The 143396-nt window shown below is 48.9% G+C and overlaps 3 long non-coding RNA genes across 3 annotated transcripts; all 3 read left to right on the forward strand.

Annotated features, from left to right (window-relative positions):
- The first annotated feature begins 46273 nt into the window (after window positions 1–46273).
- LOC128311117 (uncharacterized) lies at window positions 46274–76204 on the forward strand. Its single transcript, XR_008289102.1, has 3 exons — window positions 46274–46357; window positions 73672–74094; window positions 74211–76204. It is a non-coding gene; the product is annotated as an uncharacterized LOC128311117 (long non-coding RNA).
- Window positions 76205–76335: 131 nt separating this feature from the next.
- On the forward strand, window positions 76336–108836 carry LOC113602541 (uncharacterized). The gene is made up of 3 exons (XR_003424016.2): window positions 76336–77957; window positions 91379–91475; window positions 97230–108836. It is a non-coding gene; the product is annotated as an uncharacterized LOC113602541 (long non-coding RNA).
- Window positions 108837–123946: 15110 nt separating this feature from the next.
- LOC106974496 (uncharacterized) lies at window positions 123947–131646 on the forward strand. Its single transcript, XR_001430159.3, has 4 exons — window positions 123947–124385; window positions 124864–124946; window positions 126164–126375; window positions 130093–131646. It is a non-coding gene; the product is annotated as an uncharacterized LOC106974496 (long non-coding RNA).
- Window positions 131647–143396: the final 11750 nt, after the last annotated feature.

A 143396-nucleotide genomic window follows, 5' to 3' on the forward strand; every position in this document is an offset into this window, starting at 1 on the left:
AGGCTGTTTTTTCCACCTGCAGCTCTCTTTCCCCTCCTCTTCTCCTTGAGATGGGCTCTGCCTTGGACCCCAGATGGTCACCTTTGTAGGTGTTCCCTGCTCCCTTCGCCAGACAAGGTTAGATGCTATGTGTCTCCGTTTCTAACCTACAATTACTTATCTGAGGTCCGTCTCCTGCCCTGGACAGTGAGCTCCTGAAAGCAGGACCTGTGTTCATTCTGTTTGTCACTGTATCCCCATCCCTAGCACAGGGCCGGACACAATGCAGTGATGCAATTGCCACCGAGGAATGAATGGAGGAGTCCCCCAAATCCTCAGGATGCTGGAGTCCAGGTCTCCAGCAGGCCTGGCCTCTGGCTGGACCCAAACGCCTGGGTCAGACATGTCTTTGTGCGTGGTCCGTGTGGAGCTTGCGACTTTGAAAATGACCGTGCATTTCCACCGACAAGCTCAGAGCACAGAGAAATGAGGAACCATTGCCAGAAGGTGTTCTGATTATCTATTGCTGCAGAATAAACCCTCAGAAAACCTACCGGTGGGCTCACAGGTTCTGTGGGCCAGGAATTCTGGAAGGGCACAGGGTGAACAGCTCTCTTCTGCTCCATGACATCTGGGGCCTCAGCCCGGATGACTTGAATGGCATCCACTTCCAACATGGCTCCTTCACTCCGTGTCTGGTGCTGGGGCTGGGCTGGCCGGAGGCTGGGCTCAGCTGGGACCATCACCTGCCTGTGGCTTCTAGCAGTGTGGTCTCAGGATAGCAGGCCAGTCTGATTTCTTAACGGTGTCGCAGGACTCCCAGAGCAATTGAATGAAGTGTTATGACACAGCCTAGGAGGTCAGATAGTGTCACTTCTGCCATATTCTGTTGGTCAAAAGTGGTCACAAGTCCCTGTTCCAAGGGGAGGGAGCCCAGGCCCCACATCTCAGTGGGAGTCGTGTCAGAGAATTTATGGCTGCGTTTTAAAACCACAACACCTTGGGGCACCTGGGTGGCTCAGTCGGCTAAGCATCCGACACTTGATTTCGGTTCAGGTCATGATGTCACGGTTCATGGGATCGAGCCCCACATTGGGCTCCATGCTGATGGAACCTGCTTGGGATTCTCTCTCCCTTTCTCTCTGCCTCTCCCCCCGCCTCAAAATAAATAAATAAACATTAAAAAAATAAAACCACAGTGCAATTGCAGATCTGGGGGACTCTCCGGCTGGCGAGCAGACTGTGATGTCTCCCTCGAAACTTCGCATCTGAGAAGGACTTTGAACTCTGCCGGGCAGAGGAGGGGAGAGGCTTGTACCTACATAGGCCAGAGTTCAAATCCTGGTATTGTCACTTAACTTGGCTGAGTCTCAGTTTTCCTACCTGAAAAACAGAGGTGAGTGTCATCGCTTCCTCAGGCTGGTGCTGCAGCAGGGATTTAGTGAGCTAATAGAGGAGGGTCTAATGCATGGTCAGTGGTCAACAACGGCCACCTTTTGGTATCATGGATACTTTTGTATGTAAATGACAGTAAGAATAATACCTTACAAGCTTCCTGCCATCCACGCTTAGGGGTGAATTCAACTTCTGTTCTCGGACCGCTCCACAAGGATCTGGAGATACAGAGATGACCGCAACAGAGCTTGGGACGTCCACACCCAGGGCCCAGGGGAGTTGGGGGGCAGGTGGTGCAGAGCACTCCCACAGCGCGGTGGCCCCTGGACCCGTGGACCCTGGGTCACGGCAGAGGTCTCCTTTGGTCCTGTCTCAGTCCACGTATTGATCACCCATTTCATCAGAGTCCGACAGCTTGCTGACGTCATTGGGAATGACCAAAGACGGGAGAAAGCCAGTTCAAGAAGATCCCCTGTGAATAAGGCATAGCCGTGTCTCTTAGCTGGCTTCCCATGCTACCTACTGCTTCTCCAGCACTGTGCTAGGTTGTTCATGCAGCACTTAACCGATAGCTTTATGAGGTAGGGCCCTGTATTGTGCCACTTCTATAGATAGACCCTGAGACTCACAGAAGCCACACAGTGGTTCGTCTAGGGCCACATGGCATGGAGCTGCCGAAATGCTAATGCAGCCTCTGCATGAACGGAAGTGAAGTGTCCTGAGCATGGCAGAGACTCGTTGTGTTCCATGGCTATTAGATCCCTCGAAGGGGTGGTTCTCACTGAGTTTCGCCGGAGTCCATCCAAGGGAGGGAAGGGGAAAGACCTTGAAGACATAGGACCTCAAAGCATGGGGGTGGGCACTCTATGGGAGACAGAGGCCAATGAGGCAGATTACTCCCTCAATCTCCAAGGGGAACTTGGGGGCCAAAGAGAGCTCCATGCTCACCGAGAGGCAGAACTTGACCTGATATTAGCCAGTTGGAGCCGTCTGGAAGCTGATCTGGTTCCCCTGTGAAGTAGTGAGCTTCTTGACACGGGGGGTATTCAAACTGCACAGGGCTAGAAGTGCTGCTGAGAGCAGGTCTGTAGCAGATGAGTGGTCGGGTGTGCATAGCACCTCCAGCGCTGTGCTTGGCATTGAGCAGGTGCTCACACTCGGGGGCCGTTCAGGATCAGAGCTCTCTTGGTTGCTCAGTAAGAATCATTGCCTAGGGGCGCCTGGGTGGCTCAGTGGTTTGAGTGTCTGCTTCTTGATTTTGGCTCAGGTCATGATCCCAGGGACGTGGGATCAAGCCCTGCATCTGGCTCCATGCTGAGTGTGGAGCCTGCTTGGGGTTCTCTCTCTCTTTCCCTCTGCCCCTTCTTGCCCCCCACTCGTGTGCATGCTGTTTCTCTCTCTCTCTCTCTCTCTCTCTCTCTCTCAAATTAAAAAAAAAAAAAGAATTGTTGTTTGGATCCAGGTAGCCCCTCAATTGCCAAGGAGGTAGGAATTATTTTCATGATGACCAAGCATCTCACATACATCATTTCATTTGAACCTGGTCTCAGTGCTAATCCTTGTGCATACCTCATGGGATGATTACAGTTGAGAGAACTGAAGCACAGAGAGGTTAAGCAACAAGCCCAAGGCCACACAGTCATTGGTAGAGCTGGGATTTGAACCCAGGCCTCTGGCTCTGCTCACTATTGTCCTTGCCTCAGGACCTGACAGGGGCAGGAATGACCCTTGCAGTCTCCGGCCAATGCTGATAATAACGAAAGTTGTTCAATTGATAGGACCCCTGAGCCACTGCTGGGCTGGGGGACTCTCCCTAAGCAGGACACAACTTTGACTTGCCCAGTACTGCGCTGGGCTCGGGAATTCAGCCACAAACCAGACAGGACAGCAGGGAAGAGGCAATGGCTGGGCAGGTGGAAGGGCCGGAAAGGGGGAGAGGCCCAAACAACAACAGGCCTGGTGGGTGGACACTGGGCTCCTTCCCCCAGGGGAGGCAGATGGTCCAGGACGCTGCCGACTGAACCCTCAGCGCCGGCAGGGGTGATGTCCCGGGTGCACACCCTTTCCCGGCTGCCTTCATCCCCGGTCTCACTCCCTACTTCCATAACTAAGTGATGGCATAAACCTGGGGGACTCTGCCAGCCCAGGAGAGGGGCACATTGCCTAGCTGGGACAGAGGTCCAGAAAGGATCCCCGAAGGAAGAAAGATGGACATTGAGAACTCAAGGGCGAGTAGGGAGTGAGCAACTAAGGAGGGCGGCAGGAGGGGAGGAGTGTTCCAGGCAGAGGCACTGGCATTGGGGAGGTTTGGGGCAGGCACATGGTGTGCCAGGAATGGCCGAGGCGGGCAGGGGAGCAGGGAGAGGTGAGGCAGACCCCAGACCACACAGAGACTTGGATGTTGTCCCTGGGGACCAGCCCATAGGCCTGTTGTTGGGGGGCGGGCATGTGTGCCGATGGGGCCAGTTAGAGGGCCTGGGAGCTGGGAGAGGGTCTGCGGGGGTCTGGCGTCGCGGGCCGCCAGCTCTGCTTTTCTAGGGCCCCCAACAGTGGGGTTGGGACAGGGGCCCCGTTGAAAAGATTCCTGGGTCCCTTTCAAGGAGCTTCCTCCTGCCGTCTGGTCCCCCATCTCCAGGAGCCCATAAAGCCAGTCCTGCGGGTAATTATAGGCTGCAAACGGGCCAAGGGCAGGGAGGCTGGGGACGTGAGGGGGGCGGGTGGGGTGCCGGCCAGCAGGAGCTCTCACGCCGGCCTGGCTTCCAAAGAGAGAGGGTGCAGACAGCAGGGCCCCCATAAAGTTACTCCAGAGCAGGCCGCTCTTACGGGCATTCTGGGTGGGGGCCTGCCATCACTGGGCGCCAGCTGGGGGCTCCCCCTGCCCTTTTGTCTCCTCTAGGGCCTCTCTCTGCGGTTGTCAACCTACGTTTTTGGGAACGTGGTTGCCTTCCTTCGGAACGCTTGGACCCAGTGGGTTTTGCAGCCACTGGCTGTGCTGGTCCTCTTTCAAGCGAACCAGCCAACCCCTGTTTCCTACTTCCAAGTCCTCCCTGGCAGACTGAATGGGCCGCCTTGAGTTCCCTTCAGGCTGCAACTTCCGGCTTCTTTTAAAGAATCAGCTTCTTTTAAAATGTATCCACTTGAGAAAAGTCACCCACATGGGTTGGGAAACAAGACAATAACAAAGCAGAGACTGTGGAACAAAGGGACGTGGATGTGAGTCCCTGCTCCACTCCTCACCGCCAGTGTTGTTCTTGGTTAGATCTCCAGGGCATCCGAGCCTCGGTTATCCCATCTGTAAAATGGGGATAATACCATCCACTTAGCGAGGTGGTTGTGGATCGGTATTAAGTGTTTGACAATCCTTCCCCAGTATTTTCCTCAGTATTTAACTTGGGGCTGGTCAAAGATTTAAAAAGCCTTCCCAGGTCTGCCTACTGCCCACATGACATTTATGGGGCAGATGATCTTAAGGAAGACGGAAATGGGGCCCAGACAGGCAGAGGGTCTTGTGAAAGCCGTGTGCTGTCTAATTAAGCTCTGTTTCTGTTCTTTTGTGAAGCACGAGCATTTGTTAGCTCCAGTTAAAAGGAACTATAAAACCAATATACGACCCAACTGAAAATTTAGAAAGCGAGGGGGAGAAAAACCCATCCTTCCCATTAAGTCACCAGCCTAGTATCGCAAGTGCAGTGACTTCTATGTTAACCCACAGTGGGTACGTGCGGGTCTTGATAATAAACGGGAACCGTGAACACCGCTTTCTCACCTCCCATCTCGAAGCATCTTTGCCTGCCTTCCTGGCCTTGCAGATGATCATATCAGTGGACACCTATTATTTCATGAAATTGATGTTGAATTTTGCTTTCAATTTTTCTCTATGCTAAATAACGCTTTAATGAACAGGTTTCTTTTTCCACAGAGTGTTTCTCTTTATTGGTCTCATTTCCTTAGGATACATTCCCCGAAGTGGAATCAGTAAGTCTCAGGGTAGGGACATTTTTGTGGTTTGTGATACATATTTTCCAATTTACTTTCCATAAAGCCTGTTCTAATTTGCTTTGTCTGTTTAGCAGTTTCAAGGCAACCTCACCAGCATTAGGTGTTATTGTTGACGATTTTGTTTGCTAGGAGATATATTGTGACTCCTTTATGTTTTATTTTAATTCATGTTTCTTTGTGAATGAAAAATGCACATACATGTTATATGTATTCATGGGTTTACATTCTCTTTTCAATATTATCTGATATTTTTGGTGTATTGAGTAAGACAAGTCTCTTGCTACAAAATGCAAGAATGCCGTTCCTAGGTGCCCGTATTGTCTTCCACGCCTGACAGTAATAATTGTAATAAACTGGGGCTGCCGAACTTGAAATAAACAAATGATTACAGCAGACAATAGAAGCGCAAACCTGACCCTGATTAACGAAATTGCTAATGTGGCTTCCTGGGGTGGATGTCAGCCAAGGGCTTCCCCTGTGACTTGCATTGGGTCCTAGTGACACCGTAAGTGGTTTGCGGGCTTGGGGAGGTGACAGGATGCTTGTGGGGCTAGGGAGTGGGGTGCAGTTTGGAGTGGGTGGGTGGAGTCTGGTTTCTACAGACAGCAGAAAAGGACCAATCTGGAAGAACTTCACAGCGAGAGGAATCTGCATGAGATGCATGAACACAGGTCCATCGGGAGGATTTGCGGCAGGGTCACTGGTGCTCAGGTTGGCCATCCCAGGCCGAGTCCCATAGCCCAGCCCAGAACTGAGCATCCCTCCTGGGCCCGACAAACAGAGAGATATGAACAGCCAGACCCAGGTTCATGGTGGACTGAGGGACGTCAAGGAACCCAGGCAACATGTCCTGCCCCCTCTGCTTCCCAGCTGGGTCTGTCCCTCCCAGGCTGGTGTCCTCACTGGCCTTACCTGCACTGTTCTCTTTACTCACACTCACAAGGCTTCCCTTGGACAGTTTTCTTCCTCCTGGTTCAAACGAAAGCTTCTCAGACTGCTGTCCTCAGAGCTCCCGTGCACTCGATGGGTCACAAGCAAAACCCGTGTGCATCACCCCTCTTGTGTCACCCAAGGCATGCCGACTCTCTAACTAGAGGATGAGCACCTCACTCAGACTCAATGCGCGTTCACCCCTGCGGTGCCCATGCTAGGTCCCCCTCCCCCAGGAAGCCCACTGGCCCTCTCCAGTTAGCTAATGACCCCTCCTTTGCCCGCCTTTGTGGAGACTTTGACGGCTGTTCTTGTCACACCGGGCCCGTGATCGCCTGTTCACAAGTTGGCCCTCCTACCCAGAAGCTGCCAGGACCTGCGGCCACATCTGTGCCTTCTCACCCATGCCTGGCACCTGCCAGGACACATCATAGACGCTCAAGGGACATCTGCCGCAGGAGTGAGTGATAAGCACTCTCCCATTTACAAGACATTCTCCCCACATGTTACCTGTTTGATATGAACACTGTAAAGGCAGCTAGCCTGAGAGTTGTTACATGCATTTCACGGAAGGCAGTAACACGTGACACAAGCTGACAAATGGAGCATCTCAGCGTGCCCAGACAGTGCTCAGCATTTTACGGGCGGTTTCCTATCGAATGGTTCTGGCAACAAGTGCCCGTGACCCCCACTCCACTGGGTGAAGGCTGGGCCTTGCTGAGGACAGTAACTTGCTCAGGTCACATTGCCACGACAGGACAGAGCCGGAATCTGAAACCAGTTCTGTGTGTTGCCGAAGCTTCCGCTCCGCTAGGGCCATACCTCCAAATGGCATCGTCATGTTCCCAGTCTCCATGTCTGGATGTCAAGTTCTAAAGCATCTTACCTTCCCCTGCATCTCCAGTGTCTAGCACAGGGCTGGGTGCGGGTAGGCATCAATAAATGCTGACCGACTGGATGGATAGACGGACGGACAGATGGCTGGATGTCCTCCCCAGCTCTGTTGCAAGCAGGGAGTTTCTGCTTTTGTGCAGCGCAGTTGGGCGATGGGAGCTGGGTTTAACTTGGGGCTGATCCTGTACTTGAGTCGTTCTGGTCATAAAACACGAGGGTGTGTCCTCATTGGGGACACAGTGAGCAATGTGCCTGCCAGTACATCAGATCTGTCCTGCCAGACACCGAAGGCGAAAAATGACACGTCCTGGGAGAGCAAGCAGCCACCTCCCTCCCGCACGAGGCGAGCAGGATCATTTTGCTGCATATACATATGCGTTCCTCTCCCTGTGACGGCCTTGGGAGATAACGTGTCCCGCGTATGTCCCAGAGCGTAGGGGAGCAGCTAGTGAGTGTGACGGGTGCTGCAAGGGCCCACGTGTCTGGGGGAGGGGTGGGCTCAGCCTCTTTTCTAGGCAGTACACAGTGGACGGAAGTAGGAGCCCCCGTCCTGGGTCTGCAAGATCAGACAGGGCCTGCTGGGGTCAGCATTTGTCTCTCCGCCCAGCGCTGGCCAGAGTGCCTGGCCGGCAGATCTGGCCCACCAAGGCTGGGGCTGGAATGAAATGGGTTGTTTGCTGTAAAGTCTCATGGACCCCACCAGCTGGGCATTCAGCTCAGCTCTCGATCTGTACCTGACGTCCAAGTACAAAACGCAGGGCCCCCGTTTCCACGTATATCCTGTCAGGGCGCCCGGCTTTGCCAATGTGACCTTCTCTGGGTTCTGAGGTGCCCAATGAGAGATATGACCAAAATCGGTTGATGTTGGTTCCATGTTCAATGTGAATCTCACTCAGGCTGTTGGTATTTCAAAGTGGTTCACAGCATAGATACGGGAGCTGGCAACGCTTGGGTTCAGATTCTGACCCTTCTGCTAATAATCGGGTGACTATGGGCAGGGCATGTCGCCTGTCTGAGCTTCATCCCCTCACCTGAGTAGCCACAGGCTTTGAACCTCACAGGTGGCTGGGGTTAACGGGGAGCCTGCATAGGCTTTTGCACCATATGCCCAGCACACTGTTGGAGAGAGACAGAGACAGAGGCAGGGAGAAACAGAGAGAGAGAGAGAGAGAGAGGGAGGGAGACGGAAGGCTCGAGGGGACATGAGTGAGGAGGCATGAAGGGCAGAAGGGAAGAGGATTAGCCTGTCAGGCCCCGGCTCTATGCTGCTGGGGGTCCATTCTTAGACTCTGCTCAGGACTGCAGGGTAAGGGCAAGACTCTTTCCTGGGAGGACAGTGGCCAAACTCAGCTGCTCCCTATCTTGCATGGCTTGTTCCAGAGCTAAGTGCCACGATTCTCTGAGCAAGAGGGAGGGCCAGGGGGCAGTCAGAGGAGGAAGAGGGCTGGGGCTGGGGCTGGGGCAGGCAGAAAAGAAAGGAGATCTACTCCACCCCCACTCCCCTTCTCACCACCCTCCGCCCTCCCCTCGCCCCCACTGCAGCCTGGCTTCCTAGGGCTCTAGACGGGGTTGGGGAGGGCGGTGCAGGCCTGCTCTGCACACTTTGGTCTGAATTCAGCTCTCCTGCCCACTCACAGCCAGGCTCTCTCCAGTCCCCCTTGTGGCTTCCCCCAAACCGGGTTAGGAGCCACAAAGCGGTGACAATGACTCTCTTCCCCAACTGTATTCTGAAGGCCATGGGTTCATCTCATCCTCTCATCGGATGTCCTGGGGAATTTTCTTTGTAAGAAAAAAGTTTGTTGAATGAATTAATGAAGTGTGACAATGCTTATGGCTTCCCCGGGGAAGTATCGTCTGAATCAGGCTTATCCCACAGCACGTGGGGCAGGGCATGCATCACACTGGGTAGAGCGTGTGTGTGTGTGTGTGTGTGTGTGTGTGTGTGTTTACATGTGGGTGTGAAAGGTGGAGGGACACAGGCGGCCACTCCCCTTGAGCCACTTGCTGCCCCCAGAGCCTGAGGTTTCCCGGGGAAGGATCTGTGTCCACACACCCGCCCCGGCTGCTGGGGGGCACGGCGGGGGTTGGGGGGCTGGGTGTCAGTCGGGGGCTCTTGTTTTCCTGGGAGGGGCACCAGCCTCCTGCCCCCCTCACGGGGGGGATTTGTACCAGCAGCTAAGCAGATAATTGCTTGTCAGATTGATTGAAGGCTTTTCAAAATGTCTTTTCCTTGAAATGTCCTCCCATCCCCCCAGTGAGCAGATTATTTGAGTTGGAACGTTTCCCCCTCAGCTTTTTCCCTCCTTTCTCAAAGTAGTAATTACTGCCCAAGTAGCCCTCCGTGGCGTTTCCTGTCATTTGGAGGCTGCAGCCAGCGGCTGTTTCCTCTGCTGGGGGAACGAGCCAATTAGGGAAACACCCTACCCCCAGCCTCAGCTCTGGCGGCTCCTGGCAGCCTCGGTGGGGCCACGGGGCCACGTGGGCCTGGATGTCCCCCGTGGGGGGCAGTGGGTGGGAAGGAACTGGCCAAGTGACCAACTGAGGTGGCCCCAGAGCTCTCCTTATGCTTCATGTCCTTGTTCTTTCTGTGTGCACGCTTGCACTTACACGTGGACACACTGGTGCATCTGTGGACACCTGTGTGTATAAAGGTGAACTGTGCAGGGCTCTTGGATGCAGTAAAAACCCCAAATCACTGCAGTGATTTTCCCAAGGGAGCTCAGCCTTGTCTGCAAGGTGTGGCCCCGTTTTAAGCGGATCAGTGGCCGGGAGGTTGGACAGATATGCCATAAAGCCAGCCGAGTGAAATGCTGATCGCCAGACTTACGTGGTGGCTTTACGAGTGTTTGTGGCACAGTTCTTTCCACTTTTCTATATTTCTGAGTATTTCCAAACTATTCACAATAAAATAGATGTAACAAGTGTGCAAGACTCCTCTACCCACCTCGTTCGTCCACACTCAAGGATTTGTGACGGCCAAGAGCCTTGCATTTAGGCAAACTGAGCAGGACGGAGCCCAAGATGAGATTAACGGCTGAGGCTCGTGAGTCCAGAGAGTTTGGGTCTATTTCAAGCCCTGCCCATCTGTGACCTTGGGCAAATGACCTAGCCACTGTGTGCCTCACTTTAGCCACCGGTAAAATGAAGGTAATAATAGAAGCTTCATGAGGTTGCAGTGAGCATTGAACAAGAGGAAGCATATACAATGTTTAGCACTAAGCCCTGACGATAATCTGTGCTTTGCAAATGTCTGATAAACAAATAATAAAAACAGATCGCGAAAGGAGGCACATACCGCTGGAGACTCGCAGGAGGGAATGTGCGACAGAGATGAATGTGTCAGGGAATCGGGTGTTTGGGGGATGGATTCAGTGCGGCTGCGCTAACACGTGGCTGGGTGGAGCGTGGACGGGTAGGGGTAGAGGGAGGCTGGGGGTGGCGATCAGGACCACTTTGCTTTGCTAAGACCGTGGGCCCTGGGATCAGACAGCTTAGTTCAAATCGCAGCCCCTGCTGCTTGCGAACTTTGAACAGATGACCTGCATCTCCGTGCCTTACTTACTTTGTGAAAAATGGGACCACAGCCCGTCTTACCTTAGGGCTGAGTTAATAAATGCAGAGAATGTAGAACAGTGCCCAGTCTCCTGGCCCATGGAAATGTGTGATCAAAGCGTTTGCTATTATCATCCTTTGTAGACACATGGACACAGACTGCACGCAGTTGCACAGCTCTGTGTGTCGGGGGCCCACGTGTACAGGTACATCTTCAGCCACGTGACCCACGTGGGTTCATACTTAGGTGTGTGGTGGGTAGAGGGCACAGGGAGTCTGTGGGGTAGTGAACCCCTGGGAGATGGCCCATCCACCCTGGGCAGAGGCCCTGCTGTGAGAGGCAGAGTCCTGGGGGTCCCCAGAAACGGTAAAAAGTATGATTTATCGAGAAGAGTCGCTGTCACTTTGCTACGTGAACGCCTCCCGTGGCCATTCATGCATTCATTCAGCCGACAGACCTTTCTGGAGCACCCATTATACACCAGGCCCTCTGCACTTGCTGGTGGTTTTGTCTAACTTGCTCTTCCACACACATTCTCTTTGGCTTTTTAGACTCAAGTCCAATGTCACCCCCTCTGTGAAATCTTCTTGACTGCAGCAGGCCATGTTAGGGGGTTCCCTTGGTACCAGGTTTCGATCCCTTCAATGAAACCAGTGACGCTCGCCTATTCTCCATGAAGCCCGGCACCAGGCACAGCCTCAACACATGTGCTTTGAATGAATGAATGAACGCATGAGCGAATTGTTCAGCGTGAAAACACCACCGGGAGCCCAAATCCTGCTGACCGGTTCAACAGAGGGGCTGGGAGTCAGTTCAGCAACTTCTTAAGCACTGCCTTCCGTGCCACCAGCTCCCAGCCAGGCAGGTGGCAGAGGCTGGAAGAGGGTTGCTCAGGAGGCAGCAGGCGTTGGCCGCATGGGCGTGTGGCATGGTTGGGGGGGGGGGGCGGCGAGTTCCTCAAGGCTGCTGGATGTGTTGGGAAAAGCAGGGCAGGAAGGTTGTCGGTGTCCTTCAGATAACGGGAACGTTCTGACCTCGGGCCGAGCCCAAGGTCCTTCCCTGGAGGCCCTGTCGGCCCTGGCGCTCGAGGCCCTGACACCCAGGGGAGGCCAAGGAAGCTGCCTTGGTGGCAGGAGCATGGACACTGAGCCGTGCTTCATCTCGCTCCAGGCCCGCTAGCGGCGGTGGGCGCAGAGCACTGTGGGGGCTTGCAGGAAGCTGGAGGAGTTTCCGTCCCTCCGGGGGTCAGAGGTGGCTGGGATTTGGCAGCCAGGGAAATGGGGAACTTCCCGCGGCCCTCCTCAGAGCTGAGGCTGGCAGCAGGAACCTAAACAGAGCTGGCAGCCTGGAGATGCCAAAGCGATGATTTTCATGGCCAGTTCCCCCTGCAAGGCACATGGTGGGGCTGGATTTCACGGTATATGCGGATGTAGTGTGTGTGTGTGTGTGTGTGTGTGTGTGCAATGCTCTAGTGCATTCATATGTGTGCACAAGCTTGTGTATAGTTCACATGTATGTGTACATGTGTGTAGTTGCACGTACGTGTTAGTGGGTCACGTACACACACATATATGTGGGGGGGTGGGTGTGAGACAAGAATTCAGGGTTTGTGTGTCTCTACCTGTGCCTGTGTTTGTGGCCAAGTTTGGGTGTTCTTGGCATACTCGTGAAGCAGGAATTCGTGTGTGTCCATGTGTGTGCTTATAAATACACCTCTCTTGGCGGATAAATGTGATACTTTACACTCAAATATATGAACACTCGTACTCTCTATTAAATAAGATTCCTAGGGGCGCCTGGGTGGCTCGGTCGGTTAAGTGTCCGACTCTCGATTTCGGCCCAGGTCACGATCTCACGTTTTGTGATATCAAGCCCCACGTTGGCATCTGTGCTGACAGGGTGGAGCCTGCTTGGGATTGTGCCTCTGCAGCTCCCCTGCTCCTTTTCTCTCTGTCTCACAATAAAAAAATAAACTTAAAAAAAAAAATAAGATTCCTGGTCCCACCCAGCCTCGGTTATTAATCAGAGGTGGGCAGTTGGAAGGTGTGACAATAGGATGGTCTTTAAGGGTGAGGCGCGAGTCGAGTCGAGCTTCCCCTCTGCTAGGGAGGGACCTGGGCCTGGCAGTGAGGCGGCCCGCAGCCCGGCCCCACCTGCAGCCCAGCCCCATCGGCTGTCAGCGAGCGCTGATCTCAGGCAGGATTAGGCACAGCATCAACCGTGGGTCCAAGACCTCTGGGCTGAAAATGTAGGTTCCTGCCTTGAACGACCACAGATATGTGCTCTAAACCCAGAGCTGGGGGAGCAGAACAGAAGGGCCATTGACATAAGGCCTCATGGAGAGGAGGAGCTCCAGTAGAATCTTTGCCTTTACAACATTGAACACAGTTTACTATTCACAGTTACTAGGGATCTGTTGTGGTGCTTGGGTGGCTCAGTCGGTTGAGCATCTGACTTCTGCTCAGGTCATGATCTCACCGTTCATGAGTTTGAGCCCCGCGTCGGGCTCTGTGCTGACAGCTCGGAGCCTGGAGCCTGCTTTGGGTTCTGTGTCTCCCTCTCTCTCTGCTCCTCCCCCACTTGCGCCCTGTCTCTCTCTCTCAAAAATAAATAAACATAAAAAAAAATCACAAAGTTATTAGGGATCTGTGTGATATATATTTGTGTGATATCTGTTTCTAACACTAGACCCAGAGCTGGTAAACTATGGCCTGTGGGCCAAATGCGGCCCACATTTATTTTGTAAATAAAGTTTTATTGGAACACAGCCACACCCACTTGTTTATATATTTTCTGTGGCTGCTTCTGTGCTACAACAGCAGAGCTGAATAGCTGTGACATAGACCCGATGGCCTGTAAAGCGTAAAATATTTACTATTTAACGTTTTTAGAAAATGTTTGCTGACCTCTGTACTATACTGTTAACTTCATGAGGGTGGGGCTTATAAGGCTGATGCAAAGCCAGTGCTTAATAAATATTAGTTACATAAATGAATGACCTGATCAGTTTTGAAAGGTGTTGTGGAACTCCAGGCAGAGAGAAGAGCATGTCCCGAGACATGGGACCAAGAAATAGCAAAGGGTGTGCTGGTGATGGGGGTGTTTGGAGTGGTTGGAGTTCAGAGAATATTCCGTCTCCCCCTACCACACACACACACACACACACACACACACACACACACAGTGGGGACTGTGGGAGGGCCCAGAGATGGATATAACAGAGGGGGTTTTGGGTGAGGGAAGGCTTCCTTGAGATGGTGATATAGAGCAGAGTCTCGCAGACGTGTAGAGATTTTCCAGAAGGTAGAGGAAGGGCATGTCAGGTTGAGGGAGCGACAGAGGTAAAGGTCAGAGACCCAAGAGGCACAAAGTTGGATGCTGAGTGCAGGACCCTGCTAATTATTCTGAGTTTAGATGACCGTGCCATGAGGACCCCTGCGGCCAGCATGAAGCTGGAGAGGTTTTGAGGGCAACATTTGCAGGGCCTGGAAGCTTTCCATCAGGAGCTTTGCACTTTGTTTTCTGGGTACTGGGGAATCTCTAGGGGGGGCTCCAGGGAATAGTAGTGCCTGCCTCCCAGGGCTAGGCTAAGGGTTACATGACATTGGGAATATGAACACATCCACCCCGTGCCTGGCACACAGTGACAATAAACAGGGTTGCTGCTGGATACAATACGGGATGCCCAGTTGAATGTGAATTTCAGATAAATGAGAAATCATGTGTTCGTGTAAGTATGTCCCAATATTGTGTGGGACATACTCTAACTCAGTGTCTTGCGTTTTTATTTGTGAAATCTGGCTCCCCAACATCCCAACTGTGGGATGTAGGCTGAGCCTGGCTCTTTGTTGGTGACTTCAAGGCTGGGAAAACTTGCCAGTGAAGCTAGAAATGAGATAACAAGCCATGGGACTGGACACTGGGTCTGGGAGCCCAACCTCTTGGCTTATGGGGAAAAAAATAGAGCCTCAGAGAAGGGAAGAGGCCAACTCAAGGCCACCCAGCTAGAGGTGGTCCTGGTATTCTGCTTTTCTCAGTGATTGGTCAGGGAAAGCTGTGGCTCTTGGGGGAGCTCCCCAAGATAGTCCAAAGGCAGGAGGAAGGATCCAATCAGAGAGCATGGGGAACTCAGGGTGGCTTCTGGAATCTTCAGAGCCATCCCAGTCTTGGCAGTAGATGCAGTATGTGATCTCGGTCACATCCCTTACCCTATCTGTGCCTCAATTCATCCAGCTATAAAATGGGGCTAATTATACCTACCTCACAGGTGAGTTGTGAGGATTAATTAATGTTTGTAAAGGCTTTGTGATCCTTGGATGAAAGACGCTCTTTACATATAAAGGGTCATTATATTTATTATTATTATACAACTGCCAAGTATTATTACCTTAATTAGCTTTTCTAGATATCAAAAGCAATTAGACTGATCACTTGCTGAACTCCACTTTGGAAACGCAAGTCAAAGAAACTCACACACTGACCTGTCAGCTGGCATTTTGGCGGGGAGCTGCCACATGCCAAAAGCGTGTGTGTGTGTGTGTGGGGGGATTTACAAAAGAAATTTGTTTCTGGCTCTGGCTACGGTTCATCCCAAAGAAAAATTTTCCAGGCATTTAAAATTCCCTGAAAACAGAGGTTTTTCAGTGGAAATGATGATACAGGAAGCTCTAGGAGGGAAGGTTTAGCTTTGTGGTCAAAACAGGCTTGGCTGGGGGTGGAAATGTGTCCTGTTTTCCCTTCTGTGCCTGGAAGCTCAGGCCTCAGCTCCCAGGGCCAGTGCAAGTTGGGGGGAGGCAACCCCATCTTTGATGGGTGCCTACTATGTGTCAGGCGCTCCCCGATGTGTGCATACCTTTAATCACAATCCCATGCAGTAGGTAGGGACTTTCTGACCCCCATTCTACAGATGAGGAGGCTGTGGCTCAGAGAGGTTAAGTGATATGGGAGTATCACACAGCTGGGAAGAGCAACCAGGATACAAATGCACGACTTGCCGATTCCTTAGCCTGCATCTAGGTTTGATGTAGCTGACTCTCTCTGTGTTACCTGCAGTCTATCTGTCTTGGGTCTAACCCAGGCTATAAGTCATCAAAAGACTGGCTCATATTCAAGAGGGTGGATGGTACCATATAGATCTAAGTGGCTCACTGCGGTGCTGGGGCCACCTATAACCCTAGGTCTTGGTCCAACATGGCTTTTCCTATTCAGAGTCTTTGGCCCCAGTTCAGAGCCCCAAGCTCTGGCAGAGGAGGGGCCTGTGGCCCGAATGTGTCCCATCAGGGCAGGCAGGACAGGCCAGGGCAGAAATCAGTGGGGTGAGGCTTCCTCTGTACTGTCCAGTTAGCTGGGAGGGTGTGACGATGGCTGTAATTAACTTAACCAGCATCCCAAAGAGCGGTGAGAGGGTCTTTCTCCCACCCCCCTTTCTACTCCATCCAGCTTCTTTAGTGGCCTTGAGGACTCTCCCAAGGCTGTGACCAGGCAGGGGGAGCCCTGGACCGAGCCCCATTGCCAGCATGTGCCAAACCAAGATCATATCCCAGGTGTGCAGCTCCACAGAACCCTTTTCTTTTCACTGAGCCGCCCTGAGGGCTGGGTTGGGGCCTTTGGGAAGTTAGTGGGTGCACTGAGAGGTAGCTGAAGTGTTACGGGCTTGGTGGGTGAAGGAGTAAGCATCGTAGGAAGAGTGGCATATTAATAGAAGGGCTGCTGGCTTCCTGGCTGGCTGGGATGGTGGATGAGGGTAGGTGTTGGACAAGGAATTGTACACGTAGATGAAGGGAGGGACAGTGCCTGAATGGATGTGTGGGTGTAGGTATAGATAAGAGTAGGTAGTAAGCATACAGAGAGGTTGGAGATTTGGGGGGAGAGAGAGAAGATTTGGAAAGGGATAGAGGGGCTAGTAGTTGGGAAGGTGGAGGAAGGGGGAGGGTTGGCACATGTATGGAGAAGCTGGCAGATGGGTGGAGGGGTGGTGGGTGGGTAGACGGAGGAGTCTGGAAGGTAAATGGAGAGTGGTGCATAGGTGGAGGGAATATCAGATGGGGAATGGGTTGGGAGACACAAGGACTGAGTCAAAGATGAAGGGGTTGGCATAGTGGTAGAAGAAATGGCGACTGGAGGTTTTGCGAGGCTAAACCGATCGGTGGAGTGGTGGAGAAGGTGGTCGATGAAGGAGGGTGGGGGTGTGGAGGAAGGGTCGTCAGTTGGGTAGAGCAGTTGGCGGATGGGTGAGGATGGGCTGAATCATGGGGCTTTGGATGGATTGATGGTTTGGCAGATGGGTGGAGGTAGGTCAATGGAGGGTGGTGACTCAGTGGAGGAGACGACAGATAGGAAGTCTCCTACCGGCAGACGGGAAGAAGGATCGGCAAAGAGGTGGAAAAGATGGCAGATGGGCGAGGGATTCAGTGGAAAGACGAGGGGTCGGTAGAAGGAAGGCTTGGTGGAAGGTTCAGACCATTGTCAGAATGATGGGGGCGTTGGCTTTGTGGCCCAGGCTTTGGTCTGGACAGGCCTCCCTTTATCTCTTGGGGCCTCAGACCCTTTTTGTCTGTGGGTGCTTGAAAGCCTATTCCAGAAACTTTCAGTGCCCAGCTCGGTGGGTGGCTGTGAGCATGGTCCCCCTCGTGCCTGCCCAGCCCTCTAGCAGCCGGGCTCTCTCTGGGCTCATAAATCCCCAGTCGGGCAGGCGTTCTGTAATTATCCCTGGAACATTAGCCCCAGAGGTGGGGCAGGTGGGGCTATGAAGAAAGAAGCTGACTCAGTGGTGCTGTCTTTGAGAGGTGTGCCCAGTGCAGCCAGTGTCCAGAGCACCCGGCCTGAAGCCCCGCAGCCCCTCCCTCCCCTCCCGGTGTCTTGGAGACCCCCCAGCCTCCCCCCAGGAACTCGGAACCAAGAGGAAGTGTTATTAGGCAGGATCCTGACAGGCATGTCTCCCTCTGTCCCTCTGTCTCTCTCCCTCTTCATCTCTCTGTCTCTGTCTCCTCTCCTGTCTTCTCGCTTCCTTCCTGCCTCCAGCTCTATCACTTCCTCTGGGCCTAGTGCTCCCCTTCTATTCTGTTTTCTGTTTCTACTGTCTCTGACTCCTTCTCTGTTTTCTCTTGTGCCTTATCCCTCTCTCTCCCACCCCGTCTCTTCGTTTCTTGTCTTTGCTGTTTTTGTTCCTTTCCTGTCTGTCATGCTGTCTGCCTGATCCGTTGCCTTCCCGCCTCTGCTTCTGCCCACCTTCTGGCTCTTCTCTCAAGGGCAGGCCTCTGCACCTGTTCCCCGCGGGGGCCCCATCCCTTGTCGGTATGCGTCTCACACATGACAGCAGAACAGCTTTGGCGGAGGTGCTCTCCTGGGCTTTGAGTTATGTTTAGGATCTTCCAAAAAAGCCTTTTTCTATCTCCTATTGATTTATGATCAAATGGTGTCATCGACCCACCCAGAACTCTGGCCAGAGCTGGAGGGGCAAGAGGGAAGGGAAGACAGTGGCCACTGGCTCTCTGTAGGTAGCAGACCCCGGTCCAGAAGACTCCTTCCCCAGCGCCATGGGGGTGGGATCCTGGCCTAGACGTAGGTTAGGACCCAGTGTTGACCATCTCGTGGGGCCCCAAAATAGCACAGTGGTGAAGAGCACTTTGGAGTTTGAGAGGCGTAGGCTCAAGTCCCACCCCCCTCCCCCCTCCCTGGCTGTGGGACCTTGGACGAATGGCTTAGCCTCTCTCATCCTCCTTTTGCTCATCTCTAAAATGGGAACAAGACCTTCCTTATGGGTTGTTGTGGAAATTAAATGAGAACATGGAAAGAAAAGCACCTGGCAAGTTTCAAGCAGAGAAGCAGAACCGTCGAGGGGGATGTGAAGCAAGGAATTGAGTGTGAGGATTTGGTCCCACCCGGTGGCGGGGGAGGGGGAAACAGCCTCCAGGAGATTGTTGCCTCTGTGTTTGGGCTTGAAGTCAATAGGGCAAGTGGTCAAGAGGGAAAGACAGACGTGAGCGGAGAGCAAGGGCAAAAGGAACCCAGGCTGGAACACACAAGGACTTGTGGGTCCCCAACTTCAGTGATGCAGGTGACCTCCTGCAGAAGCTGAGGCCCCGTGTCCCAGAGCTCAACATCTCCACCAGCTCTGAGCCTATGGATTGGGGGAGCTGGGGGGCACCTGGGTGGCTCGGTTGGTTGAGCGTCTGGCGTTGTCGGCTCAGGTCAATATCTCATGGCTCATGGGTTCGAGCCCCGCGTCGGGCTCTGTGCGGACAGCTCGGAGCCTGGAGCCTGCTTGGGATTCTGTGTCTCCCTCTCTCTCTGCTTCCTCCCCTTCTCTCTCTCTCTCTCTCTCTCTCTCTCTCTCAAAAATAAATAAACATTAACAAAAAAAGAATTGGGGAAGCTGGGGTAGGAGAGCTGGTTGGGGGCTGGAGGAGGTGTGGTCCGGGGGTTACGTCACATCTCCCAGGTGAGCTTGCAGACCAGCAACGACATTGAGTCCCTACAGCCCTGCGGGTCCCTTGCAGACCTTCTGAGTGTAAAAGGGATCTGCCTGTCACTGCGTCACTTACCTCATGCAAGATGTCTCCTGGGGCCTGAACTGACTCCAAACTATGTGGGGAGGAGTTAAATGTAGTCCCAGCTTAGCTAAATTTCACTCGGTGGAAATCTGCCACAGCACTGCCACCAGCCATGAAATCACTGGCTTCCAATATCTGTTCTTGTTTGAATCACCTAGCGGAGTTTTGGGCCCAGAGATGGCTTCCTTTGTTGCCAAGTGATTTAGAACTTCAGGATAAATGTAATATTACATTTTTTTTAAATGTGCATTTTATTTAGAGAGAGAGAGAGAGTGAGAGAGGGCAAGTTAGCTGGGGAAGGTCAGAGAGAGAAGGAGAGAGAGAATCCCAAGCAGGCTGTGCACTGGCAGTGCGGATCCTGACTTGGGGGCTCCGTCCCACAAACTGTCAGATCGTGACCTGAGCCGAAATTGAGAGTTGGACGCTTAACCACTGGGCCACATGGGCGCCCCAAAATGCAATATTTTAAAATCAACTTTTGCTTTACGTGTTTTTAAAGCTCTCCAAGTGTTTGTGATGTGCAGCTGAGCGTGGGAGCCAGGCGTCCACATGCGAAGTGACTGGGAGTGGCGAAGTTTACATGGGGCCGGGGTGCTGGGCGCTTGGTGAATGCCAGGACTGGAGAGACCCAAGGTCGTACAGTGGTCGGTGATGGTTCTTCCGTCTGGCCACAAGCCTGTGGTCCTGCTGCATCACTCTGCACCCTGAGAGGACAGGGCAGGGGGTGGAGACATCAGTGAGCTCATGCCCCTGTCATTGGGAAGGGACCCGTAGAGGGGCAGGGCTGGTAGCCACCTCTCTGTAGACTCTGCTCCTCTGTCCCTCTGCTGCCACAGTAGCTCTGCTGGCTGGAGGCTTTCAGCTCTGGGGCTGTGGCTGGGTTCACCCACTTGCCAGTGGCCAGGCCAGGGCTGGAGATGGGAGAGAACTTGCTACTGTGCAGCAGGGGCCATTGGCTCGTTCTGTCCTTGCACAGCCAGGGAAGGAGTGGATTATTAAGGAAAAGCAACTGCCCGTCCAAGGACTGAATTTCCCGGGTCCTTTGGCATAAGGCGGGGGTGACCACAAGTCCTTGCCAAGCGCGTCTGAGAGGAAATGATGACGACACAGAGCCTCCAGCGTGTGACTGAGTGGAGAAGCCACCCCCCACCCCCCTCCCGCCTCACCAACCAAGAACACCTGGATCGGACAGTTCCCCGGTGGGATATTAACTTTCACAGCGACAAGCCATGGATGTTTTGGAGTTTGTTTATTACAACATCTGGCATCACTGTAACGCAATGGTTCTCGAAGTGTGGCCCCTGGGCCAGCAACACCAGCATCTCCAGGGAACGTGTTAGTGATGCAAACTCTCAGATGCTACCCTAGGTTTCCTTAATCTGAAAACTCTTGGGTGGTGCCCAGCCATCTGTGTTTTAATAAGCCCCCAGGGGATTCTGAGGCATGTAAAAGTTTGAAACCCCCGGCCCCAACCTATACACCTTCCTTTTTCATAACTCCTGAATGGAGAGCCAGACTTAGGATCCCCCAGGTGGCTTCATGCACACCGAACCCCCCCCCCCCCCCATCCTCACCTCCACCCCAACCTTGCCTCCCAGGGACCTGTTACAGAACACAGCAGTGGCACAGGCTCTTGAGATGAAGGCAGCCATAGGAAAGTGGTATTCTCAGGAGACAACTCATTCATTCCTCTCATTTCTTCATTCTCTTGACTGTCCCAGAGATGGGTTGGACACCAAGCCATCAGACAAACTTCCCTTGGGGGCCACAAAGTACAGTTTGGACCAACAGCCCTGTAGGTAGGTTTTATCGTCCCCCAGTTTTGGAGAAGCAAAAGCTGAGGTTCAGAGGTACCGATAAGTGGTGGGACTTTGGGCCCTGTTATTTTTTCCATGTCTGCATGTTCCAGATGGTTGCTCTCTTGCAGACAGAACTCAGCAACTGCCATCTCTGCACCTGAGGAAGAATTACGTCGGGCATCCAGGCCATTCAGGGAAAATTTGCTTGTGTGTTTTTCTCAATATGTTAGATGGGGGCATATGTTTGCTTTAAGTCTGTAACTGTGAGTTCAACGCATCTTGGAAAAGTGAATGAGTTAACCCATTAATGGGCAGTTGGGCAGCTTGCTAGCGTACCTCATCTAACTTTACATATCTAGAAACTTCTTGGATCCTTATACCCAGACAAAACCCTTTCCGGATTGCCACAATTGTGGGGGACAAATGGACGTGGTCCTTGCAGGCTGTGAGTGACATGGTGTACGTTAGAGCAGTGGGTCTCCGACTGGAACACGCGTCAGAATTACCTGCTTGTTAAAACACGGATTGCTGGGACACCTCCTCCCTGCCTCCCACTCCTGGAGTTCCTGACATGGTAGGTCTGAAACTGAGCCCAAATTTTGCACTTCTAAAAATTTCTTAAATGCTCCTGATACTGCTGGTTGGTCTGGTAACCATACTTGGAAAGCCATACTTAGGTTTGAGTAACACCACCTGCTTTAGCTTACAAATGTCAGTGACTTAACGCTGTGGACGTGTATTTCCCACTCATTAACAGGGTAATGGTTGTATCTGTTGTGATACTGCGTATGAATACAGCTATTGGAAGGGATCACGTATGAGTGCAACGTATGATCCGTTGGCTGGGAAAAGCAATTTGTAATTTACATAATAGGATCCCATGTTTTGTAAAACCAAAGCAGAAAACAAAACAAACCATTTCCCTAAACCTCCAGCCCTGTACATGTTTTATGAATATAGTAAAAAGAACATACGACTCTAGCAGCTTATTAACACAAAGGGACTCTGAAAGTTAAGGCAGATTATTAGCTTTTTAATAGTATTCCTGTGTGACTTCAGAGGATGTGATTTTTAGAATAATATTAAGAGGCACCAAAATGATGAAAATGATTCAGCTCATTAAAGGATGGATTTGAGTCTGCAGTGCTTTTTTTCTCTTTTTTACAACAGAATACAGGACACGTTTCTTCTGTTACAGGTCAGGTGCTATTGGGACTCATGACAATTTTTTTTAAAACTCATGGCAGTTTTGATGAATGAACGAGCATGTCAGTCACCACATGCATAAGCTGCTCTTGGGACCTGGACGTCCCCCCCTCCATGGGAGCAAACCAACAGCTCCGGATGGGCTGTTTTGAGGGGGCAGCTACTCCGGGGTGTCCTTTAGGTCGCCCTGGCCGTAGAGGAGTGAGTATGTTCCCGCATTCTCCCTTCCTGGGTCCAAGCCTCTGCTGGTTCCCGGAGGGTCATTCCTGGAGCTGACGGTGGATGACAGGGGCTTCAGCACAGATGGGCAGGAAGTATTTCTCCCAGAGGAGAGAAGTGGAGCTCAGACTTCATCACACACGAAGGGGGAATGAATATAGTATGTATGTGTATATATATATATATATATATATATATATATATATATATATAACATGACAATTTTTTTTAAAACTCATGGCAGTTTTGATGAAGTACCTCTGGGAAAATCTCTGGGGAAAGGATCCGGTCGGTGAGGTTGGGATGTGAAGTCCCTTATTGGAATCTAGCTCAGGAGCAGCATGATTCCAGCTACTTGGTACGGGGAAGTGAGCACTGAATAGGACATCTGGATCCCATTTCTGCCACTTTTTAGTCCTCTGACCACATGCCAGTCTTTCTGCTTGTTTGAAATATTGTAGATATTGGCTGGTTTCCTCTTCACAACAGTTCCATACGCTCAGGGTCAACACCCTTCTCCGTCCGCATTTGCCACTGGGAAAACAGCTCAGATGTCAGATCCAGCACGTGTTGGGGTTAGACCTGGCTCCAGGCTCTGAGCTGGTATTGCCTTTATTGATATGTCCATGCCTTCTTCAACTTCTCTGAGCTTTGCTTCAGGGTTCATCTGTAAAATGGGTTGGTATTAGTCAATTTCCAGCCAAGAAATGGGAATGGCTTTTGGTCCTCCCCAACCGAGGGAATTTAATACAGGGAGTTAGTCACATAGGTGACTGAAGACACAGGAAGGCACCCCACACGTAAGTGGAGAGCAGGAAGCTGCTGCTGCCCTTAGGGCCTGAGGAACAAAGGAGGAGGCATTGTTATTAGATCCTGGGAGTTAGCACCATCAGCAGAAGCTAAAACCAAGGTGGTTTCTGCCCAGAAGGAGGGGGCTCCACCGAGGAGGAGATGTAGTCACTGTTAGAGATGCCTCAGGGAGCAGAAAGAAGGGAGGGACATACCCTGGTTTCTCCCCACCCCCACCCCCCCACCCCATCCTGCCTTTAGTGCTTCCCATTGGTCCAAACTACCAGGAAGCCAGGGGACCTGGGACCCTGGGGAAGGCTGTTCCCAGAGCGGAGCAGAGGAAGGGCAGGAAGGGATCTGAGATCAGATGGGCGATCGACCAGCTCAGAGTTAAGGGTTGTTGGGAGCACTGATGAAAGGCCGTGTGCAGCAAAGTGGGACACAGGGTGGGGCACGTTGTGTCTGACCAGCCTGGCTGATTACTGGCCACCACTGTCATTCCACTGTCAGGGAATAATGGTTGAAGCTAGCATGTTTGGTCCATGGCTGTTGAACCTCCTTGAGGCATGCAACGGCTATTTAAAAGAGACACAGAAGAAAGGGCGCCTGGGTGGCTCAGTTGGTTAAGGGGCCGACTCTTGATTTTGGCTTAGGTCACCATCCCGGAGTCGTGGGATGGAGCCCTGATTGAGATTCTCTCTCTTCTCCTCTCTTGGCTCCTCCCTCACCCTGTCTGTAAGAAAAAAAAAGAGAGAGAGAGAGACAAACACACACACACACAAAAGGAAGGTGGTCATCTCCACATCCATCTCCACGGCCAGCAGGGAACTTGCTCATATCCCTGACATGCTGCCGGCTTCCCAAACTCAGTTCCAGTCTTCCAGGCTGTTCCTTTACTCTGTATGCTACTGCAGTTCTGGAGTGCCCTGGGCGGGGGCAGGGCGGAGGCGTGCTTTGCTTAAACCAATCAGGGTCACTCCATGACCTCTGTCTCTCCATCTTTCCCTACATCCTCCCCTCCTTTTCTCTCTTCCTCCTTCCCTTTCTCTTTGTCTCCCAATCATCTTCAATCGTTTATTATACACCAGGTCTCCTGCTCTGTAAGTAGGGGGAATACCATGGTGAGTAAGGTAGCTTAAAAGTACACGTATTTTTGAGATTAAAAAACCCATTTCTAAATAACGCATGACTCAAATGAGAAATCATAAAGTATGGAATATAGTTACGATTTCTAACTGAATAGCAATGGCAATTCTGTGTATCAAAACTTGTAGAATGTATCTGGTCAGTACTCGGGGTGGTGTTTGTAGCTTCTTACAGGAAAAAATAATAGATTAAACTCCCAAAAGGTTTCATAACCGAGGCAGAAGTATCATGAGAGCAAAAATTAATAATAAACACAGACAACATTGGGAAGGATCCATACATCAAAAGCTGACTACCAAAGCAAGAAAGGAAAAAGAGAGCCTGACTTCATCTACAGGAGATAGACATTGCAAAAGAATATGTGAATCCATTTATACTAAAACACTGGAAAATCTTTTTGAAGGGGACACTTTTAAGAAAAATATAATTTACCAACCTGCCTTAAGAAAAAAAAGTCCAAGAGATCTGTAGTCATCGTCTTATTGTTCCAGATAAAATGTGCAATTTCTGTTCTGTGTATAAGGAAACAGAGGGCCGGAGAGGTGAGATCCTACAGGTGGGAAGCGGCCGAGGCAGACCTGGATGTGGGTGCAAGGCCTCTCCCCTGGGAGGGAGAGCTGATCCCCTGGGGCCTCTGCTGGGAAACCCCCATGGTTGCCCGCTGTCGGGGTTGCTCAATTACTGCACACTTTTAACGCACCTCTAGGAGAGGCATTTGGTACCTGAATCCTCCCTGAACGTTTCGCCACCTCCCAATTAGTGGGCACAGCAGCCGGGCACGGCCTCCGGGTCTCTCGGTACCGCCCGGCTGAGAGCAGCAGGCCTGAGCAGCCTGGGCCTCGGCCCGAGGCCCTTTGAGTCAGCAACCTCCCCGGCCCACGGAGGCTCAGTGCCCGACTCAGTGCCCACAGCCACAGCCCAGGCCTCAGAGCCAGGTTGCCTCTGCTGGAAAGCAGGTGGCAGCTTGCCGGAGAGTCCGGGCGGGTGACAGACTCTCAGGGTCAGAAGCCTGCAAGGAGCCCGCATCCTGTGATGGGAAATGAGCTCTCATGAACTGGCCTCTGTCATCTCTGTTTTTGCGTTCTTTCATCCCTTCTGTTGAGAATACCACCCAGCCTTCCGTCCTTGGAGGTCTGGTGGCGTCGCCGGGGACAGGATCTGGCCATCTGTGGCCACGTGACTCAAGCCAACCAGCCCTTCCCTCACTTTTGATACACGGGCACTCCCTCTTTCCTCTCGGTTTGCTACGTGGCAATGCTGTAAGCCCGGGGGCTTGGGGGCGCATTCCCATCTGCCCCTGCCTCACGACAGCTAGACAAGAAAATAAGGGAGCACACAGAGGCAAGAACGTGGGGAGAAAAGTGGGCCCACTTGACAACAGTCTGCGAGCTCCTGGATACAGACGTGCCTGCAGCACAGCTTTCCCAATTCTCTCAGGTCGTGGGAGCCAATATCGTCTCTTTGTTCTTAAATTTGTGGGAGTTGGGCTTTTGTCTTTTGAAACCCAAAGGATCCTGACTAACACAGTTTGTCTTGGCTTCTCGTTCTCCCTCCGTCCCTTCTGAGTGGTGACTCACCTCCCCGGCACCTTCCATTCCTCCCCCCCCACCCCCCAGCTCCTCCGCTCAGGAAACGGGCCGCAGCGCGTCCAACTCGCTGCATCACGTGGAATGCTTGGCCTGGTTCTGAATGCTCTAGTGACCGATGTGGCGATGAGGAACCATGAAGAGAGACCCTGCAGGGGTGGGGAGCCCATGAGACGCAGCTGCTTGGAGAAGGGGCCGGTCAAAATGTAGTTAGTACGGTTAACAGTGGTTGAGTCAGAAACCGGGCCGTGTGCTTGCTACGCATTAACTCACTTCATTCTTACAGCGACCCTACGCCCAGGTTCGACGATTTCTCTTATTTGACAGACGAGGCAGCTGAGGGTCACGGGGCCCATGCAGTTTGCCTAAGGTCACACACAGAGTTTGGAAGCAGTGAAGCCAAGTTTTGAAGGGAGGAATTTTGCTACACAGTCTGTGTCCTTAAGCACTCTCTTGACTTCGTTAGGTGCGTGTGGTAGAATGAGGTGGGGTCTTTTTTTCAAAATGATGTTCTTTTTTTTTTTTTTTAACGTTTATTTATTTTTGAGAGAGAGAAAGAGAGCATGAGCGGGGAGGGGCAGAGAGAGAGAGAGAGAGAGAGGGGACAGAAGACCTGAAGCGGGCTCTGCGCTGTGAGCACAGACCCCCATGTGGGGCTAACTGAGGCGGGGCTCGAACTCACGAACGGTGAGATCGTGACCTGAGTCAAAGTCGGACGCTCGACCGACTGAGCCGATCAGGCTCCCCTCAACCTGATTTTCAATGTCTTTTACATGGTTTTCCCAATGTAAGTGTACTTGAATAAACAAGTCTAGTTTGTTTGTGGAGGCGGGGAGGGGAGCCCATAAGAAACGTCATAAGTTAAAGGAAGAAACTAAAGCAAACCGGAAACCCCCCTACAACTTTCTACCACTGCCAACGTTACCCCCTAGAGACCCGTCGTGCTGTTTTTTTTATAAAAGCAAGAGTCTTTGTAGCTCTCCACTGTATGGAAGTTAAAGACGAAATTCCATCATCTGGCGTTCAAAGCCCTCCTCAGCCTGGTCCTAGCCACCCCACATTACCTCGACTTGGCCCCCTTCCCGGAGGCAGCTTCACTGTGCACCTACTGAAGTTCCCGCTCAGGGCCCTTGCTAGGGGTCCTAGCCATGTGTTCCCAGGCTTGTAGGTCTCTGCTAAATCTGCAAAAGTAAGATATTTTTTAACAGAGGTAGTTTAAAGCTGCCGACTGTGTTCATTGGCTGAACTATCCCGCCATGTCTTCTACTCTCAGGGTGGCTCCAGGGACTCTGCTGGGAGCAGTGGAGCTGGGGATACACCGAGTTTGGGTTTATGGTTATGTGATTTGCAGTTGCTTCCCTGTATTGTTAAGTAATCCCTAGTCATCCCGGTGTAGAAATCGCCTCCAGGGAAACTTGTACCACCTATGTGCCGACTCCCATGGGACACGTGACGTGTTGTGACAGGAAGGTTCGGAGCCAGCGGCTGTGTCATGGCATGAACGTGTCCTGTGGCACCCAAAGTATGGAGGAGAAACCATGGAGAAATGTACAGAACCAGAAGCTCGTCTGTGGGAAAGTCTCATAAGTCCCGGACCCCAAGTATGAAAAAACGTATGAGAGACTGCCAAATGGTCTAACAATCCTAAAAATATGGGAGACATTAATAATGCGTGATGAAGCTGGGGAACATTTTCTAAACGATGAGTAATAACAAACCAAATTGGATCAACCATCGATACTAAAAAAAAAGAAAATGGGACATTGACAAGGGCAAAGAGAATGAAGCCAAAATATGTTGGGAAAAAAGTATTATAGACGTAGGTCAAGCCGTTGGCTAACGCAGAGTATGGCTATTTTTCTGGATGCTGCAATGTTTATGGTATTTGTCAGTTTTTAAAACTTGCAAGCAGTTATTTCTTTTCTCATCCTAAATGGATATTTCCTTTGTACCTCAATTTTTATTTATTTTAAAAATCATCTTTAGTGAGGTATAATTCATAGGCAATGAAATAGGTTTGCGAGCTATGGTTTGCGAGCTCTGGCGAATGTATCACCCAGGTAGCCATCAAGACATAGAACATTTCCATCACCCCCGCCCGACCTTTCCCTCTTTTCCCTTTCGTCAGCCTCCCTGCATGCTCCTGTTCCAGGCAAGCATTAATGCACTTTTCATCACTATAGATTCACATAGTTCCAGAACTTCATATAAATGGAGTCATGCAGTAGCCTTTTGCATCTGGCTTGTTTTGGCGAGGGGGCACAGGTCAGCATTGTACCTCATTTTGTGTTACTAATAGTTTTGCATTTTTCCCTTAAGACCTCCTAATTTGGTTACACTAGGCCTGGCCTTGCTCCCTCCGTGTCTAGATATATCAGGAGGGCCTCTTGGTCAATAAAGGTCCTGTGTATGCATCTGAGTTCATGCCTGGACGCTCTGTTCCCTCTGCTGGAATGCCTTCCCTCCTGATCCACCCGATGGTTGCCCGGGTTAAATGCCTCCCACCTTCGGCATTCTCTCAATAAGAACTGAAACACTCCTTTCTCTGCCGTGGGAAGCACTGGCTTATGCTTCTTGTTTATGCTCATATTATTGCTTTTTATTAGAATCGGCTTGTTTTTTTTTTTTTTTCCCTCTAGAGTCTGAGGTTTCTGGTGTAGGTGCTGCATGTTGGCCAACACGTGACATCCTACTCTGGCCGCTGCTCACCTTAAGTTGGCAGGTTACCTGATTCACAGCAACAAGCGTTGGTTGAAAATGAAAACAAAAAGGGGCACCTGGGTGACTCAGTCAGTTAAGCATCTGACTCTGGCTCGGGTCATGATCTCACTGTTTGTGAGTTCGAGCCTCACATCGGGCTCTGTGCTGACAGCTCAGAGCCTGGAGCCTGCTTCAGATTCTGTGTCTCCCTCTCTCTCTGTTCCTCCCCTGCTCACACTCTGTCTCTCTCTCAAACATAAATAAACATTTAAAAAAATGAAAACAAAAAGAAGGGTAACTCTTCATTTGGGGTTATAGAAGCAAGACAACTCCCTCCTCTGCTGAGAGCTATTTCTCCTTGGTTTCTTACTCCACGTTCAGCGGGGACAGGTCACTCGATATTCTTCTAAAGGGACTTGGGTGAACGCATCTTATAGGGAACCTCAAAGGACATTCTGAGTGAGGGCCCTGCTCCAGAACTGGAGTGCATTGAATAGGGTCTCCCCGCAAAGACACGTGCAAGCCCTAATCCCCCGAACCTGTGAATATGACCTTGCTTGGAAATAGGGTCTTTTCAGATGTAATTAAGGCAAGGATTTGCCTGGACAGGCCACGAATCTAGTGACGGATGTCCTCATAAGACAGAAAAGGGAAGACATGCAGAGACACAGGGAGAAGGCCATGTGAAGATAGAGGCAGAGACTGGGGGATGCTGTCACCAGCTAAGAAATGTCAGCAGCCACCAGAAGCTGGAAGAGACAAGGACGGATTTTCTGCTGGAGCTTCTGGAGGGAGCACAGCCCTGCCTGCACCTCAATTCTAGACTTGTGGCCTCCAGACCTGGGAGAGAATAAATTTCTGCTGTAAGCCACTACGTTTATGGTAAGTTGTTCTGACAGCCTTGGAAACTAGTACAGATGCGTTTTAAAAGATTGAACACGGGCCACCTGGGTGGTTCAGTCCGTTAAGTGTCTGACTCTTGGTTTCAGCTCAGGTCATGATCTCACAGTTGGTGGGTTTGAGCCCCGAGTCGGGCTCTGTGCTGACAGTGCGGAGCTTGCTTGGGATTCTCTCTCTTTCTTTCTCTCTCTCTCTGCCCCTCCCACTTCTTCTCTTTCAAAATAAATCAATAAACATTAAAAAAAAATGAAGAATTGAACATATAGGAGCGTAATGTAAGCCAGTTGAAATGGGATAGGAAATCTCTGTGGAGCTGTATTACTGTTTTGTGACCAAGAATCAGAACTCCAGAGAACTTTGTGAAGTTCTCCAGCTATCCAGACAGTGGGTTGCTGCCTTTTCTATTTGGGTACTTTATTATTATTTTTTTAATAATTTAAATTGTTGAAATCATGAAACAGTTCAAATTAAATAAGAAGTATCATTTTCATCCATTGAGTTGACAAATACGAAAAAAAGAATAGATCCTGAAACCAAGATTGCACTGTATGTTAAAAATAAAAAAGTGTAATATCTAGTTTTCACAGGATGTGGGAAAAAAAGTAAAATTTTGTACTCCTAGTAGGAGTCTCAACTTCCTGAATTTGTCAACAGATAGAAAGAAAAATCTTAAAAGGTACATATCCTTTGACCAATCCATTCCACTTCTCAGAAGTTATACTAAGGAAATATCAGAGATGTAAATGACACGAATAAAGACATTTTTTTAAGTTTATTTATTTATTTTGAGAAGGAGAGCGCACGAGTGGGGGAGGGTCTGAGAGAATGGAGAGAGAGAGAATTCCAAGTTGGCTCCCCGCTGCCAGCGCAGAGCCTGACTCGGGCTCGATCTCACGAACGATGATACGACCTGAGCTGAAACCAAGAGTCAGACGCTTAACCAACTGAGCCATCCAGGAGTCCCTAAATGAAGTCATTTTTAAGGTTATTTATTAATGCATTATATGTAATAGTGGGAAATTAGAAGCAACTTTTATCTGGAGAGTGGATTGGTTACATATGAGTTGATTGATACATTCACAAAAATGGAAAAACGCAGTCTTCCGAATTTACGTTGTAGAGAGCTCCCTCATAACTTGAGGAAATGCTTGTGATAAAATAATAAGCACAGAAAGTACAATACAAAGCATTCTTCAGTGCGATCCTGATTTACTTAAAAATATGCATGGAAAACTAGAGGTTTCATGGTTATTTCTGAGTACAGGGACTGAAGCTGGATTTATTTTTCTGTCCATATCTATTTTTGAGAAAAAAAAAAAAACAGGCAGGTTTTTTGGTGATCAGGAGAAACAGTAAATAGAACTTTGTTTTATTTAAAAATATTTATTTATTTTTGAGAGAGAGAGAGAGAGAACACGAGCGGGGGAGAGGCAGAGAGAGGGAGGCACAGAATCCAAAGCAGGCCCCAGGCTCCGAGCTGTCAGCACAGAGCCCGACGCAGGCCTTGAACTCATGAACCCCAAGATCATGACCTGAGCCAAAGTCGAATGCTCAACTGACTGAGCCACCCAGGCACCCCAAATTATCCCTGTTTTAAAGGTAAGACATTTCAGTAAAGAAAGGGGAAATCCCTTGCATGCCATATAGCTAGTAAATGCTGAACACAAGTTTCAGACCCAGGACAGTGTCATACTGTTATAGGCTTAATGGTGTCTCCCCTCTCCCACCGCTACCCTCAAATTCGTATGTTCAAGTCTTACACTCCAGTACTTCAGAGTGGACTGTATTTGGAGATAAGGTCTTGAAAGAGACAGTTAAGTTAAAATGTGGTCATTAGGGTGACCCTAACGCAGTATGACCCAGTGTTTGTAAGGAGAATAGAGCACAGATGCATGCAGAGGGAAGCCCATGTAAAGATAAGAGATAAGACAACTACCTACAAGCCAAGAAGAGAGTCTTAGAAGGAACCAGCTCTGCCAACACCTTGATCTTAGACTTGTAGCCTCTACAATTGTGAGAAGATAAATTCTGTTGTTTAAGCCACCCAGTCTGTGGTGCTTTGTCATGACGGCCCTAGCGAACTAACAGATCTGCCTAGGACTTTCCCCACCATGCCTTATTTGAATTGTCTCTACAGCCAAACTGTCCAATAGAAAAATACCATGAATCACTTATGTAATTAAAAATTTTCTAGTAGCTATATTAGCAAGGTTTAAAAAAGGAGGTGAATTTAATTTTGGTAATATATTTTATTTAACCAAAGAAATAGAGAGTATGATCATTTTAACGTACAATGTATATGAGCCATTATTAGTAAAATATTTTACATTCCTTTTTTCATACTGAGTTTTTGTAATCTGGTGTGTATTTTATAGTTGGAGCACATACCAATTCGGATTAGCTACACTTCATGTGCTTAATAGCCATGTGTGACTACCATATTGGAAATCACAGGTGTAGTAGAAAATCCCTTTCTGCACACCAATTTCTTTTTTAAAAAAGGTTGCTGTTTTATTCTGATAGTACGTGATCATTGTAAATAATTTATAAAATATCCAGCAAGTCTGGCAGGGATGTCATTTCTGAAAGTTTCGTCTTTGCTTTGACATTAACAACTCTACTGGCTGAGTTAGTTGTTCTTCCAAGGACTAAGCCATTTGGGCATTTTGGTCCCTCATTTCCTGCCTGGCATTAGACTGTGAGCATCAGATGTGGAATGTTGCTGCGAGAAAGCCTTTTGCCCCTCATCCCCTCAACCACCTATTCCTACTAACTCACTTGGAAATCAGAGGCAAAAGTATGTTGCTACATGCACACATCCTCCAAACCTCAACCACAGCCTAAGTCTAGTGTGTCTCTTGGATGACCGTCACTGCCAAGTTTGAACCCAGAGCCTCTCTGGCCCAGTTCGGGTCTGGCCATCCCAACCTGTTGCTCACTGCTGGCTCCTGACTCCTGGAGCTGAGTGATCTGTGATTCTGGATGGCTATCCCAGGCAGGGACCCACTGTGCTGCCTAGGCTGTCCCCCTAAGCCAGGCCTCTTGAATGGACTTGCTGAGCTTCCCTTTGTGCTGGGTGCACAGAACTCATCTCATGGAGGGGCTTCAATAGCTGCAAAATCCAGAGACTCATAGCATCAGGTAGTTATCTCCAGACCTATTAGCTACCCCAGTGCTTTTCCAAGGGCATCCATGACCATGCTATGGCCCAGTGGTTAAGAATGTGGTCTCAGGTATCAGACCGTCTGCCTTTTAATCCTGTTCTGCCAGTTGCTAACTCTGATTTTGGATGCTGCTTTCACTTCTCTGGACCTCTTCTATAAAATAAGGATGATAGCAATAGTGTCTACTTTATTGAGCTTTGTAATAAAATTCTGATATAGTTTAAAACTATATAGAGCTTAAATACTATAGAGTACTTAACATGTTGCCTAGTACATAGGGAGCTCTCAGTCAATGATGGGAAAGAGCCAAGCACACCAGTCCAGGTCAGGCACCATGAGTCCATTCCATCATTGTTTGTGTTCTTAAGTTGTAAATGACAGAAGCTCACTTGTATTAGCTTAAGCTGTCATGATCAGGCAATTGATTGCAAGGGACCAGAGCTGTTTCACAGAATGCAGCTTGTCCTCAGGGAGGGATTGGAGCTACATATGGAACATTTTGGAACCTCGGGAGCTCTTACTTTCTGCCTCTCATCCCTGCTTCAGTGTATGTGCCTCTTCTCTTTTATTTGAACACTGACATTCTCTGTTTTTCTGGCCACATGTTGGGTTGATCTCAGGCTTCTCAAGATCTCCTTTCCAGTGACCAGTCTAGAGTGTGTTGGAGTTCCACATCCCTGGAAGACAAGTGGGGTTGGCCTGGTCTGAATCAGATGTTGACTTCTGTCTTGATAAGCTGGAACCAAGAGCAAGAGTATATAGTACAAGCATGACCTTCCCCCCCCCGCCCCTTTAATGTTGCATTTAGTTGGAGGAAACAGAATAGAGTTGATGAGATAGAAGAAATAGATGAACATGACTTGGTGAACAGGATGATCACATCTTGGTCAACAAAGTGAATGAAGATGTAGACTTAGTAAAGAGCCAGAAACTGCACAGTTTTGACTCCAAGTTGTGACCACAAGAGAGGAGGCACTGAGGAAGTTTTACTCCAAGGTCAAGAATTGAGACCTTGTAGACAGTGGTTTATGTTGTGGATTAATAAGGGAATCATTGAGCCTGTTTCTTGTGTATGGCTCATATATGTCATTCATTCATCCATCCATTCATTCATTTGTTCGATCATTTGTCCATACTTCTTGGGTGCACTGGAGATACGATAATGAATTTGCTCTTACAGAGCTCTCCTTAGTTTCTCCTGTTGGTGTGGTTTTACCCAAGGAAATAAATCAATTACTCATGGAGCCCCGTTGTTGTGTCACTTTTTCTACTTGAAAGCACCAGTTCAGGAAAAGCAAAAGCAAAAACAAAAACAAAAACAACCCTGGATCTGAAGAAGGTGGAAGTCATCTCCTTGGAGATTTTGGAAAACTGGCTTGGGGTCTGATCAACTACGGCAAATTTTTGCTTTCATTTATCTCTCCCCACTCTTCCCCCCCGCTCCTCAACCACTGAAGAGTTAAACTCACCCAGAGGAGGCAGCAAAGAAGGTAAGGGAGTGTGACATTGTGATTTATAATAAGAAATATATATTTGGTCTTCATCCCAGTTTCTGACACCGAGCTCCTAAAACCCTTGGAATTTCTAAGTGATAAGAGCGATAAAAATGTCTTGATATTTGTAACAACCCCCTTTCAAACACACCTGAGTTTATGTTAATGAGGTGACTTTTGGAAAGCCCCTAACGATGGGGGCTGGTTGCCAGGGGAATCAACCATGTGATTACAGAGTTGGAACTTTCAGTCCCCACCCCCTGACCTCCTGCGAAGGGAAAGGGGCTGGAGTATCATATTCAATCGTCAGTGGCCTATGATCAAAAAACCCCAAATTGTGGGATTCAAAGGTCTTCCAGGTTGGTGAACATGTGGACTGCTGGAAAACTGGCATGTTCAGAAAGGGCGTGGAAGCTGTGTGCCTCTCTAAACACCTTGCCTGATGCGTCTCTTTCTTCTGGCTCCTCAGGATTGGGCCTTCTTGGAGTATCCTCTCTTTTGATCTTTGAAATCATCCTTTTAAACTTACTTGTCAGCTAGTAAGTGCACAGTACCTGTATATTATTTGTAGCAGTTATAGGAAAATGGTTCTTCTTCCTTCACAGACACCTCACATCCAAGTTTTAATTTGATGGTAACTGAGGCACACGAATCGGAGGGAACTGAATGGGTTCAGACGGCCTTTGTAGGATCTTCGGTGGACTTTCCAGGATCTTCAGGCCTTTCCAGTGGCCTTCAGATGGTATTTCCAGGACCTTATAAAAACTCTGGAGTAAGCAGGGGTGCAGTTGAGTTAGGAAAAACTTTGGAACCCGGAGGCTATGGCTGTCAATCCATTCTGATTCTTGAAGGGACTCTTCATTTCTGAATGTAGTTGAGGACGTGATCATCTGGTTTCCACTGGAATTGTGAACACACTGATCTGTTTCCCTCAAAAGAACAGTCAGGGCAGGTGAATATAGATAGGCAATGACTCGGGCAGAATGTCAACAGAAGGAAGGGACAAATGAACCCCTGTGGGCTGAACGTATACTGTGTGCCAGCCAGCTGTGTGTCTCTGGAGCAAAGCAGTGTGGGTTCTCGAAGAAATCAGCTGGAACATTTCCAGTTTAAAATGGCATCTGGCTAGCTACAGCTACCCCTGGCACAGCCTCCCTTGCTTTCCAATTAACCTCTCTAATAAAGACGTAGAAACAGCACAGCATCACCACCATAAAAGTGGACACCCTCCTTCCTCATCCCCCTCTTTGCATTGACTTAGAAACATAGTATCTGCAGCAATTAAAAAATTGCATGGCCATCTCTCAAGCCTGTGAGTATTGCTTTTCTTGCCATCCTCAATATTTTCTTTTGGAGAATATGTTTTTTCTGAAGTTTTTAGGGTAGACAGTTGGGTCCATATTACACCGATCCTAGGGAGAATAGACACCCCAGGGAAAGTTATATAGATGAGGGTTGAGACAAAGAGAAACTAAGTAGCAGGGTCTGCTGGAGACTATAGATTTTAATGTATTCTGCTGGTTTTGAATGTCAGAGAGTAAGGCAGTGGAAGATGGAGAAGATTCCACCTCATTAGATAAGAACTCTATTAGATACAAAGCTGAAAAAAAATGAACAACTGATTTTAAAATAACCCCCTTCCCCAAATACACAAATAAACAAATGCTAAATTCTTTATGTAAATGTAGAGTCAAAGAAGTTAAAAAGCCCTCCTTCTTCAAAGGAAATTCCAGGTTTACATATTTTCACTGTGAATTCTTTCAACATTTAAGGAAGGAATAACACTAATCTCACACAAATTCTTTCAGAAGCTAGAGGAGGTGGAAACACTTCACAATTCATTTTATAATATTCATCTATGAAGTTATAATATGAAACCTCACAGAAATTCCTAAAGAGAAAGGAAGAAAGAAAGAAAGGGAGAAAGAAGTACTAAAATTCTGCATGAATGTAGGCTAAAAAATCCTTAACAAAATATTGCTAAACAAATCCAGCAATATACAAAAAGGATAACATAACACAACCGAGTAGGACTTATCCCAGAAAAGCAACGTTGGCTTAACATTGGCAAATCCAATGGTACAATCCACCACATTAACAGACTTAAGAAGAAACATATGTTAAGGAGAAAAGGCATTTGACAAAAATGAACATCTATTCATGACAAAAACTCAGTACTCTAGGAATAAAAGGAGAATTTATCATTCTGAAAAAAGCTGTTTATTAAAAAGCTATAGCAAACATATTTACTGGTCAAATACTGAAGACTTTCTCACTGAGATTGGGAACAAGGCAAAATGTCTTTTCTCACCATTCCTGTTTAATACTGTACCGAGGTTGTAGCAATTGCAAAAAGAAATAAAAAGGTCAAAAAAAGAGCATACAGATAGGAGAGGAAGAGATAATATTGTATTTATTTTCAGATGTTATGATTGTTTATGTGGAGAATCCTAAGAAATCTACCCCACAACGACTAGAGCTAATAAGTGAATTAGCAAGTTCATAGGGTTCAAGGTTAATATACAAAGATCAATTTTATTATTTATATACCAGCAACAAGTATTTGGGAAGTGAAGTTTAAAGATCCCTTTGCCAGAGCATCAAAAACAAAAAAACAAATTATACTGAGGATTAAATTTCCCAGAATATGTGTAGGACCTGCACTGAAAAGCATACACCATCGCTGGGGGTATTTAGAGAAGACCAAAATCAATGGGTATTTACAGATAGGAAAACTCAGTGTTGTTAAGATATTAATTATTTCCAAACTATCCACTAGATTCAACTTGATTGCAATAGAAATTCCGGAGGGTCTTTCATAGAAATTGGCAAACTGACTCTAACATCTAGAAATGCTAAGCACCCAGAATATCCAAAGCAATCCTGATAAAGAACAAAGTTGGAGGACTTACACTGACCTCAAAACTCATTTTAAAGCTTTAAGCATCAGGAGTGGAGTACTGGCTTACAGATAAACAAATGGATTAATGGAACAGAACCCAAAGCACAGAAAAGGATTCAATTGATGAACTAATTTTTTTTAATAGAAAATGATTATTTATTTATTTATTTATATGTATAATTTATTGTCAAATTGGTTTCCATACAATACCCAGTGCTCATCCCAACAGGTGCCCTCCTCCATGCCCATCACCCACTCTCCCCTCTCCCCCACCCTCCATCAACCCTCAGTTCTCAGTATTTAAGAGTCTCTTATGGTTTGCCTCCTTCCCTCTCTGTAACTTTTTTTCCCCCCTTCCCCTCTCCCCTGGTCTTCCGTTAAGTTTCTCAGGATCCACATCTGAGTGAACACATATGGTATCTGTCTTTCTCTGCCTGACTTATTTCACTTAGCATAACACTCTCCAGTTCCATCCACGTTGCTACAAATGGCCAGATTTCATTCTTTCTCATTGCCAAGTAGTATTCCATTGTGTATGTAAACCACATCTTCTTTATCCATTCGTCACCAACTGATGAACTAATAAAAAAAAATCTTGTTAAGTTTTAAATTTTATTAATTCCTGTATAGTTGATGTGCAGTATTGTATTTGTTTCAGGTGTGCAATATAATGTGGCCAACTAATTTTTGACAGAGGCACCAAAGCAATTCAATGCAGAAAAGAAAAATCTTTTTTTTTTTTTTTTTAGGAAAGTCTTCCCACCAATGAAGCTAGAATAGTTATTCATAAGGAAAAAAAGGGGGCTTCATTTCCTACTTCAACGTGTACACAAAACCAAAAAGCTTTCAGTAGAAAACATAGGAGAATGCCATCATGACTTCGAGATAGACCGCGTTCTTAGGACTCATAAAAGAAAAACCAGTAAGTCATCAAAATGTGAACATTTCTGCCTATAAACAGACCCTGCTAAGAAAATAAGTAGGCAATCCACAAACTGAGAGAAAACATTAGGGAAACAGATATTTTACAAAGAACTGGTATCCAGGAAAGATACCATTGAAAGAACTCCTGTAATTCAGTAACAAAAAAACAAAAACAATTGAAAATGGACAAAATAATTGGGTAGGAGTTTCACAAAAGAAGATGAACATTTGGCCAATGGACATACACAAAGATGCCCAATATCTTTAGTCATCAAGGGAACTTCAAAGGAAAACCCCGATCTGGTACCTGTACACGTCCTTGAGAAGGCCTAACATTAAAAAAGACTGACAATCCCAAATGTTATCAAGAATGTGGAACGATTGTAACTCTCATACACCGTTGGTGGGAGTTTGGCGAAATCTGATATTTTTTCAAAAATCTAAATATGTATCTATGCCATGACCTAACAATTGCACAGCTGGGTAATTAGCCAAGAAACCTGAAACTACGTGTCCACAAGACAGTTTGTACAAGAATGTCTCTAGCAGGACATCATTAACAATAGTCAAAAACTGGGAACAGCCCAGGTGTCCCTCACTAGAAGAATGGATAAACAAATTATGGTATATGCATATAATGGACTACTACGCAGCAATAAAAAAGGAACAAATCACTGATACATGCAACAATGTGGATGAATCCCAAAATACTTTGTTGTGTGAAAGAAGCTATATGCACATGTCCATACTGTATGATTTCATTTGCATAAAGTTCTAAAAAAAAGCTAAAAATATGGTGGAAAAAAATCAGAATAGTGATTGACTCTGGGGGTAGGGGATGGGCATTGACAGGAAGGGGCATGAGTGAATTTTCTGGAATGATGCAATGCCTATATCTTTTTTAAAAAAGGTTTATTTATTTATTTTGAAAGAGGGAGAGAGGGAGAGAGAGAGAGAGAGAGAGAGAGAGAGAGAGAGAGAGAAACCATGAGTGGGGGAGGGACAGAGAGGAGAGACAGAATCCCAAGCAGACCCCACGCCATTAGCCAAGAGCCTGACATGGGACTTGAACTCACGAACCTGAGCCAAGATTAAGAGTCAGACGCTTAGTTGACTGAGACACCCAGTGCCCTGTGATACTTATATTTTGATAGAGGTTTGGTACATAGGTATATGGGTTTGTCAAAACTCATGAATGTACAGTTCAGATTTGTGTCTTTCACTATATGTAAATTTTACCTCAAAAGAAAAAGCCTGTCAACAAATACTGAACTCTTGTTAATTATATGCATCGTGAAATATTTAGGGGGATGTCTACTGATGTATGTGATATAACTTGAAGAGCATCAAAAAATCAAGATGGATAGATGGATAGATGGATAGATCCATGGTAGAGTGAGTAAAGTGTTAATGATAGTGTCTCTAGAAGTGCTGCTATAAAATTCTCTCAACTTTTTTGTACCTGAAACTTTTTGTTATAAAGTATTGGAAAACTTAAAATCCAAGTTGCAAACTTCAAGAGACATGAAAAAGAAAAAATGCATGGAAAGACAGCTACATAGCCCGCTGAAAAGAGTGTGCCTTGCAAAGATGCTAGTCTCACATTAATTCAGATGTTTAACATAGTTTGGAGTTTTGATTTTCAGAGTGGTTCTAAATGACATTGAGATGTAATTACAAGAAAGAAAAAATGAGAATGTCAATAAATTTGTGCGCCATCGAATACTGTGAACTTAATAGAAGATAAAAGATGTGCTATGAATTGTTTGATGGGCAATTTTCATTTTTCAAAAAATGTCGGAATGAAATCAAATTAAGACTTTAGCTCACAGCATCTCCCAAATTAAGTTACAGATGAATTAAAGAGTTAATTTTTAAAAATGCAGGCAGTTTTTTCTTTGGGTGGTTATGATATGCACAAATTTTACTTAACACAGCATTGTGAAAAGTTAAGGTTGCTTGTTTTAGAACTAGAATAATGTGTAATAAATATTTAACTGATTTTCAGACGGTGACAGACCTGAGCCCAAGAGCAAGAAAAGAAATTCAGAGGATAAGAATAATATATTTGGCTGCTTAAAACAGGGAACTTCTACACCTTCAAAAATATTCTAAGCAACAGTAAAAGAAAATGTCAAATTAGAAAAATACTTGCAGCAAGACTTATTACCCTTAATAGACATAGAAATTTGTCAGATCAATGTGAAAAACAAAAACTAAAGAAAGATGGTTATGACTTGTACATACAATTTGCTGAAGCATAAAGTTACAGTATTCTGCTCAAGTTTTCTGTGAGCCAAAACGTGCTCTAGAAACATAAGTTCCCTTAGAAATATTCTCTAAAGAGACTATAATAAACTTGCAAAAATCTCTCATTCTTACTAAAAAATTTACACTAAAAATGAAAATAACAATTTTGTTTTATACTTACCAAAGTTCAGAAAAAACTTCTCTGAGATAGTTTTAAGTTTGCATTTGCTTTGCTATGAAGGGTGATACCGTGGTGAGCATTCTCTTATGTCTTTGATAATCTTTGTGGAGTTACGTCTTTGATAATCTCAGTGGAGTTATGCATATTGATGGCGTTTTATTTTGTTAATAATGTTTATTCCTTGAGTTGGTTGAGAAGCACGTAAGAGTTCGTTATATATGTATCTTTAAGATGTTTGAAATGGTACCTAAAGCATTAAAGGGTTTCTGCATGCCAAAGATAAAGAAAAGGCATGAAAATATAAATTGTGGCTGTCACTGGATGGTATGATTATGGATGATTGCTTGCTTTCTTTCTTTCTTTCTTTCTTTCTTTCTTTCTTTCATTCTTTCCCTTTTGTTTTTAGAGAGAGAGAGTGGGGCAGAGGGGGAGAGAGAGAATCTTTTTAAAAAATGTTTATTTATTATTTTGAGAGAGAGAGAGAGAGCATGAGTGGGAGAGGGGCAAAGAGAGAGGGAGACACAGAATCCAAAGCAAGCTCCAGGCTCAGAGCTGTCAGCACAGAGCCTGATGTGGGGCTCGAACTCACAAACCGTGAGACCATGACCTGAGCCAAAGTCAGCCACTTAACCAACTCAGCCACCCAGGTGCCCCAAGAGAATCTTAATCAGGATCCATGCTTAGCACAAAGCTGGACACCAGACTCGATCCCATGAACTATGAGATCATGACGTGAGCTGAAATTAAGTCAGATGCTTAACTGACCAAGCCATCTAGGCACTCCTGGATGATTTCCATTTTCTTCCTATGGTTTGTCTTAATTTTCCAAAAATTGAAGAATAACTTTAAAAAATGAAAGAGATATCACGTAACAAGATTGAAATGGCTTTTCTTTCAGCACTTGGCATATAGTGCCTGCCACATAGTAGGTACTCAATATACCTATAAAAACAGCTTTATTGAGATCTGATTCACATACCGTACAATTCAATTTTTTTTTTTTTAGTATATTCACAGATATATGTAGCCATCATCACAGTCAAGTTTAGAACATTTTTGTCACCTCAAGAGAAGGAATTCTGCACCACTGAGCTGCCATGTCCCTGGTCCCCTACCTCCCTCAGCCCTAAGCAACCCCTCACCTACTTCCTCCCTCTATGACTTGCCTATTCTGGCCATTACGTACAAACGAAATGACACAACATTTGGCCTTTTGTGACCAGCTTCTTTCACTTATCATGTTTTCAAAGTCCATCCACGTTGTAGCCTGTGTCTGTATTTCATTCTTTATTTTCATGGCTGAGTGATAGTCCATTGTGTGCATTTTCTACCCCTTGTTTAACCATCAATAGTGGATGGATATTTGGGATGTTTCTACCGTTTGACTATTATGAATTATTACAGTATAAACATTTGTGTAAATGTCTTTTTGTGTGGACTTAGGTATATATTTCTCCTGGAAATGCTGGGTCATATTCGTATTCCGTGTTTAATATTTTGAGGAATTTTCAGGCTGTTTTCCAAAGCGATTGTACCATTTGACATTTCCACCAGCAGTGCGAGAGCCTTCCAACTTCTCCAAGGCTCCAACCCTGACATTTTGTTGTTTCCTGACTTTTGTTGATATCCAGGCTGCCTAGTAGGTGTGAAGTGGTGTCTTATTGTGGTTTTCATGTGCATTTCCCTGATGACTAATACTGTTAAGCATCTTTTCATGTGCTCATTGGCCATTTGTAGGTCTTCCTTGGAGAAAGGCCCATGCAGATCCTTTGCACATTTTTGAATTGGGCTATTTGCCTTTTTATTATTGGGTTGTAAGGGTTCTTTTATGTTCCTGTGTAAGTGCCTTATCAGATATATGATTTGCAAATATTTTACTCTCTGCCCGGTGTCTTTCTACTCTTGCCGTAGAGTCTTTGGAAGCACAAAAGTTTTGCATTTTGATGAGTTCAGTGTATGTATTTTTTTTCCTTTTGCTGCCAGTGCTGTTGGTGTCATTTCTAAGATACCGTTGTCAGATCCAAAGTTGTGAAGATCGACCAGTATGTTTTTTGTTCTACGATTTTTATAGTTTTAACCTTTATATTTGATCCTTTGATTTATTTTGAGTTAATTTTTATACACGGCATGAGATAACAGTCTACCTTTGTTCTCTTGCAAGTAGCTGTGCAGGTACCTCGGCAGCATTTATTGGGAAGGTTATTCTTTCCCCATTGAATGGGCTGGCACCCTAGCCAAAAATCAATTGACCATAGACACATGGGTTTATTTTTGGACTCTCAATTTTATTCCATTGGTCTATTGGTCTCTCCTTTGCCTCGATTACTTCCGCTTTCTAGTAAGTTTTGAAATGGGGAAGTGTCAGTACTCCAGCTTTGTTTTGTTCTTTTTCAAAAAAAAAATTTTTTTTTTGGCTATTCTGAGGGCCATGCAATTACAAATGAATTTTAGAATGAGTTTGCCAATTTCTACAGTGAAGCCAGCTGGGATTCTGATAAGGATTTTGCTTTGACTCTGTTGATCAACTTGGGGAATATTGCCACCTTAACAGAAGTAAGTCTTCCAATCCATGAACGTGGAAAGCTTTTCCAATTTTATAGGTCTGTATTCATCTCTTTCAGCAATGTTTTATGGCTTTCAGGCTACGAGTTTTGCATGTCTTTTGTTAAACTTATTCCCAAGTATTTTACGTTTTTGACGCTATTGTAAACAGGCTTGTTTTTAAAATTTTATTTTTGGATTGCTCATGGCGAATATATAGAAAATCATTTGATTTTTGTATGTTGACCTTGTATTCTGCAACCTTGCTGAACTCATTTATTAATTCTAAGAGTCTTTTGGTGGATTCCTTAGGGTTTTCTCTGTATAAGAGGATGTCATATATACTAGAGATTGTTTTACTTCTTTCTTTCCAATCTGAATGTTTTTATTTCTTTTTGTCCCTTATTGCCCTGGCTGAAACTGCCAGGATAGTATTGAATAGAAATGGTGAGTGTGGACATCCTTTTGTTTTTTGTCTTAGCGAGAAAGCATCCAGTATTAAGTGTGATCTTAGCTGTGGGTTCTTCATAGATGTCCTTTACCAAGTTGAGGAAATTCCCTTCTATTCCTGGTTTGTTGAGTGTTTTTATCGTGAAAGGGTGTTGAATATTGTCAAGTGTTTTTTTTTTTCTGCATCTATTGGGATAATCATGTAGTTTTTGTTTTTTATTCTAGTGATATGGTGTTATCATATTAATTGACTTTCGGATGTTGTAAATGCACTTTTATTGACTGTGTCCTGTGCTAGTTGGCACATTTGGGAATGCAGTTGAACCCACTATGTGGTCTAGAGGGTACAGGCTGTCGTGTGGCTGCTTTTGGATGAGGGCTGCCCTATCCCAGTCTCTACCTGGTCTTCCCCAGTTTTCTTTTCAGTGCTGATGCAGTGCCTTGCACCAGTCAAGTCCAAACTTACACCTCCAGTCAGGTAGACGTGTTTCAGGTTAATTAGGGGCCTCAGTCAATTTAGTTCATAGGCTGTAATTACAGGCACCTGAGACCTACAATTTCTGATTTAATTAAAATAAACAATGTGGAGGGACTGACATCACACCAGGGCAACCGATGTGCAGGGCATAGGTAATTACACCAAAGCTGAGCCTCTTGCTGTGAAGCAGTCTGTTGGGATCTGTGATGGAGCACTGGGCCTGGTCATCCTGGTGAACGCTAATTACCTGTTGCCAACCACAGCTCCAACCAGACGGGTCGGTTGGTTGTGGTGGTGATATTAAAACATGCTTCTTTCAAGTTGGAACTGAGCTGTGACCTTTGGGGCATGTGTGCCTCTGTGTGTGTGTGTGTGTGTGTGTGTGTGTGTGTGTGTGTATCTGTGTAGGCGTGTGTCTATTTACATATACGATAACCCTCTAAATTGATTTACCTATAACATGCATATATATATATATGTGCAGTGGAATGAAAAATTCTTATTTTAGCTGCTGATTTTAGAGAACCTCTTGAGAAGGGAGTTACCCTTGCTTAGAAAAATACTAGTTCACTTGGAGAGGGCCAGGCATATCCTAACTGCTCAGTTTTATCAGTTATAGGCATTTGGAGGTGGGGGGAGGTTAGCAGGGAAAAGGGAGGTGGTAAGAGAGAATGGAGACAAGTGGGGCTGGGCAATGGCAGGAGGGGACAGTCTGAGAAGAAGGTGGCCAGCGAGAGATGCCAGGTGGTTACAGTGGCTCAAGGCCATAGAAGAGCAAGGCCTTTCATATTTACTAAAATTGCAAAGCACGATGCAAACTCCCTCTGACACTGCAGACCTTCAGTGAAGTCATCAGCACATACCACGTTTTGCGTGAGTTTCTTTTCTTTTCTTTTTGGTGGGGGTGAAGATCAAGGAAGGAAGATTTGATTCTATGTTTGAACAGCAGTGTAGGGGATCCTACGTGAAAAAGTGAATCCAGGGCAAGAGGGAGCCAGCAGTGAGCAAAGATTGCAAGTGTCTGGGACTTTTCAGAAATCTTGGTCTGGCAGCTGAACTTCCCACAGACACAGAGAAATCCACATTCATTTAAGAAAAGCAATCTCAGCATAGCACTCTGCTACCTGAAACCTTCCGATGGCCCCCACTGCTAGCAAGACAAGGTGGAAATGTACTTAAAAGGCCCCAAAGATACCTAGTCCTAATCCCTGAAACCTGAAGATGTTACCATTAAAAAATTTTTGTTAGTTAGTTAGTTAATTAATTAATTTATTAATTAATTTATTTATTTATAGCAGGGAGGGGCAGGGAGAGACAGAATCCCAAGCAGGCTCTGCACAGTCAGCTCAGAGCCTGATGCGGGGCGTGCACTCACGACCCGTGAGATCGTGACCTGGGCCGAAATCAAGAGTCGCTTAACTTACTGAGTCATCCAGGTGCCCCAGAAGTTACCGTTTTTAAAAAAGTCTCTGCAAGATGTGATTAAAGCTTTTCAGATGGGAGATTATCCTGGATCATTTTGATGGGCTCTAAATCCCATCCCAGGTATCCTCATAAAATAGAGAGAGGGGGATTTTGCCACACACAGAGGAGGAGAGCACAGAAGGAAGGGGGGAAGCAATGCTACAGAGGCAGAGGTTGCAGCCAGGTGGCTGAAACCAAGGGCTGCTGACAGCCACCGGATGCTGGAAGAGGCCGGCCGGGAAGAGATTCTGTTCTAGGGCCCCTGGAGGGAGCACAGTCCCTGCTGACACCTTGACAGTGAAGCTGATTTTGGATTTCTGCCCTTTGGAACCGTGAGGGTAAACATTTCCGTTGTTTTAAGCCACCTAGTTTGGGAAACTAAACAGGTGGCTTCAACAGATCCTTTGGGATCTGACCCCTGTCCTTCTCTCCAGCCTCATCTCTGACCCTGTCCCCCAAGCACACACACCCCACACTCTGGCCATACCTCATATGTGCTGATCTCCCTGCCTGGAACACTCTTTCAGTCTCAGCCGAACTTGAGAGATGTGGTGCATTAGACCAGTTTCTGGCTGGGGAAACAGCATGCAGCCCTTGCCCCTCAGAGCACTGCTAAGCTGGCCTCTGTGTCAGTGGCTCCCTTGGCCGCAGTCTCGGGCTGGGACAGTGCCCGCTCACCCGTTCTCGTTGGCTGTGGCTCCATGTCAGGGCAGATTGGGAAAGCCTAGCTGTCTTACATTTGACCTCACCGGATTGCCTGAGATTGATACCTTCCTGGACACAGTGGAATAAGGACAGGCTTTGCTATAGGAGAGACTGGGTTGGAATGTTGTCTTTGCTGCTTTGATGCCGTGTGACCTTGTGTAAGTTACTTAACCTTTCTGAACCTCAGTTCTCTCATATATAAAATGGAGCTTTTTTTGAGCGTTGTTGATAAATATCTATATCTATATCTATATCTATATCTATATCTATATCATCTATATATGTGGCATATATTTCTGGAGCATTCATTCTATGTGAGCAAGCCCAGGTCCCTGCCTTTGTGGAAGATGCATTTACTTAGACTCCTGAGAGAGTAAACTGGGGCCCAAAGCAAGTACCCTGTCCCTCACCCCTTCACCTTGTCTGACGTCCCCTTTTCCTTAGGGGGTCACATCTGGCTCCCTCACCCAGTCTAAGGGAAATCTCCCAGTGGTCAGTTCTGGCCCATGAGAAGGCAAAGTGGGCCGGGCGGGCAGAGGGCTGAACGGGCAGGCTGTGGCTTCAGTTTGGGAGCAGACTTTTGCTTCCACTCATGCCACAGCCCAGACTTTAACAGCTGGGAGGTGACGGTCATCTCTTGCAGAGAGAACGGTTTAGAAGTACAGTAGGCAGATGGGTATGAGTGAGCTCTGGATACCTTTCCGGGACCTGCAGTGCATGACCAGGGGCAGAGAGGGGACACACATGAGTTCCGACTGAGTGTGCCTACTGCAAATGCACGTACACGCATGTGCATTCACACACCTACCTGGGGAACTGCTACACTCATAGACATACATGCGCACACAGGTGTCTACGTATACTCACTCATGCATTGTATTTTTACTGCATTGGTGTTTGTTACTTTAGGGGGTTATTTATCCTTCTCTTTCCATACTAGATGTTTGGAAAAAGTGATGAGGAACCTGAGGCTCAGAGATGTGAATTTCCTTCATCAAGGTCACACAACCTTCATAGGATGGCAAGAAGTCTCAAGGCTGAGGTTCCCAAAAGTCTCCACCAAATTAGCTGCCTTTCTATACACACACATACACACACACACACACATGCACACCCCACTCTCTGGAATGGCTGCTTTTCTATACACACACACACACACACACACACACACACACACACCCCACTCTCTGGAATGGCTGCCTTTCTATACACACACACCCCACTCTCTGGAATGGCATCATAGTGGGAGAGTTTTGAGCATGGGCTCCTGTCAAATCCTAGCTCTGCTATATTTTAATTATGTGACTGTGAGGAAGTTACTTCACCTTTCCGAGCCTCAGTTTCCTTGCCTGTAAAATGGAGATCTTACTAGAACCTGCTTCATGAGGTTGTAGTGACCATTAGAGACAATGATCGCAAGGTTCATGGCTCCTTGCCTCACACATGGTAAATGCTCAATAAATGTTTATTTATACTAAGTAGCAAGCAGGCACTGGGATCCTCACCATGTCTAGTATCTTGCTAGGAATATCACCGAAATATTATTTCAAATGTGACTGAAAAGGAAAGGCAATAAACTTCCCAGCAGGCCCTAGTTCTGGAAGAAAGACTAAGAAAAGACTAAGGACAGAGCTCTGTGGTGGAGCTGAAATCCTCCCCAGGGTCTGTTATCTGGGGATCCTATTCTACCCACCGCCCCAGCCTGTAGACCCCCATTCCCCACTCATTTCAAGGTCTTGGGTCTGGGCGGGCTTGGAGACATGAGCCCCACAGCGCAGTGCAGCTTCCTGGCCAGCACTGAGGATGGGAGGGCCAGTCCTTGCTCGCCTCATCCCAGAGACCCGCACAAGCTGCTACAGGCTCACAGAGGGCAGGAGCCAGCAGCTACCCAGACGCTTCTGTGGTCTGTCTGGGCAGAGCGCCTCTCTGGCCGGGCTGGGCTGTCTGTTCCCAGGGGCTGCTCCCAGGTCTGAGGAGCCTGGATCTGCCCTGCTGGGCTCGCTGTCCCCCTGTCCCGTCCGGCATGCTCCCCTGCAGCCCCGAGCCTGGTAGACAGATTTTCACAGCTCATGGTGGCAATTCGGGCCCCATTACACCCACAGTCAAAGGGTGGTTTATGATAACCCCTGCCTCATTGGGTTGTCATAAAGATTAAATGAGATAATACCAGGAACACTGGTTTTGGTACATAACAGGTGCTTGTAATTGTAGCAGCGATTATTGTTATTCATTATTGTTACTGTCATCATCATCACCATTGTCAGCGTCATCATCGTCATCCTGAAGGCAGTGAGCCAGGGCAGATACCCAGCCACTAGCCGTGCGACGTCAGGCAAGTAGCAGCTCTGTGCCTCAGTGTCTCACAGTGCAAAGTGGCTACTCTTTTGGAAGCTTCCTGCCTCTGCCTCCATCCTTGTTCAGTCTCAGAATCTCTCGCGGAACAATTCTGGTAGCCACCCCAGTGGGAAGTTGGGCACGTGATCAGCTTGCTTCTTTGAACCTCAGTTTCCTCACTAGATGAATGGGACCAAGGGTAACGATTCAGTTGTGGTGCAAAGATACACGAGACAACAAATGCAGACCGCCCTACATAGGGCCTAGCCCGCAGCGGGTGCCCATGCACGTCTGTAGCTGAGCGTGCAGGTCTACCTTCCACGTTGTGGACAGCAAGGAGGCCGGGAAGGCGGGAGCTTGGCCGGAGCACTGCGAAGGCAGAAGCAGAAAGGTGTCTTCGTCTTGCCTGGGTCCTTGCAAAGCATGCCTTTGAGTGCATCTTGGTGCACGGGCTCAGCTCTCCAGAGCCGGTCGTGGTTTTTTTTGAACTCCTGACGGTTTTTCTCAGTCTCTGTTGTAAGCAAGTCTTTCTCTGGTCATCTATAAATGCTGGTACTTTTCAGAATTCTATCCTTGGCCATTTCCTCTTTTCACCAGGGGGTTTCTTCTGCTCATGACGCTCACTTACCACTCTGTTCTGGTCACCCCCAGGTCATCATCATGTCGCTGGAGCTTCATCTTGACCTCTCGATCTCAATATCCAACTCTCTGCTGAAAAAGCTGTACCTGGAGGAAACTCCCACCCCACCTCCCCAAACCTGACTTCCCATTTCCTCCTTAAACCTGTTGCATCTTCTGTCTTCCGTGTCGAAGGGATGGGGACACCATCCACGAAGCTGTCCGCGTCAGAAATCTGTGGACCACCTTCGCTCTTTCCTCTCTTGTACCACATGCACACTGTTGGCCTATACCCGCCTCCCTTGCTCCCTCCTTCCCCTCCTTTCTCCTTTCCTTCCGTCCACGAGATAAGATTTCATGTATTTACTAGGTATCTGCTCTGTGTCAGTCACTGTTCTAGTTGTTGGGCCACTAGGTCACGAAATCCTCTTGATATTGTCCCTAGATGTCTAAGAATCGCGTCATCCCTGTTTCTCAGTTGCAAATGGCAGCGCACGTGCCTGGGAAGAAAACATATGGAGTAGCTCCCAGAATTGATGGGTGAGAATGGAAGAGTTGGCCGGAGGCCAAGCCTCTAAGGACCTGTAAAATCACGGCGAACCTGGCTCGCTAGCGGGGCCGCGGTCGAAGCTGCCGCTGAGTACTTGACGCCAGAAACCCGATTTCTCTGCAAGCCACTGCCGTTACCTGCACTGGCGTAGCTTCTGGCTTGGCCCTTCCACTCGGCACCACGCTGGCCTGGAAGCTGAATGTCTTTGCTGTTTCTTGCCTCCAGTGAGCTCCAAACAGAGCCAACCCTCTGACCGCGTTGTCCTAGGGCTTTGGCCACCCGCTGAGGTCCTTCACACTCTGTCCTTTGGACGGTTCTTCAGCCGGGACAGCCGTGGTGTGACAGTTTGGAGGATGGCATGCCAAGTCCTCTCATGGACGCAACACAACTTAAGAATCCCAGCAGAAGGCAGGGAAAATCCTGTTGACCGAGGGCGCATGCAGGGCACACGCGTGGCTCCCTTGCGGACAGCTGGGTGAGAGCTTTCCCAGTATCTCCTCCACTGGGCCAGGAATCTCACCACTAAGGCCCACACCTCTGGGTTCAGCAGCCCCATATACTACCCTGATCAATGGCAATCTATCAACAAGGGCCCCTCGTGAAGCTCCCAAGGTTTTGAAGGAAGCGTTGGTCTTCTTCCCCCTTATTATGATTATTATTTAATGTTTTCTTATTTCCTTAGCTGGTGCCCAGTGCTCACTGCCCGGCTCCCAAACCAGCCGGATGCAGCTGCACCTGGCAAAATCCAGGAAGACTGGGAGCCATGAGAGCACAGTTCAGGAGAGGGGGATGGTTCGTCACCCGGTGAGTGGGGGCCACCAATCTTAAATAGAAGAGGATGAACAATTGTTTCAGGACCAAAGTCATGATTACGGGGTGTGATGTCACCCTCTGCAACCACAGACTCAGAGAAGCAGGGTCATTTCCAAAGATAAGCTTTCCTGGTGTTTTAACGAGGGGGAGAATCTGAGGTCAGAGGGAGCCGTGGGCATGTTTTCCACTCTGCCAGGAGTGACCTGTCTCACACTGACTGGAATTGAACAGCCACATTGGTCACCCTGAGCTCTCCAGGCTATCTTGTCCTGCCCTGCCCAGACTGGGAAGTCAGTTCCGGACCTCTGCCCCACCTGGGGTGTGGTTTGGATTTTTCCTCGTTCCTGGGGGTCCCGGGCCTGGTGTGTGTTCCTGTGATACTCACGTTCCCCATGTTTCCCTATGTGTGCACATTTCCTTCAGCTCAGCCTCTGCCTCAGTTTCCCTGCCCCGTTCTCTTCTGACAGAGGTCTCTGATGAAATCTGCCCCATCCAGGTGGGGTTCAAGTTGGAGGCATCCCACAGACTCACGTGCCCGTGAGCTTTACACTTTCAGGGGGGTGCTTTACTTATCACCTCTGGAACAGTATCAGTTACAACCATGTATTGAGTGGGAATAACTTAAGTGAACAGAGTGGGTTTCCTCTGTGCTTTGGAGGCAGTAGACTCACTGGGAGAGCCTGAGTTCTAATTCTGCATTACTTATTAGCAGCGGAACTTTGGCCACCTATTCCACATCCTTCCAGGAGCCTCTGTTTTCTTCTCTATGAAATGGGAATAACGTTAGTGTACATATATCAGTGGGCTGTTGAGAAAATTAAATGAAATGATACCCACAAAGGGCTTGGTGCAGTTTGGGGGACATAGTATATAATAGTAATAAAATCAACAGCTTCCATTCTTTCCTTGTTACAGAAATCATTTTGTTAGTAACTCGGGTATAATTATCATAGTATATATACAATGCTTATTTTAAGAGTCCAGTGACTTGACAAATCAGTAAACCCACTGACCACCATCAGTACCAATAGAATAGAACATTTCCATCACCCCCCACAGGCTCCTTGGATCTCTTCCCAGACACCCTGGTCTCCCACTGATCTGCTTTCTATCCCTTTAGATTACATTTATCCTTTGTAGGGGCGCCTGGGTGGCTCAGTTGGTTAAATGTCTGATTCTTGGTTTCGGCTCAAGTCACGATCTTGCAGTTTCGTGAGTTCAAGCCCCGCATCAGGCTCTACCCTGGCAGCACAGAGCCTGCTTGGGATTCTCTGTCTCCCCCCACCCCCCCCCCCCCCAGCTCTCTGCCCCTTCCTTACTCACATTGTCTCTGTGTCTCTCTCAAAATAAATAAACTTTGAAAAAATTAAAAAATTTTATCCTTTTTAGAACTTATAAATAAAATCATACAGTATGTAGTCTTTTAGGTTCTGAATCATTTTGCTCAGCAAAGTGTCTTGAGGTTGATGCAGGCTGCGGCATGATATCAGCACTGTGTTCTTTTTTATTTCTGAGTATGATGCCATTGTAATGGGCGATCCCACAATTCATGTATCTGTTTGTCAGTTGATGGGAATTTGAGTCATTTCCAGTTTTAAGTTACTATGAATAAAGCTGACCTGATATTCACACACAAGCCTTTGTATGGACACCTGTTTTAATTTATCCTGGGCAAATAACTACAAGTGAGATTGCTGGGTTATATATACGGTAAGTGTGTGTTTAACGAAGACACTGGCAGACTGTTTTCCAACGTGACTGTACTGTTTCGCATTCTCGCCAACAGTGTGAGAGAATCCCACCTGTTCCTCCCCGTTGCCAACACTTGGTGATGTCAGTCTTTCGAATTTTAGACATTCTCATTTCAGACATGCCGCATAATCTCATTTTGCTCTTAGCTTCTATTCCCTGATGACTAAGGATCATTTCATGTGCATATTGGCTGCTTGTATATCTTCTCTTGTGAAGTGTTTGGCCCATTTGAAAAGTTTGGTTTCTTTCTTTATTATCAAGTTGCAAGAGTTCTTTCAATATTCTGGACCCAGGTCCTTTTTCAGACGTTATGAATATTTTTTCCAATATGTACCTTATTTTTGTTTATGTAGCTTAATGTTGACTTGCAAAAAAAAAAGAAGGCATTTTTTAAAATTCTGATGAAGTCCAATTGATCATTTAAAAAAGTGGGTCGTGGTTGTTTTTTATTTTTAGGTCCTATTTAAGAAATATTGCTTATCTCAATGTTGCAAAGATTTTCTTCTGTTTCTTATAAAACTTTTATAGTTTTTATAGTTATGTCTGCAATCAGTTAAAAATGTTTTTTTAATGTTTTTATTTTATTTTGAAAGAGAGAGAGACAGAGTGCGAGTGAAGGAGGGGCAGAGAGAGAGGGAGACACAGAATCTGAAGCAGGCTCCAGGCTCTGAGCTGTCAGCACAGAGCCCGATGCGGGGCTTGAACTCACGAACTGTGAGATGGTGGCCTGAGCCGAAGTCGTATGCTTAACTGACTGAGCGCCCCAGCAATCAGTTTTTAAGTTAACTTTATGGCTAGGGTGAGAGGCAAATCTCAAGATTCGAATTTGAGTTCGTTTTTTCTTTCCCCTTCTCTCCCTTTCTCTCTCTCTCTCTCTCTTTCTTTCTTTCTTTCTTTCTTTCTCTCTTCATCTTCCTTCCTTCCTTCCTTCCTCTTGCATATGCAATCCAATCATTCCAGCACCGATCGTGAAAAAGACTTTCTCTTTCTCATCACATTACCTTAGCATATTTGTCAAAAATCAACTGACCATGTATTTATGTGGGTTTATGTCTAGACTCTCCACTGTGTTTCTTTGATGTAGACGTCTGTCTATCCTGACTCTGAGACCACCCTGGATCACAGTAGCTGTATGGTACGTTTGAAAATCAGGTCATGTAAATCTTCCAAAATGTGGTTTTGCAAAATTGTTTATTTAGGCTCTTCACACTTTCACATAAGTTTTAGAATCCGCTTTCAATTTCTTAAAAAAAAAAATGCGATTGGGATCACACTGAAATTATAGATCAACTGGGGGCAAATCTACATTTCAACACTCTGGAGTCCTCTGATTCATGAATGCGGTGTATCTTCCCACTTTTTTTGGTCTTCCTTGTATGCTTCCAGCAACGCTTTGCGATTCTGACCGCGTAGGCTTGTACATATTTTGTTGAATTCATCCTAAGTATTTCGCAATGACGCTTTAAGCTTCAGTCCCCTGTTGTTTGTCTCCGGTGTGAACAACTGCCGTTGACTTCCGCATTTCGAGGCGCTCGCCGTGATCTTGCTAAACTCTGTTCCACCAACATTCTCGTAGATTCCATAGCATCTTCGTCACTTCTTCATCTGTAACATGAGGGGGACGTGCGTACACATATCAGAGGGCTGTTGTGGAGACCGTAGAAGATAATTCCATCTGGAGGACTTGTCCTGGATCTTGTCCTGTTACTACTTGTCCTGTTACTACTGGCCTGGATCGCACAGTAGTGACAGACCTAGCAGCCATCTTCAGTGCAGGCAAAACCAGAAGCAGGATTAGAGGTCACTCTTGGGAGGCAGTAGAGGCCAGAAAGGTGTGGAGTGGGGGGAGGGTAGGGACTTCTGGGATGCTGAGCCTGCTCTGTGTCTTGCTTTGGGTGCTGCATCCACGGGTGTGTTCAGTTAGTGAAAAACAGTGAGCTGTGCACTTACGATATGTGCATTTTTCATTACTCTTCGGCATAAACTAACAACACGGTCCGACGACTAATGTCTCTTGGGTGCTCATCACGAACCTGGCTCTTGACGTGACTTATCTCATTGAATCCTGTAAGCTTCTTGCTCTTATCCCCATTTTATAGAAGACAACACTCAGGTTCTGATAGATGGAGCCATTCGTCCAAGCTCAGAGTGAAGGTCAGTGTCAGGCCAGGTCTTGTGCCCTTAACCAGTGTGCCTATGGCCTTGTGTAAGAATTTGATTGGAAAGTAAGATCTATAGTTTGGGGATGACAGGCGGGCTGGTGGGTTTGCCTTACCGGTACGGCACCGGGCGGCTCTGGGCATTAGCAGACGTGGCCGCGGGTCCTGGGAAAGCCCTGGGGGGCCAGCTGGCTTTCCTCACTGCCATCACCGCTCACTGCCGACCTGGTGTCTCAGATCCCCGTCCCTCCCTCCCCTCCCCCGACACACACAAACACTGTATAATTGCCTGATCTGGACTAGTAAGCAGGGCGGAGGCGGGGGGACGTTTATTTTTCATTAAAAGATCAGAATGAAATGATAGGAGGTGGTGCTCAGCGAGGGGGAGCTGCCTCAGAAAATGTGCTGACCGCTCCAAACTTATCAGACTGAAACACATGTTTCTGGTACCTTCTGCCACCCATGAGGGACTCACTCTTTTCAGCCTAGACCATTGATATTGCCGAACTTGCCAGGCCTCTGGAGATGATGGCACGAGCTAATGGGGGAGGGGAGTGAGAGAAGCAGGAGGCCAGGATTCAGATTGGTTCAGATTTTCTTTCTTTCACGTAGGAACGAGATTTTGGCGAGTTTGTTACGCCACCCTGGACCTCGGTTTCCTCATCTGAGAAATGGGGATACAGTGCCTATCCTGTAGGTTTGTTGTGAGGAGACAGCTTCATGCAGATGTTAACATACCTAGGAGGAAGCCCAGAGCACAGTCTGTGCTCGGAGAGTGTCAAAATGTCTGTAAACTATAAAATATGGTTAAAGCAGCTTTGCCCTTGTCCCAATCCTGGGTCTCCATGTTGCACGTCCTCGAGGAGATGACTCTTGGATGCTGGGAGAGATAATAAGAATCCCTTCCAGAAGGCTCTTTTGAGCACTTGCACAGAGCCATACCACATCTGACCGCCTACATTTGTGCCTGAGATACAGCCAGTCATCTCTTCCTTGGGCCACGTAGTGACGAACAGCTTTCTGACCGAACCGGCCAGGCCTTTGGATCTCCCACGCTCACCGCCACCCCGGATGCAGTGCTGTCCAAGATGGCGGCCCTCCTGCTAGCTACTACTGTGCTCAGAGTGGGGCGGGGAATGAAGGAGAGGGCCAAACAGGACTCCAGCCACGGCTGGGACTTTCCTCGTGTGATGAAGTCTGGGAGGTCTCTGAGCTGCTGGGCTGGGGTGATAAGAGCCACCTTGGCCCAGCGGGCTTGGTGGAGCTGACTCTCTAAGCCCATGACTAGGGTAAAAATGGGGTGTCATGTGCGGGCTGAGCCGAGGCTCTGCCTCCTGCTGTCCATTCTCTTCCTTGGCAATGTGTATAGACAGGCTGAAGCTGGCTGGCTCCATACTTGGACCTGCCCTGCTCTCCTCACATTCCCTTCCCTTGACTCCAAATCTTGGCACACTCAATTCCCCACCCCATCCTGCCTGGACCATGCATCCATCTTCCATTCCCCTCCCATGTTGTCTAATGGGATGTCTCAGGATCACTCCTCCAGGAAGCCTTCCCTGACCCCATTGGTCTGGCTCGAATGCTTCTTCTCTTTGCCTCTGTGTCCCCTTCTGCTTCTCCCTCATAACACAGAGTGCCCTGCAGTGTAAGTCTTGGCCGCTGGTCACCATCTCCCCTCCCATTTGACTGTTAACTCCAAGAGGACCCCTTGCTTGTTGTTGTACCTCCGGTATCTGGCACAAGGTAGTGGATCCACAAATACTTGTCAAATGAATGAATGTCCCGTGTGGGCATCCAAATCATGCTTTCATGTGTCAGGTCGGAGGCACCCAACTCAGTTACCCTTAAGTAGTAACTGGAGGGACTCTGTAATTTAGGACTTAACGAAGACAACAAAAATGCTACTAGAGAGCGTTGAGCCCATATTGTAGAATAAGAAACCTATATAACTTGGCAACTAGAGGACATCAGTATAGAAAAAGCTATGTAGGCCATACTCGGGTCTGTGCAAGCTGCTGCTTCACCTTCACTAGGCACCTGGTAAAAACTCCAGGCTTGCAACAGCCAATAGAATGGGTTCCGTCTAGTTCCTCCCAGAGACATGTTTGACTTCCTTCTGAAGATAGGTCATTCTGTTTGCTCACACATGTCTGGTCTCACATGACTGCTTGTTTGCAGAAAATTCTCTGCTTCTGCTTATGTTTTTGCCCAAAGTTTACTTTATGGCCCATCAATGATATTTCTAAATATTCACTGGAGAATGCCTGCATTCTTGTTTTCCAGTGAACCACCGCCTTCTCCCTTTCTCACTGTGTGCAGAACTACACTTATGATCCATAATCTGGGCTTCCCCACTTCCTGTGGTCCATCTATGATTAGAGTTGTCACGGGGCGCCTGGGTGGCTCTGTCGGTGAAGTGTCCGGCTTTGGCTCAGGTCATGATCTCACCCTTTGAGTTTGAGCCCTGTCAGTCTCTGTGCTGACAGCTCAGAGCCTGGAGCTCGCTTTGGATTCTGTGTCTCCCTCTCTCTCTGCCCCTCCCTTGCTTGTGGTCTGTCTTTCTCTCTCTCTAAAAAATAAATAGGCATTAAAAAAATTAAAAAATAAAAGAGTTGTCATGAAGAATTTCTGAAGGTGCTAGCCTGGTACCTCTCTGGTAGGAAAAGTAACTTCCACAATAAGGTTTGAGCCAAAAATGGATTTTCCGACTGGGTGGAAATACGGCTACCATGACACTTCATGGTAACTTTTTAAACTGTCTCCCTCTCCCATACTTATGTGAAGGCTGGTCCTACGTTATTTACAGATACTACTCTCAGCCTTCCACTAATCCTGAACTGTATGCTGGGGATAGCAAGGTAAGATATCAGTTACATTGAGGAATTTAAAGTCTAGATACAAAAATTAATAAGAATAAATAAGAGTCATTTTAATGGATATGAAGGCAAATGGAATTCCAGAAAGCATGTGCAAAGGCACTGGGGCATAAAAATGTCTGGTATGTTTAGGGAACTGGATGATACCCAAAGTGGCAGAACTCTAGGAACCCTGAGAGAAGTGATGGCTGGAAAGGCTGAAGCTCAGACCAGAGTCAGGGTCTTAAATACTTGGTCAAGGTGGGAGAAAGTCCTGGGAGTTTCCAAGCATTGACATCATCAGATGGATGCTTCAGAAAGATCCCTCTGACAGCTGTGCAGGAGAGGGCCTGAAGTAGGGTAAGACCAGAGGCAGTGATGCCAGAGAGGGAGACCCAGGAACAGCAATTTTCAGGGAGGAGCATCCCTACATAAGCTGATTTCAAGGAAGATCACTTTGGTAAAACAGGTTTGGATTCCCTCGTTGAATCCCCCTCTCATGATCATTAAGTGACCCCTAATACACTGCCCAGGACAAACGCAGATCTTCATGGCCTTAGGGATAGAGGGATAGGTGGCAACCACAGTGTATGGAGCCCCATGGAGGTGATAACTTGCATCTTTTCTCCACCCTTCCAGGTGGAGATATCCTGTCTTGCCAGGATTGTGTCTCATCCCAGCAGCTTCTGAATGAGCTGGAGGAACTGCAGACTCACTGGTTTCTGAACTAGGCCAATGGCATCTGGTGGCATTGGCAGAGAAACTTTGGAAATGCTCTGCCCATTAAGACATTTTAATCAACCTCAGAAAACTTAGTCACACTGATGTGGTCAACTGGTTTTACTACTATCTTTGGGAAAGAGCGTTCCAGTATGTTGGCCTCAGTTTCTCCATCTGAAAATGGGGAAGACAAGAGTAAATCTAAGGGTCTTCTGCTGTTACTTGCCCTGGAGGTCTAAGCTCAAGTCACCCTGAAGGGCTGGTAACTGGCCGATAGACCCTCATGACCAACTCATTGGCATCTCCTACCATGTTGTTGAAGTCAACCATTGGCAAACCCATTGGCTACGTTCATGGGTGTTGACTCAAGAAGGCGCACAGATTAGGTTCTGGAGAAATTTTGTACCAAAAATTTGCATATGTGATGAGGATACAAGTGGTATTTTCACTTGTGATTGGAAAAGAAAAGAGGGAATAGGGATATATGTAGATAGCTGATTATGAAAAGTTGGCCAAGGAACTTGGTGAAGCTTCCACTATGGGGACGATGGGCTTTTGTCCCTGAGTGCCCTTGATTTTAACTCCATAATAATTCCCTCAATGTCCGTGTTTCCCAGATTCTCTCTAAGTTCCCATCTCATTCCAGAAGCCTCTTAATGGGCTCCATCCAACTCAACCAAGACCCTCACCAGGTCAGACTTCACTCCTGACCATTGAATGTGTTTCCTGGCTTCTGGAAACCTCCTCTTCTATATCCCACGGCTCCTTTAACTTGACAAGTCCCAGCCTGAATTGATCCTTTTTCCTGCCTGACTTGCTTCTCATCTTCGATTCCCTGTTTCAGGAATGACACCATTCCCCACCCAGTCACCATGGCTGGAACCTGGGAGTCATTCTGGGCTCCTAGCCAAGACTCACTCCTACGTCCGTCAGTTGTCACATCCTACCTGCCTGGCCCCTGCTTGGCTAGAGTCTACTCTGTTCTCTCCTACTGATGACTCCTTTCCCAAGCTCAGTTCTGACTTACTTCATCTTGTCCTGGACGCCGCTCTGACTTGGTTTCTCTTCCACCAATCCTTCCTCTTCCAGGTTGACTTTCCCTTTGCTGCTATAGCAATTTTCCTAAAAGCCCAATCTAACCATGTCTCCCCTGCTTGAAGATACCATGTGAGGTCTTCATGGCTTATAGAATAAAGTTTAAATTTCCTAGCCTAAAATGAAGCCTGCCACAAGAGATCATCTGATATTTCTTGGACGCACCTTCTATTTTTGAATTTCTATGCCTTTCCACATGCTGATTCTACTGCTTGGTTTGCCCATCTTCCCAATTCTCTTGCACTTGACGCTGCTGACCTTTGATCCCTGTTGACCTCTCAAGCCTCATACTTTATTACTCTCCCCCCACCTGTTTGTAATCCTTGCTGCTGGCACCCAGGGTGGTTGTCTCATCCCCTGAATAGTTTCCAGAGGTGGCTATGCCTGCCTGCTTTGAGGGCTTTTGAGATGGCCAAAAGCCATCTCACCAGTGGCCTCCCTTGCACATGATGGATGTGTAATATGCTCTTCTGGGTTGGTCTTAAGTCATGTGGACAAGGGAGAGACATTTCTTGTGTGAATAGAACCATGCTTCTTGCTTTTCTCTCGGTCCCTCATCTATGCTCACCACTAGTACCTATGAGTGGAAGGCAGTCTTGTGGTCAACACTGAAAGAGGTCATGTTCTAGGAATGCAGTGATTATGGCTGAAAGAGTTCCGGATATGATTGGAAGATGTCTTTTCCTATGTGCAGTTTATAAAATTCCAAGTGGTAAATTTGACATAGCTGGAATGAATCATCAATCACATTTCCCTGCACATTCTGGGTAAGATTTGCATTTGTGGTCTTCATCAATGAAACTTAGTAATAACCTTTGAGTCATTGGAAGCCAGTATTCATATGTGGCATGATTGATGAGGCAGCATTGTGAGTAATGATGCAACTGGCATTAAAGACGTTACTAGGGAACAACATGGGTGCAAGGATCTGTATTGTCTCCAAAGAAGCAGGTTCTGAAATGCCATGTCACTGGGAGGAAAAACAACATTACACTTCTCTTTTCTCATTGTAGGAGATCTAAAACCAGCCAGAAATGGTGCATTTGACAATAAAGAACACAAAGAGGGGTGCCTGGGTGGCTCAGTTGGTTGAGTGTTCGACTCTGGCTCAGGTCATGATCTCACGGTTTGTGGGTTCGAGCCCCATGTTGGGCTCTGTGCCAGTGGCTCAGAGCCCGGAGACTGCTTGTATTCTGTGCCCCTGCCCTCTGCCCCTCCCCCCACTCATGCTTTCTCTCTCTCTCTCTCTCTCTCTCAAAAAAATAAACATTAAAAAAAAAAAGAACACAAAGAATGGTTCCTGGACACAAACAGGAAGAGATCGTGCCTGGACCCTAAGAAAAATCTTCTTGTGTTCTATTGGACAGTAAATAAGTACATAATCACCTCTTCTTTACCAATTGTTCTAACTCTTCATTGATAAATCACTATATCTCATAAGGGTCCATGAATTTTATAATATATTTTTAAATTATTTGTCAGGACCCCACAACAGTTTGCTCAGGGCCCCATACACTCTAGGAATAGCTCTGCTCTGGAGGAAGCCTTTATAAATATTTTGAAATGACCCTGACTCTCCAAAGGGAACATTCTGCATGCTGCATAGCTGACAATTATGTTGGACTATCTCAAAGAACTTCTTAAATTTGGTAGATATCTGTCCATCTGTTTTTAAGTGGTGTTATAGTAGGAGTTCAGGCAAATAGACAAAACTCTGTGTTCACTGAAGGGAAAAATACCTAAGATAAATTCAATAAAAGCCAGCCCACAAGGGGCTGTCACAAAGATACCCACACTGTGTAGCTCTATGAGATTGAATAGTTATTATTCTCCTAATTGAGAGAGAGAGCTCACACTGCTAATGAGAGATGCAGGTGAAGTTCAAGACCCTGTGAATCTGAGCCCGGCATCTGTGTTCCTTTCATTGTATAATCCTGATATGGGCGAACTAGAAAGCAACGTGACCCCTCAGCCATCACCTCCAATGGGCTTGGATTCTAAAACCACAAATCCCAAGAAGGGGCACACAGCCAAGCACCTGGGGAAATTACCCATGTTTGTAAAAACGGTGTCTGAAAGGCTAATCTGGAAGGCAGCTAAGGCCTTTGAAAAGCCAGTGAGAATAAAAACGAGGGCTTTTCTTGTTCAGAGACAGATGGTGGAGAAGGAAGGAGAGCCCATAGCATGGTATGATGGCACAACGTTGACAGTCATCGGAGAGAATTGAGAGAGGTGCTCAATTCATCAAGACAAAAGCCTTTAATCTGGAAAGATTGAAACTGAAGATAGGGGAAAGGCAGAAGGCACACCTCACTGCTCTTAATTAATTCAGGTCTCCATCCCACATGAATTATAGCCCAGGGTCCTGAAAGGACTTGCAGAGGTCTTTGTGGGATCCCTGTCTGTCTTATTTGGAGAAGTGTGGAGGGAGAGATGCCAGCAGACTGGGGATGGGCACGTCTTGTCTTGATTTTCAAAATGTGAGTTCTAGAAATTATAGTCTTAAATCCAGTTTCTGACGATGAACTAGAAATGATTATTTAAATGGTATAGGGGTTATGTGCAATCAGACGAGGAAGTAGGAATCAGTTTGGAGCCATCATAGGTTCACCAAGAGTTGGTAATTCTAAAATATCTTTCGTTCTTTATTGAAAATGTCCTAGATTAGTGCTGTGGATATTTGTTATTATTTTTCATTTTCCCACCATTTGAACTGATCTGGGGGAACTCTCACTTTTATGGGTCTTGGTGAGATGTGGAACCTGTCTTCTGTGGCAAAACTCAAGATGCCATGTGCTCAATTTCCCAGGCTCCCTTGCAGTGAGGTCGTTGCCGGAGTAATTTTTCCAGGCTAGTGTCCAAGGAAGTCTCTAGTGACAAGCTACACCAAGCAGGATAATGGGCCTCCAAAGATGTCCACATCTCAACCCCTGGAAACTGAAAATATATTAGGTGATATGGCAAAGGGGAGTTAAGGTTGCAGATGGAATTAAGGCTGCTAACCAGCTGTCCTTAAAATAAGGAGCTTATCATGGATTATTTGGGCGGGACCAATATAAGCACATGGGTCCCTAAAAGTGGAAGAAGGAAGTGGAAGAGTCAGAGAAAGGAATATGATGATGGAAACAGGGCCAGAGACATGCTACATTGCTGGGTTTGAGGCTGGAGGAAGGGGGCCGTGAGCCAAGGACTGTGGATGGCCTTCAGCAGCTGGATAAAGCAAAGAAGTAGATCCTCCCTTAGAGGCTCCAGAATGAAGGCAGCCCTGTACACTCCTTGGTTTTAGCTTGGTGAGACCTGTTTTGAATATCTGACCTACAGAATTGCTAGATAATAAATTTGTGTGGCTTAAGTCACTGCGTTTGTTATAGCAGCGATAAGAAATTAGCATACATTCAATGTGTCTCTGCAATTGGCCTTTTCTAGTGAAGCACTTTATTAATGACATGGACCAATAGTTTTCCAAACTAGACTGGGCAGGGTTCCAGTGGGGTGTCTTAGGAGACCACCAAGAAAGGAAGTTGAGAAGGGAAAGGCAGAAGCAATGGAACGCTGGGACACCTCACCCATGCTGTCACTGGAGAAATACTGCTTTCATCTATACTAAACATTGGAATTCTAGGAAAAATGTTTGAAAGCCATCATTGACATCACAGATAAATGTATTAAGTATAATAACAAAAGATAACCTTTATTGATTTTTTCCATAGACCAGACATCATGCTTAGCAGTTTATACATATTTTTTTACTCCTCATAATAGTTATAAGAGGCAGGTATCACCTTTGCAGATGGGGCAACTGAGGCTCAGGGAAATTAAGTCACTCAACTAAGGTCCCCCAGCTTGTAGGTGGCAGAGATGGCATTTTAATGTGGGGAGTCTGACTCTAGGGCCTGCACTCCTAAGCAAGTGCATCAAACATTTGATGGGAAAGAGCTAGTTGGAGTATCATATTGATGGTACAATTCAGAATCCAAATATATTTTGTGTGTTAGAAGACATTTGTTTGGGAAAGAGGCAAAGTCCTGTGATTGGGTTCAAAAACACAATGACACCAGAGCATGGGAAGTTCAAGGTAATTAATCAGGTTATCTGTAAGTTTGTTGCAGAGAGATGTTTCCAGTGGGTGGATGGTCATCATCTTCTGGGTGTATTACAAGTGTAAGATTCCAGGACGCTATAATGAGAAAACCCTTTACCTGACAGAATGTGCTGCCTCATGATGTTGTGGGCACCCTGTCACTGGTCAGGAAAAGATTGAGTTTGTGGTGGTGGGGAGTTGATTTGAGGTCCCTTTAAAAAATGTAAGATTCTAAGATCTAAGGGTTGTTGTGCACAGGGTGAACTGTTGGGAAGTCTCAGTGCTTAGCGTAAGCAACTCTATCTTCTCTAGGCTAACGGGGCAGAGGAAATTCTAAACAGATAGATCCTGCTTCAGGGTGAGATGTCCACCCTATGGGGCTTGGATTTTATCCTAGAGGAAAGAGGAATCTGCAACAGATGTTTAAGCAGCAACCTGAAATGAACGGATCTGCATTTCTGAGGGGCGAGGATATCAGAAAGGGAGAAGTTGAGTCAGGAGGAACAGCTGTTGAAAAGGCATGAGAGAGACACAGTTCTGGGCCAGGGCAGACGGAGCCACAAGACCTGGGTTGAGAAGGGAAAGGAGAGGGTGGAGTAGCCGACGACACCCAGGTGAGGGCGGGGCTGGGTGGAGCTGTCCAGAACCGGCGGTGCTGGTGCCTGCAGGCTGCGGGAACTCCAGGGCACAGAGAAGGTTCACACGGAGGCATGTCTGGGGAGGGGCCTGTGGTAAGTGGGTCATAGACCTGGTTGACTCCACAGGTGGGTTAGTCAGAAGTGGGTCAGGAGCTGGAGGTGCGGCACCAAGACAGGTAGAGCCCTGTGATCCCTACTCTACCTGTGATTTGTGGACCTGGTGAGGACAGACAAGAGCCAGGCAATGGGCCTGCCTCTGAGTGGGATGTCAGCTTCTGGGTGGGTTTGAGGCAGAAGAGAGAGCTTGCCTGTGAGTTCCACCCCCACCCCCCGACCAGGAGTCCTAGCATCACTACTGCTCCACTCCTCAATGAATCTGTATTTACTAGACATGAAGGAAAAGTACATTCATCAGCTGCCACCTCCCTCTTCAGACTAAACTAGTTCACTCTCTCCAGGAATTCAACCACCTCCACCTGTTACTCTAGGACACTCATGTTCCCACTGCTGGAGCTTTAATCTACTAGTCCTTTACGTCTACCTTATTAACACTCCAGCTTTCCTTTCCCACACATGAAATTGTCTGAGTCTCACTTTCTTTATCTGTAAAATGGAGATAATAGTAATCCTTATTGCACAGACAGGTTTTGCATAAAAAATTCATAGCACATAGTGAGTGCTCAATAAAAACTAGTTATTGTCAAGAAGGTGCATGAAGCCAAATAATAAAGGGTTAGGTTACTCTGATGGGACCAGATGGTGACGATAATGCTTGACCAGGCTTTGTCAGGAGGAAGGTAGGGAGAAGAGAGGCATAAAAATGGAAGCGAGACCAGAAACACAGGGAACAGAGTCAAGAGGGGGCAGGATGATAGTTTGGGGTGTGCCAAGGCCAGAGGGTAGGGGGTGGCCTAAGACTACGTGTCCAGATGCACCTACCCTTGTCTCTTCTAGCCACTGAGTCTGATGGCCAGGTAACCTGAGTGAGAGGCTCAGGATGAGTCAGCATAGTTATGTATGTCTAGGTGGCTCTCTATAGTCACCTGTAGAGTCGGGAAAACTTAGTTCTATTTCTAGTTTTTGCTGTTTTCCCATCATGTGACTCTACAACCCATTTCTCTCTTTCCATGTAAATATCTTCAGCTGTAAAATTAAGGAGCTGGGTCAGATTGTCTCAAAGACCCCTCCCAACTCTGACATTCTAGGACACTAAGTCAATTGTCTGAGCATTTTCCCTGACCCAAAGTAAGTCATACTGGAGGACCGTTTTAAATGATCTTTACTGAGGGCCTATAATAGGCCAGGTCATGGGCTAGGCATCATTATATCCATAGAAGCATTTTATTTCACTTACGGGGTGTATTGCCATCAAGGGTTCTAGCCTCCCCTTGATAGTACATCGTTATGTCTATTTCTTTCCATGTCTTATTGCATTGGTGAAATGGTGCCCTCTTCCTAGTGCTCTCCAACACTCTCAGCAGTGATTTCCACTTCTTGCTAGTGTCCTGTTGCCTCAGGAAACTTACCTCTTGATTATACCTTTGTGTGATTTTCTTATGGTCATGGTATTCCCGGGGGACAGGTCTTATCTGTTCTGTATGTCATAGAAGACACATTTTGCAGGCTTTCTCAGGCTTTTGAAAGTACCATAGTTCCAGGTGTCTCAAATCAGGGTCCTTCTAGTACACAGGAGATTGGGATCAGGAATAATTCTCAGGGGGCAGTGCTGGCAAGATCTGGACGGGGCCAGAGACCACCCAAGTAGGCTGGGTTTCAGCAGTCAATAATAATAATAATGATTAATATTAATTGAGCCTAGTTTCCTTTTTTAAAGTTTATTTATTTATTTTTGAGGGAGAGAGAGAGAGAGAAAGGGAGAGAGAGAGAGAGAGAGAGAGAGGGAGACAGCTCAAGTAGGGGAGGGGCAGAGAGAGAGGGATAGTGAGAGAATCTCAAGCAGGCTCCCCACTGTCAGGGCAGAGCCCGATGTGGGGCTTGAACTCAGGAACCCATGAGGTCATGAACTGAGCCGAGATCAAGAGTCACGTGCTTAACCAACTGAGCCACCCAGGGGCCCCAGTTGAGGATATTTCCCAGGCACTGGGTTAACCCAGTAGTTCTCAAGCAGGAATGATATCGGGATCTTTGGCAATGTCTAGAGACACTTTTAGCTGTCATAACTGAGTTGGGGGAGAAGGTGTGCTTCTGGCACGTAGTGAGTGTAGGTTGGGCTAAATGTCTTACAATGCACAGGGTACCCCACACATCAAGTAATTCTTCTCGCGTGAAATGTCACTAGTGCTGAGGTTGAGAAACTTTAGGTTATACCTTCTACATGCATTATATCATTTAATAACCAAACTGACCCTATGAAGCAGCTGCTACTGTTATTTCCAGCATCCCCCATTTACAGTTGGGGAAGGTGCAGATTATACACATGAAGCAATTTACCCAAGGTAACCAAGCTGGAAAGGGACAGAGCTAGACTATGGGCCCAAGTTTTGCTGACTCCAAAGCCTGTGTACTTGACTACTTTGTTGGGAATAAAAAGGTCAGGCCAACTGAGCGTGTAGGTCAGGACAAAGAACATGGCTTGGGAGCTGATTCTCTGAGCTTTCTGGGGACCCCAGGGCCCCCTAAGGCCAGTAGCTACCAAGTCTTATTGCCTCTCTGCAAGAGAACATGGAAACTCAGCCCCTGCTTACTGGGGCCACTGTCTGCCAGGGGTGCTTGGATCGATCTGGGGGCTGGTCTTGAGCTAGGGAAGGCAGGACACCATTCCAACAGTTTCAGCATCCACTCCATGACTCTGACCTCTGCATCTCTGGAATCGAGTGCAGGGAGGAGGCTTTGACAGCTGGTGGCACACGCTCATGGCCAAATGAAAGATGTGGCAACATGCCAGAAGTCAGGTCTCCTCCTCCGATGTTATCTGCGCACACACTCACAATGTCAGCACAACGGGGACTCGACATGTGCATGGACACAGGTGCACACAGGTCCTCCCCCAACAATAAGGGAACGAACAAATTAAATGGGCAAATGGAGACATCTTCTATGAGGTCAAACCTTGAAATACAGGGAGGCGGCTGGGCATAGATTGAAGAGGGGAAGGCAGGGCCAGGCCTGTGGGGTGATGCTTTGGTGGATGGGATAGTGCCACGTCCCACAGAGGGGTCAGCAGAGCAGCAGCCGGAGCTGCATCTTCTAGAACACAAGCCACAGGAGACTGCGGGGAAAGTCTGACTCCAAGCACCTTCGGGCTTGGCTAATTTTTGGACTGCATCGTTGGAATGTTTGGCAGCCAGGCCTTAAACTCAGTGACCTCCCAGACCCAGGGGTAGCAGAGCTTGGATCCTTGCACCCCAGGACATTCCCTGGGTGAAGGTTGAGGTCACAGATGGACTCAGGAATTTAGTTTATTGTTCTTGAGGTGGAAATAATTCTCCATATTCTGGTTTTCCCTCTCTAGGCCCTTTCAAAGACTCTATTTATGCAGATAAGCTGGCTTCATGGGATCCAGAGACATCAGCTAAAGGCACATAACTCTGAGATCTTCGTGGTTGTTTTTTCCTCTATGGAGGAAAGGGAAGGAGGGGACAAGGGGGAAAGGGAACTGAAATTCATCGATGGTTTTTTCTGGGTTGAGTACTTTTCATGGTCACATTAACGAGGTGGCAGAGTCCCCTGTCTCAAAGCAATGGTGGCAGGCAGACCTGGGTCACCAGAGGCTCCCTAAACCTCAGTTTACTCATCAATAAAATGGGGATAATATTTGTGCCTATTTTCTAGAGTTGTGATGAAGTTTAAATGGGCTAATACACAAGGTGTGCTCAGCCCAGCAGCTGCCACAGAATAAGGCGTTGTGAGATGTTAGGCAGCTTTATTGTTATTTTTAAGTTTGTCACTCTTCACTACCCTGGGAGGTGGGACTTATTGTCTCCATTTTATGTGCCAGAAAGTCACAGCCTGGCAGGGTTACCGTGGTGCAGCTTTGCTCTCAGTTCCTCTGGCAAGTGTCTGTGGGCCTCTGAGGCCAGCACAGGCGTCCCTTCCCCATACAGCCGGGGCCCCTGCTGTTGCCTCTCAGCTTTTACTGCAGCCTGGCATGAATGCCTGTTCAAAGTCACAGCCCCCGCCACACTGTAGGCCCATGAGGGAAGGAGCTGGGCCCAAAGGATCGTTCTCTGCTGTGAGAAGCACCCAGCAGAGCACTGGCCCATGGTTAAAGCTGAGCAGATCTACGTAACTCAAGGCCATTGGACCCGGTGGTTTGAAGTTGGGTTTGCTTCTTTCTTACAGTGTGTGTGTGTGTGTGTGTGTGTGTGTGTGTGTGTGCGCGTGCGCTCTTTCTTAGGAATGCTGAGTAAAGTGGGTGGCTGGGGACATCCTTTAAGGTGTTAGTCTCTTCTCTGGCACAGTGACAATGGCAAACCCATTTTCCCTCTCCTCGCTGCCCACCTCTCTCCACCAATTTCTACACAACCTAAGATTCCCAACGAGAGAAAGGCCATGTGCCATCCATCTGGAAGGGATTGGGAGTCAGTTACTCGCTTCCTCGGTGCAGAAATATGCAAATCACAGTGAATCCTTGCAAGTGGCAGGGAAACAATGGCTGACTTCACCACAGGGTTCTAAATCTTTCAACGATTGTCAGTTTTCTCCCTTCACTTTTCACTCCTAGCTCATCTAGTTGTCCGTACCCCAGAAAGATTGCTCAACACGGGATCTTGGCCAGCTCATGGAGGATGAACCCAACTTCACAGAAGAGCTATTAACTTATCCAATGGTTTGAACTTCTACTCTGTGCCGGCCCTGTACTAAGCACTAGGGGTGCCATGCAGGACGGAAAGAGACAAGTCCCTGCCCTCCAGAGTTAATAGTTTGGTAGGAGACAGAGGTGACAGTCACATAGTCACACTATGGACATAATGAATCCAAAACTGCACATAGATACAGTTGCTCTGGAGGAAAAGAAAAATAGTTCCATGAGGACTTGACCTAGCCTGGATGATCTAGGAGGAGTTCCCTTAGGAAATAAAACCGGACAGAGACTTGATGAATGGTTGGTAGAATGTTCCAGACAAAGGGAATGGCTCGCACAAAGTCTCTGTGGAGAGCTGGAAGTAAACAAAAGCCGTAGGGTGAGAACATGAAAGGGCCACAGGGTTCAAGCCCTGCTAGAGAGGCAGGCAGTGGCCAACTGTGCGGGACCTTGCTGGCTAAGGTTAGGATTTGGCTTCTAGTCTAAGAATAGTGGGAAGCCATAGAGGGGGATTTAGCAGCTGGGATACCATTTGGTTTCTTTCTTTGTCTTTCTTTTTCTTTCTTTCTTTCTTTCTTTCTTTCTTTCTTTCTTTCTTTCGAGAGGGCACAAATGAGCAAAGAGGAGAGAGAGAGAGAGAAACAGAGAGAGAGAGAGAGAGAGAGAGAGAAGCAGGGCTCATGCAAAGCGGGGCTGGTGCTCACCTGAGGTGGGGCTTGAATTCATTGTGAGATCATGACCTGAGCCGAAGTCAGTTGCTTAACCGATTGAACCACCCATGTGCCCTGGTTTATATCTTTAAAAGATTGTTCTGGCTGCTGTGGGACAATGTAGAATACCTGAGTGCACGTGGGAGGCCAGTGAGGAGGCAAAGCTGGTTGTCCAGGGGGAAGCAATGGTTGCTTAAACACACAGGGGTGGTGGAGACGGGGAGCAGAATGTGGACTTAGGAGGTAGCATCAGTAGGATGGGGGGATCAGGGCAAAGGGAGTTGTCCATGGAGACTTCCACATTTCTGGCTTGGCCACTGGCAGGATGGTGGCCCCACTTAGGGACACCAAGCATGCTAACAGAAGGTGAGGTTGAGGGGTGGAGGGAGGCAGACAAAGAAGGTGGCCTTGGACCCCATAAGCTTCAGAGTGGGACATCTGAGTGCAGATGCTAATAGGCAGTTAGATGTATGTGCATGTGCCTTTCGCCCCACAGTTCTCTGGAGGATGAATCCTGGAACCCGAAACCTCAGCTTGATTTCTCTCTTGCTGCTGAGTTTCGATCAGGCCATAGCCAAGGCATGTGAGTTCCTTCCCTTTCCTATTAAGGTTTTTGAATGAGGAAATGTGGTTCTTCCAAGAAGAGGTAAACCTGGTTGTATTTATCACCGCTGTAAGGAGATAAAATGAAATGCCATCATGACAGGCCTCCTGGGTGAGCCCTGAGACTATGTGCCCTTGAGAGAGGGCTCTGTCTCACGTGTGTGGTGCTGGAAGGAAGGGTTCTATTGAGTAGGAGGTGGCCATCTACCTTTATCCCAGCCAAGCAAATATACATCTTTCTTTTATAATTTTTAATAAATGACATTCATCTACTTGCTGATTTGTTTAACCAACTTCTATTGAGTACACTGTTTTGGATTCTGGACACAGAGAATAAGACAGATGGAGTCTCAGCTCTCATGAAGATTGCACACCAGTTGGGGAGACAGGCAACAATCAAGGATACACATATGCAAACAAGGTAATTTCCAATGACATTAGGGAGGGCTTCTCTGAAGAGTGACATTTGAGGGAAGACTGATGAATGAGCCAGCCCGTCATGCAAAGGGCTGGGTGGCGACTGGGGACAGCTGCACCCATGTGTAGGTCCTAAGGATGTGTGTTTGAGGAATAGGAAGGAGTCCAGGGTGCCAGCTCAGTAAGGAAGGGGGAGTGTGATAGGAGGTGAGATTGTAGAGACCATAGGGGCTGGATCATGTAGGCGATGGTGGATTTTGTTCAGGTGCACTGGGAAGGCATGGAAGGTTCTGGAACAGGGAATGATCTGTCTTGATTTGTCACCTAAAAAGATCACTCTGACTGCTGTGTAGAAAATAGGTTGTCAGGAGGCCAAGAGTAGAAGAGTCCAGTCAAGAGGATGTGGCAGTTTTCTGTGGGAGATGTAGTGAGGCCTGGACCAAGATGGCCATGGTGGCCATTGACTCTGACGCCTTTCTTTTGGGTGCTTACATGAATGACAAATGTCCATGCCCAGAGGGACTCTATAATTAATTCTGGAATCTATTGCTCACCATAGTTACTACTATGGGCATTTTTCAAACAAAGAAGGGTGAATGAGTATTTCTTTCCATTAAGCAATCTGTAGATTTCACTTCTCTTATAGTTTAGCATCATTTTTTCCCCCACCAATTAAATCATTGATCATCGTGATGGCTAATTTCATGTGTTAACGTAAGCACACCATGAGGAGTCCAGATATTTGATCGAACTTTCTTTTGGGTGTTTCTGTGAAGTTAAAAATAATTTATTTTTATTTTTTATTAGATAAACTCCATGTCCAACCCAGAGCCCAATGTGTGCCTGAAATCATGTCCCGGACACTTAACCAACGGAGCCACCTAGGGGCCCCTCTGTGAAGGTTTTTTTTTTCCTTGAATGAGATAAACATTTAAATTGGTAGACTGAGAAAAGTAGATGGCCTTCCCCCAATGTGGGTGGGCCTCACCCAATCAGTTGAAGGCCTCAGTCAATCAGTTGACTAGAAAAGGCAGACCCTCCCCTGAGTAAGAGAATTCTGTCTTGCTTGACTGCCTTTGAACTGGAACATCAACCTTTTTCCTGCCTTCAGACTCAAACGGAAACATTGGTTTTTCCTGGGTCTTGAGCCTGCTAGCTTTTAGATGGAAATTATACCCTCAGCTTTCCTGCTTTTCAGGCCTTTGGACTCATGCTGGAATTAAGCCATTGGCTCTCCTGGATCTCCAGCCTCCTGACTCATCCTGCAAACCTTGGGACTTGCCTGCCTCCATAACCACTTGAGTCAGTTCCTCATAATAAATCTGTGTGTGTGTGTGTGTGTGTGTACACACAAATGTAAATATATGTGTGTGTATATATACACATACACAAAGAGGTTTATTATGAGGAATTGACTCTGTCTATATGTTCTTTTTTTTTAAGTTTATTTTTTAATTTATTTTGAGAGAGAGCATGAGCGGGGGAGGGGCAGAGAGAAAATCCCAGGCAGGCTCCATGCAGAGCCCGATGTGGGGCTGGATCCCATGAACCATGAGATCCTGACCTGAGCTGAAGTCAAGAGTTGGAGGCTTAAGCAACTGAACCACCCAGGTGCCCCTTGTTCTCTCTCTCTCTCTCTCTCTCTCTCCCTCTCCCTCTGTCTCTCTTTCTCCCTCTCTCTCCACCTATCTACATTTATAGGCAGAGAGACCAAATATACAAACATACACACACACACACACACACACACACACACACACACACTATTGGGTCTGTGTCTCTGGAGAACGCCGACCAGTAGAACAAACCGATGCTTTGTGTTATCATCAGGGAGACTCCGTAGCAGGGATGGAAACACGGTCACTCCTCTTGGCATGGAGGTAGGTTTGTAGTCTAGATCTGGTAACAAACATCTAGGTTTTGGGAAATACTCCAGGAAGATGGAGCTATATTTTCAAAAGAATGGCAAGGCATGATTTGCTTAAGAAAAGCCAGACAGTTCACGGTGCCCAGATCCTAGTTTCGGCACGAAGAGAAGTGATTCAGCAGGAGGGAGTGTAGGGAGAGGAAGGTCCAAAAGCTTTGGCTGATGGGCTCTGGGAACAGTAAGGAGCTAAAGAAGGCTCTAGAGCAGAGGACCCACATACCCGAAGGCACATTGTAGGAAGGCCCCCTGGCTGCAGGGAGAAAGGACTAGAGAGGGTGGGGCAGGGAACAGGGAGCAGCATTAGGAATCTGCCACCGTAATCCCAGGGAGCCAGAAGCAGCCCCTGGATTCAGCCCCAGGTGTGGGGATGGAGGGATGAGGGCACCCTGAGGGATGCTTAGAGGTGACGGTAGCAGGGCGTGGTGGTGGTTGGATATGGAGGCAGTGGGAGAATTCTAAGGTTTCCGGCCTGAACGACCAGGAGGGTGGTAGCCATGTGACAATCAGTTATCATAGTAAAGCCCCTTGTTTGAATGTTTCATGAAATAAATCAGAAAGATGTTGTTGTAAATTATTTTCACGCCCCTCCTGTATTTCTACCCCTTTGAAGTGTATCTTTGGGTGGCTCAGTCGGTTAAACATCTGACTCTGGCTTAAGTCATGACCTCACGGTGTGGTTCGTGAGTTCAAGCCCTCGCTGCTGTCAGTGCAGAACCTGCTTCGGATCCTCTCTCCCCCTCTCTCTCTGCCCCTCCCCCACTTGTTCTCCCCCCTCTCTCAAAATAAATAAATAAACTTAAGAAAAAAAAATAAATGTATCTTTGCAGCTTCTGCCATCAGAAGAGGGAGTCTCATTTCCCTACCCCTGGAATCCGGACTGGCCCGAGACTTGCTTTGGCCCAGAGAATGGTGGGCGGGTTGGCGTGCCAGGTCCGAGACTGGGCCTCAAGGGGCCGTGGGGGCTGGGATGCTCTGTCAGAGCCCTGTCCTGCCCTCACGTAAACAAGGCTAGCCTGCTGGATGATGAGAGCCATGGGAAACTGACATGAACCACCCCCTGCGAGCACCTGCGAGCTGACCCGCATCTGACTGAGGTCCCCAAGTGGGCCAAGCCATGAGGAGCAGCCCCGCTGAGCCCGGGTCCTAACGTTCTCAGACTATTTAGTTTATGGAATCGGTCGGTGTATACTTTTCCAGAAAATTCATTTTGCCCCTCTGACGACCTTAATGCTCACCCCTGCCACACAATGGGGTTGCGTCCTATTTGAAGACACGTAGAGTGACAGTCTTGGTGTGGCTGGGACTTTCCTGCTGTGGGCACCGAGAGTCCTGGGAAACCCTTCCGCCTCGTAGAGAGTGGGACCGTGGGTCGCCCCGCACACGATCACCCACCGGCTTCTGACCGTGGCAGGCTTTGCGGTTGTGCATTTGATAGACAGTGAACCTGAGATCCAGCAAGTCTGAAATGGCCGCTTGGATCGCCCAGCTGGAAGGCAGCTGGGAGAGGAGCTGAATCAATGCAGCCCGATGCTCATACCTGAGCCTGTTCTCCTGCACCTGCTGTGTCAGGGGTGGTGATGCCAGCCCCTTATGACTGGGCCGTGGATGTGAGGGCCTCCGCCCCAGACACACTCGGGCAGCCCTTCTTCGCTTGGGTCCTTTTCCAAACACAGTCTTCGAGGTCTGACACCAGGAGAGAAGAACTCGCAGCTTGTTTTGTGGCTCGCTGCACGGAGAGAGGCCGTTCGGGCCACTGCCAGCCCGGACCCCGCGCTCTGAGGCCACAATCGCCGCCACCTCAGCTCCGGAAACGGCAACACAGATGAGAAAGAACCCGCAGAATCCAGAAGACGACGAGGTAGGGAAGGGGAAGGGCCAGGAATAGAGAACTGGTTTCGTCTCTTTCAGGAACCTTGTTGATTCTTTATCGTGAACTCTTTGTTTAAAAAGAAAATCCATTTTTCACCCATTCAGAATCCCAAGCTGCCGAAAATTTCCTCCCGTGATGAGACGCATTCAGAACAAAAACGTGCAGCCTGATTTGTCTTTCCCTGAAATCAAAGGCACTGTTGTAAAGAGACTGCGTTTGCCACACAAAGGTAGCAGATGTTTGTCGAGATTTAGCCACACAAGCATTCGCTCGTTCAGTCTTGGGAGTGTTTCGGTTTTTGAAAAGAGGAACAGTTTTGTGTCATTCCGCGATGCTCGGAAGCTTCTGGAACTGGCGCTCAGGTGGGGTGTGGACCAGGGTGGGTTTGCTCCGGAAGGCTCTGCAGGGTGGAATGGGGCAGGACGAGTCATACCATCAAGCGCTCACTGAGCGCCCAGTGTCTACCCAGCTGCAGGTGCAAGGACCTGAGGGCGCCATGACCTTAATTCTTGCCTGCAAAGAGTTTCCAAGACTTCCTAGACTCACGGGTGTAGAAAGCCAGTTCTAGAGCTGCCCTTGCTTTTAACTTCCCCCAACAGATTTCCCTTCCCTCCTTCCATCCTCTCGCAGATTTCTCTCCATCCCTCATTCCTGGGAGGTAACCAGTCACAGAGACCTGCATGTTGTGTCCCCCCAAATGGAATTCAAAAGCCATCCTTGTTCCCATTTGCAATGCAGATTCAGTCCCTTCTCCTCACTCCCATCCACAGGAAACACCCTGGGCACACCTCCCACGCTGTGTCCCAACGATCTGTTCACTGGTCACACCCGGAACTGCTGGAGATTAGGTTCACCTTGACTTTCTCAGTAGCCAGCACAGGGCCTGGCAACTTCCTGGGGCTCATCAGTAGGCACGAGTGGATGAGGAAGTAAGAGTAAATAATGGAAGAGTCCTTTACCTCCTCCCGCCATGCCCTTCACACCCTTCTGTCTCTGTTCACACAGCTTGCTTTCTTTCTTTCTTTCTTTCTTTAAAATTTAACATGCCAACTCCTATTCATCCTTCAACACCCAGTGCCCATGTTACCTCCTTCAGGAAGTCGACCTGACACCTTCAGCCTGTGAGGCTTACTCATTTCTCCCTCTGTGCTTCTACAGCGCCTTGTGCTTGTGCCCATCGGAATAAATACTTTAATGAGGATTGTCTCTGATTCCTTGTTTGTCCCTGCCAGGGACAGCAAGTAGACTTAGTTTCACAGCTCTGTTCTGCCTGCTGTTGCTGCCTAAAGCAGCGTCGAGTGGATGCTGAGGGTGCTTTTTCATCATTATATTCATATACATGTACATATATAATATTTATATTTTATACACTGCATATAATTTTTCAGCGTATGGGAGGGAGCAGGCCCATTTCCTCAGCAGAAGTAAATCCAAAGAACATGACACAGATGACACAAGGCAATGAGGCAGACAGGTACACATGGGCCAGGCTGCTGGCTGGTGCGGCTTCTAGAACATTCAGCCTGGTTGGTGCAGAGAGACTGAGGACGACTGATCCCAAGGCCCGCGTGGGGAAGGTGTGTGAAGCTCCCCCTTAGCTTCTGTTCTGTTGCCTGTGCTCGATGGTTGACAAGAGAGGAAGGACGTTCTCTTGGTTCTTAGCTGACTCCATGCCAGGCAGACGCTGGGCACTGGACCCTTAACTCTGATAGTTACGGGAGTGGACGTTAGGGTTAGAAAAATTGGGTTAGAAACCCTGCTCTGTTACCTCGAGTTGTATGACTTGGGGCACGTCACTTGCTTAGCTTCTCAAAGCCCCGATTTCCTTGAAAGGAAAAGGAGCTTCATGCTAAAAGTCAGCCTTTGTAGACTCCCTGATAGGTGCCAGGTGGTGCGCTTTGAAGTATCTAATCTTCACTGCTATGACGAGGTAGGTGGCATTGCTGCCCCCCGTGTTACAGGTGAGAAACCGAGGCTCAGAATGCTTGGGTAACATGTCCAAGGTCACTTGGCTGGAAAGGGTCCAGGTCTGGGTAGAAACCCAGACAGCCTGACTTCACATCCAATACTCTTAGCCATGACCCTCATTTAAAAAAAAAAAAAAGTTTACTTATTTTCAGAGAGAGAGAGAGAGAGAGAGAGAGCACAAGCAGGGGAGAGGCAGAGAAGGAGAGAGAATCCCAAGCGGGCTCTGCAATGTCTGCATGGAGCCTGATGCAAGGCTCAAGACCCATGAGATCATGACCTGAGGGGAAATCAACAGGCAGATGCTTAACCAACTGAGCCACCGAGGTACCCCAGTCACGACCCTCGTTAATTGCTCTTTGATAAAGATTTTTGTTAAGTTTTGCACGAGTTAATTTTTAAAACGGGGCTCTAAATGCTTCGTCAGTGATAGCTTTTCACAATACTTTCAGAAAACTTTACTGAGTATGCAAAATGGCCAGATTTACATCCCAAGAAAAAACAAAAAGGGCTCTGAGAATTTTGAACGCAAAATATTTCAATTGTAACGAGGACTTGTTTTTATACTATAAACATCAAGGAAGAAAAAGATCAACTTCTTCTAAAAGAAGGTGAAAATCAGCTGTGTCGAGGCTTCTCCTTTGCTTTCTAAAAATGGACGAGTCCTTCCAAGGTTTCGAAGGAAGAAGATCAGAACGTAAGAATTTTGAAGACTTCTTCGTACCAGGAATGGGCAGACCTTCTTTAGGGTCCAGGGACTTGACTAGACTTAGAACGGAGGTGTAACACAAATCAACGGTAAGAAAATGGGAATGGGAAATTCTGGTATTAAAGGACATGGGGTTCTTTCTTTTTGAAACGTAGACCCCAGAATCAGATATCTGGGCTGTGGATTCCACTGTGGTGTCTGTGAACTCTCAATACTTCTTTCTGCTACTCTCTTTTGCTTCTACAACGTCCCTGACACCAAGAAATGTATGTCCCTATTACTTGTGTCTTTTCCTTAATCTGGGTTGTAGCATTTAATTTGGGAAAATAGGGATTAGGAGGCCCAGAGTGGTTAGTGGACTGGCCCAGGTCCCACAACAGTTGAGGGGTGGTGTGGGATTCCTCCTGGGGTCTCCCAGACACGGCTTCTGCCTGACCGTGGGGGACACCACCCCAGAGCAGCGTTGGGACAGACCCAGCCCCCTGCACCTGTGTGGCCATTTTGTCAGGCTACCTGGGTTTTCTGAGGTTCGGGGGCTCAGGAGGCCCCTGCCCCCTCTCCAGCGCTTCCTTCTGGACAAAAGTGTGTCTGCCAGTCGTGACTCGAGGGTCCCAGCTGAGGTTGCACTGCAGAGCAGGGGCTGAGGCTCCCGGGCCACGCCTGGGCCCAGAACCTTTCTGCCAGGCGCTTTCTTTACGGAAGTCCCTCAGATCCTTGGTCAGAAAACCAAGGGTGAGCAAGCCTTCCTCTTTCAAGATAGCCCTCTCCGCTGCCCAGAAGGCCAAGACAGAGGGAAAAACTGTAGCAGAAAGGGCCTGACATGTCACATTCATGGTCCTGGCCTTGCCTTTTTTAGAAAAGGAGCTCTTTCCCATGGTTAGGGGAGAAGTCAGACTTTTTCCGGTTCCTCTTGGGCTGGACATGAAGCAATCTTCAGGCCTGATGTTGACACCAGGTCAACCCCCCCCGCCAGACCTTCTCTCTGGGCCTGGCTGCTTGGACTTCTGGGCTCTGACCTTGGCAGCAAGAAAATGACCCACTGGCCAGGGGTTCCATGGCAGCAAGAACCGTGCAGGGCCTTAGCAGAGACAGAGCAGAGCGGGACAGCAGCAGAGACCCACATGGGTTGACGTGGCCCCCAACTCCATGGCACGCTGACTGGGAAGCCCCGGACAAGGTACTTAACCTTTCGGCATCTCAGTCTCCCCACCAGGAGGTAGTGGAGAAGTTGTGCTCTGTGCACAAAGGGGTTATTTATAGGAAAAAATGAGAGGATTCTGATGGAGAGCTTGGTGAAAGACTTGGCATATGTTAGACCCTCAATCGACATCGTTTCCTGTCAAGGTCCTTGAAGCTTGCACCTCAGTCTTTACTTTGAACAGTCACTGGAACGCACAGTACATGGGAGTAAGGATTGTACGCTTCGAGATGGGACCTCTGGATCCAACGAGAAATGGGTCCCAGTCAACGTGCCCCGCACTTACCAGTAACAGTGTGAACTTGGGAAAACTCATTCTTTTCTTCGAGCTTGAATTTTCGCCTCCCTTGCTTGGTTCTTGTTAGCGGGTGGTGGTGGGGGTTTGTGCATGTGCTAGGCACATGGTAGATGTGTAATAACCAATCCCGTTATTACAAAGGAATCAAGTCAAATCCAATTCAGTGGATGGCCTGCACCTCTGTGGTTCTGCCCACCATCAAATATGTGACGGTGGGTCAGCCCTCTGGCCTGGTGTGTGTGTGGAGAAAATCTAATGGAAAAGTTAAGGTCAGAGCGGCTTTCTTGGTTTGATCATTCACTTTTTCGCTTTTCTCAGAGCCTGGCACAGCGCCTGGCTTATTCTGGGCCCTCGATACATACTTGTCGAATTAAAGAAGGCTTTGTTAATGCCAACAGAGTTTTGTCCCGACAGGGCTGGCCCCATGCTTAGAGGGGCCTTGTGCTGGGGCACCTGGGTGGCTCAGTCGGTTAAGCGTCCGACTCTTGGTTTCAGCTCAGGTCATGATCTCACGGTTCATGAGATCGAGCCCCACATCGGGCTCTATACTGACAGTGCTGAGACTGCTTGGGATTTTCTCTCTCCCTCTCTCTATGCCCCTCCCTGGTGCGCGCTCTCTCTCTGTCTCCCTTAAAAATAAATAAATAAACAGTAAAAAAAAAAAAAAAAAGAAAGAAAAAGAAAAGCCCGTGCATGGTTTAATGCTCTCCTGTTGCCATCTTGAAACTCTTAATACTTTTTGAAAAAGGGCTTTTCATTTCCATTTTGCACACGGCCCCACAAATTATGGAGCAGAGCTGTGTGCAGGCAAAAATACCTAGAAGAAAATCCAAGTTCCTTAGGCTGATTTGCCTGCTCTGCCCTGCGGCCTTGATGAGCTCAGTGGACATGGGCCACCGTGCTTCCTGAACTTGAGCCACCCAGGCCTGTTCCTTTAACAGGTCAAGCCCCCAGCCCCTCCCCAGCTCATCCTTTGGTTGGCTCATCATTATTCCTCCACGGAAAGGCCCGCCCTGACCCCCCCTCCCAGCCACTCTCTGTCTTATTAACCTGATTTATACTCTTTATAGCCCCTGATTCTTCTTTCTGAAGTCTACTTGTTTCTTATCTGTTGACTTGTTTATTTTCTGTCTCTTGCAGTAGACTAAGCTCAGCGGATGCAGGCAACAGTCTTCTTGTCTTGTTCCCTACCTGTTCCCAAAGCATTGCACAGCCCTTGGCATACAGTGGGTACCCAATAAATGCTTATTGACTTAAGAATGCATGGAATTGGCAGCGTTGGATTTTCTTTTTTATTATTATTATTATAATTTTTTCGATTTTTATTTTTCTGTTTTGATAAAGAGAGCAAGCAGGAGAGGAGCAGAGAGAGAGAGAGAGGGAATCCTAAGCAGGGTCCTCTGCACTGTCAGTGCAGAGCCTAACGTGGGGCTCGATTCCACGAACCATGAGATCGTGACTTGAGCCGAAATCAAGAGTCAGATGCTTAACCGACTGAGCAGCCCAGATAGGGATGAGCATAGCTGTGTGGGTCCCCAGCCCCTGCAGTTGAGCAAAGTGACCACAATTCTCGTATCCTCCTGGCAACAGAGGCTGGGATCCCCGCTCAGGCCCCTGTGATGGGGCCTGTGATGGGGTGAGTCGACTCTGCACCCGGGGACTTAGAAAGGCATGAGCAGCTGCTGTGAACCAAGAGGTGGGAAATCAGCTTGACTGCAGTGGACACACGGGATCGGAGGCCATTTAATCCAGTGCCCCATTTTGCAGTTAAGAAGATTGAGGCTTAGGGAGAGGAAGAAACTTCTTCTGTAGCCATAACAATAACAGCAAAACTTCCCATCAAACCAAACCAACTAATCAAACAAAAGGAAAAAAAACGCAGTCGGAAGCAGGTATAGCAAGTACGATAGTAAATGCGTTGATATTTACAAGGCGCGTAGAGCAGTTTCCGGGACAAAGCGCTCTTTCACTGTTCCAGGAAATTTGCAAGACCCTTCCTCGTCTCATTTCATTTAATCCTCCCAGCACCTGTAATATTGTATTCCCATTCTACAGATGAAGAAATGACGGTTCCAGCTGGGGAGTGGAAGAGTTGGGATGTGACCCCAGGCTGGCTGGCTCTGGGGCTGGGTTCTTAAACCTCTTCCCCGGATTGCAGTTATGGGTAGAGCGGGCCTGGCATCTCTGTGCTCTTTCCCAGCACCAGGCAGGGGACTGGCCTGAGTGGGAAATGCCTCTGATTCACATTTGCTCTGCTGGGAAGCCACCTTACTCATTGGCTCATTCATGCTGCAAGTATCCTCTGCCATGCCAGGAACTGCAGACAGATAGGTGAAGCCAGGCATCCTTTGTGCGTGAGAGCAGCAGGCCCAGGCTGGAGGGCCTGGCGAAATGGGGGTCACACACTGGAGAGCTAATGGGCACAGGCTAGCCGAGTTTGCTGTTCCTCCTGGAGTCCTCGCCTACCCTACGTGGAGGGGACGGCTGGCACAAAGGTTGTGAATGGCCAGGATCCCAGATACACCAGGGCAGACCAGGCCTGTTTAGTTCTCCCGTGCAAAGGCCCTTAGGGAGGGCTGTGACGGAAAACTGTGGTAGCTCCAGATGTGTCTGAGGGCTGCGCTCACTCGTGGGCCAGCTGAGCTGTGGAGAGGGCACGAAGCCCCAGTGGGGCCATCCCTGGAAGGCCCCCAAGAGCCTTCAGCAGTGATTCCAGATTCACCTCTCCTACCTTGCAGCCTGGCTGTCCTGCCTGGAGGCTCTGGGCCTGTTTTGCTCCCCACGCCCTGTAAGGAGTGTCCCAAAAAGCTCTGTGGGATTCAGTGTGGGTCTCTTGAGGCGGGTGTTCCCTCTTCTGTCCACAGCAGAGATCCCAACCTTATGACCTCCATCGACCTCCTTTACGTATTCATTCATGCACTAATACTTTCTTTCAACAAATACTTCCTGAATTTCTCTTGTAGGCTAGCCATTGTGCTGGATGCATCTGAAAATAAATCAGTCATAACTTCCACCCTCACAGAACCCACACTCGAGAGGGCCCGCATAAATAGAATATAGTAAGGAGAAAAAATAGTCACACACCTTAAAAGGTGCACAGAAGGAAAGAATGGGGTGATACCCAGTGTTCTTAAAATTTATTTATTTATTTATTTTGAGAAAGAGAGATAGATAGTGAGCAGGGGAGGGAGCAGAGAGCGGGGTGTGGGGGCGGTGGGGGGGGGAGACAGAGAATCTCAAGCAGGCTCTGCACTGCCAGCGTGGAGCCTGACACGGGGCTCAAACTCACAAATCGTGGGATCATGACCTGAGCCTAGATCAAGAGTCAGATGCTTAACGGACTGAGCCGCCCAGGCTCCCTGATACCTAGTGGTTATGGAGATGACTCTTTTCAGCTCACAAGAGACAACTGTTAAAAATCCAGGAGTTTTGTAAGCTGGTGGTTAAACATAGCCATTATGAAACATTACATTGTTGTAAGTTTACAATGAATGAATGATGTTAAAAAAGTAAAATGCATCACTTCCTAGTTCCTATACTATTTATCTGTGCCCTTGAAATCATTCACTCTGGTGGTATCCATACGGTGGACAGACCCTCTAATGATGTGTCACTGTGCCTCTCTTCCTGACACCACACTCAGTGACCTCACACTGCTGGCGTGACATGGACCGTGATGGGAGTCTTCAACCCAAACTGGCAAAGACAACAAGTTAGGGCTTTTGTTTCTCTTTGAGAGCTGGTTGTTAACCCATTTACCAGCAGACCACCGGCATCCACAAGAGAGTAACAGAAGAATGGACCTCTGGCAGGGAGGTCAGGGGAGGCGTCTCTAAGGAGCAGGTGTTTCTGCAGAGACCTGAAGGACCGGGAGGTGTCGACCACGTAATCGAGCACATGGAGTTTGGTGTGGAGAGAAGAACAAGGGTGAAGTCCTGAGGCGTGGTTGTTTCTGGGAAGGGAAAGGAGACCCACGGGGGCTGTTCAGGGGTACAGAGAGCTGTGGTGTGGTGAGTGAGGGGAGAGGATGTTGGAAAAGCAGGCAGGGGGCAGACCTAAGGGTGCCAGGGGGTTTGCATTTCATAGGAAGTGCGCGGGGAAGACATAGGAGGGCGTGGCAGGTGTCCCCAGTGTCTGCTCTGATTCCGGGTGCTGCCTGATCCCCACATCCCAGGCATTCTGTGTCTGGCTTTCTTCTGCCCCAGGGCTTTCTCCAGAACTACAGGGCGCGGGGGCAGCAGGAAATGAGTCCTCTTGGGGACCACCTTCAACCAGAGGAGATGGAAATTGGTGGATAAAGGCTCCAACCTCCTGTTTTTCAGATGGGAAATTCTAGGGAGACTTCTGTGAACTTCTCAGAGAGCCTGGTGCACTCCAGCCCCTTTGCCTACCATAACGACCTCAGTAATGTCCCCTCCGGTCAGCGTGGGCCCTTCCTGTCTCCCTCCTTCTGCTCCTTCACGCATGCTTCCGGGGATCAACTCCCGAATCAATTACTGGCATCAAAACCCCTGTCTCAAGCTCTGCTCTTGGGGGTCCCCATACTAAGGTGGGTTATATGGGGGTGATGTGAACACAGTGAGCACAGAACGGGTAGATTGGGAATAGGTTGGAGGCACCATTTCTGCCTCCTCAGCTTCCTCTACCTATGCCTGGGGCTCTGGGTTCCTCCTTCAGGGTCCCTCTCCCAGGCCCCAGAATTAGTCCTGATTAGGGACAAGTTAGTCCCTTTGCTGAGGCCTGAGTGTGTCAGCCAGGAGGTAAATCAAACCCAGCACCGTGGTGTGGGGACACTCCAGAGGTCTCTCTGTGTCTCTGCCCAATGCACACCCCTCCATGGTGGCTTGGGGTCAGGCTTCTGATGCAGGTCACTCGAGGCTGTGGCCCCTGACCTGCTGGAGCCTGTCTTCTCGTGAGGGTGTCCTCATCCTGTCCTCCCATGTGGTTCTGCCAGTCTGCCACCTAGATCTGGTGTTTTGGTGAGCTCTCGGGGTCCCCATGTGGCAGCATGGCTGGCCCCCAGCACTGACTATATGCCTGAATTAGTCTGGGCCACATGGACCCCCATCCTGTGGGCTTCTCAGGTGTGGCAGAGGCCCACCCCAGGCCAGGTAGGATACTCAGTATTGCCTCTTCCTCGGTTTCCCCAGTTCAGCGTGGGTTATTAGCTCACCTGGCAGGGTAAGTTTCATGACATGCTACTATTGTAGCGAAAAGGTCTGGAACGAAGGAGAGCTGGTTGTCAGTGTTGTGGGTGTCTTGTGTGCTCAAAGTAGCCTCCCATTCACCCCTTTCTGAATCTTTCCCTTCCCGGCCCTCCAAAAGCCATGTCCTTCTAATGCCCCTCCACTTTGCACCGCCGCTCTCTCTGCACCCCCCCCCCCTCCCCGCCCAGCACAGGCCCTCCTTCAGGACACAAGTTGCCTGCGGCAGTGGACCCCACTCCTTCTAGAATGTTCTTCCTTGGCCCCCTGCCCAGGAAAGCAGTCTATTCTCCCTCCCTCTCCCCTGGGGGCCTGGCTCCCTTCCCCACCATCAGCCCCTCCTGCTGCTCCCTTCTGAAGCTCTCCAGAACATTCTGACTCATCCTCTGACTCAGGTGGAGTCTATTTCTGTTCCCACGTTCTGCTCCCTGATGGGCTGGAGATCACAGCTGTCACTCCGGGGAGGGAACAGCTGGGTTCCTGTGTGTGTACTTGTGCATGTGTGCCCATGTGTGCGCGGGGGTCACAGCTCCCCCGGGAAGCTGGGGATGGTGATTGTTATTCCTTCTCCATCTTAAGACAGACAAGGATCCTCCAATCCCCCCCCCCCCCCCCGGGTGGGGTGAATGGCGGTGATAGCCTCGCGAAGAGCCTCACCCTGATCTTGACAAGATGATTGTATTATTGAAGATGCTTTTTAGCAAAGAAAGTCCAAGTTGACAACCGCTTCTGGCAAAGTCTGAATCCCAGAATCTGTACATTGGAGAGGTGGCAGAAAACCCAGAGGTTGAAGGCAACCGTCCACTTGATACTTTGGGCCTAAAAGAGAGCAGGTTGGTTAAGGACCATGTCTGAATTAGCCAGCAAGCAAGTGGCTGAACTGGATGTGAATCATAATTAATTCATGCCCTCAGTTGATGTCAGATAGTGTCCTGTCCTCTCTCCTTGTCACTCCCTAGGCAGGAGCCCCCTTCTACTAGATAGGGTGGCTAGCAGCCACAGGTGGCTATTAAGCAGTGGAAATGTGGGGAGTCTGAATTGTGAAGTACCCTAAGTGTAAAACGCATGCCAGATTTCAACGATCTAGAATAAAAAATAAGAAAAATCTCATTAATGATTTTTTTACATTAATTGCAGGTTTGAAATGGTAATATTTTGGATATATTGGACGAAGTAAAATATAATAAAATTAATTTCACCCATTTCCTTTTACTTTTTAAAACGTGCCGACTAGAAAATGTTAAATTCCATGTGTAATTTAAATATGTTATGGCTCAAGTTTGTGGCTCACATTATGTTTCTACTGAGGCCGATCAGCCCCCTCAGGCCAAATCTGGCCCAGTGCCTGTTTATATAAATAAAGTTTTATTGACACATAACCAGGCTCATCCGTTTACACGGTGTCTCAATGGCCAACTTTGCTTTACAATAGCAGAGTCAAGTATTTGAGACAGAGCCATGTTGACCCTCAAAGCCTAAAATATTTACTCTCCAGCCCTTTAGAGGAAAAGCCTGCTGACTCTTGCACTCGACGATTAATTATGTGGGAACGGGGATTATGAGCTTGACACAGACTAAGTGATTTAATGTATTAATATGAGTTGAAGAGATGAATGACTTGGTTAATTTTGGATGGTAACTTTGTTGAAATTCCAGGCAGAGGGAAGAATGTATCACAAGGCATGGGGCCATCAAGTAGCACTGAGCATGCTGGTGATGGGGGTGTCTGGAGTAGCCCTTTAGAGCAAATTCGCTGAGTCTTGCTCTAGATGCTTCTATCAGCCTCCTCCTTGGTCCCTTGCCTCGTGTTTTTGTTTCTCAGGCAATCTCCATTTTGCCTACACAAACCCCACCAAATCATTGACTACCTCCAAAGTCTTCAATAGTCTAGCCATTGCTCTCAAGGTGAAGTCGAAATTCCTTAGTGCGGCCTTATGGGCCCTCCCGAGCCACCCTGCCCTCTCCCCTCCCAGGCCCCGGGGCTTCTCCTGCCTAGGCCCCACCCATTCTGGTCTTCCTGCCTTTCTTCATACTCCTCTGCCTGCAAACCTCGCCTTGATCTCTGCAAGTCAAATATCCACCCTTCCAGGCTCAGCTCCAATATTTCTTCCTGGAGACACAATGTGGCGTTTTGCCAGTTTGAGTTTCTTTTAAATAATTGTTACTGTAAGATAAATGATAGGAGGCAGTCAGTTCTCACAGCACGTAGCATCTTTTTTTTTTTTTACTGTAGCATTAATAACTTAAAGCAGGAAATCTCACTTTTTATCCAGTACTTACTATGGAGACCACACTAAGCTCTCCCCACATGCTCACTGTCTTTTAAAATTCTCACAACTTTATGAAAGAGGTGCCATTTGACCTCCATTTTACAGATGAGGAAACAGATTCAGAGATGTGATGTAAGAATAGTGAGCGATGACCTTGAACTTCAAACCCAGGTTGGTTGGGCTCCAAACCCACATCTAAGTTTTGTGCTGGTTCCTGAGGTTACTTCCTACTCAGCCATGCCTGAGCCCCTGGTTCCGCCTGAAAAGACTCTCATCCTAGGTCCTAGAAGTGGTCCTGACTGGGGACAGCTTAGTCCCTGCTCTGAGGCCTGAGTGTGTCAGCCAAGAAGTAAGTCAAATCCAACATCGCAGTGGGGAGAACACTCCAGTTCTCACTGTGTGTTCACTGACTCCCTACCCTTGAGGGTCCAAGTACACAGCGTTAAGGGTAAATGAACTCTGCTTTTTTGGGGGTCTTGACACAAAGGTCACCTCCACTTTGGAAGTCCTCCATGATTGCTCAGACTAGGTTACATCTTGGATTTGCCTTCTTATAGCACTAGGGTCTTCTCCTTCCTTAACTTTCATCACATCTACAATTTTTTTGTAATGACTCCTCTGTCGTTTGTTTCCCCTACGAGACGGTAGCCTTATGAGTGCAGGCACTTTGGTCGTTGTTGTTTCCAGCACTGCTCCGATGCCTGGCACCTGCCAGGAGCCCAGTGAATGTTTGAATGGATGAATGAAATTCTGCTCATTCTCCTCACAGGGAGATCAGCCTCGCTGGTCTCCAAATCCACAGGGAAGCAGAGAAGCGTGTGAGTCTCTGTCCCTCCCCTGCCCCTCCCTGAGTGACTTAGTGTGGAAGACACTGTTATGTGTTGAAAGGAGACTATGAGAGAGAGCTGGATGATCACGGGGCTAGTAATGTCTGACTGTGAGCAGAACTCAAGACAGAAAGCCCCTTCCTTGGCCTCAGCCAAAGCAGCCCATCCACCATGTGCCTGTGGAGGCACAGCCTGTGGCCCAACAGGACCCAGCTGAAGGAGAGAAAGGGACAGGTCCCGTGACTCACAGACACACCTGTGGTGCAGGCGGGGAGCCAGGCAGACACCCCCTCCCCCCTCCCCCTGCCCCCAGGGAGTGGAGGGAAGCCTGCTGATCAAGCACGAGGCCAGCTCCACCAGGCAGGACGATTTAAGGAGGAGTCTGATCCCCAAGCATAGCCAAAGGGCCACAGCCATTTCTCCTCCTGCTGCCGCAGTGGGTGTGGCTTGAGAACTTGGGTTTTCACCTGGTTCAGTGGACACCTGTAGCGGTTGGGATTTTACACATGCTCTGCTCGTTCTTACACATCTCAGGGCTTGGTGGGTGGCTGGGAAGGCCAGTCTGCTCTGGGGTGCCTGAGAATCAGGGTCTCAGAGGCTGCGTCCAGGTGACCAGCTCACTATGGTTTGCCCGGGGCTGTTCTCTTTTTAAAACTAGAAGTCCCAGTGCCCAGGAAACCCCTCATTGTTGGGCAACCCAAGAAATTGGCCACCGTTCCCGAGTGACCCTTGCTCTTAAGTGATTAGCTGCGGGTGCACATCACTGGGTGCTGGCCATCTCTTCAGTTTGGCACAAGACTGCAAAATTCTTTGGGGTTCAGGGTTGGGCTGGCACTGGGGACAGGTAGCAGCCTGCTCAGGCCTGTGAATCTGACCAGACCACAGGGACTGGTATGAGCCCTTTTAGATCCAGTGTTAAAAGCTTGGGAGTTCCTGCAGGTGTGGGGGCCCCCGGGGCGTTCTGTTTCCTGCAGGTGTGGGGGCCCTCCGGGGCGGCTGGTCTACTGGGCTGCGAGGTGGCTCCACAGAGCTGGCCTGGTTTTGGGGAGACATGCTCATACAGAGCAGAATAAGCCAGACCTGAGTATACGATGAAAATATAGTGTGAGCTATATGTGCAGTTTAAGATTTTCTAGGAGCTATATTAAAAAAAAAAAAAGAAACAGATGGAATTAATTTTAGTAATATATTCTATTTAACCCAATTCTCCAAAAATAATTATCATTTTAACATGTGATGATCAATAGAAAATTATTGAGATAATTTACATTAAAAGAAAGAACTTCATTCAGCACATCTCGATTTTGACCAGCCATATTTCAAGTACTCAGTAGCCATAGGGGGCTAGGTTTGGTCGGCATAGATCTAGCCACTTTTATGACAGATCTTTATTCAGACAGGGCTTATAAGGTCTAAGCAGGTCCATTTTGAGGCGATATTTGGGGTCTTGAATATGAAGATATATCTGTGGATTTCAAAGGCATTGGTTGCCCCAGGGTGACACTGAAGATGTCTGGGGATCCTGTTTGGGGGCTGTAGGTCTTTTGGGGACAGAGTGGTGTTGTCATAGTTCATCTTGGTGGGGCAGCCAGACCACAAGGAGGAATGTCTATGGGTGTGGTGGGGCAAGGCTCTCTCTTACTCTTGGAGGACTCAGCCTGCAGTCTTGGTGAGCCTTAATCCTCACGGAGCAAGCCTCAGATGGACCCCGAAGAGGCACCGGCGGGGAGAGTGGGCCTTCTCTTCCCACAGCTCTTTCCACCCCGCAGAGACAGGTTGTGGGCTGCATTTTGCCTCTGGGAGCCCCAGTGCTTCCTAAGAATTGTTTTTGCAAATGTTAATCTCCTTGAGTAGTGTTACTTTGGTTTTTTGAAAGTTGTGGTTCCTTCCCTCAGGAAATGGATATCCCGAATATGCACACACTTTTAAATACAATAGTGGGGGTCCAGAGGCCCCCTGAAGCATTCTTTGCCTTCAAGATTAAGCATTTCCATTTAAGATAAAAAAAAAAAAAGTCCTCTTGAGGCACAGAAGTGAGACCTGAGCCTGTTCTGTCGATTACAGGTAAAGTCACTCACATCTACATTAACACTTTTTAAAAATGTTTATTTATTTTTTGAGAGAGAGACACACAGAGAGAGAGAGAGAGAGAGAGAGAGAGGAGGAGCAGAGATGGAGACACAGAATCTGAAGCAGGTTCCAGGCTCCCAGCTGTCAGCACAGAGCGTGACACAAGGCTTGAACTCACGAAACGAACGGTGAGATCATGCCCTGAGCCAAAAGTTGGATGCTTAACTGACTGCGCCACCCAGTTGCCCCTCTTTTTAACGTTTTTCCCCACTCTAGGAATGACTAGGGTCGTCTACCTTTGCAGAGCCCTTGCAGAAAAGATGTCCACAGGACACTAGAGCAGGACAGCTCTTTAAGACAACGTGCTTTATACTCGAAGCATCTTCTTTCTCATAAACCGTCTACGAGACAATGTGCTTTGGAACTCAAAGAAGTATCTCTTTTCACATAACCAATTACAGAACTAATTGCAAACTGTTTTTATCTGTTCATTAAGGTAGATATAATTACGGCAACATTTTGTTAAACTAGTTTGAGTGTGTGCTCTAGAGTAATAATTACTACTTCTATTTCTTTGAGATCCTTTCCAATTTGTCTTGGCTTCATCTAAAGCCACCTCCTGTTCTCTCTTGCTCTGTTCTTCATCCGAAAGACGTGGGCCCCTTGTCCTGCATCCCTGCTGCTTTCCTGGTTACTTTCCACTCATCCTCCCACAGTCCTCTGAAATCGCGCTTCCTCGGGGAGGCCTCTCTGATGCCCCCGACTGGAGGCGTCTCCTGGGGTACATTCACTCGCTCGCCGTTCCACTTGTGGCATTCAGCCGATATGCACCTGTCACCTGGGCTTCCAATGGCACTGTGGGCTTCACGGAGCCCGGGCCTCACGCCTGTGCCATTTCCTGCTGTGTCCCGAGCACCCCAGACAACGCTTGGCGTATGGTAATGTTCAGTAGACAACACTGGACTGATTCATGGTGGATTTGGACTCACTTTGCTCCTTACGGGCCACCGTAGAGTCTGCTCAGATCTTAGCTGGGTGCAATGTTTGTCCCACCCACCGCCTGCTTCCTTTGTTTTGTGAATGCACACTTGCACACACATGCACACAGACAGACACACACACACACAGAGGCAATGAGCAGCACCTTTTCAGATCTATTCTTTGTCTTTAGACCAGAGCTCCTTGGCCCTTGTTAGTAGACATGGCCTCTGAATTGGTCTAAGAGGGAGAAACAGATCTCTGCCGCTTCTGAGAGAATGCATTGCCTTCTAGAGGCATCTACCTTCTCAGGGGGCCCTGGGATTATCTGTGCACCTGCCTATCACCTCTGCCTCTGACCAGCCTCTAATCTGGGAGCTCCTTTAGCCCGAATCTCACGGCCTGTGCTCCATTTCTGCAGTTCCTGCTCCGATGTGGGCTGGTGCTCAGACTGGGGAGCCTGAGGCAGGAACCACGCCTCCTTCCCTCGCATCCTCCGCCCACTCAGAGTCTCAGGTGGGGGGTTCCTTCCTTCCAGGCTCTCTGGGAGAAGACCTCCAGCCACCACACAGCTGTGGGCCCCAGGCCGGGCTGCAGTCCTGGAGGGAGCCCGGCCCCTGGAGCACAGCCCTTGGGAGCAAGCCCAGGGCGGTCAGTGCACAGCTGGCTGTGAGATCCATGCCACGGAGCTGAAGACCTTTGACTGTGGAACTCTGTTTGGAACCAGTTTAGACCATGGTGATGTCTTCCCGAGTCCCTGTTCCCAGCCTGTCTCAGCTCTGCTACTCCCCACCTCAGGTCCTGCACCGGCCTTTGCCCTGAACCTGGCCCCTTCCCAGTGTTCACGGTCTGCCCCACCTACTGCCCAGACCAATGAGAGACCGGGAGAAGCACGCCGGTAGGGGGGTGGGGGTGGAAATACCTTCACGCCTAAAGTCAGGATAGCAGCCCCCCCCACCGCCCCCCCGCGGTGCACCAGGGCAGGCTTCCAGAACTCCATGGGGTCAGCTATGCCAGCTGACCTTCCTGCCTGCCTCTTCAGCCCGACTCCTGCTGCCCGCCCATTCTCGTTCTCTGGCACCTTGACTTCAGACCATTCCCCCCACCTGTGGGTCCTGGCCCTGCCCCTTTATTCTCCCACCAGGATATGCAGAGTGTCAGCTAAGACTTTTGGAGTCCACAGACTTGGGTTCGATACCCGTTTGGCCTGGGGCATGTGACTACACCTCTGTTTCCTCATGTGTGAAATGGGCTTAATGCTCCCTTTCTAACAGGGTTGCCATGACAATCACAGAGGGCAAAGCATCTATTTAACACACATATATATATGTTTGAGAGACAGAGAATGAGAGAGAGAGAGCATGAGCAGGAGAAAGGGTCAAGGGAGAGGGAGAGACAGATCTTTTTATTTTTTAAATATTTTTATTTTATTCTTGAGAGAGAGAGACAGCGCGAGAGCGGGGGAGGGCCAGAGAGAGAGGGAGACACAGACTCTGAAGCAGGCTCCAGGCTCGGAGCTGTCGGCACAGAGCCCGACGCGGGGCCTGAACCCATGAACTGTGATATCATGACCTGAGCCGAAGTCGGATGCTTAACCGACTGAGCCACCCAGGCGACCCTTAACACACATTTCTGAGCACCCCCTGTGTGACAGGCACTGAGCTGTGTGCTGGGTTAGTGTTAAGACAGAGTCTGGATGGAAGAAGCCCACAGTCTAAAGGCCGAGATAGAAAACTCTCACACATGTTCACAGAGAGATCCCAGCAAATCAACAGAGCCTTGCGATTCCCCTGCATGCTGGATGGTGCTGAGAAGCGAGTGGATGGGAAGCCGCAACACGAGGCACCAAGGTGAGAGCATCCTTAAGCAGGTGGGGAGTGAGGAGCAGGGGCTGGGACTACCCAGAGCCCAGGAAGATGAGAAGAATCCAGGACTGGGGAGACTGGGCCAGGGGGAAGAGTCCAGGGTATCCTGAGCGGGAGGGCCCTGACACTAAGAAATCCTCTGGGGGGTTTATAGATCCTCATGGGGGTCTCTAGGGCCTGGACATGGTGAGCAAGTTAGATCAGGAATAAGTGAGCATGAGACGAAATATACTGGATCCTGGTTCTCCAGGTGGCCCCTGGATGGGCAGCCTCGGTGTCACTTGGGAACTTGAAGGAAATGTGCATTCTTGAGCCTCTGAATCAGAAACTCTAGGTTGTGGTGCCTGTAGGGGACCCCGGTGAAGCTCAAGCTGGAGTCTTGGCTGGGCTAAGGGACAGAGTTTGGGTTTCTGCCCACCCCCCCCCCCCACCTCAGGGTGGGGGGAACACTATTAGAGGGTTTTAATCAGGGGAAGAGGTGTGGAAGCAGGATGTGATCTGGTTCACTGATGTTAAAGGCTCCTCTGGGGCACCGGGGTGGCTCAGTCCATTAAGCATCCGACTCTTGGTTTTGGCTCAGGTTGTATCTTCATGGTTCATGAGTTCTAGCCCTGAGTCGGGCTCTGTGCTGACGGTGCAGAGCCTTCTTGGGATTCTCTCTCCGTCTCTCTTTGCCCCCCCCCACCTTGTTCTCTCTCTCTCTCTTTCTCAAAATATAAATAAATAAACTTAACAAAAGTTTTTTAAGCCTCCTCTGGCTGGAGGGTGGGGAAGAGACTGTGGGATCTGGGGCCATCTAAATCCGGCCGGGGATTCGCCTGATGGCTCACGTCTTGCCATGTCCTCTTCCACTTCAGAGGGACATTGAGTGGCCAAGCTGCCCCCTACCCAAAGTCCCTGCCTAGAGCTTCTTTCTGCAGGGATTGTACAGTGTAGGGCCGAGAGGCTGGACCTTGGTTTTGCAAAGACTTGTGTTTGAGCAACTTCCTTGTGGAAAGACTAGGAAATGAAACCCACCAGCCTGTCGCCTGGGTCTGCTGGCCAACATTACTGGAAGGGAGAAGGGGGCGCTGTGATCTCCAGGGCTCATGGGGCCAAGGGTGAGCCCTGTGGTTGCCCCTGTGGTTGCCTGCCCTGTGCTTGCTCCCTTCAGAATCTCCATTGCGGGGGACTGGCAGAGGGAGCCTTGGGGATCCTGGCCCTTCCCACGCCAGCTTGACTCCGAGACCCTAAGTTTGAGAGCTGCAGGGGAGCGTCTACCATTGTGAAGCTCCTGAACCTGTGGTCAAGAAGCCACGGCCTTCACGGTCCCCCCACACCCACTGCCAATGGGCCAATGTCAGCAGATTGTTCAGGTAAAATTGCTACAATGCTGAGAATGTCAGGCGCAGTAGCAGAAATGCTCAGAGAACTCGGGTGAGGCTGGTTAGCCGTCGGGGTGGGCAGAGGGACGGGGTGTGGGCTGGGCTGGGTTTCCCCGGCAGATACTGGCTTTGCTGTGTGGCCTTGCCTTCCACAGCCATCGTTTCCTCTTCTGCAAAGTGGGGACAATAGCAGCCACCTTGTTGGCTTTTGGTCAAGACCGATGGAAAATACATCGGCAAGGTGACTGGCAAAGAGCAGGCACAGAATGAGTGCTTCCCTTTTGTCCAGCTACTGCCGTGTTCCCCCTGACAGTTCCGACCGCTGCCTAACAACTCCCCCCTCCCCTTGGACTCAGTGCTTGGGAAACGACCATTTTATTGTTGGGTTGGGAACTGTCATCCAGTCAAGTCTGTGCACCCAGCCCCTATGGAGAGTGACGGGGAGGCTCCTTGCAGCCCTTAAGGATGCTAAGAATCACGAGCTCCTTGTGAGCCTTAGAACGCAACTAACCTTGGCCTGTGACCCCAGGAAGGGGGATAGAGTCTGCTTTCCTGCAGCATGCAGAGGTCGGCTGAGCTGGGGAAGGATGAATAACACCCTCCACGTTCTCTCTCTCCGAGCATTTAAAAAGCAGTAATAAATAGATGAGAGCCTGGGAGGTGTGATTGATTTGTTTTATGAATCACAGAAGAGGCTGTAACTCATGGGAGATTAGGGCTGAAGTGAGTTGTACGGCTCTTGCATTACACGTGGAGATTAATGGCTTATCACACGAGGCCCCACCGTTAACCCGGCTCACCCACAGGGAGTTTAATAGCAGGGCCATACGGGCCGACTTTTAATTCTTGAACAAATGCTCTGGCTGTGTGTGCCGCCCTGATTCTCACGAGTGAGCACCTGCTGGGTTAAAGCTCCAAGAGCTCAGAAGCTGGGGGGCAGCTTCCTTTTTGGGGAGCAGGAGCTAGGGGTTCCAAATTTACGGGTGTCCTTCCCGCGACCTCTCAAAGCAATGAGCAGAATTTCTCAGGAGGGCGGAGAGCTGACGTCACGTCTATAACTACCACCGGCTGCCTTCTACTTGGTGGTCCAGGGCCTGTTCTGAGGGCTCTGTAGATTCTCGCTGAAACCTCACGGCACGTGGATGAGGTGGGCGTGACTGGACCGATCTGACAGACGAGGAGCGTGGGCTGGAGGCTGCATAGCCTCGTGGGGGAGCAGGGGTCCGAATCGCTTGGATCTGGTTCAGAATCCACTGCGAGCTTCCTTTATTGGGTTGCCTGCTGTCTTGTAGTGGCAGTCGCCTCACCTGCGTGCAGGTCCTTAGTAAGGTGCTCTCAGGATTAGGGGATTTAGAAGTCAGCCCAGGACACTGCTGGTGACAAGAAAGGGACTGCGGGTGGCGGGGGAAGCAACCATGTATTTCCGAGACAAACCTGGCATGGTGTGGGGGCCTCTGGCGCCCTACCTGGAGTGCAAGGTGCACGGTGCAGTGCAATGGGCTTGACGGGATGGTTGAAGAGATCCAGGCTGGAGAAGGACGAGGCTAGGTTTGCGACTCGGCCACCATACAAAGTCCCAGCCTGCGAGCCCTGCGTGGCGCCTGTCACAGAACGCGGCGAGAATTCAGGAGCTGGATGGCGATGCCGGTTGCAGGCGCAGCCCGCGTCTGGAGGATCCGTCCTGACCTGAGAAGCAGCAGCTGCCCGAGGTCCCAACCGAATCTCCAACGGGGGCTGAACCTCCACTCGCACGGCCGGTGGGCACCCGGTGAAGGCACTCGGTGTGTTTGTCCATTTTCAGCTCTCTGCTTCTGCCTCTGTTCCTCTGACCCGCACCTCTACTGCCCGAGGGGATTAGAGGTGGCTTCTGGATCTGTCATCACACAAAGACCCAGCTGTTGGCTTGTGTCCAGCCGACTGAGTTAGGTGGAACCCTAAACTTTCTTTCCACCTGCTCCCTGGTCTTCGTACCCGCAGAGATGCCCTCTTTGGATGTTTATGGCCGCCTGTATCCTACCAGAGTTCCTCGCATGGCTTGGAAATCCGTTTTCTGCTGGAAGCAACCCAGATTAATGCTCACGAGCTTGGTTCGCTAAATCCTGATACTAAAGACAGGGGACATCCCCCTCCAAAGCATGCAGAATCAACATTAGAACAAATTAAGACCCTCCACCTTCTCACAGTGGGAATCGCAATGCTAATAACATTTATCGTCCAAGCTCTTTACGTTTTCACAGGCGACATCCTTCCACGGAATGTGTCCACATCTCCCCTCCTGCCCTGCCTCCCACTTTTCTCACTTTATTTTTAGATAGCATTTAAAATCTTCTACTTTATAATATATATATATATTTGCTTTAATTGTCTGCCAGTCTCTCCCTACCTACTAGAATGTAAACTCCACAGGGACAGGGATTTTTCTTTTTTTTTTGTCTCATGCATTTATCGCGATAGCCCCCACCCTAGACAGTATCTGACACATAGTAGATACTCAATAAATGTCAGAGGAATTGATTGAATGGGGAAGTGCTCATGAGTGTTCAGAGATACAGGTCTCCCAGATGGCTGTCTCCCACCCCCAGCCTCTGCTGTGTCCTCTCCTGGCTCCATGGGCTTGTTGACCTGACAAGCACTCAACTTTGCTCCCTGGATTCTGTCTTGGCCTCTGGCCCAGGCTTTCCAGGAAATCCAAACCCAGCTGTTCTCAGTCTTGACTTTGCTATTCCTTACTGATCTCTATAACTTTGTGGGGCTCTCGCTCCTCTGTGTGGCAGATACACAAATGGCCAGTCATGTTGGGTCTGTTGTCAATCTTGTGGCCACATAGCAGGTCCTTAGTTGGGTGTCAGTCAACAAATGCCTACCTTACAGAGTCATAACTCTAGAGCCACATGGCTTGGGTTCAAGTTCTAGTTCTGCCATGTATTAGCTCCTTGGGCAAGCATTTGAACCTCAGTTTTGTTTTGTTATTTTCATCAGTAAAAATGGACTTCATGATACTTGTTTGGAGACTTCAGTGAGATTGAGCTTGAAAAGCAAAATGATTTTGGCACATAATAAGTGCTCATTAAATATGAGGTATTATCATTACCAGTAAGTTAGGTACCGGGCCTGTTTTAGGGGTGACAGAGATGAATGAGACACAGCTTATGGCTGCAAAGGACTCATATTCCAGAGGGAAGGGCTGATAAATTACCAGAAAAGTATAGTATAATGTGTTTGAGGCTGTGAGGGTAGAAACTGTGGTACCACTCAGGAGGGCTACCTAGCCCAGCCAGGGTCAAGGATAGGAAACCCCAGAAGACCTCCCCGGATATGTAATACCTGAGTGAATATGACTTCGGCAGGTTGAAAGTATGTGTATTAGTTATTGATTGCTGCGTAACAGGTTAACCCAAACTTAGAGACCTACAACCCACACATTCATTATGTCACAGTTTCTGTGGGTCAGGAGTCAGGGCACGGATCACCTGAGTCCTGTGCTCAGGGTGCCATCAGGGTGTTGGTTGGTTCTTAGGTTTCGTTTGAGGGCTCAGCCGGCAGGAGAATACCCTTCCAGTTTCAGTCATGTGGATGTTGGCAGGATTTGATTCCTCCTGGACTGTCTGACTCGGGGTCTCTCTTCCTCACTGGCTGTTGGTCACAGAGGCGTCCCTCTGTTCCTTCTTCACAACATGGAAGCTGGCTTCCACCAGAACATGAAAGCAAGAAAGGGTGAATGAGACTGTCTTTTTATAACCAAATCTCAGAAGTGACATCCCCTCATGTTTCCCAGGAGAAGCAACTTACTAGGTCCAGCCCACACTCAAAGGAAGAGTCACAAAGGGAAAAGATCCGAAGGCGGGTCTTAGAATCCGCTGACCACCGTGGGGAAGTTTCTGACGGGAACAGGAAACTTTGTGCAATGGTACAGAGCAGAGGAGCCTGGTGTGCTTGGGAGAAGGCAGGTGGCTTGTGGGGAACAGTCCATGGGAGAATGGTGGTGGCATCTCGGGTATGACCCGCATACTTCTCCACGTCCTTAGAGCTTCTTCTTATGGGTCCTATCCCTTTGATCCCAATTTTGTCTTAGCTGACCCATGGTTGAATACTCTCACTGTTCTCGCCAGCCCCCTCTGGAACCCTTGTCGGCGGCCACTGTGTGCGAGGCAGGTCCCTGCTGGACAGAGATTGAGAGGGAGTGGGGACAAAGGTGAATCAGATGAGGGCAGGGCAGACCCGTCACACCCCGTGGGTCAGTCAGAGATGTTAATAAGACAGTTAACATTTATAGAGCACTCGCCATGTGTCGGGCCCTATCTTGAGAATTTTATAAACTGTGTCTCATCTAATTCTCACCCAACCTCCTGGGTTGGCACTGTTACTCTCCCTACAGATGCTGAGAAGCTATTCTGAGAGGTGACTGCGTTAGTGACTGGCATAGCCAGAGCTCGAACCCAGCAGTCCAGCCCCAGAGCCCAAGCTCTCAGACGCTGGGCTTCCCAGCCACCTGTGCACCCTGTGGACACACGAGTATCTGCATCTCGATCACCACGTGAATATACTTCTCTTACCGGTCGTCATGTGAATATACACTCATCGAACAGCATGTAGAAATAACAGACGAAGGTCAAATAATAACCAACTGCCTGCAATCCAAAATGGAGAGACAATGTGACCCTGCTTTAAATTATTTTTCATGTCTCATTTCTCCAGCTAAGTCGTGATGTGGGATCCATTGTCTCCTGCGTGATTGTAGGTCTCCAGAGAGGTGATGGAGTATGGGTCAGTGGCACAGAGCTTGCCGAAATTCTAGCTCTGTTCCTTATCAGCTCTATGATTCTGGGTAAGTCAAACTCTTTCTAGCAACACTGCCATTGTGCCAACTGTGTCCCCCCAGATCCCTTTCCTGTTTTTTCGTACACACTGGCCGGTAGCCAACATGTATGCCCTCTGGCTGTAGAAGTTGCCCGAGCCTGCGTGCATGGAGAACTGGAGCTGAATGTGACCACTGGCCACGGGGAGTATATCTTCTGTAGCTGGTCCCCCAATTAGGACAACACTGAGGTGTGACGACGCTGTTGGAGAGATTCCCTGGGGTCTGAGCCAGACTCAGCCTGCAGGGGTCTTCTGCTTCAGTGTGCACCCGTGCTGACCTCGGTGTTTCTCGTTGCTATTTCTTACTACCTGGGGATGCTTTCTTCCTGGGAACTCTTTCAACCAGACAAACCGAAACCGATAGACATGCTACAAAGTGCCTGGCCAATACTCTTCAAAAATGTCAAGGTTGAGAAAGACCAAGAAAGATTTAGATGACATTTCCACTTAGAGCAGGCTAAAGAGTTGCGATGATTAAATGCAACACATAATCCTGGATGGGATCTTGAACCAGGAAGAATAAATAGCTCATAAAAGACAGTATTGGGATGATCGACAAAATCTTAATATGGGCTGCACGAGTAGTAGCATTGAAACAATGCTAAATTTTGTGTTTTTGATCACTGCACCATGATTATATAAAAGAATGTTCTAGTGCTTAGGACGTACACAGCGACATATATAGCGATAAAGGTACACGATGTCTCTAATATTGGCAAGTCTGGATAGAGGGCATATGGGAGCTTCTTACACAATTATTGAAACTTTTCTTTAAGTTTAAAATTGTCAGGATGAGAGGATCCTTTGCCTCAGGTCCACTTCTAGGGAATGGAACCTTGGACTCTCTCTGGGCCTCATTTTCCTCAACTGTTAAATAGAATGGGGAGGGGGGTGCGTGCCTGATCAGGCTTAGCCAGGGTTGAAGTTGGGTATCTGAGCCAAGCCTTGTACGGTGAACAGAGACTCTGTCCCCCCTGCCCATTCATCAGCCACACGTTCTTGAACCCAGGGGTTGGGAGGCCTGCAGAAAGTTCCCAACACATGCTGTAGGGCCCCGAAGCAACACATTGTTCCGCGTTATCTGGGTCCACACTCTCTCACTCGGCTTGGCCTGTGTCTCTGCAGAACCCTTCTCGGTCCACAGCTGTGGTCAGTGATTTTCGTAGATTAAAAGGAACTCCAGGGGGGAGAAGATTTTTCCTGGGGAGATCAAAGACTCAGCCTAAAACATAAAAGAAACCATATAAAACTATATATATGAAGAACAAAACAAAACAACAAAATAAAACTCAACCCAGGAGCGTGATCCATATGTCAGAGTTGATAAGGCCGAACTTCCGTGATCTGCTCTATAGAGTTGCCAACCAAGGCGGGAATGTTGCCTTCTCCAGAAAAGGCAGCCGCATAAAAGGGAGATTTTTATGGACTTTGGCATAGGATGAGGCAGGAATCGTGTGTCCAGGGCTTTGGGAAGAATCTTTAGGACTGATGTGGTTTCTTTTACCCCTACTTTTAATCAGTTACTGTATCAGCCAGGATTCAACCAACGAAACAGAACTGAGAGCAGATAGGTATTAAGATTTGTTATCAGGAACTGGCTGATGTGATGGTTGGGGCTGGCCTGGCAGGTTCGAAATCCGTAGGGCAGTTCTGGAACTTGGACATGGGCTAGATCTTCTGTCCACAGGCAGAATTTCTTCTTCAGAGAAATCTGAGCTCTGCTCTTAAGGCCTTTCACCTTGAATGAGGCCCACCCAAATTATACAGGAGCACCTCCCACACTTAAAGTCAACCGTTTAGACTTTAATCACATCAGCAAAATACCTTCACAGCAACTTCTAGATTAATTTTTTTTAACGTTTATTTATTTTGAGACAGAGAGAGACAGAGCATGAACAGGGGAGGGGCAGAGAGAGAGGGAGACACAGAATCGGAAGCAGGCTCCAGGCTCCGAGCCATCAGCCCAGAGCCCGACGCGGGGCTCAAACTCACGGACCGCGAGATCGTGACCTGAGTCGAAGTCGGACGCTTAACCGACTGAACCACCCCAGCGCCCCACAACTTCTAGATTAGTGTGTGATTAAATAACTGGGGATGGTAGACTAGCCAAGTCGACACATAAAACTGACCACCTGATATCTTCAGAATCCCTCGTCTTCTCTTCATCTTCGTTTATAAACTTCAAGGTCAATGGCTCATCTCTGATGGCCCTGCATCCAGGCCTGTCTGTGGTCTCTGATCTAATCCAGCATGGCATAGTCCAGGTCAGAGATGACTTCATTTTTACCATTGACTTTGGGATAAATGTCAACGTACTAAACTGGACAGTTCCTACCCTTCATTTTGCATTAAAGCCTCAAGCCACACCGGCTTGCTCGTCTCCTTCACACTTTTCCATCCGTACATGATAATGGCCGACGTTTCTTGGACACTCGTTCCCAGACTCTGTGTCAGGTGCTTAGCCTTAGATGGTCTAATTTAATGATCAGAATAATGGTGTTTTGCAGATGGCAAAAGTGAGGAATGGAGAGATTAGAGCAATCCGGCCCCATCACCAAGGTAGAGTTGGCCTGATCTATAATCCCACAAAGCCTGACTGTATAATCACGAGTGTCAGCATTACCTGATGTGGCATGTCTCAAGGTTCGCTTCTCATTTATTTCATGATCTGCTTGTTTCATTGAAGCCTATCCCAAATGTCACATCCTCTCTGGAGCCTTTAGATTCCGTGGATAGAATTTGCAGCCCTCCTTTGTGCCTCCCCAGTTCCTGGCACTGTATTTTTCATGTCCTTTCCTAGGATGGTCTGCTAACCGTGGCTGTACTCTCCTCCCATCCGGCATCAGCCCCTTAAGGAGAGGGAGTGTGTTGCCCTCATCTGCTTCTGAAGGCCCAGCACAGGGTCTGACCCATTAATGGACACCCATAATTATTGTCAAAGGATTTACTTATCTGGGGACTTATTGTCTCTCTCAAGGCCCATCTAACAGGGAGCAGGGATGGCAGTCCTCAATTACTCTGCTCTTCTGTCTATACCAGTGCATTCCTGCAATCAAATTACATGTTGAATTCTGATCTTCTCAATGAACTCTGCAGCAGAACGATGATGGCCAGTAGTCCGCTGTAGGCTGGCGTCTGATTAACAAAGGCGTGGCGCTAGGGTGCTTTTCTTACTTGAAGGAGCTACGTAACTTCGTCCACTGCTCGACTGCCTAACGGGCAATCTAGCCTCAGAATGACTGGGGCCTGAGTTACCTGGATAGGATGCTCTTGGACTTCACCCTAAGTGAGGAATGACCCCTGGTTTGCTGGGGCACCCAATAATGTGTCCCCTTAGTGGGAACGGGGTCCTCTCCAACCCAGACAGAACGTGATCACGGAGACGAACAGGGAAGCCCGAGCAGACGTGTGAGGCCAGAATGGCTGGCACCTAGTATCCCGTTAGGCTCCCACCCATGAGGACTGCTAGTTATTTATTATAGGAAGATTTTACCGGTGGTCATGCCAGGCTCTGAGGAGGGAGAGACAAACCTAAACACTCGCTGTCCCCTTTATTGTGTCTGGTGGCTTCAGAGTTGGTAGCTAGCTTCATCGTCATTGTAATCGTGGCTGGTGTGCCCTGGGCTTGCGTGATTTCCCTGTCTTTCTCCACCTGCCTCAGTGCACTCCTCCTGGGAGCTGCACCCCGTGGCTTCTCTGGACTGGGCACTTTCCAAGGGTGGGGACTGTCTCAGTCATGCATTCATCCTGCCATCCAGCACAGGGCTTGGCACATCCCTCGTACCCAATAAACATGTGCCGAATGAAAATGAGGCACAGATCACAGACAAGACACGGTGGCTTCATCTTTATAGACCAGATGATTGGCTAAGAGGTGCTATAATTTCACTTACGTGCAGATACAGCTAAATGTCTTCAAGGCAATGAAGAAAGCTGACACGATCTAGGCAATTGTATTTGTGTTGGCAATTATGATAATGAGAATGCTCCTTCGCCTCCAAATACTCTGGCTGGGATATCTGAGATGGCTACTTGCCAGTTACCCTTTTTGCTCTGCAGTTTGGATGTGGCCTTGGTCCTCCACAGCTCCGGTGCAGGAGTGAGCTTGAGTTAGTCAGATTGACTACTCTGACCATGAGTCAGGTGGACTGGATGGTGGATCCAGAGGGCTGTGAGCAGAACAGCAAACTTAGGGCTGAAGAAACCGAGTCTCATCATGATTAAGGCATCAACGATCTATGAGGTTTTGGGTAAATCAGGAGCCTCAGTTTCCACGTCTGTAAAATTAGGATAATCATATTTACCACACAGCATTGTTCAGAGTATTAGGAAACTGTAGGAAAGATCCTGAGATAAGAAGTTCAGGCTGATGGAGGAGACAGGTGAGTAATCAGAATGATCTATAATGCTCGCATCCCGGAGGAGGTCCGTCCAAGGCGCGCTGTGGGAGGATTAATTACTTAACTCTACCCTGGGCCTTGGACCAGGTCGGGCAGGGGGGTTACCACGGTTTAGGCTTATGCTGTCAGCTTCCCACAGCCCTTGGCCTGAGTGGGTCCTGGCTTGAGTTCTACAGCCCCAACGGAATATGATAATGAAATGTTGCTTTAGATGGAAGGTCCCGCACGTGTGCGAATTTTGCTCCTCACGCGTGATAGTCATAGGACATAGAAGATAGCTTTCAGAAGGCGGCATCTAAGTGACCACAGATGGCTTTGGACACTCGGTGGAAACTTGGACTTTGTTTGTAATGATCAAAAACCTGCCCCTCTGGTAAACCATGTGAAACGGGGGCACAATTTAGTGACTTGGTTCAATACGGAGGGTTCAAACGGCAAAAGGGGGTCAAGGCAGAGGCCAGGACGAGAGGTATCTGGTTTGTTCTGTGGGGTCCCTCCACCTGCCCCAGCGGGAATGCAGATGGCTTCAGTGGGGAACACTTGCATCACTGTGCCCGGGAGAGCCGTCAGGCTGAAGGCTGGTCGGTAGGGAAGGAGGGACGTGGGTGGGCACCAAGAGCCATGGCGAGGTGTCACGTGACCTAAGCCAACTCCCCTGGCCTCTCTCTGTGCCTCAGTTTCCTCACTGAAGGTCATGGTGCTGAGCTGTGTGCAGTGAAAGAAAAAAAAAGATGGCTGTAAAGTTCTTTGATTACACAAATCACTAAATAATAGCATTTAATTATTTATAACGTGTTTGGAGATCTTGGGATGAAAGCGGTGGAGGGTGCAGCGTGTTATTAACCGGTTGTCAGCAACCTTTGTGCAGGTAATAGACTTAATTACTGCATTAATTGGACACAGTGGTGGAGAGGAGCGAAGGCCCTCCCACCCTGCTTCCTCCCCACCCTCTTTCCAGCACTCCCGGGCCACTCCAGGGGGGAAAGGGGGCCCACTGGTTCGGAGCCCTTTTTCTTATCTGTGGGCCTTCCTTCCAGCGCCCGGGACCCAGGATCCACTCTGCTTATCACCTGGGAATGCATCGTGGGTGGGGGGTTTCTGGGTTTCTTGGGGTTGACAAGGCTGGTCTCTGCCAGCCCTGTGTATCAATCACCAGCTCTAATTAGACTGTAAACGTCCCCCCCCCCCCTTTTTTTCTCCGCTAAGCTTGTTGCAGGTCACGTGGCCGATCTGTAAATCTCAGCCCCTGGAGCAGTTTAATGGCCACGGTGACCACAGGTAGTAACTCAGGCTCCCCTATAAATGGAAAATAAAAACAACAACCCATTACGGATGATGGTAGGTCTGCAACTCGCACGCGGCACCTCGTAAACTTGAGCGATTGCTTCTGTGCTTGGCTGAGAACAGGGTGGGGAGGGGGCTCCAGGTGGCGGGAGGACAGATTTGTGACCTGCCGTCTCCAGGTCGCCTCTCCCTCCCTGTCCTGGCCCAGCCCGGCCACAGGTGCTGAACAACTTCACCCTGCCCTTCCCAGCAGGCAGGACCCGGTCCTTGTCAGGCTCCAGCTCTGCCTATGGGTTGGCCTTGGCCAGTGAGTCTTGCTGCCCTCCTTCTGAGGCTGGTGTGTGTCCTTGGGCTGGCTGGGCTCCCTGCAGTCCCGTTGTCCGTCTCATTGGTGCCACCAGTGTTAGAGTGCCAGCGTGACAGAGGAAAAATGTGTGTCGTGACTGTGGAGATGTTTGCTCATTTTGGTCCCTGCTGTAGCCCAAGCATCTAGACGTGTGCCTGGTATACAGTAGGTGCTCAGTAAAGAGTTTTTTGGATGAAACAGTGAATGAATAAGTAGAGTCTCTGGGTTCAGGAACATAGGTCTGAATCCCAGGTCTGCTGCCTACCAGCTATGGTAAAGTGGGAAAGTTACTCAACGTCTCTGGATCTCACTTTCCTCCTCTGTGAAATGAAGACGAAGTGTTTGTGTACCTGGGTCGTTGTGAGGGTGAAAACAGGTGACATTTCTAAACCTGCTTAGAAGCACGCGTTACTTTGACAAACGAAGAAATGGAAACTTTGGTAGATTAAGAGGTTTGGAACATGCAGGAGGGAGAACCCAGGTATCCAAAGTCATTCAGATTTGGTTCTCGTTACTGTTCTAAGTGGTGTCACAGACATCAGAGGGAACCTGGTGGTTCCTTTGTCCACCCCTGGGGGATCTGAGAGTCCTCAGAACCTCTTCTGATCTCATGTCCATTTCAGTAAGTGGTTGATTGGGGTCCATGGCCTGTTGGGCTGGACCTGGAGATCAGAGTGAATAAAACCCAGTCCCTGTCCTCAAGGAGCTCATAGCCCGGCAGGGGACACAGAGGCAGTGGAAATGACAATGGAATGTGGGCAGGCCATGTTCGTGTCGGATACAGAGCTTTGTAGGAATCCCTAGATGGGAGGCTCTAACTCTGTCCTTGGGTCTCTGGGAAATCCTCACAGAGGACAGGATACAAGATGAGTGCTGAACAATGAAAAAAAAAAAGGTTTCTCTGGTGAAGAAGAGGGTTGGGTGGAGGGTTAGAGACAGATACAAAATAAGGCATGATTTGAAAGCGTGAATATGTGTGGAGTTCTCACAGACTTCTGACTGGTTCGGTATGGAAGGATCAGAGGTAACTGAAAGAGTAGGAGATTAGGTTGGGCCAGGTAATGAGGGTTTTACAGGCTATTCACAAGATGTACTTTTTCTTAAGGGCACTGGGGAGCCACAGAGGACAGTAAGCAGGAGAGTGATGTGACCATTTTTATACTGATAAAATTACTGTTGACCGCCTGGTGAATGAAGCAAAGGACTTCAGAACTGGGCACAGTGCACCCAAATTCAGATGCAAATAAAGTTAGCTGTGTGTTTGTGGCATGCCTTGTCTACATATGCCGTCCTGTTAGCCCTCCGATGCACCTCCAAGCTAAAGGTGGCCAAGGAATGACAGCGGCCACCAGAAACTGGAAGAGGCAAGGAAGGACCCCTCTCTCGAGCTGTAAAAGGGGAAATGGCCCTCCCAACATCTTGATTTTGGGCTCCTGGCCTCCAGAACTGCAAGAGAATAAATTTCTGTTGTTTTAAGTCTCCCAGTTTATTCATTATGACAAATAACCTGTAGGAAACTAATACACCTTCCACAGCCTGTGAAGAAGACACAATTTTTAAGAAAACAGATTCGGGTAGGGACTGAGGGAAGTGCTACAGTTATCACCTAGTAGGTACTGGATCTGGTGTTCAAAATCAGATTTATCTCATCCAAACGTATTTTGTCCCCATTCTACCGGTGAGAACTTTTGTGAGCAGCCCTCTGGGGAAACAGGTTAGCTATGTGTGGATGCTCCACCTCTAGAAGGTAAATAAGGATGCAAATTGTGTTTGGGAAGCCCCAGAGAACATTCTGGAAACTCATTTGAAGCCAATAGGGGCCATTTGAACAGCTTGAGGGACAATAGCAATAGGGTCACTGCTACTTCATTTTTTCCCATCAATCACTTGGGTCTCCCTTTACATTTTTAGCATGAATCCCCCCATTTGCAAGGGTCAACTGGGGTCTTGTTCAGTCAGGAGGGGGGCCCGCTCTGTTTCCTGATGTCAGGTGAGAGGAACTAGAAGCTCTGCCCGGCTCTGTGGAATTTCATTTTGGTCCTGTCCACATGGTGTCGCTGTTGAACACCAGTCCTGCACAGCCTAAAGAGCCCTGGAACACTCAAGTGGGCCTGTCTTTGCTGGCTGTATCCCTGTGCAGCTCCCGGGGGTGGGCTTCAGGGGTGAGGACCGCCAGAATGGGCCCAGGAAGCCCCCAAATGGGCTTTCTTTAGAGCAAGACTAGCAGTTGGATTCCTAAGCCTTTTGGAGGTTAAGGTAGATCATCTCTAAAACTGCTACTGAAACCGTCTTCCTGATTTGAGTTTAAAGGAGCTCCCTCCCAGGCAGGTGATGATGAGGTGTTTAACCAGAAGTGGGGAGATTAGGCTGGGGTCCCAGTGCTCCCACAGGGAGGCCCTTTTTCACCCCTAAGTTTAAGTGAGGGCCCCTCCACGCATGCTGCTCTAATTTATGGCACCTATCACATTTGCAACCTCGTGGGCATTGGATATTTGCATTTGTGTGGTATTTGCATAATGATTTGTCCCCTTCCCCAAACTGGAACCCCATGAGGGTAGGTGCTAGGAATGGTCCCCACTTCTATATTCCTGAGGCCTAGCACAGAGTCTGGCTCTTTAGGAGACTTTGCAACGATGAATACACTCTCTGAGGCACCAGTTCCCACCTCAGCTCAAGAGCAAACCGTCTTGGCTGTGTGATCTGGGGCTGCTTGTCCAAGCTCCCTAAGCTTCTGCTTCCTCCTCTGAAAAGAGGAAAGAAAAATATACCCACTTCCAAAGGATGTTGAGAGGAGTGAATAACATAAAGCATGGAAAATACAGTACATTGCCTGGCACAGAGTAAATACTCACTATACACTAATTTAAAAAGTTTTTCCTTCCTCTCTTCCTCCCTCCCTCCCTTCCTTCCTCCCTCCCCTCCCTCGCTTCCCTCCTTCCATCCTCTTACTGCTCACCTCCCTTCTTTGTCAGAATTTTGTGTGTGTACATGTGTATGTGTTTGTGTGTATATGTTTGTTGTGTGTGCATGCATGTATTTGTGCATGTATGTGTGCATGTGTGTTTTATGTGTGTGCTTGGGTGTGTGTATGTGTGTGTATATATGTATATGTATACATTTGTGTGTGTGTGTGTGTGTGTGTGTGTGTGTGTTCTCCAGCACTGGGACTCACCCTTGGGGTGGGACTGTGAGTACATCTCAGGTAGAAGAGTCCCTGCTATGGTGCAGGGGCTCCAACGCCTGGGAGACCTGGCTCTGAGAGGGCATGTAAGGACAGCGTAGCCCTGAGAGCCGTCCTCACCCGCCCTGATGGTGACTCCACCCCCACAAGCCACCGGCAGGGGAAGAGACCGTGTTTGTAGTGAGGGCCAAGTACCCACGCACCGGAGTCCGCCTTTCACCGACGTCATCCTGGGTCTTCTGGAACTCCTGGCCTCTAGGCTCGGCGGTAGAGGGCTGTGGAAGGTTAGAGAACAAGGTGAGTTGAGGCTTTCTTTTCTCTCTTCTCCCGTGGGAGTTGCTGAGGGGCAGTTACCAGGGAGACTTGGGAATGCTACCCATCAGTGACCTCGGCAAGTTGTAAAGCTCTCGGTGCCTCGGGTTTTCTCTTCTTTTCTGTATACTGGGAATCTGGGAATTAAGAACACAACAAATTTGGGATGCTAGGGTGGTTGGGCCGGTTAAGCCTCCGACTCTTGATTTCAGCTCAAGTCATGATCTCAGGGTCATGAGATCAAGTCCCGCTTTGGGCTCCACGCTGAGCATGGAGTCTGCTTGGGATTCTCTCACCCCCGCCCCCCTTAAAAAAATAAATTAATTAAGCAAAGATGACAAAGTCTTAAACGCAAGCATATACAGAGGCCAGGTAGCTAAATGAGTGAAGCAGGAAACAATGGAAACAATGCTGTGGGGAAAATATCTTGACCCAAAGGGGCAGATGTTTTTCAACTTTAGCCAACTGTTGCCACATGAGATGTTTATTCATTCAGAACTTCTAGTTTTCCATTATTCATGAGAAGGCAGAAAACTGGATTTTTACATGAAAATTTTCTGAAACATTCTATGTGGCACAACTAAAACATCTTTGTGGTTCAGATATGGCAGTCAGGTCAATACCTTGTGACGGGCATATACTAAACAGTTTGCAATATATATATTTTCCAACTGGGTGTTGATTCCCCTGGGATGGAAGAGGGAGAGAACTGTGGAGAGGGAAAGAAGAAACAGAAGGGAGATGTAGGGGGTGGGGGTGGAAAGTAGCCAGGAATGCTCAGGACAGCAGAGATCCAGTTGTGAACCTGTGTTTGGCCTCTAGCTGGTCCCCGTGTGGAGCTCCCAGGACACTCTCAGACCGCCCCACCGCCCCCCACACCAACTGTCTCCATCGATGCAGGTGAAACCAGTGTGGGGTGGTCAAGACGGGCTGCCGGTGTGTCTGAATCCTCACATTCCCTTCTGGGATCACAGGGTAGGATGGGCTCCTGTTCTTCCCCCATCTGTCATCACAAAGTTGCCGGAACCGCGTGTCCAGAATGAACAGGGTTTAGCTCAAGGGTGGAGGGACTCCTGAGCTGCTCAATCTGGCGTCTGACATCACTGGGCTAAGCTGGACGACACTACATTCTCTGGGTTTACGGATGCCATCCGGTACCTTCTGGGGCGGGGGCCAGGGTGGAGAGGTAGGGGTGCGTGTTAGCGAGCTCAGCTGCCCGCCTACCCGGATGCTCTCTTTCGGCTGCATCCCAGTCAGTGTCCGGGGAGGTGTAACTGCCCTGGGCAAGTGACTTCAACTTCCTGAGTCTCAGTTTCTTCATCTGTAAAATGGGGGATAATAACACCTGGCTGTCACGTCTGTCAGAGTGCCCGGCGTTCTCCTCTCCCCCTTTCTCCCCGTCTTGCGTCTGCCAACGTGACGCAGAGCCCATCGCCATGCTTGAGTCTCCTCCAAGGGAGGCGACTTCCAAGCTTCCAGAGCGGTTCACCTGAGCCTGGCCCTGCTCCTTCTTCCAGCATCCACCTGGGGGCCTGAGGAGAAAAGGCCCAAGAGGGTCTCTGTTTATTCATGCAGGTGACCTGTTGACGCAGGTCAGTGGAGGCTTCAACACGCCCGCTCCGGAAGAGAAGAGGCTTCTTCAGATTCAGAACTGGCAGAGAGACAGGTGGAGGGGGGTGGGGGGGTGGAGGTTAATGTGGAAACGGGCAACAACCGCAGACAAGAGAAGCTTCCGTGACAATGGCTGGAATGTGAGCGAATTAGATCGAAGACACCTTGTGAGCACTGAATAGGATTCCGGGCAACAAGAGAAGCGTGGTCCTTGACCCACACCCAGAATTCACAGGCCATGAGGACAGACAGACATTGAGCAGAGATGGTGGACCTGGAGGCGTCGACGAAGGGAGGGCCAGGGCGCTGTGGGGATGAACACAAGGGAATGCAGCGTGGTTCGGTGCAGTCTCTCAAATGAAGCACGCTGGGGTTTTAAACAGCAATAATAATTAATGCCTAACAATTACTGACGCCTTCCTATCTGCCTGGTGTCTCGCATGCACCATCTCATGAAATTCCCTGTGCAAGCCACTGAAATCCAAATTCGAAAGAAGCTGTGGCTTTGGGAGGCGAAGTGATGCCCATGGGGCACCTGGCCACCCAGTGGTGAGGACAGATTTGGACTGCAGACCTCATGGTTGGACAGCGCACAGACACAGGGGACTCTGGGCCCCATCTGGTCCCGCCTGAAAGTTTGGCAACCTGAGTGACATCAAGGGGCAACCTCAAGCTTCCCTTCTGTTCTCTTCCTCAAGGGCATGAGCAGGTTCTCAGGAGGTAGGAGGAGAGACCCTGGAAAAGTGGACACAGTTGGTACAGGCAGGACACAGGCAGGAAATAAGGGAGCGTTGTTGCCATCTTTTTATTTATTTATTTTTTTAATGTTTATTTATTTCTGAAAGAGAGAGAGAGATAGCATGAGCGGGGGAAGGGCAGAGAGAGAGGGAGACACAAAATCTGAAGCAGGATCCAGGCCCTGAGCAGTCAGCACAGAGCCCCACGTGGGGCTCGAACTCACGAACTGTGAGATCATGACCTGAGCCGAAGTCAGACATTTGACCGACTGAGCCACCCAGGAGCCCCTCCATCTTTTTGTGGGTGGTGACCCTGTTGTTGCTTTCCTCCAGGGATTCACAACCTCTGGACTCATTCAAACTTCCCGGGAAGGTATTTCTCTAGGAGGGTATTACTCTCTATGAAGTTGGGTCTCCCATGGGTGTTCCCAACTTTCCTTTTTTCTTCGGCATCCATTATGGTGGAGGGGGTGCCTGGGGCCTGTCCTCTGAAGAGCAAAGGACTCAAGAAGTTGCCTGATTTCCAGCTGTCTGTACTGCTGCCTTGGGGTTCATAGAATAGCCCAGAGAGAAGCCCTTGAACTCAGCCAATGAGGAGGGAGCATAGGTTTGAAGCCCTTCCAACACTCAGACAATGTCAGAGGCCCGTGAGGGAGAAGGAACAGAGCCATGGTCAATTCTCTTCCCAGACTCAGGTGATAGCATGAAGCCTGACCTGTAGAAGGGTGCTTGGGGTTGGAAATTATTTTCTTTCCAGACTCTTTTTTTTTTAATTAATTAATTTAAATCCAAGTTCGTTAACATAGAGCGTAATAATGGTTTCAGGAGTAGAATTTGGTGATTCACCACTTACATATAACACTCAGTACTCATCCCAACAAGTGCCCTCCTTAAAGTCCATCACCCATTTAGCCCATCCTCCCACCCGCCTCCCTTCCAGTCACTCTCAGTTTGTTTTCTGCATTTGTGAGTCTCTTATGGTTTGCCTCCCTCTCTGATTTTTCACTTCCTTCCAGACTCTTCAGAGATGCTTGCACACACGACTGTGGCAAAGGTGCCTTGCTGGGATCTGTTCTACCAGGCAGAGTGGGAGCTGCGCAAATTTTTACTGGGCCAGGTTGAATCCGATGGGAAGGAGAGGCACAAAGCACATTTTTAGAACCGATTGGACAACTCGTCTTTGTAGTCCTTAATGTTCAGACACTTTCGTTTTTGTTTTTTTTCTTAACTTCTGTTTTCTCTCTTCAGCCGGAAAGTGGTCAGAACCAAAACTGAAAGCGGTGGCACCTAGGAGGGAGGCTGACCTCTCTTTAGTGGAGCCTCTCATCTCAGACTGGCCAAGGTGAGGCTTGGGTGGTGGGCCAGTTTGGTGAAGACTTCGTAAGAGCCCGGTAGGCAGTCAAATGGCTCCAACAAGAATGGATGGCCATGTTTTCTATGTCAGGACTTGTTCTGGGAACTGAAGATTCAGAAATGGGGATGATATGGCCATCCCTGATCTCTTAGGACCTCAAGAACTGATGCCAGAGAGGACACATAGTCAAATAACGTATCTCAATGTGAAGACTTAAAACAGGGCTTATATAATCAAGGGCTGTGGTTTTACATAGAGAGGAATGACTAATTCTGCTGGGTCAGGGAAGGTGGTTGGGGCAAGCTTCAAGAGCTTTGATTTAAATTCTCTAGAACTTGCAACCTGAAGAAATCTTGACATCCCACATGGCTCAGTCCAATTTTGGTGTTGTGACATAAGAGGTAGTGAAAAAAGTAAATGTAATTTTTAAAAGTAGTTTCAGTCTTTATTCAATTTCTGGGGGAAGTGCTGAATGGTAGAGGGTTACTCTTATGAATATCCTTCCAGTTTCCCAACTCAACATCTTCTACAGGGAGGCTCCCCCAACCTCCTCTGTGTCCCGCTCTCAACCATCCACTCCATCCCACTCTCACCTCTCTCATATATTTTTTCATGTTTATTTATTTTTGAGAGAGAGAGAGCAAGAGAGAGCACGTGCGCAGGTGGGGGAGGGGCAGAAAGAGAGAGGGAGGCACAGAATCCCAAGCGGGCTCTAGGCTCCAAGCTGTCAGGACAGGGCCTGACGTGGGGCTTGAACTCACAAACTGTGAGATCATGACCTGAATTGAAGTCGGATGCTCAACCGACTGAGCCACCCAGGCGCCCCAACTCTCTCATGTTTTTTAAAAACACATCTCCTCCATATTACCTATACTTCAGCTTGTTGTTAAATGTGTAACTCAGTCCCTGCATTCTGTAGGCATCTTAACGAGGGATGTTGCCCTGATTCTAAGGAAGTGGGGAGGGAAGAAGATCCTGAATACTCATATTTTCTGTTCTTGTTACTGTTCAATGGGGTTTCACTACGGTGGGAATTGGAGAAAAGGGCAGCCTACAAAGGTCGTATGCAGGCATGGAACCATAGAAGAACACCGTGCACTTAGCTGTGACTAGAGCTGGGGACGCTCATGAGGAAGTAGGAGGGAGATAGGGTTGGAGAGGTTAAAAGGGGCTGGATTGTGAATGACCTTGAGGCCAAGGACTGGGACTCTGCACTTGAGCCTAAGAGTAAGGGAATCTGTTGAAGGTTTTTGTTTGGTTTGAATTTGGATAAGATGGGATCAGCTTTGCATTTTAGGAAGATGATTCTGGTGGCTTATAGGAAGTTTTGGTGGATGGGAGGAGAGGCTGGTAGCCAGAAAACCAGCCAGGAAGCTATTGCAAACACCTGGCAATGGTGTGGCCATGGAGATGGGAAGGAGGGAATGGACCTATTTCAAGGTGGAACAGGCAGGAGAAATGGCATCCCGTGTTCACCGGTGCTCACTCATCTGTCTAAGTGGTTGTGCAAGAAGGTATCAGGCTTAGCACACATGGATATTCTAGGCCTCAACACCCAGTTTGTGTGCACAGTAGGGAGATTGCACCTGTAATTAATTACAAGTCCAGGCTTGGAAGCCTTTTTCTGAAGAAATGGACCAATGGATTCAGAACAAGCATCGGGGTGGGGCTGACGCACATTTCCAGCTTTCCTGGCAACTTCCCACACAGGTTCTGGTCTCCAAGGACCAACCTGGCAGTTCTGCTCTCTTTCTTAACCCACTGCTCCTCCCTGCTTGCCCTGAAATCTAGGTGGAGGCCGTAAGGACTTCTTTCCCAGGGCGCATCCAAGAGAGTGGAGGAGAAGAGACATGACCTTCAGAGACAGACAGATCAGAACTCAAGTCTCAACCGGTGGGGTTTGATGAGTCACTTTGCCTCTCAGAACTTGGGCTCTTCATCTATAAAATGGAAACGAGTACTGCTCGTGAGATAAGTCATATGTAAAACTCCCCAGCTCTGTGCCTGGCACATAGCAGGTGCTTGATAAATGCTCATTTGATTCCATTCAATTTGGCTTCCATGATAGCCCCAAATCATTTCTTAGGTGGAGAGAAAACTGTGTCTGGTAAGTGTTATAATGCTCATTTTTCATTTTATAGATAAAGATACACACACACACACACACGCGTGCGCGCGCATATACATGCACACAACACAAATACTGTGGAATATGGTTTGTACTATCTTACAGTTGGAAACTTGCCTCACTTTAAGCTAGAGACTGACTTCTGGCTCCAAAGAACTTTCAGAACCAAGGAATCCACAGGATGAGAACACACAGGCCAAGGGCCTGGGAAGTTGGATTCCAAGGCTTTCCATAGAAAGCTCGAGTTTCTGAGTTTCAAGACTATCTTTTGTCCTCTGAGCTGGAGTCACTGGCCATGTGCTCCCCTCAGTAGGAGGTTGGTCCATAGACTGTTCATCATGGTCTTAGGAGGAAGCTGGGATCACACCCTCTGCTGCAATTGTACAAAGAGAAGGACAGGGGAAAAGGAAGGAGTCATATCTCAGACTCTGAAGGTGAGACGAGAGAGAGAGAGACAGAGAGAGACAGAGAGAGAGAGAGAGAGAGAGGGAAGCTCTTCACCCACAGCTCTCAGTCTGAGAACTTCACGAAGACAACCTTGGAGAATCTCTTCTTCCTGCCACGAAGGCCAACTGAACCCCAGAAAGTTTAATCAGGAAAGCGCTTTATATCTTACAGGCATTTAACTTAAACAATTCAGCGTTGAAACAAAAAGGAAGAGAAGAAATAAAACATTTAAGCGCACCGGTGATTTTGGCCATTGACCTTCTCAGGGAGCGTCGGCACGGAGTGAGCTGGTGGGGGGAGAAGTTAACTGGCTAGTTGGGTATCAGCTCAAGTCCATGTGCCTTTCCATTAGTAAGTGTCTTGCAGCACGCGCTGTGATTCTGGGAGTTAAAGATTTGAACATTTTCACACAACGTTGCTGTGGGTGCACATCTATTTTACCCTCTAAGTGCTCGAGTGAAGAAATGGTGAGTTATTCCAATACCGGAGAGAAAATCTGGCCTTGCGGACAGATCGAGAAAAGGTGTGTGAGCCCCCAGCCCCCAGCATGGGTCTTTGGTAGTGATTAATGATGCTTGCTAGCTCCCAATTCTTTTTTTTTCTTCTGAGTACACAGAAGACTGTACAAGTTTGCGTTTGGGTGGGGCGTGTGATAGGTTCTAACTGATGCATGCTGTGCGTTACTGCTGGGGCAAACTAGTTAATTGCCAGGGCAAGAGCCGCCAAAGCTGTCTCTTTCCCTTTGGCATGGTGGCAGTTGGTGGCTTCTTTGTAAGCCTGGGGTCCTAAGTGACTATGACAGATGGTACCTCCCTGCCTACCTGTGAGAAATGTGGTACTGAGGAGAGAGAGATCTTTGTGGTTTCACCCAAGATTTGGGCTTGCTTGTTATAGTGGCATAACCCAGCACATCCTGACTGATACGGAGATTGTTTAAAGGGGAATATCGGATACTCGTGTCTGTCACCTGATGCTGTGACTTTAGAATCTGCATCGTGCTGGCTCCATTAGAGCTGTGGCAGGTGCCATTTACAGAACCTGATTCTGTTCTAAGCCCTGTGCCTCGTACTTCACACACGTTATCTCCCTAAATCCTTACCGCTCCTGCATGGGATCCATAGAATCGTTCCCATCTTGCAGATGAGGAAACGAGCCTAGACTGGTTAGATATTACGTCCAATTTAAAATGGCAGGGATGGATTTTAAAGTTTGGTTTTCTGACACAAAGACTAGGGTTCCCTCTATTCTATCGCTTGTCCGTGCCGCTTCACAACGATTTTCCCCCAAGAAAGTGCTAGGCAGCTAGGGGTTTGGCAGTGGAAGGGCTCTGCCAGGCTTTGGCCACCCTGGTGACAGCCCGGTCGCTGCTGTGCCCCAGGCCTCCAAGTACCTGCACTTACCCCACGCCCCCCTCCTACACTAATGATATTTACCCTCCCCACTCTGGCAGGGTGTTCTACTGCCTAATTACTGTTTAGAAACCTCTGAGGGTGGAAAACACAATGTTCAGTGCTTAATGGTTAAAGGATTCGTGTCAAGTCTAGAGAAGACAGGGAGACTTGAGGACGGTTGGCACAGGGCAGGCCAGGGACACTTGGGGCTCGACCCACAAAGGTGCACTGTGTCATAGGAGCACAGGGAGAGAGCGTCTATAGTGTCTGCTCAGATAAAGGCAAGATTCTTTTTTTTTTGTTTTTGTTTTCAAATGTTTACTTATTTTTGGGAGAGACACAGAGTGCGAGCAGGGGAGGGGCAGAGAGAGGGGGGAGACACAGAATCGGAAACAGGCTCCAGGCTCCGAGCCGTCAGCACAGATCCCGACGTTGGGGTTCGAACCCATGAACCATGAGATCATGACCTGAGCTGAAGTCGGATGCTCAACTGACTGAGCCACCCAGGCGCCCCTAAAGGCAAGATTCTTATATCGTCTGAGTCATGTGGCTGTGGGGACTGTCACCACCACTGTCTGGCACTCCTGGATCCCCCTTTGGGGCAGAACCTTCGTCTCGGTCATGGTACCAGACATCCAGCGGACACGCAGTACTTACTGAGCACTTACTATGTGCCCAGAACCTGGCTTGGCAGCCTGAGACTCGCACAGTCACTCATTTACCCTTTGCCACCGTGGAGGTGGGCACTTGTCCCTGTTTGGAATCTGAGGTTGAGACGGTGAAGTGACTTGTTCAAGGACGCAGGGCTGGTGGGTGACATATCTGAACCCAGGTCTGTCTGGGTCCTAAGCCTGGGCTCTTAACCTCAAGCTGCCACGAGTCTCCTTTGAACGGAACTTGGAAGAACAAAGCCAGGTATTTTCGGAGTCACAGCGATGTGGCTCTGAGACCTCAGACTGTGTACCTGAGCCTTTTAATCTGTCTCAGTTATAGTGACCACTTGTCTAAGGTGGGGATTGTGAGTGTATATATCTAATAAAATTTGCGGCTTTCCTAGAGGTCCTTGGGTTTTGACTTTGGAAGGCAGTTCAGTGATGATCCTCCCTACCCTAGATTTAAGAAGTCATCACTCTCTTGAATATCTCCCAAGACGGGCAGCTCACTCCCCTTGCGAGGCACCCCTTTCCCAAGTTGTAGTGTATCCTGTCTTTCGGAGCCCTGGCTGAGTAAAGGTGTGGCCAAGGAATGGCCTTCACCCCCAGGGGATGGGGGAAGAGGAGGAGGGGAGGGGGTGGGAATTTAATGGCTGCGTCCTAGTGGGTGTCCAGGGGGACGCCCCTGTGGTTGTGATGACTAGATGATGATAATGGGCCATTTTCCTAATTGGCATTAATGACACCATCCGGTCTGAACATCCACCTCCTGCTTTCTCACCTGCCACACCTTGCTGAACCTCGGCTCTGAATGGTGACGCCTGACCTGCCGACATCCTGACCTGTCTGGCCAGCACCAGTTGGTTCTGGAAGCTGGGGCCGATGACGTGCCCGGGGTCTCTGAGGACTAGGGTTCTGGTCTCTCTTGCCCTGGACACACGTGAAAACCTGCTTTTCTTCCGAAGTGAGCGTTATAGGCCTCCCATGGCCCAGACAATGGCCCGGAGCAGAATTCGCTCCTCACTGGTTTAACGCAGCTTCCCAGGGCTGTGCCCACAGACTGTATGGAGACAGAGAGAAGTGGAGACCTTGAGATCCACAGGCAGAGGGAGGCACAGGGGGTCAGGATGAGCAATAGGAGAGAAGGGAGGGAGGGGGAAGGAGAGAAGGAAGGGAGGGAGGCAGGAAGGAAACCACAGCACATACTTTCACAAATGTTGATTTGGGGGAGGCAGAGATCCTCAGGCACCTCCCTCCCCACCTCTCTTCATTTTACCCGAGTTGTGCAGAGGCTCTTAAGGACGAAGAGAAAACGCAGGGGTCCTAGCTCTGCCACTCAGCAGAGTCACTTCAGGCAAGTGTCTTGGCATCTCTGAGATGTAATCTTCACTGTCGAGCGGAGCTCCTCACTTCCAAATGGATATGGAGCTGCCCTGAGCCATAGTGTCCCCGTTCTTGGCCTCTGGGGGGGGGGCTCCAGGGGAGAGCTTAGGTCACGACTCACACGTCAGGGCCCCTAGGGCCAAGGCTGGGTCGCCTCACATGGGCTGCTGCGACCGTTGAGAACGTTTCTTGCCGCCTACGGGCACAAGCTGCCCGATACTCAGGGTCAGGCTGCTTCCTGGGGCCAGAGGGCCTGGGTGCCCCCGTGGGTCCCGGCAGCAGCTGCTGAGGGGGCAGCCGGTGACACGGGAGGGACGCTTTGCAGTGGGGCTTGGTGGGAAAGCATCGCTGGGACAGTCACCATCTGCTGTGTGCTCTGCCCTGTGCTTTTGACTGGCACTCCTTGCATTAACTTTACCAGTTGGGTTTCATCATCATTCCCATTTTACTGATGAGGAAACTGAGGCATAGAGAAGCTAAAGTCACACAGTGTGTGTGTGTGTGTGTGTGTGTGTGTGTGTGTGTGTGGCTGGTAAAGCCTGTACCTCCTTTAAAGCAAAACCAGAGAAATGCTCTTGGCCACGTGAGGGGTCTGAGGCTCTGAGCACACGAGAACAGAGTCCTGCACAGCCACAGCAGGCGGAGGGAGGCAGAGGGGGTGGTGGAGAGCCCCTTCTCTGCTCTGGGCTCTGGCAGGGGCCAGCTGGCAAGAGACCCCCGTCCTCCTGACCACCTCCTGGCCTCTCACCGTCCTCTGACCTGGGCTGACCGTGACTTGGGCCGTGCAAGGCTGGAAGACAGGAAACTTGCCCAAGACCACAGGCTACCAGTCAAACCAGGTGGGTCTGATTCCAGGGCCGGCACCTTTTTCTTTCTTTCTTTCTTTCTTTCTTTCTTTCTTTCTTTCTTTCTCTTTCCTTTCTTTCCTTTATCTAATTTCTTTCTCTTTCTTTCTTTCCTTTCCTTTAATTTCTTTCTTTCTTTCCTTTAATTTCTTTCTTTCTTTCCTTTAACTTCTTTCTTTCCTTTAATTTCTTTTTCTTTCTTTCCTTTAATTTCTTTCTTTCTTTCCTTTAATTTCTTTCTTTTCTTTAATTTCTTTCTTTCCTTCTTTCTTTCTTTCTTTTCTTTTCTTCCTTCCTTCCTTTCTTTCCTTTTCTCTTTTGCTTTCTTTCTCTTTCTTTCTTTCTTTCTTTCATCCTTCCTTCCTCTTTCTTTCTTTCGTTCTTTCATTCTTTCTTTTTTCTTTCTTTCCTTTAATTTCATTCTTTCTTTCTTTTCTTTAATTTCTTTCTTTCTTTCTTTTTTCTTTTCTTTCCTTCCTTCCTTTCTTTCCTCTTTCTTTCTTTTTTTCTTTTGTCCTTCCTTCCTCTTTCTTTCATTCATTCTTTCTTTTTTTCTTTCTTTCTCTCTTTTGCCCTTCTTTCCTTCCTTCCTTCCTCTTTCTTTCTTTCTACTACTTTTCTACCTTTTCTTAAATTTTTCTTTCATTGTGGGTAATACATTAACATAAAATTCACCAACTTAACCATTTTTTAAAAAGTTTAGATTCAAGTTAGTTAACATATAGTGTAGTATTGTTTTCATGAGTAGAATTCAGTGATTCACCACTTACATATAACAGCCAGTGCTCATCCCAACAAGTGCCCTCCTTAATGCCCATCCCCCATCTAGCCCATCCCCCCACCCACTTCCCTCCATCAACCCTCAGTTTGTTTTCTATAGTTAAGAGTCTTACGGTTTGCCTCCCTGGTTTTAGTTGTTGTTGTTGTTTATTTATTTTGAAAGAGAGAGAGAGAGAGACAGAGAGAGAACGAGTGCACACATGAGCAGGGGAGAGGCAGAGAGAGAGAGGGAGAGAAAGAATCCCACGTAGGCTTTGAGCTGTCAGCATGGAGGTTGACACGGGGCTCGAACTCACGAGCTGTGAGATCATGACCTGAGCCAAAATCAAGAGTCCAACACTTAACCGACTGAGCCACCCAGCCACACTGCCTCCTCTGTTCCTCCCCTTCCCCTCTGTTCATCTGTTTTGTTTCTTAAATTTCACGTATGAGTGAAATCATATGATATTTGTCTTTCTCTGACCGACTTATTTCACCTCTTGCTTTGTTGGTGGGAATGCAAACTGGTACAGCCACTCTGGAAAACAGTATGGACGTTCCTCAAAAAATTAAGAATAGAACTACTCTATGACCCCGCAATTGCATTACTAGGCATTTATCCAAAGGATACAAAAATGCTGATTCGAAGGGGCACATGCACCCCAACATTTCTAGCAGCACTATCAACAATAGCCAAAGTATGGAAAGAGCCCAAGTGTCCTCCGACTGATGAATGGATAAAGAAGATGTGGTGTGTATATACGTGGAATATTATTACCTGGTGGTCACAAAGAATGAAATCTTGCCATTTCCATCTTAACCATTTCCAGGGTGCAGCTCGGGGGCATTAAGCACATTCACACTGTTGTGCAGCCACCGTCCTCCAGAGCTCTCGACACTGATACTCTGTGCACATTAAACACTGACTCCCCACTCCCTTCCCCTCAGGCCATGGAAGCCACCCTTCTACTCCGTCTCTACGAACTTGTCTATTCTATGTGTCTCGTGTAAGTGGAATCATAGAGCACTTGTGTTTTTGTTTCCAGTTACTTCCCTTAGCATCATGCCTTCAACTTTTGTCCAGATTGCAACGTGGGTCAGAATTTCCTCCCTTTTTGAGGCTGGAAAATATTCCCCGTATGGAGAGACCACATTTTGTTGATCTGCTCATCTGCTGATGGACACCCTGGCCGCTGCCCTGTTTCAGCGATTATGAGTCATGTTGTTATGAACACAGGTGGGCAAGAGGCTTTGCACGCTTCACCTGTCCACCGTGTGGTTGCCAGCTTCCCGGAAGTCTCCATTTGCCATCAACCTGAAGGCGTGCTATCACTATCACGTCTTTGAGGCTGCGGGATGGGGGCATTGTTTTCCCGAAGCTGCTATGCAAGATTATCAATCATTCTTTGCAAACCCAGGCTGTGTCCCCCCCCCCCACCCCCCAAACACTCATGGGGCCGGCTCACTCATCAGGCTGAAGAAGGGGCCGAGCGGGAGAGGTGAGGGATGGGTGAAGCCTTGGGGTAGTTTGAGAAACAGCAAACTAGCAGCCAATCTCCGAGCCCAAGAAGCAGAAGTCAGAGATACTGCCCTGCTCTGTCCAGCAGCTGGCTGGGGACACTTTCTATCTGACATGTGGGCTGTGGACCAGGAAATCACAGGTCGTCTGGAGTGAGTCGTGCTCCCAAAGTAAGATATCCAGGTTGCCTTGTGTCACTGTGTTATTGCTTAATTTCTGCTTTTACCCCTACTTACCCCCTGTTCCCAAAGGCTGGTTCTCCCTAGCTAGCACTATTCCCCACGACCCAGTAGGACATAAAATTCGGACTAAGTGCTACCTGCCTCGGAGACCCACTGAAAATAGAGGCCGTTCCCCATGTCTCGGTCCTGACCATAGCTAGTTTCCCCAACTCCCACTCCCCCCACCCCGCGCCTCCTCCTGTCTCCCCTCACCCTTCAGTGTGTTCCCAGCATGCTCCACACTTGAGCCCATGATGTCAAAGACCTCCTTTTGGACACAAGTTTTTATTTAACCTTGAGATCAGAGAATCTGTCCTCGGACGGAAGTCTGTCTCTGATGTGGTGGGGCCTCTTTTGCCCGGGCCCCACAGACAGGGCAAGGCAAAATCGGTGTTGATAAACCAATCATTCATCCATTCCTTTACATCGATGTTAATTCAGCACCACTATCAGCAGAAATAAGAATTAGAATACAGGGGCGCCTGGGTGGCCCAGCTGACTGAGTGTCTGACTCTTGGTTTCGGCTCAGGCTGTGACCCCGCAGTTGTGAGATTGAGCTCTGCGTCAGGCTCCCCACTGAGCGTGGAGCCTGCTTGCAGTTCTTTCTCTCTCCCTCTGCCCTCAAAATAAATAAATAAACATCTGGAAAAAAAAAGATAAGAACCCGGTGACAGTTAATGAGGGGGAAGTTAACCAGGAGGCTGTAATCTGAAATGCATTTCACTGGGACCAGGGACTCAGGCGTGGTTTTGTTAGGAGGCACTGATGTGTGAGTTGAAATCTGAACTAGGAGTAGGAATTTGCTAGAGAAACAAAAGTATTCCAGGTTCTGGAAGGTACACGTGCAAAGGCCCTGAGGTAGGAGAGAGCATGGGGGCTTTGCGGGAACCTCAAGAAGTTTAGACAGGCTTAGGGGTTGTTTGTAAAGGACAATGTGTGTGGAAGAATCAGGCTGGAAGGTCCTGTAGCTTGTAAGGTAAAGATTCCTCAGGGTCTTGTCCACTGGTTTTTTTTTTGTTTTTTTTTAAATCACATAATCCTTTTTCTAGAGAGTAAAGGCCATCTCAGAGGTAAATTATTGCAGAGGAGGAGCACAGATTGAAAGTATGGTTAACTTCGACTTTTTCCGGTGCCTTGCCTTTCACAAGTAAAGTAATCTCTGTGGGTGTCCCTTGACTTCTGAGTCTGGTTTTCCTCCCTCAGGTTCCTGTCCCCACCTACATGGCCCCCCACTTTTCTAGTTTCTCACCTAGCCACCTTTATGCTCTTCTTTGGTGAACATCACCCCTTCCTCCCTGTGAGTTACAAGTGGCAGTGCACAGGCATGGCTAGGCAGACCCCTCTGCTGCCACAAAGAGAATGAATGCGAGGAAGACAGCAGGGCTGGAGAGAGACCAGTTAGGGGGTGTTGGGGTCTCCCTGGACTGGGGTAGTGGCAGAGTGGGTGCAGAGGAGAAGTTAGGTGTCGGAGGGCTTCAGGAGGTCTTTCAGATGGCTTGGGTGTGGTTTGGATGGACACAGACAAAGAAGAAGAAACACAGGGAGGAGGGGACGGACAGTGGAGAGGGGCTGGAGACCAACGTGTATGTGACAAGTGAGATGACTCATTTTCAGAAATGGCAAATAAAATCAGTGCTGTCTAGTTAACAACAGGTTTACAACCTATTGGAAATATGTACGAACCACCCGTCCACCCACAAGAGAGTCCCAAACCCTTAGGCATTTCACTTCCTGGTTCGTCTCCCCCCCACTCCATTTCGTGGACTTCTTTTCGTGGGATCTGCAATGAGCATGAGTCAAAGAACTGAAGTGCCACCTCAAGGAATGTACTTTTTGCCTTACGTGGGCATAGGGGACCTCCGGGTAAGGCTGTAACCTCTGCAGTCCTCAGCCAATGAGGAATCAGGGGAGGGACTTGCATGCCAGGAGACAACTTGCCTTGCTGCGACTGCCCGATCGTGCCTGTCCATCAGACACCCGCTCTTGCAAGGACGGTGATCAAAGCCTCGCTTCACTGTGCTCTCCTTTGATTGGGGCAGTGGGCACATGGCACAACCTTGGGCAAGTCATTTAACCCTCTGACCTTCAGTTATTCCACCTGCGAAGTGGGGATGAACAGTCACCCTATGTCGCAAGGTGCCCGGGAGAATGAAACGAACAATGGGCAGTACTGTGATGGGCACCGGCCAGCTCTCTCCCACTGCTACTCGAATACACTCTGATATGTTCCAATAAACGCATGGTTACCACAGGTCCGAAGTCTAGAAGAGCGGGGACGGGAGATTCACTTTCGTGGGGGGTCCTCGCTCCTGCCCGCAGGGTAAATGTTTGCAGGGCTCATGTCGAAGCATTGAAGGGCATCAGCTCTCCGCAGATAGAGGTGGGTTCTTTGGAGGAACGTGTCAGAACGCAAGCAATTAATATGCCAATTGCAAACCAAGTTACTCCACGCAGCAGACCTTCCCCAGGGGACAAGTTGTTGGTAGCGCTTGAGAATTTAGCTTGAGTTACTGTATGAGTTCGAGAGCCATAAAACTACAGGTCACCTTTTTTGAAAAAGTGCAGTTCACTTCTTATTCTGACTGGTCTTCCCTCCCGTTAGCCTGGATTAATGCAGTGTCTGGAATCATTTCGAACTCACTTGTGTTTTAGCTCTCAATGGCAGGTGGCTGTGCTCTAAGGTGGGGATTGGGGGACACGCTCCTCTGCCTCCGGGGAGTCTGTCTGAGTAGCCGTGGGCGGCGGATGTTGTGAATTAGGATGATAAACCCAAGACCCCTCACCAGGCTCCAGGCTGACCATTTCTCCAGCCCACAGAGACAGACCAGTTGAACCAGAAGGCTTGAGAAAGGGGGCCTAGTGACAGGGGAGGAGAGGACAAAGAGGTAGGCCCTCTCAATCAGTTCTCTATTGCTGCGTAAGACACTGCCCCAGACTCGGTGGTTCAGGGCAGCGGCTCATCTGACTGGAGGCTTCTCTGCTGGGCTCACCATGGGGCTCCATCCAGTTTGGCCCCGGGCCCCGCCTGGAAGTCTTGGATGCCTGAGCCTCCTCCAGTGCCTGGGTCATCCTGACCTTCCCCTTGTTGCCAAACCGGATCACGTGGCCAATGCCAGCGTCCGTGTGGGCGAGGGGACCACATTAGTGTGGGTTCTGACAAGGGGGATTTATTTGTTGGGGTCGCTACTAAGAAGATCTACTCCGGGAATCTACGCACTGTTTCCAAGATTCCAAGGGCTCACTGAATCACGGGACAGCGATGATGAGGATGCTGGTAATAACCCTAATACTACGATTAATAATGTATACCTTCTTCTTTAGTGCTTATTAAGTCCTGGGGCCTAAATAACGCGTTCGCTATTTAATCTCAGCAATTCTGCGAGATCAGGGCCGCTCCCGGCTTACGGAGGAGGAAACCGAGGTTTGAAAGGTGACGTTTGTTTCTCGAAGTGCATCTAGAGGCTGTAATTCTCTCTGAAGGGGGAGAGGCCTGTGGGGGCAGAGCGGGCGTGGAATCGTCCCACTCTGGCCCGGAGATCTCAGGACAAAGCCAAATCACCGTTTGCAAAGAGGGTCCTTGGATTTGTCGAAACGTAAGCAGCTTTCACCAAATAGCGGTTTGAGGAGCTGAGATGGTGTGAATCAGAAACACGAGGCTGATGTTTGTCTCCATCCTCGTGGGGGTTTGGCAGGCTCTGAGTTCCCTTGGCAGGCGGGATTCGGCCTCCGTCTCAAAACCTGGAGGTCTGGCAGAATAGTGTGGACCTTCCGGTCAAGCCAGGCCTCCCTTCCTGCCGTTCAAATCCCAGTCCCAGCCTCTTGCGGCTTCTGGCTTCTCCTGCTGCCTCTCCCGGCCCTTGAGCCCCGAGGACAGAACAGCAGGAGGCGTCCGCACAGCCCTGTCCCCGGCAGAGAAAGACGGCACAGAGCATGATTTCCTGGAGCCCAGTCAAGGAGCAGTTCCCTGGTGCCAGGAAACCCAGCGACGGAAACTGTGGCTGCGGGACCCATCCACGGGACGTGCTGTCGGGAATAAGCCCAGAGAGAGGAGGAGTGCGGCCGAACAGAAGGGCCAGACCTGCCCCGGGGGCGCCGACCAGGAGGTGACCTCTGCCGGGTTCCTTTAAGACCGTGGGATGTAATTCTGAGAAAAAGCGGCTTTCGGGCAGAAAGTGTTTAGAGCAGACCGGGTTCATCAGGCTTTTCTCTAATTGCACACCTTCTCAGAGCCTTCACTCTCTGAGGTGAAGTCCAAGGTGGGAGCAAGGGGCTGTAGCAGATTCAGGCTCATCTGACAGAGGAGCAGGAGTGCTGGGCATTTTGTGGGACTGCTGTTCTACGGGGACGCACCGGAAGGAAGGCGTGCCAGTGTCCCTGCAAGTGTCAGGACACAAGCTCCGTGACGCGGGGATCTCATCTGCTTTACCCGTGTCCCGAGTCGAGTACAATGTCCGGCACAGTAGGGAGTGGATCAATCAATCAATCGATGTGTTCAGGGCTCTCTGCTTTCTTCGTTCTTGTTTCTTTCCCTTCCTGCAAAGCCATGTCCTCCCAACCTTCCTTCTTGTTCTTCCTTCCAAGTGTTTACCGTGACAAGCGCTGTGCTGATCCCGGGGACACATTAGTGAAAGAAAACAGGCCTGATGTGTGCTCACTAATCGCGGGTGAGTAGCTGGAGAAGGTGAGAGAGGGGGGATGGGGTGGGGGCTGCCCAGACCCCCTCACGGCAGGCTGGTGGCTGGCTCGTCTGGGGCAGACCTCGGTCTCCTCCTTGCTTCCGTTGATACCCTTAACATCCCATTGTCCCGAGGTCCCAGATACCCCAGACCCGGCAAAGCAGGCCAGTAGCCCCTCACGGCTCCCCCAGTTTTCCTTGCCTGCTGCTGCAGGAACAAGCCACTGGCCTGTGAACTCTGCGAGAGCATGGCCACATCAGTCGTGCTCCCAGGGCACCTCCAGGTCTGGCTGGGACCTGGCACTAAGGAACGTGGGACGAGAGATGAGGCCCCGGGGATGAGGCTGGTTTAAAGCAAAGGCCCACAGCCAGAGGTGAGGGAGAAACAAAAGGGGCAGGGGATGTTCTGGGACGTTCTGGGACGTTCTGGAGTTCCCAGCCACGGACGCAGCTCTGGGGATCCAGATGCTTCTCCTGTGAGGGCCGCAGGATGTCCTTCCTAGCCTTAGTCTCTCCTGTCCCTTATTGATCCCCAAGGCTGCGGCTCAGTCGGTGCCCCTCTTTCTCCTTTCCTCATCAACTCTTCTTCCGGGGATCCAGAAAGGTCTCTTGGCCCCTTAGGGAGCTTTGCAGGTGCCATCAAGGAAGAGCGGTGTTGTTACTCTGAAGGGAGAAAGCTTGTGTGGGTTTAAGGTAACCCCAGCTTGCTCCCTATTGGCTGAATGCTTCGGGTCTTAGAGAGTCACAGGGGGTCCCTGGGGCCGTTCCTAATCCCCTGTCTGCCCTTAGTGCCTGCATCTGGTGGTGACAGTGTTTGGTTTATCAGGTAGATGATGGAGCTCCCCTTGCTGGATTCAGGGCAAGGATCTGAAAGTGTGGGGAAGGTCAACGTTGTCTTAACCTAAGTGTGAAATCTGCTTCAGACCACAGTGAGGTGATTATGAGAGATGTGGTTTGAGAGGGCTTCCCCCCAGGACTGAGCCGACACGAGGTTCAGGGCGCTGGGCTAGGCCTTGTACTCAGGCTCCATACAATCCTGCAAGGGGCGGCTGGGTGGGGGGGTTGCTGCCCACTTTGCAGATGAAGAAACTGAGTCCCAGAGAACAAACGTGACACATCCAATTTGCTGAAATGGGGTTTGAAATCAGGAATGGCAAATCTGAAGCCGAGGTGACTTTCAGACCACCCTCTGTCTCCTGTGATCAGAACGATGTGTGCCTGCTGAGGCAGCCTCCCTTGGGAACCTTGGTGACAGAAGGGGAAGGCCCAGAGGAGAGTATGACCAAAAGGCCATGTGGTGAGGAGAGAGGAGGAAAGTTACTCCTTCGTTCATTCAGATAATACTGAGCATCTATGTGACTGAAATGCCGGAGATCCAGCAAAGCGATACCCAGCTCTTGGCCTTGGAGACTCAGTAGGTGAGTCAGATATTTTTCAAGTATTACACAGAAAGTATAAATCGCATCTGTGGGCAGTTCTCTGAAGGAGAAATACAAGACACTAAGAGAGATTCTGAGAGGGCTGTGGCATGGTCAAGGGGATCATCAAGGTGGCTTCCCTGAGGAAGGAATGCTTTAACTGAGATCTCAGACAGGAGAAGGAATCAGCAAAGTGAGTGAGAGTGCGGAAGGGGAGGAGCAGGAAATGTTTCAGAGAGTCAAAAACACATGCAAAGTCCCTGTGGCAGGAGACATCTTGGTGCTCTCTGGAGACAGAGAGCAAAGGGTCGGGTGAGGTCCTGAAGTTAGAGCATAGGAAGCCAATGAAATATCTCAAGCAAAGGAGGAGACATGATTCTATTTAAGTTTGGAAAAAGATTCCCCTGACTCCTGTGTAGGAGGATTTGCTTCCTCTTAACCATTGAGAGTAGGCTTGGCAAGAAGGGACTGGGAACTAATGGGCAAGTCAATTTCTTTGGCCAGGCTTCAGTTACCCCCTCTCCCTAGTGAGTTTGGCTTCAGCGGTTGATCATTTTCACCTAGAGCAGATGTTCTGCCTGCCTTCCTCACTCCCTGAGCTGCCTCTCAACAGGGCACTGAGTACCATTCACTATGAACCCTTCAAAAGTGAGTTTCCATGTGCACATGGACACATATCTCTACCCCTGGAAAGCAGAGAGGAACTGCTGTCTTGGGAGCACCATGCAGCGCTATGTACGAAACCTAAATGTGCTGGGGTGCGCAGATTCTACCACTTGGCATCGACTTTCCAGAACTACCTGCAGTGGGCAAAAGAAGAGTGTGGGTGGGTGTTCATGTTAACATTGTTTATGAGCAGTGCAAACCCTGGAGTCTGGACTTGGCAACTGGTAAAGACTAGGGCACAGGCCCACTATGGGATACTAAGTAGCCATTAAAAGAACTAAGTGGAACCTTTGGGTGTTCAACGGGCAAATCTCGGAAGCATTGTGATGGATGAAAAAAGCAAGTTGTAGAAAGATACATTGTGCAGCGCTAAGAATAGAAATGCCCCCTTCCCTCCCCCAACCCGGCCCCTAGCCTTTACTATGAGCTTCTATGTAACACATAACACCATACAAAGAACAGAGATTTGCAAGAGAAATAATTGACACTAGGGGTTGCCTCTGGAGTGGATCAGGATTGGAGGTACCGGCCTTCCCAGTAATATTCTACTCTTTTTAAAAAGAAGGATGCATTGGGACACCTGGCTGGCTCAGTCGGTTAAGCGTCCGACTCTTGATTTCAGGTTCTCTTGATTTCACAGTTCGTGAGATCGAGCCCTGCGTCGGGCTTTGCGCTGACAGGGTGCAGCTTGCTTGGGATTCTCTCTCTCTCCCTCTCTCTCTCTGCCCCTGCCCTGCTTGTACTCTCTCTCTCTCTCTCTCTCTCAAAAATAAATAAACTTAAAAAAAGAAGGGTGTATTTATAGATTTCTATGTAACTTAAAAGTACTTAAAAAAATAACAGGGCTCTTGAACATGCTGGGGAAAATATTGACTAGATTTGCTGCTGCAAAGGGGTGGCTTCCTGTTTCTCGTGTTCTATATTTGATTGTCTTTACATTGTTCAGAACGAGAATATATTTACACATTCATGGTGCAATAACACAAGAAAAAATGAGGCAGTTCTTCTCATTTAGTCTTCTCTAGCTCCTTAGCCAGGAGCGCTCCGGGGGGGAACTGAGGCCCAGAAACCCATGTGACTGCAAGCCAGCCTGCAGTGAGTCAGTGAGTGAGGGAAGAAAAGGCCATCCCAGAACCCGCTGAGTCACGTGATGCCGAACACAGCAAACTGGCTTGTTTTGCAACCCAGGCAGGCCCTTTAACCACAAGCCTGCTGGCCGGCCCCATGCAGGGGCGGGGGGTGTGGGGGTGTGGGGGGGAGAGTGGAGACGATGCCAGTAGTCTCCCCTCCATGAGTCATGCTCCTTCCCGCAATAGTTAGGGGAGGATGTGGAGACGATGGGCTGGGGAGTAGAGGCTACTGCCTTTAGACCCTGCCGGGCTGGGTGCCCCAGAGGGTAACGGGTCCCGGGGCCCTTGGGGAAGTCCCAAAGGGGCTGCTGCTCCCCTGTGTAGATTAATAGAAGCACGGACGTTTGCATCAGACCACCGCTGTGAGTGCCTGCGTGGTGACCAAAAGGACGAGGGCTTTCGGGGGCTTTTGCTGACCACTGAGAGCCTGTGGATGTGCAGGCCACTGTGCTCATGGGCCAGGAGAATTCCTAAGGCAGGGTTTGCTGGCTCTTTTCTACAGAGGAGGAAACTGAGCCTCCGTGGAGGTAAGTGACTTGTCCAAGGTGTAAAGTCCAAGCTGCAAAGTGGCTGCAATGGGATGAAGTCAGATGTGGCTGAATTCAAAGCCCAGATGGCTTTCATTGCCCTCTGTTGCTTCCAGAGAGGCGTGTGCTCACAGGTATGTATCCTTGGAAGCCACTCCTCACGGGTCACACTCCAGAGTTTGCTTGTGGAAAGGAAGGTCGGGTAGGTGGGAAATCCTCCGAGGTGGCAGCAAGAACCTGGCACTTCTGAGCACTCACTTCTCTGGCCAGGTGCTGGACTGAGTGCTTTACTTTCATGGGCTCCTTAGTCCCTTCAACAACTAGCAAAACAGGTGTCTTTGTTCTAAGGACGGGCACACTGAGGCTCAGGGAGTGAAATGACTAACTGCACAGCTAGTGAGACGAGGCAGAGTTCGAAACGGGGTCTGTCCGATTCCAAAACCTCCCCTCCATACTTACCCATAAGCCCTTTCCCCCTGCAGACATATGAGGCCCAGGTCTCAGCTCTCTGCTCCGCAGTCTCATCCTTGTCCACCAAGCAAGTCGTCTTTCACGCTCAACACCCCATGCAGCATCACCTCCTCCAGGAAGCCTTCCTCAGCTCCAAAGCAAGGGGTTCTCACGGTGCCCCCACAGCTCCCTGACCACACGTGTCGTTATTACCCGTGGTTTTGTGACTCTTCCTACTTGTCTTTCCAGAGGACTGTGAGCTCTTTTAGGGTAGAGACGATGTGATGGTGCATTTTATGTGTCAACTTGACAGGGCTAAGGGATGCCAGTGAAGCACTTGTAGGTGTGTCTGTGAGGGTATCTCTGGAAAAGGTTAGCAGAATCAGTAGACAGAGTAACGGGGATGGGGCGGGGGGCGTGATCCAACCTGTCGAGGGCCGGACCAGAAGGGAAAGGCAGCGTGAGGGTGACTTTGTCTCCACTTGAGCTGAGACGTCCATCTTACCCTCTCAGGCCTCGGAGCTCCTGGTTCTTGGGCTTTCCAGCTCCCAGTGGGGCTTCTCCGACCTTCGGCCTTCGGCTAAATCTCACCACCCTCTTTCCGGCTACTCCAGCTTGTAGATGGCAGCTTGCGGGATTTCTCAGCCTTGGCAATCACATCAGCCAGCTCCTAGAATAAATTTCCTCTTACATGCACATCTCTGTAGAGTCTATTGGTTCTGTTCCTCTGGAGGACCCGAACTAATACAAATGGTATCATGTTCACCAACAACTTTTAACACCCTTTGGTCATATTTTCCATCCAAGGCTAGGGCAGTGGTTATGCCGTGAGCCTTATCAACCCATAGATCTGGGTTCGAATCTGGTCTGGGTGGTGTTGTGTCAATAACTTGACTTCTCTCCATTCCGTCTACAAAATGGAGATTCTAATGTTTACTTCTCAGTGTCAGTGGAGGGATTGAGTGAGACATTTATGGAGAGTGCTGAACACGGTGCCTGACGCACAGAGTGCATTAGCATCAGTAGCCTCCCGGCCTAGCCCGGTCAGAGGTCAGCAGATGACGGGCTGGGAGGAAATATGGCTGTCCTTCGGTGTGGCTGCCCCCAGGCCGGGGTGAGGACCGTATTCCAAGCTCTGAGTGATGCCCGTCATTTATGATGCCATCCTCTGAATAGATCATTCCTTATTTCCCAGAGGGGGGTGATTTACGCCCAAACTTACAGATGCAGAAAAGGAGTGAGAAGGTGAGCTGAATCGACCTGTAAACCAAAATTCACATACAAGTAATATGAAGAATAAACAAGCATTTAAAAAATGTTCACTCTTCTTCTTTTTTTAATGTTTATTTTTATTTTTGACAGACAGCACAAGCAGGGGAAGGGGGAGGGGCAGAGAGAGAGAGGGGACAGAGGATCTGCAGTGGGGTCTGACCGAAGAGAGCCCGATGCAGGGCTCGAACCCGCAAACTGCCGAGATCGTGACCTGAGCCCGAGTCAGAAGCTCAACCGACTGAGCCACCCCGGCGCCCCCCAAAATGTTCATTCTTAATTCTGTCCAAGGGAATTACAACAACTTACATCAATCACCTAAGGAAAAAAAAATTATGCAATGATGCCCGATTCTAGTGAGGTTGGGTCGAAAAATCATATACACAAACACTGCTTGTGACCACCCAAATTCTTACAAACTTCGGGGATGATGTGACAATTTATTGTTGCACCCTGGTATTCCCGAGAAAAGAATGTTGAAGGAAGGAATAGGCGTAAGCAGAGATGTTTGCTGTATCAGTGTCTGTCGGGGCAAGCACCTGGGTAACCCTCAGAGGATCATTTACAGGGGACCGGTAGGTGAAGCAGGGACATCAATGGACTTGTCAACAGTGTCAGTGATGGAGGTCTCGTTGAAACATGCAAGATGTTTATTACACAATTACCAGGAAAGTAAAATGTGACCTGGAATTTACTCTGCGAAAGCAAAAGTGTCACGTGTGGGTAAATGTGAGCGAGGGCAGGGAGGCAAAAAGAAAGAGTCGTTGTGGCGGGGGTGGGGGAGGGGCTGTGGGTGGCTTCGGATGTTGTTGTTGAATTGAGTCACTATTTCTAGGGCACACTATAAGTGGCCGGGAGCAGTCCCCTCACCCTGGGATTTCATACCCAGATTCCTTCCTGCCAAGCTGCCCAGCCTCTCTCTGGCTTTCCGGCAGCCAGATCACCCCAGCAGGCCAATACCGCTTCCGTGCTAGCCTCAAGGTGCAAACACACATAATGGCCTCTTGTCTGGCCTCCGAAAGAGGACTGGTCTTCACCAGGGACTTCCAGGAAGCCAAAGCACTCCAATCTGGACTGGAAGCTTCTCCCTTGAGGTGCTTTCCGGCACTGGTCAGCAGGGGCTGGTCTTGCAAAATGGCTCCTGAGAGCACTTTCCATAGAGGCAGAGAGCCCTGCACGGGAGGGAGGCTGCGTGAGTCCTAATGGGGCTGATGGGAGTCCCATTAAGTTAGGGACTTTCAGGGGCGGCTGGGTGGCGCAGTCGGTTGAGCGTCCGACTTCGGCCAGGTCACGATCTCGCGGTCCGTGAGTTCGAGCCCCGCGTCGGGCTCTGGGCTGATGGCTCAGAGCCTGGAGCCTGTTTCCGATTCTGTGTCTCCCTCTCTCTCTGCCCCTCCCCCGTTCATGCTCTGTCTCTCTCTGTCCCAAAAATAAATAAATGTTGAAAAAAAAAATTAAAAAAAAAAAAGTTAGGGACTTTCACCGCCCAAGAGGGTGGGAGTCATGCACTTTTGCCCACAGGACCATTTCGAACTTTAGAAAAAGCGAAGTCAGGGATGAAACCATTTCTATCTGGACAGAACTCCAGAGGGACCCTCAGAGCGGGAGGGAAAGTGCTCAGCTCCCCAGCAGCCTTCTTCCCAGGATCCTCTTTGGTCTGGCTGATGCCCATCGGTGTCGGATGCAGGCCCTGCCCCCTGCTGCCACAGGTCTCTGTCACAGACGGCCTCTGCCTGTGCCCAGCTGCAGAGGACAGGCATCCATTCCCAGTCAACCCCGACCCTGCCCCAAATCCTGGTCTTCCAACCTGCATGACCAAGTAGCTGGAGACCGATTTGCCTTCATTGCCTGCCTGCCTTCCTCCTTCCTTCCTTCCTTCCTTCCTTCCTTCCTTCTTTCCTTCCTTCCTTCTTTCCTTCCTTCCTTCCTTCCTTCCTCCCTCTCTCTTCTTCCTTCCTTCCTTCCTTCCTCCCTCTCTCTCCTTCCTTCCTTCCTCCCTCTCTCTTCTTCCTTCCTTCCTTCCTTCCTCCCTCTCTCTTCCTCCTTCCTTCCTTCCTTCCTTCCTTCCTTCCTCCCTCTCTCTTCTTCCTTCCTTCCTTCCTTCCTTCCTTCCTTCCTTCCTTCCTCCCTCTCTCTCCTTCCTTCCTTCCTTCCTTCCTTCCTTCCTTCCTTCCATTTATTATGTTTTTCAACCATTAAGTACCACCTATTTTATGCCAGGCATTATTCTAGGCCCTGAGGTTATGACAAGACAGCAGTGGCCCTGGGTATGAATAATAAACAAGTGAATAATAAAAAGCTAACAAGTTCTAGAAAAGAAACCCACTGAGTGTTATTTTCTGTGGAGGACAATAGCTGGGAGCAAGTAGGGCAGACCTTCATTGCCTCGAGTGGCCATTGGAGGCCTTTCTGAGGAGAGAGGAGAAAAAGCCAGAGATACAAGAAGCAGGCAAAGCATCCTTGAGGCAGGGGTAACAGCTGAGCACAGGCCTCAGGTGGGGGCTGCGTGTGCTCTAGACATCCCACCGGGCCCCCTCACCCTCCTTCCTTTTCTGTCCGTCTGCCTCGCCTTCCCAATCTCGCCGATGACTTGATGTCTGTCCCGTTTTGGCTCCTGGCTCACTTCGTCTGAGCCTGGCCTGTGTCTTCCTGACTCTTGTCTTCCCCCACCCAAGTGGCTCAGGGCCCCCGAGTCGGCACTGCCCTTTCTCAGCCGTCGTCTCCCGTCCCGAGTGCCGGTGCCGTCTCTCTCCCTTTCTCACTCTGTCTCCACTGACTTCAGCTCCGTCTATCTCCCCTGTCCCACTCCTCTGCCACGTCTCTCCCGTTCCAGAGCAGAGGCCACCGCGAAGCCGGTCTGACTGATATTGCTACTGACAGCTTAAAGCCCCGAAATCTTCCCACAGGGCATCTCTGGGAGGTGTTAAGCTGGCAGTGTTTTGTCTGCACCCGGAGAAAGACAGGGGTTTTTAAACAAATATATACATTCTCCAAAATCCCAGCGATTGTATTTCTCCATTGATCCGTTATGATGTTGAGTAAGTATAAAGCTTCCCTGGTGCCTGCGGGGGGATTACAGAATGAGCAGGCTGTGCTGGGGAAGGAGAGGGAGGGCAGCGGAAATTGTCCCAGTGGGGGCCGGGGCTCGGCCTGGGCTCTGAGGACCTGACAAAGGGGCTAATTTGTGGAAGGGAGAGAGATTACTTCTTGCCGGGGGAGTCACAGGAAGCCTGGTGATGCCCGAGTATCACCCCTTCAGTAGAACCTTGCTGACTGCCTCTCCAGCCCCATGGGGTGGGGGGGTGACAGACAGCTAGCTCCCCTCTTTGTTTCCACTTGGCTGTGTTGGGATATCTAGCACAGCGCCGGGAACTCTGACAGGCCTTTATCTGCCACAGATTCCTCTTCCCCACTGGACCGTGAACTTGGTGGAAACAGCGACCCAGAGGAGCTCCGGGTCCCCAGCGGCCGTCCCCCCAGCCCATATCCCGTCTGGCAGGGCCAGTTTCCAGTGAAACGCTCATTTGGGGGTCTCTGCAGGGAACACATGGCAGATGGCATTTAGTGGACTTTGGGAAAACGCCTCAGTTTCCCCATCTCTGAAATAAAGGGGTCAGTGAACCGTGCAGTCAGAGTACTTGGAACACGGTGAAAATGCTCGGTAATGTGAGATCCTGTGACTCTTAGGACCATCACCTTTGTATCACTGCCATCAGGGACACCGTCGCCCTCTCCAGGCCTGGGCGCCATGCAGATGATTGGCCACAGAATCCTCGCGTGCTGCGTTATGAAAGGATAGAAGACGGTGATTTTGGGTGCAAAAGGCTAGTCGTGACCCGTGTGAGCTCTTTCTTTCTTTCTTTCTTTCTAAATTCTCCCAACTATGTTCTTTTACACCCTGTGTCCCTGCCGTGAGATATTTGAAGATTTCGGGGACCAGAGCTTGGTCGCATCAGAGTGTTAACTCTTCTCTTTTCTCTCTGTGTGTCTGCTCTGTCTGGAAAGATCTTCCTGTGGTGAGGCTTCTCCCCTACCTCCAGGTTGGCTCAGTGCCTGATTCCAGGCCCTCACAGGCCTTGGACTGAGCTAGGCAACCCCCTAAAAGTTTCCCTACCTGCTGAGTCCCTGCTCTGTCTGCTCATTTGAGCAGTGTTTTGGGGGTGCTCAACTTATTTTATTCCAGAACTTTTTACCACTTCTCTGTGAGTCTTAGCGTCCCCAAGGATAGAATGGGGTATCTTATAGCTTGAATGTCAAGATGAAGTGAGATGGTGACTGAGATACACTGTGTCCCAACAGTCAGCAAATCTCAGCGCTCTGTCCTCACCTGAGTGTGAAGTCTCCAAGGGCAAAAGCTCTCAGATTCATCTTCAGAGATCTACAACTGGGCCGTCCAATATGGTAGCCGTGGACCACGTGCGGCTGTTGAGCACTTGAACTGTGGCTAGTCCAGCCGAGCTGAGCTGCAGGTGTGAAATGCACAGTGGGTTTTGAAAGCCTAGGATGAAAAGAAAGATGTCAAATAACTGGTGAATGTTTTTATCTTGACGACATGTTGAAATGATCATACGTTGGCTATACGGAGTTAAAATAAAATGAATGACAATGTCAGTAAATAGGATTTATATTTTGTATGAAAATAAATATGTGACGTATGTTAAAAGACTTACACCATTCCATAACAACAATAATTATTAAAGAATGTAATTATTACATAAATTGACTTCATTGGTTCTTTTAACTTTATTTTTTATTATTTTTTATTTTATTTTACTGAGAGAGAGACAGAGAGAGAGAGAGAGAGGGTATGTAAGTATGCAAGAAGGGGAGAATGGGAAGTTGGAGAGACAGAGAGAATCCTAAGCAGAATCCACACGTAGCACAGAGCCCAAAGTGGGGGCTCAATCCCATGACCCAGGGTTTATGACCAGAGCCGAAATCAAGGGTCAGACACTCAACTGATTGAGCCACCCAGGTGCCCCCTCTTTTTTTATTTTTTAATGTGGTTGTTAGAAAATTTAAAATCCTTTATGTGGCTCACTTTATAGTTCTGTGCGACAGTGCTGCCTTAGGACATAGAGAAGAGTCTTTGTAGCACAGAAAAACAATACACGTGGACGGCGTGGACACGTGGAGGGGTAAGTGGAGGAAAAATAAATGCGTGACAGATACATGAATAGATGAACAAGTTAACAAGTCGCTAATAAATGGATAAATGAACAGATGGGCATAGATGAATGGGTAGGGGAATGAATGAATGAATGGAACCGTGGGTGGACAGAGGGACGGAAGGAATGATGAACGTATGTGATGATGGAACGGAAGAAGGGCTAGAAACAACAACAAAAAAAGGATAGATCAGCAGATGAGTCAATGACTGAAAAGATTAAATAAGTAAGTGCTTAAGTACAAAAATAAATACATACGTCCAGAAAGAATAGACGCCCGGTGAGCCCAGGGTTTGACTTTGATGAGAAGCCCTGCTCGTCCTGCTGGGCTCATGGAGTGTAAGCCTTTGACCAAGAAGAAAGGTTTACCCTTGCTCTTGGGGGATTTATTATTTTAATTGTTAGTCTTCATCAGAGGTTATTGGAATTTTTTTTCCCCCTTGGACAGTTTATCACTTGTAAATTATTTGTCACATCGTTGTAATTCTATCCAGATCCTTAACTTTCTAATCATGCATCTTTTATGGGGTCTCCTTTAAAGAAGCACTATAATTACGTGCCAAGGGTCCCAGTAAATTTTATCAGGCCATAAAATATTATACTTTAATTATTTGGAAGGGGAAGAAAGGCAAATGTTCCCTCTACGAGGCTGGCGATCAATGCTGCTGGGCTCGTGGTGGCACAGGTACATTCAGACGTCCTCGTCTTCCTGGACGTGTCCCTCCCAGGACTGTGCTTCTTGCCCCAGCCGCGTCTTGCCCCAGAGCAGTGGGGCCCTGCGGGCTCAAGCCTCTGTCGTGATTCTCGGGCGGATGCGGAGCCATCATGAACTCATCGTGTCCATCCTTGAAAGGGTCTCACTGTGCACAGCAGGTCCAGGAGGAGGTTGGGGAGGGGGGAAGTTGTTCTTTCACTGTCTTCACACATGAGGAAACTTCGACCCAAAGAGCATTTGGAGATGGGACTCCAACTTTGCTCTCTTGACTCTGCCGTAGATTTTTCTTCCCTCACCATGCCACACCCACTCAAACCCGAAAATATATACACGCTCAGGGGGGGTCGGGCTTTTTTTTTTTTTTTTTTTACTCTCCAGGTAATGTAGAAATGCTGTGGCAGCAGAGATTTCCTCCAACATTTCAGTCATTGGAATAAATATTTTAACCAGGCCCCCACTGGGTGCTGGGCCCTGATACTAGAGTGAAGCTGTAAAAAAATACAGATAAGTCTCTGGGGCTCATGGTGTCTTTGAGGAGACAGGCATTAGTTAAGTCTTCCCACTGATCATGGAAATTGCATCTGTGGTAGGTGCTAACCAGAGGGGCTTTGAAAACTTAAAAAGAGAGTTTTTTTTTTTTTTAATGAGTGGGGGAGGTCAGGAAAGGCCTTCCTGAGGAAACAAGTGATCTGATATCTGAAGGACAAGTAGATAAACAGACAAGGGAAAAGTATTCTAAGGAAGGGAAAGAGCATGTGCAAAGGGCCTGTGGTAGGAAGGCCTGGACAATAATCCAGGGTGGCCAGAGCAGAGTTACCAATGGGAGACTGTGAGGTAAGGCTGGAGAGGTATCAGGAACTGGGTCACACAAGGCCTAGTGGGTCATGTTATGAAGGCTTTAAGTTTTTATCCTAAAGCATTGAAACTTCAGTAAAGGTTTAGGTGAGGGAAAAGAGATGTTTTATAAGGCAGTGCAGGCAAGGGAGGACTGGGCCCGGGAGGAGGGAGGGAGAGTGATCTTCTGCATGGATGGGTGTTGGGCAGGCGAGGGTTTGTCTGAGCACAAGGGCAAACTCAGGAAGGGGAGGAAGGCAGAGGGTGATGACTAATCCCCATTCATTCCCCTGGTCTTGGCTTTAGTGTCATTTCCTTGAGAAGACCTCCCCTGACCCCCAGTTGGGCCAGGTCCCCCACCCCCAAATGGTGGTCCCCACCCTCCACTTCCCCTTTCACAACACACAACACTATTACTGCCACGACTTACGTAATGGCCTCTTCCCCTCGCTGGAGGGGGGCCCCCTCCCTGAGGCAGGATTCGGAGTGTCTCCGTCACTCCCAGTGACCCCACTCCCGGCCCAGGACCTGGCTCCCAGCTGGCAAGCAATACACAGACCTGAGTGAGCGAGTGCGTGAACGGGCAGCCCAGAGAGAAGAATTGATGGGGGGCACATTTCTTCCAGCCTCTTCCCCACTACTGTCCCTCCCGGGCCCTCCCCCTTCTCCTCCCTCCCTTCCTTCCTTCCTTCCTTTTATTACCCTAAGGCTGGACTCCTCCAAAATCCCTGCCCAGGGGCTCTCAGCTGAAAGACGTGATGACACGTGAGACAATGTCTTAGCTCTGGATTCGAAGCATCAGTTTCCCCGGGAAGGCTTGCGACGCATGTGTTCATTTCAGAGAACTGCCTTGTGTCCAGAGGTGAGGCGACTTGGGCAAGACTGCTCCCAAGGAAGGTGGCGGGGCAGCTTCTGAAGCTCCTCCGTGTCACTGACTTAGGGTGACTCATCTTGTCGCTAGGCTTGCCGCTCGTTATGTCGGCGTGAACACTTTTTGGTGAACCCTGTGGTTATGGGGCTGGTGAAATCCCCAACAAACTCTGCTGCCTAAAGACAGTTGCATTCATATCAACAACAATAATGCATATGCTAAGGGTGGCTGGCACTTATGCCGGGAACTTTCCCAATCCTTTATGGCAGGGGTCTGAAGTCTCTGACCCACAGGCCAGATCTTGCTTCTGTAAAAGAGGTTTTATTGGCACACAGCCATGCCGATTTGTTTATGGACGCCTGTGTCTGCTTTCTTGCTGTCATGGCACAATCGAGTGGTGACAGCCCGTAGGGTCCTCGAAGCCTAAAATATTCACCATCTGCCTCCTCGCAAAAGGGGTTTGCCAGTCTCTGCTTTATATTCCTTATTGCAACACCATGACCTAGGTCCTATCATCACTCCCTTACAGATGAAGAAACCGAGGCTCAGAGAAGATGGTTAATTTCCCTGAGGTTTCAGAGAGACCAGAACTCGGAGATTCTATGTTCAGAACCTGTAATTATCCTCACTTACTCTCCTAGAAGTGACAGCATGGGGTCTGGCCTTGAAGGAGAAGGCAGGGGCCGGGCTGATTCCTAATAGACTCCGGGACTCCAAACACCGAATTCTCCAGCAGCATTTGCTTCTTGGGCAACTACTCTGATTCTCTGTTGTTGCATAAAGATGACCCCCAACAGGTGATTGGAAACAGCCATCACATACTTGGCTCTCAAATCGGCAGTTGAGCAGTGTATGGAAGGGACAGCTGTTGTCCGCGTAGCACTGGCTGGGGCGGATCAAGCGGGGCCGGGGACCCACCTCCAAGGTGACTCACACATGGCTGGCAAGTCGGTTCTGGCTCTGGGTCTTTCTCTGCAGGAGCTGTCTCCGTGGGCTTCCTCACGGTGTGGAGGCTGGGTCCCAAAGAGGGAGCATCCTAAGATACGGGCGGGGGAATTTGCCAGTTGCTGAAGGCCTGGTCACTGCACGGGACCACTTCTACTGTGTGCCGTTGGTCAGATGTTATAGACCTGCCTGAATTCAGGGAAGGAGACAGAGACCCCATCTCTCAGTGAGACAGATGTCAAAGAATTTGGGGGCCATATTAAAAAAACCCATAGGAAATATTCATATTCACCTCAGGGGTCCTTCAGGCCATCATTTTGGTCCAGCACAGTATATCTCTGGTTAGGGTGACCTGGTCATTTTTTTTCCCCAAACTGGGACTCACCAGGGGAAAGAAAGAATGGCCTGAATAATAACAACACCAGTCAATGAGTGCAAAACAGAACCGTCTCAACAAAGTAGCTATGCGGTCACCCCGGGGGCAATGATAAATGTCTTCTTGATGTCCTCAAGTTATCTTGGGAAGGTTATATTAGGACCCCTGTGCTCTGTTTCATTATGGAACACATTAAGGAAAAAGTTGGTAAAAAGTTTAAAAATGAAGAGTGATTTTTCCCTGGGTGTAAACCTTCAGTTATCTGGAAAACTCACTTAAGTAGAGCTTCTGCTTCCCCGAATATTCCAGTTAACCACACTGCTCTTGTGGGATAGGGCACCCTCGCACAGAGTCCCCCCTGAATGCAATGGCTGTGGCCGTGCTTGACTATATGTTCCATGTTCAGTCAGGTACCAGATCCTGGAAAAGCAGAGATGGGTAAAACACGGTCCTGACCTCCAGCTGCTCATGACTTATGACATAAAATAGTCCAGTCAATAAACCAGTGCAACATCAGGTCATAAGGGCCATCAGATAAATGGAAACCAAATATCATGGAAGCACCAGCAAATGGCTCCGTGGAAAAATCCAGGAAGGTTCCGCAGAGGAGGTAACATTCAAGTTGGGTGATTTATTTACTTTTTCATTACCTAGTATGTCTCAGGCATCTTGCTAAGCATTTTACCTGTATCATCTCATTCAATATTGAGAAAGCCCGCTGTGAGGTGGGCATTGTTACTATCCCATTTTATAGTTCAGGAACTTGCTTAAAGTACTTGCAGTAATTTTCTGGAGTCTCAACAGGCAGCAAGGAGCAAAAGCAGAGCAGGTGTTGAGGTTGGAGGAAGGATGGGTAGGAGTTTCTAAAGCCGCCGAGAAAGAGAGGACATGTTGGGGGCAACAGGTGTCAACACAGGCAGGTGGAAGAGGGCTGGAGACCTGGGGTAGAGCTGGCTCTTTGGTGTGTGTGGAACACAGTGGGGGTGGGGGGACGCAGTGGGGTCCTGGCCGGGAAGGACTCTTGCAACACGGGGGGCCTCGGATCTTCCCATCCCAGGCACCCGGCACCAGGCATCTCGAGAGTGGGCTCCTTGCCATTCCGGGTGTGATCCGGAACCAGAGGCATCGCCTGGCTTTTGCACAGAAACGCAGCATCTCTGGCCTCGCCTCAGACCTCCTGAGTCGGAGCCTGCATGTTAACAAGACCCCTGTGTGGTTCACCGGCACACAGACGTTTAGAAGCACCGATCCAGCACGCTGCAGTTCAGAGTTTATAACGTATATCATGTTTGCTCATGGTCAAGATCGTCCACTGATAGCTCCCAGTTCCGAAAACCCTAGCAACGTCTGGCGAAGGATTTGGGGGAGGATCAGAGGTCAGTAGGACCAATGACTGCAATCCGTCCATTAGATTTTCTTCCGGTCATTTTAGTGACTGCAGCCTGGACCTTGAGGAGTGGAGCCAGCCCCAGCCCTGGTTCCTGCTCACCCCTTCCAACAAACTCTGAGCAGGTCAGCTCTATGGCACAATTTTGGGTCACCGAGCCCCCTACCCTGAGCATCTGCTGGGTAACGCCCCAGGTGCCAGTCCCTGGGGACAGGCACAGAGATGAACAGATCCCTGCCTTGTCCAGCTCCCAGAACCACCAGCCAAGGCTGCAGGGGAGGGTGATATGGACGTTTCACCAGGGTAGGTGTTGCTCTGGCTGAGGGTGGGGGGCTGGAAATCGATCCCTTTGGCTGTCATACTCCCTGCCACCAGGAGATGCTCTGGGGCGGAAGTGGGGGCAGAATCTGTGTGTGTGTGTGTGTGTGTGTGTGTGTGTGTGTGTGAGAGAGAGAGAGAGAGAGGAGAACACGCAGAAATGTTGGCCCTTACATTTTCCTCCTGGCTCTCAGAGAGCCTTGACTACGTCCTGACGTCAGAAGTGGTGATGCTGATAAGACCGAACATTCCCGTCTCTCTCTCTCTCTCTCTCTCTCTCTCTCTCTCTCCCATTCCATGAGCACCTCCTGTGCAGCTGTGGGCGCTGAGGAAAGGAGAAGGAGCCTCTGGTTCTAAATACTAGACAGTCCTGTCATTCACTGTCTTTGTGCCTGGGAACAAATACCAGTCTCTTGGGTCCTCAAAGTTGTGGCCCATGTCAAGGTTGTGCTAGGTCCCTCCTTCAGAGTTTGGATGGGCACTAGACGGGGCCCAGCCGAGGATGTGGTGGGTGATTGGCGCTCGTAGACTCCTGGCCCCTGACCTCAGACTGCGAGCTGGGCCATCCATCCTGGCACACCATGGACGGTGAAGTACAAGATCTGGTTTCATTTTACAAACCACACTTGGCCCGAGCTCCTCCCCGTCTTGCAGGGAAGTGAGCTTCCTCAAGTGCCCAGAAGACAAAGGGCTCTTGGAACACTGACGATTCCCTCGCTGCTGTGCAGGAGTGAGGGGGAGAGAAGAAGCAGGGGTCCCTCGTTCCTGCATGGTCTGCAGGGCTCTGCTGCTGGCTGTGGGACGTTAAAGCCATTGTTCTGCGGATGGAATTCGGGGTGATTGAGGAACTTGCCCTGAAAGTCTGTCTTCCTTTTCCTCTTTCTCCTCCTTCTCCTTCCCCCTCTTCTCCTCCTCTTTAACAACACACCTTCTAGGTGCTTTCTTGAGCCTTCTTCCACAGCAGGTGGCCCTCAGAAAGCAGGGAACCCGTCTAGGCTCTGTCAGGCTTGGCAGATGGGCTGGGCAGACAGCGTAGAGGAGGAGGCCGTGCTCGCAGGAGAGCAGCGAGGCATGAGGCTGGTTCGCAGAACCCACAGAAGCTTCAGAGACCCGGAGCAAATAGGCGTGGCATCAGTGGGGACTGGGTCCAGCGGAGGACGAGAGACATCACTCATCCCCCCTCTGGCCAGACTCCACTGGTTCTCGAATGCTCAACCCAGAAAGTTTTCCCCTGAGAATCTGCTTTCTTGGCATCCTCAAGGCCTTTAGTCTCGGCAACAGGCGATGACTAACCCCCTCGTGGAGCAGCCAGGACTCTGCTGTCCTTTGAAGACAGCGTGAGTAATGGGTACATTTCTGCACTGTGGCTTGGCCTCCTGTCCTGGTAGTCCGCTGGGGTGACCCATGGCACCCACTCTTAGGGGCTCACAGCCACCTCAGCTCCCCTGCATGCCCACTGGCGCGTGCACGTTGACTTTCACCCTGCCACACACTTGCACGCCGGGCACGGGTGCAGACACCTGCCCCCAATGGCTCACAGTCCCCTCCACACGCGAGTCCCACCCACCGGCTCCATTAGGGAGCTTTACTGCCTGAGCTCGCAGGTGTTTGCAGACCTGATGTTGGCAGTGACTGAGTGGGCCTTTTGGTGACACTTCCATAAAACCCCATAAATCGCCTCTGTGCAGCGTCACATGCACATTTTTAGTTTCCGCAATAAATATGCACATTCTTATTTCCTAACTGCTCCAGCCTTGGCTGAGTGCCCGGCCAGAGGGTCCACTTCCTGTGCGTTTGGCCGGGATGCATCGTGGACAGGAACGGGGACCACTCCCGTTGGTTGTTGGAGGCCCAGGACATCCTCGGGGATCTGGGGTCACAGAGGCCTGATTTGATGGGATATTTAGGGTCAGCTCGTCCAGCTGCAAATTACACCTCTCCCCTCGCAAGCCATTCCTCTTTGTGTTTGTTCATTTATTCCATCTAGACTCTTCCACTGACATTTTAGGTGAGGGCTGCTACTAAGCCTGTTTTTCAGACGTGGAAGCTGAGGCTCAGAGAAATGAAGTAACGGTCGATGCCAGGGCCTGAAATCCACATTCAAACAGTATTTCAGAGCATTCTGATGCAGGTAGCTTTGGTCACACCTTGAGAATGAAGGCCTCTTTGTGAATGGCTTGGGTCTCAGGGTATAAGCCATGTTTCCCCCTTTCTTAGGACAAGAACCCTTTGGAAATGATTGCTTTGAAGGGGTAAAGAGCAATTCCAAGGACAAACATTTTTTAACTCAGAGCATTGGTATCCCTTACAGCTGTAAGGACCTTGGGGTTGACTCTCCAGAGAGGCCGGCTGAGGCCGGCTCTCT

The sequence above is a fragment of the Acinonyx jubatus genome, chromosome A3 (assembly GCF_027475565.1).
Source record: "Acinonyx jubatus isolate Ajub_Pintada_27869175 chromosome A3, VMU_Ajub_asm_v1.0, whole genome shotgun sequence".
NCBI lineage: Eukaryota > Metazoa > Chordata > Mammalia > Carnivora > Felidae > Acinonyx > Acinonyx jubatus.